We start from the raw sequence: 144,179 nt of genomic DNA, 5'->3' as shown, positions 1-144,179 counted from the left end.
CCCTCTACTTCGCTAACCCTGTGGCGGTGGCTGCATCCACATCGCTCGTGCTGCCGACATCGGGTGTCGGCATCGCCGTGCTCTGCAACATGATCGACGTCGGACCCGTGCAGCTGGTGAGGCGCTTCGCCGAACTTTTTAGCGGTTCTACATCTGCGCATCTTACCTTCCTCTCCATCACATATACAAAGGAGGCGTGACATAGAGTAAGACTGTTCTCTGTGAAAAGGAAGGTTTGTGCGAAATCCTGTGCATCAGTTCAATAGCATTGACGGTAGGTGATGAACACAGTACCCTTGCGCAAGGAATTTTCGGCACTGATCTTTAAGAAAAAAGCATCGCGAGAATGTTTCATTACGGCATCTGCTTTTTATTAATAAACTGCCAAGTCAGGGCATTCCTAGTGCCATATAGATGCCTTCACCGTCATCTCAAATGCATGCTTCATTGCTAGAGCTGCCCTGATTTGCCAAAAAATTGACAACTTGAGATTCGTAAATTTCAAGCAGAGAGGCTGGCGTAATAAGTACGATGCGACTTGAAAGTCTGACTCGTTCTCGTGAAGTGTATTAATGTCCGCAATTCATTACACCGGGTTTAATCCGGACCACTGTTTATGCAATCATAATCCTCCTCCGACCTCTCTTATCATGTCATTTTCTCTCTCCCTAACTGGTCAGAGGAACAAGTGGACCAGTACAGACGTCCATCTACCACTGGAACCGCCATTTCTGACCACCTTTTTCAGTTTGCGTTCATTTGGTCCTCGTTTACATTTTGCTGCACCCAGTGACGCAGGCTACGGGAGACGACGTCACACTGCCCGTGACAAAACTAGTTAATTTCGCTATCTGCTTGTTTAAACAGGCTCCGCGCCCATTTCGCACTAGTGGGCCGACAATGACGGATAACGAAGAAAGGTGACGCGTTTAATCCGCCTAAAGATCTTTATAGACATAAGATCGGCCTACCGCCCTATAAAGGTGGCTGACGGCGGCGCCGCGCACATAGCGGATGCGCCTGCAAATGGCAGTTTGCCTCGCCACGTGCTGTTTACTTAGTCACACTGATATTTGGCCACTTTAAACAAAATTGCTAGAAAATATTGTCCCTACTCTGCCACTCTGCTTATGCTTTGAACCTGAAACCGCCAATGTCCCTTACAGAGCTAGTAGCCTAAGATACGTGCTTCAGTGGCAGCCGAGCTCATCAAAACCGCTCTAAGCTCATCTGCATTGCAAAAAAAAAACAGCCTTCTATCAAAAAGCTCAGGTGATAGCCTATGAGAATACGTGTGCCTGCATGACACCTCCTTTGAGAAAAGCGCAACGTAAAAGTGCCTGGTAGGTGCCCAATAAAGGGATAACCTTCTGCATTTGATGCAATAGCGGTAATCCAGGTGCAGCAAAAAATAGCCTGGAGTTTTTATGGTACTATATTTACCATGCGCGACTAGAGGCGACTAGAGGGTAGTCAGTTACATGAGGTACACAATAGTGTAATGCTTAGTTTCGGCCTTCACAAAGGCTGGTTTGCAGGTGGTCTTTTATTTTTCTTTGCCCGTCTCCTCCTTGCAGCTACTCAATGGCTTCGCAGTGAAGGTCACGGCTCTAATCATGATCCTGCTGACGGTCAACCTCAGCAGCGACCTCCACCGGCTGCCGGACTGGATGTTCTCCGAGAACCAGAATTACACGGCTGCCTTTTCCTACTAGGCGCCATTGCTACAAGCGCCGCTTTCCTGTCATGCCGCAAGGCTTTGGTCATCCATGTTAATGAATAACGTGATTCGTACAGAAACACACACGATTAAATGACGCATTCGTTTTGCACTCATTCTTTTTTATTTGCAAGCCGCCGCTGTGGCCTAGCGGCTATGATGTTCGGCTGCTGAACCGAATGCTGCGAGTTCGATTCCTGCCGCGGTGGTTACATTTCAATGGAGGCGTGATGTTAGAGGCCCTTGCAGTGAGCGATGTCAGTGATGTTCAAAATTTTCCGTAGTCCTCCACTAAAGCGTCCCTCATAGTCTCAGTCGCTTTTGCACGTTAAAGCTCAAACTAAAACTAAACTTTCTTATTTGTAAATGGCACCCAGTATCCACATACCAGCACTCACGAGGCGGTAAAGTTACCTTGAATCTTCTACACGTTCTACCTCGGTGTTGGATGATTTTGGACTAAGAATCCTCAGTAACTTGCTCCGTGCTGGTGTGCTAGTGCTGTGGAGAGTAATTTGCATATAAGCCAGTAAAGTCACCACCAGTCATGTTACGTACAATGTTCCACAAAAAGCTCTCCTATTGATAGCCATTAAGTTCTTTTTTACTCCGAATGCGGCCACCGTAACCCAGAAACTTTCCTAAACTCAATCTCCACATTGGCGCCCCTTTCCTACGCCTATCTCCCCTTGGAGTCTACTTCCCTGACGTAAGCGCAAATGTATAGCTAGTCTGTCTGTAAGGCTGAAGTAAGGCATGCGTACGTAATGCAAGAGTAGACGCCAACGTAGTTCTTTACAGATTACACTCCGGCCTACTAACGGAACACGTGTGAGGGCGCAAGTTAAAGCGCGGTACTCAGGAAATATCACTGAACTGGCTATAATACATACGAACACAGGAAGGAATTATTAGGCAAAATAGTACAGAAAGACCATTACAGTAGTTGTGGGGATTGCCTAGCGCCCTCCGCACTTAGAAAAAAGGTATTAATACTAACTTTGGGGTAGTAAGCGATTGTCACATATGTTACTACCCTGTTAGTAACAAGTTACTAACAGGAAGGTTAGTAACAGCTACTAACCAATTGAGTTAGTAACAGCTGCTACCCGCAGTTACTAACGGGAAGCTAGTAGTATTTACTAGGAAAACGAATATAATCATTCTCATATGTTGCTACGTTTTTCGTACGGTGCGCTGGCGTGACTTTGTGCCTACTGGAAAATAAAAGAAGCTACATAGTCAATTTAACTTAATTCCCGAAACCAGTCAGAGATATATTATAGCGTGCTGGCCGTAAATCACACACTTAGGTTTACGCTTATCACGCATTACCTGTACAAATTTTGCGAGGTGATGGCATCAAAGAACCTTACCAGGGGGACACAAATGTTCAGAACGCCAGAAAAGCACAAGCACAGAAAAATTATTTATCAGTCTTACTCCATAAATACGGCTCTCAGATACGGGCTAGTGGCTCTGACCCATTTAGCTAAGATACCAGCGTTAATTATGAAGTTGAGATTGCAGAAACAAGTTTACGTAATCACACGCCCCTGCACAAATGTTTAATTACAAAACCACTTTATTCGCATGGAAGTCTGTGTGAGTTATGTTGTTTGATTTTATTTTAGGTATAAAGGAACGGTTACTAACTAGATATCTACTAGCGACCATAGTAAAAAGCCAACAAGGGCTAATTCTATTAACTGTAACTTGAAGAGGGTAGTAAATTGCGAAGATTAGCAAAACAAAGTCATAGAAACTGCTGCACTTACCTTTTACTACCTTTTTACTATTTTTTAAGAGTACGGTGCTCGCTGGCAACCAAGCTTTCAATCTCGCTCACCTAATGGGTCGTTATGTCAGTGGTCAAGTACTTCAGCACTTTTAGGTGACCTTACCCTGGCGTTGCAATAAAAAAAAAGCTGCAAACTCAATTACTGAGTATTTCATTCCATTATTGCGCTCCACCTCACTCCTCTAAGCTTTGTTTTACATTTCCTTTGCTCGCATTCGCTATTCAGCTTCGTTATTCAACAGACACTTGCATCATGTGCCGCTGCGTGAACTTTTTTATTCAAAAGTGACGTCGCCAGCCACGCGTCATAAATGGGCCTATCACACGTTAATACACAACCGCGGTAATTTTCAGCATATCGTTGCTGTTTGTTCCCCGCAATCTGCATTCCCAACACGCGTATGGTACCAACTCCGGGGATCTCGTTCCCCGAACATTCTGATCGGTGCCAACTGGCTTGGCTCACTGTTCTTAGAATAACCATTAAGTTCCGACTTCTGCAGTGAATACTCTATGCCCGCCCCGCAAGTATGCGCATCCACCACATCCGCCGCTTGCTGTAGAGCAGCTTCAATTTGCCCGTTCGACCATCGACTCGTCCAGATCGTGACGTCATCTGCGTACAGTATGTGTCTGACTCCCTGTATGCGGTCCAGCTTCCTAGGGAGCGTAGCCATGCATCGCGGTATTTAAAAGCAAGGGGCACAAGACCGAGCCCTGCGGCGTACCCCACTTTGACAAGTATTTGGGATATTCTTATGTGCACCGCCCGACCCCTACCTCCGATACTTCGCCGGCGAAGTAGCAAGCACACACAGCGTGAACGCCGTTGAGAGCTTGCGGTTTTGAACTCCCTGCGTACAGCGGCTTGATGCAGACTGAGTGCACAGATTGAGAGGAGAGAGCTTCAGCGCTCGTGGCTGTCACAAACTCGTCTCTCCATCGTGCGTTTTGCTCTGTTTTGCTTACAAGACCCCACGCACATTCGGCTATGCCCGCCGAGCTGCTTTGCTCGCATTGCGACGGTAAATGCCCATTGAGGCGGACAACTAGTGTTCCCACTTGAATACGTTAGTCGCCGCCGCTGCGCGAACCTTCTAGTGGTGGCGCCACGTTCACCTCGCTTTTAAGCAATTTTCTGCGTTATGAAAGCATTAGTGTCACCAAAAATGACATATTTGCTAACAGGTAAGCCTAGCCTATCAGTCTAGCCTCACTTAGAAATCTTCTTTTGTGCCCCTTCAAGGCAATACCACCTGTCGTGGTACCAGTACGTGCATAGTTCGCACCTGCACAGCCTGGAATTACGTCTCTGGCAGCTATAGCGCTACAATTGAAAATGTTCACCGCAAACTCACATTCATGGTTGGTGTTATAATGGCCGCCCTCGTTTCTATGACTGATTTTCTCTTAGCAGCAATCAGTATGGATATCCTCATTGCATGCGACTCGTGCGTGACAAGCATGTTTTCAGAAAGTTCCATGTGCGCGGGTCCGTTGACGGTGACCAGTTACTGCCGTTACTGCGATTTGCTGTGCTTCAGAGAAAATCCATCAAATTATTCGACACATTTTATCCTGACATGTTTGCTGTTTTTCCAATAACTCGTTTGCAAGCTACCTATAAATCGACGTTTGATAACACGCACACGCTACCTTGATTTGCCACTTTTAATGCTCTGTTTTTTGCTTTCTTTGGACGTTTGTTTTCTCATTTTCTTTGTGATTTTGATTTACAGTGATTTTTTTGTTATTGTATGGTGTTAGCAGTTGACCTAGTATGTGTTCTTCACGGCGAATTTGGCTGTTGAAAAACGCTCATAATAAAATGTCTGCCTGCTTCTTTGGAGAGGGGTGCCTCTGGGATTCTTGATTAAGTAGCTCTGGGCAGACCTTCACCGAGCGACTAAACAAATTACAAAAGTTAATCAGCTCCGGACCTTGATCCCAGCATACTTACTCTGTGTGAAGCGTGTAAGTTTGGTCAGGCGCCGGAGATAGTAAAAACAGAATTGAACGCTAAAGCAACGCATATGCTTGCAGGCCACGCTGGGCACGGCCAACACAGACTCATAATCGGAGCTCATGAAAACGATAACGAAGCTCGTGCATAAGAAGAAATTTGCGCCAACAAACTTCCCAAAAGGTTTCAGAACAGATTCACTAGCACGTCACCACGACTGCAGTGTGTAGACAATCTGTTCGCCAGCAGGGCTAACCCGCACCCCGACTCGGACGTCGTCAAGGCGAGGTACGAGCGGTCCTACAAAATTTGACACTGAACACAGCGCCCGCGGAAGATTCTGCATGCGCATACTCAATCTTGCTAGCTTTGCCGGAGCGCTAAAAACAACTCACTTCTACTCTTATTTTTTTGTTTTGAAACATTTGGAAAAAGTTATTTCGAGCTCGGAGAATTTTAAAAGAGTTATCAAATTAACCTACCGCTTGTATTTATGTAGTCATAGAGAATCCCACAAATTGAACCCAATGCAAATCTTTTGACGCTCGCGGTGAACAATAATAACACTGGCAGAGATAACGGGAACCCTAAGCTGGAGAGAGGAACCTCCAGGTAAATCTTTCGCTAAGTGCGAACTTTAGACAGTAGAGGAGACAATGGTCTATCCCGATTCAACTTCCCCGCATGCGTCACATAGTTGTCGTTGTTGTCCTCATACTATGGCATATGCCCGCATAGGGGGATTAGCCAAAAATTGGGGGCGCAGAGAGTTTTTGAGGTTAATAATTCCTGGACGAAATTAAAATGAATGGTGAGGACGGAAGAAATAAACAAAACGGAACAACGAAATGAACATAGGTTTGTCGGTGTCAGTGCCAGCTCTTATTTCCTCTTCTTCTTCTTTTGCTTCGCACGTGATCGTCGTGGACTGGATTTGGTATACGTTTTCGGCGCATGAACGAAATAGCTGGCTCTAAATGGAACAGCTGTTTTAAATGTAACACCATATGGTATATCCTGTTGTTAGTATTGACCCCAATACATTTGCTAATTTGTAGATAGGTATTCGTTTTCTTAATGAAGATTGCCGTATCCATATGTTTTGGACGCATAAGCAGCCGTTTACTACTCGTGTGTGGTGCCCGCACAGTAGACGAAGAATCCTGCGATGCGCTGCAGCTCGCATTTGCGCGGTCGTGGTTTTCCCAGGTCGTGGTTATGACAGACTCTTTGTCCATTTGCTCTTCCTTATCCTCACCCACTGCGTCTCGGGCATTACGCCTATTTACGTTCCTGATTCCGCTCCTTTAAATTCGGTAATGTTGCTTTGGGTACCAGGTCACATGGGTTTTCACTTAAATGAGGTGGCAGATTCCTTAGAAAGAGCCTCTCTCTGCGGCCCAATTGTTGCTGTCCTGCCATCGTGTGCATATACAGCTGCGGTGAGGTTTCGCAGCTACACAATATTTCAGGAATTTGCTGCCTCGGCTCTTACATCGTCTCCCGAATATCAGCATCTTCTGCATCCTTGGAGTAGCAAAGACTGGCGCTCACGCAGACTATATGTCTCTTTCACGCGCTTGCGTTGCCGGGTTCCCCTTCTAAATTTCTACCTTCACAGCTCTGGACTGGCAGCTTCCCCACTGTGCCCTTTTTGTGCCGAACCTGAAACAATAGATCACTTCCTGCTCTTCTGCCGCCGCTTCTCTAATTTGAGGAAGCGTCTTTTGCAAATTCCATTTCATCAACTGGGCTTGCCTGTGTCCTCCGCGGTTGCTCTTTCCATTGGCACTTATTTGCTTGGACGAAGCGACAGGAGTGTGCGCTCTGCTGCGCAAAATTTTCTTCAAGAAACGCAGCGACTCCCATTCTAATTTCTTTTTCCCGCTCTCAATCAGTACGACATTGCAACATTACAGGCATTGTGTACTATTATGCACATTAAGCCATTGTCCCGTCTTCGATCTCCAAGTTAACAGGACCCCTGTCCTTCCGTCTTCCAATCTATCAGACTACATCCTATTACCACTCTTTTTCCCTTCAAAACTTTCCTGGATCCAGCAATTAACCGCCTGTGTCTTGGCCACTGCCCCGTAGTGGGTATGTGCCAGCAACGTCTGAGGCCTTCCTTCCTTCATTTGTGCGAGCGGTGGCGAAGGGGTCGAGCATGAGCCTCACGTGCGGGAGGTGCGGGGCTCGATCCCCAGTGCCGCCGGGTACCCACCGGTGATACAATGGGTACAAGCTTTCCCCTGGCCTGGTGCTCGGTTTATTTGGGATGAAACTACTTGGATAATGGGTCTTTGACCTCATTATGGGTAGTCGAAAAATTCCTTCTCGCATTGCGCTCTTAGGCTATTGCTGTCCATGCACCATAAAAATTAACAATTATCATTGGCGTGAGCCCGTGAAGAGACAGAACTCCTGAAGTTTTGAAGATTCATACACCAATTTACCACAGAGAAAGTTTGAATTCGAAGGGGCAATTTTGTCCTGTCTTGGACCACTTCACGGGCTCGTTAAGTGCGGGGTAGCATTTCTCTACCCTCCCTTTTGCCACATTCGCGCGAGGACACAAAACAGGGACAGCTGGAGAAGCAAAAGATTTGGAACCGTCAGAGGAGATTGCGGAGCCAACCGCGTGCTCCCCAACTCCTAGCTGTGATCTCGATTCTTTACCGCCACAACCAGACACGTTGCGGAATAAGTGAAAAAATCTGGGTCCTCTGGAAGCTAGATGTCCGCAGACCTGCCGGAGCAACTGTGGCACCCGCACAGTATACGACGAAGCCTGCGGGATGCTGCAGCTTGTGTTGGCTCGAGTCCGTGACGGCAGAGAGAGAGAGAGAAAAATACATTTTTAAAGGCAGAACAATACTTATGCGCACGCTTCCGCCGAACAGACAGGTTCACGTGAGCCGCCGAAGCCCGGCACTCCTGCCATTGGCACTGTGGTGAACGGATGGCTGTTGGCCAAGCGAAAATATCTTCCACTTTGGCTTGCTCGCTGCAGACTTTTCCGTAACTATGGCTGTCGCTGACGCGTGGGACTTAATTAAAATCATGCCGGCCGCCCACTACGGCTGACTCGACACAAAATGGTCCAAGCGCTCTTATAACGTTTGTCTTTATAAAGTTAAAGGACTATAGACAGCAAATTTTATGCGTTATTTTAATTGAAGCACCCCTTGATAGTCACCCACGACTGCCAAATTAATTATAAACGAATTTCTTCTTGAATCTGTTTCGGTTCCGGTTTCATCAACTTAACAATGGCTGTGTCATTTGGTTGCTCAGGTCACGTGAGGCAGGAAATAACCGACAATATTGCTGCCTATATATCGTTCGTTCTCTTTACAGCTCCTGAAGTAGATTGGTCTAAGTGTTGTAGTGAGTTAAAACTATGTATCAGCGTTTGTATTACAGTTTTTTTTGTGCCTCACGTGACCTAAAGTCCGACTACACACCATGGTTCGGTTCGGTTGATGAAAGCGAAATTGAACCTAAAAATAAAACTGTGGCTCGGTTGATGAAATTCAATAAATTATTTAGCGGCCGGAAGCGAATACCGCACCTATGTATCCGAATGTCTAACCGTGAACTAGAAAGAAGAAAACTTCGTACTAAAATTAGGTGTCTAAAATAAAGCATCCTACTAAAATAAAGCATCTAAGATTACATTGGAGTATATCATAAAAAAATTCCGTAAATTCTGCCTTCAACATCAGCGAACCGCGCAGTCAGTCTTCTTAGGCGTGACCTTGATCGCGCACTTTCGCACCTTCGAGAAATTTCTTTATGTCCGACTGATCCGCCCAAAAACTGAGTACGCTTCCGCCATGTGGAATTCTTATCGATTATGTGTCATAAACAACATTAAGTTCCTGCAAATCAGTACTGTTCGCTTCATAGTTTTAGATTATGCATGTTTCACCAGCGTCATAGGAATAAAACAGCGTGCACAGCGGTAATGCCAGCTCGTCTACCATTATTTCATAAGCTGCGTCATCGCCCAGCACTCCACGGTTACTTTCAGCCATCCCCCGCAATCTTCCACCGCCGTCACTGTGATAACGCAGGAAAACGGATAAAAACATGCCACTACTCCGTCTATGGAAGGCCATTAATTCCTCGCGTAATAAGTCTCTAGTAGCACATTATTTTTCACAAGGTTTCTTGTGAGAAAACGGCGTCAGCTAACAGAGTTCTAATTACACATAGTTGCGTTATGTGCATTTTGTTATTTTGCGTATCAAACGTATTCTGATGTTGTGAATTCCTGCTTTCACCCCTTACACAAATTTATTTTGCGTTTTCCGTAATTTTGCGCACGTTTTGTAGTTTCTGGCTATTTATGCACACTGTGAAGCCTTTTCGGAGATAGACCATTCCTGTATTCTTAAATTTTCTTTTTGAGACCGATGCCAAAAACTCAAATCTTGATTTGAGCAGGCGAAGGTTTTCGTCAAGCATTGAACGTAGAAATTCAGCGAAATGAATAGAAATACAACTGATAATTCATCAGAAACGATAGAGATATCAAATATAACGTAAGGTATAACTCATGTTTCTGCTATATTAGCTGCAATACTACTTGTATGTTGAGTGTGTGGGATGTCGTTTCTGCTGAAGGACGAATCCCAAATTAAAACGTAACAACTGTTTACTCGATTAGCGATGGCAGCGAACGAGCATACCAACGCTTCGCTCGTCTCGTCTCGGTAGCGGAAGGAAAGAAGCCCTCTTCCTGACCGGGCAGCCTGTTTTTGTAGCCACTGTCGGTGACGCATGCCTCGGATGACGTAGCGGTGGCGCTGTGATTTATCGGTAATGCAGTCCAGCGTGTGGCAGTGTTACGCTGGGCCGGATGATAAAAAGTAGGAGGCTGCGTGTAAATGTGCGCAGTGTGTCGGTACATCACCCCCCCGCGGAGTGGATAGCCCTGAGGGCTTGTAAAGATCTGTAAAGCGTAGCCGACGTCCATAGCGTGTAGTTACAGAAGCAGGCTGCGATGTTGGGGGTCGTGGATGGACGCCTGTGGGTGCACTGGTATTTTCTGCAGGACTTGTCGGGCTAGTTGGTTGATCATAATGCAAAAAAAAAAGACGAACTGCGCAACAAGAACACGGACGAAAGGGAGGCAGACACACACTAACGCAGACTTACAACTTTACTAAAGGAAGGAATACAAGGCAAATATATATAGCGATCCCAACGCACTTCAAATCTGATCAATATGGCACGTGACAATCTGCCCAGGCGATAAACAGACCACACAAGAACCAACGCTTACAAGATAATCTTATACCGGGCCGGCCCTTTCTATGAAAACAAAAAGCAAAGGAACGCTTAGCGACAGTGCACTCTTGAGAATTACGCGTTCTCCAAAGTAAGAAAATTCAAAACAAAACCACACCACTGTAGCCATCTGATACCACTGAAGCTCGAACCGCTTGCAAGCGCAGGTGCTGACACCAAAACCAAGAGACGAAGCACACCCCCTTTTGAAAGCAAACAAAACGGGAAACAAGAACAACCACATCGGTTATCGTCAAAACCAAAAAAACCAAAAAAACAAAAAAAAAACAGTGAAAAAAGGCACCAGGTCAAAAGGGTAAAAACACCAAGAATCAGCTCAAGAAGCTACGTCACAAAAACAGTGAAAATAGGCACCAAGTCATTTAAAAAACAAAAAGATGAAAGACGGGACAACAGTTTAAGACAACAACGGTTTTAAAAAAGGGGGAGGGGTCATCCTTTGACCGACGTCTTCAAGAAAAGCTGCGAGGGATGGCTGTCACCCGCGTGTGCAGGTACGTCGATGACTACCTAATCTTCCTGACCCCACCGGGGGACGGCAATCTTCAGGATTTGGCCTCAAAGATCCTCTCGGCATTTTCATCTGAATCTTTCGGGCTCCGGTTTACCAGTGAGCTACCGCTTGACGGTCATCTTCAGTTCCTGGATTTAGATCTGCACTTTGACAAACAGCGTGTGTGCTGGTCCTTCAAACCCAGGTCAAAAAAGGCTTTGCTTCCCTACACTAGTGCCCATTCGAAGTTGGTCAAGCGAGGCATCATTTCCCTATGTGTTGAGTCGGCCCTAAAAAAGTCCTGTGACCACAAAGTCCAAGAGAGCTTCCAGTACCAGCTTCAGCGTTTGCAAGCAGCTGGATACCCTCCGCACGTCATTTCGAGTGTGTGTGAAAATGTGCTTCAAAAAATTAAGAGAGAACGCAAAGACAAAGTAGACGCCGAGCAAAAGAAGGCCCATGTCATTCCATACATCCACAAATTCTCGCACAACATCAAGAAAGTGGCGAGAAAAGGAGGCGTCAACGTTGTCTTCTCGGCTCCATGCAGACTGTCCAAGGTGTGCGTGATGATGAAGAACACTAAGAAGACCCCTTGCAAAATCAAACATCTAAGGAAGTTCAAAGATTGCGTTTCCGGCGTTGTTTACCGCATTCCCCTTAGTTGCGGAAAAGTCTACATAGGCCAAACCGGCAGATGCTTTAATGAAAGAGCAAGGGAGCACCGGTTGAGCGTGGCAAACAACGATGGAGGGTTTTTGGCTAAGCATTGTGCGGACTGCACAAAAATGAAGCAACGGGACTGTGTACCATGGTTCGAAAAGACGGAATTTCTGGCCAGATTGAATGACAAATGGGAGCGTCTCGTCGTCGAAACTTTTTACATCGGCACCACGGACAACTGTATTAGCAAGGCTTCCATTTCCTTATCATCCAAAGAATTTTCGTTTTTGCGGGGGCATGTGTAGCCTAGTGGCCTGTTTGTGCCCTGGTGATTGAGCAGTGCCTCCTGATTGCGTTTGATGCTTTCGTTGTTCATTTGATTAGTGATCTCAGTTTTGTTTCGGTTCTGTCATGGTTTGAGATGTTTTCCTACGCTTCGGATTTCATTCACCCCTCCCCCTTTTTTAAAACCGTTGTTGTCTTAAACTGTTGTCCCGTCTTTCATCTTTTTGTTTTTTAAATGACTTGGTGCCTATTTTCACTGTTTTTGTGACGTAGCTTCTTGAGCTGATTCTTGGTGTTTTTACCCTTTTGACCTGGTGCCTTTTTTCACTGGTTTTTTGTTTTTTTGTTTTTTTTTTGTTTTTTTGATTTTGACGATAACCGATGTGGTTGTTCTTGTTTCCCGTTTTGTTTGCTTTCAAAAGGGGGTGTGCTTCGTCTCTTGGTTTTGGTGTCAGCACCTGCGCTTGCAAGCGGTTCGAGCTTCAGTGGTATCAGATGGCTACAGTGGTGTGGTTTTGTTTTGAATTTTCTTACTTTGGAGAACGCGTAATTCTCAAGAGTGCACTGTCGCTAAGCGTTCCTTTGCTTTTTGTTTTCATAGAAAGGGCCGGCCCGGTATAAGATTGTCTTGTAAGCGTTGGTTCTTGTGTGGTCTGTTTATCGCCTGGGCAGATTGTCACGTGCCATATTGATCAGATTTGAAGTGCGTTGGGATCGCTATATATATTTGCCTTGTATTCCTTCCTTTAGTAAAGTTGTAAGTCTGCGTTAGTGTGTGTCTGCCTCCCTTTCGTCCGTGTTCTTGTTGCGCAGTTCGTCTTTTTTTGGTATTTCCTGGTTCGGCGGAATCTATCTAGGCTCGATTCAGCCGGTCGATAGAGACGCGGACGTCGTTCCCGTTAACACGCAGGGTGAAGGTTTTGTCGTCTCGACGGACAACTGAGTAGAGTCCGCTTTAAGGTGGCTGGAAAGGCCTGCGGACGGTGTCGTCGTCGAGAAAAGTGTGCGTGCTCAGTGCCAGATCCTTGAAGACGAAAGGGGCAGTCTTGCGGTGGTGTGATGCAGGTGGCGGGCGGAGGGCAGCGATGGAGCGTCGGAGCCGGGCAACGAAATCGGTGGGATCTGATATCTCATTGTTGGATGTCGGTGCAGCAAGAAATTCGCTTGGGAGACGGAGTGGTTCCCCGTAGACGAGCTCTGCGGATGTAGCCTGAATGTCCGGCTTGAAGGTGGCGCGAATACCTAGGGCGACGGCTGGGATGGCTTCGAGACAGGTTGAGTCCGGATGGCACATGATGGCTGCTTTGAACTGACGGTGGAAACGCTCGATCATCCCGTTGGCACACAGGTGGTAGCTGGTGGTCCTCGAGCGCTCGAACCCGATGGTCAGCCCGAGGAGCCTGAAAAGGTTCGATTCGAACTGTCGTCCCTGGTCGGTGGTGAAGCGGCGAGGGGCCCGAAACGAGCAATCCAGCCGGCAAAGAAGGCCGAGGTGACGCCGTCCGCGGTGATTCCCTCGAGGGGCCATGCCTCAGGCCATCGAGAATACCGATCGATGGTGGTGAGGCAGTAGCGATAAGGTTCAGCTGGAGGAAAGAGCCTTATGATATCAAGGTGGACGTGCTGAAACTGTCCAGAGGGCTGGGGGAATGCTCCGAGCGGTGAAGTGACATGCCTCGTGACTTCAGCGCGCTGGCATTGAATGCAGGAGCGCGCCCAGGTGCGGCAATCACGGTGCATGGAGGGCCAGACATAGCGGTCGGCCACGAGGCGTGTAGAGGCGCGTATGCCGGGATGGCTGAGATTATGCAGATGGTTGAAGAGGCGATAAGAAAGGGGCACGTAAGGCCTGCTTCATGCTGTTGACATGTCGCAGTAGATAGTCGTTGTCAATCCAGGTATGGGGACTTGTTGCAGCTGTAGTGAGGATCCGCCGTTAAGAAGTTCTTGCAGTTCGACGTCCGTAGCCTGAGCCTCGGCGTGGACGTCAGCTGTTATCTGCGAAGAGCTGACAGCTGCCACACGAGATAGCGCGTCGGCGACCACGTTGTCCTTCCCACTTACATGTTTGAAGTCGGTTGTAAACTGGGCAATAAACGAAAGCTGGTTCTGCTGGACCATCGGGAGTTTGTCGCTGCGTTGAGAGAAGGCTTGGGTCAGAGGTTTATGGTCGGTGTAGATAGTGCAGTGCTGTTCTTCAAGACTGTGGTGAAACTTGAACTACTTCGCATATCGCCAGAAGTTCTCTGTAGTAAGATGGCGAACTCGACGGGGCGGGGGTCGTGGTTTCGTTGGTGGCACTGGCCGCAGAAAGGGTCGTTTTCCGAGCTGGGAGTTTCTTGGAGAGAACGCCGAGGGATGCCAGCTGTTGTCTACGTGTTGCATAAGTGCGGCGCCGCCGGCGAAGTTAGAGGCGTCCCTGAAGAGCCTCAAAGGAGCGTCTGGCACGGGATGGGAGAGAAGTGTGGCGGTGCCGAGAGCAGCTTTGCATTCTTCGAAAAGTTGCGTTAAAGCCGGTGTTTTTTGTGACGGGTTGGTTTCCTCGTATCTAGACCAGCCAAGGCATCAACGAGGGAAGCCTGGTGCTCGGCTGTGTGTGGCAAGAAACGCCTGAAAAAGTTCAGTATGCCGAGGAAACGGCGAAGGTCTTTAGCAGTGGTCGGTTAGGGATACTTTTGCAGGTCTGAGATGCGTTGAGGCAAATGTCGAGTTCCCTCTGATGCATCTTCTTTACCGAGGAATTTTACGACTGGAGCGCCGAGGGGGCTCTTTGGGACATTGACGAATAGGCCGTGGTCATCGAGGCATTGGAAAAGTAGGCGAAGGTGCGCCTGGTGTTCGTCGGCGTTACGGGAAAAGACCAATATGTCGTCATCACGTCACCAGATACGGGAGGTCGTTTCTGCTGAAGGACGATTCCAACAAAAGAACGTAACAAATGTTTTTTTTTTGTTTCGATTAACGATGGCAGCGGACGAGCATACCAAAGCTACGCTCGACTCGGTAGCGGAAGGAAGAAAGCCGCCCTTCCCAGCCGGGCAGCCTATTTTTGTTGCCACTGTCGGTGTCGCATACCTCGGGTGACGCAGCGGTGGTGTTGTGTTTTATCGGTAACGCAGTGCAGCGTGTGGCCGTGTTACGCTGGGCCGGATGATAACAAGGAGGACACTGTTATCTCCACTGATGCCTCCGGCAGCTCTGAGAAGGCGGCGATTGGGATATGTTCGCAGGAGCTGGCTTGGAGCTATTCCGTTCGTATCCCAGATTATACTCCTATATTCCTCGCAGAGTATCTGGCCATTGGTTTGGTTCTTCTCAAACTTCCTAGGCATGTAGCACGGGTTCTTATTCTTGCAGACTGCCTTTCAGTTCTAGTTTCTCTCTAAAATTCGGGAAATTCTTTATTGAATCGTTCGATCAGGTTTTTTGTTCCGCGCAAAGTGCGTGAGATCCGCTTTGTCTGGATACCTGGGCATTCGGGCGTCTATTTTAACGAGGTGACTGGTTTATTGGCAAGGTCAGCTCTCTGCGCTCCTGTAATCAATCCCGTCCTTCACCTCGTTCTGTTAGAAACTTAACGTTTCCCGCGCTTCCAACATATTTCAGCCAACCTGAGTGATTCATTGCTCAATACCGTGGATTTTAGCCACATAAAGCTCCCATGGAATATCCGGTGGTGTAAATCCAGGCTGTGTGAGGTGTCAATGACGCTCCTGAGATGCAGAATCCCTCACTTAAATTTGTACATATGCAGATGTGGGTTCGCTGCGACAAACATTTGTGTATCATGTGGGCAAGTTGCAACAATAGACCATTTTCTCCTCTCTCGCCGGCGGTTCGCGGTTCAGAGAAAACAGTATTTGGAGGTCCCTCTTTTGAGGTTAGGACTCCCACTGTCTCTTCCAGTTATTCATTCGTTCGGTGCGAGCGCAAAGGGATTCCAGTTAAAGAGTGTCCGCGGCTACCTTCATGATTACATATGTGCCACTGATCGATTACCTTGTTAGCTGTATACAAAAGTTTGTCGCATGTCCAAAAATGCTAGATTCTATTCCTGGTAATTAATAGTTCTTTAATTTATTTGACTGTTCCAATTTTTATATTGATTTAGTCTTCTCACGCCTATTTTTCCCAGCACAAATACCTCATTGGGGTTATCCACTGAACCTTGGCCAATTCCCCTGCGTGGGTATGTGCCACGCTTAAAAGGAGAAGAAGAAGAAGAAGAGCGAAGCAGCTACGACCTTCTCCGGTAAGCAGCGTTCGCCGTTTCCTTTATTCGTTTACATTTCGAAGGCAATTGAGAGAGAGTCAAGAGCTCTCTTTTGAACACTGTGGCCATTTGGCGCGGAAGAAACCGTATTATAAATTGCACCGGCGAAAATGGTTCGACATCTAACCGGGCACACTCACTGGTCACATCGCGTGATCGCCTACAATGAACCCTAGCGAGCGTAATTTCGGGGATTCAGTTTGAAAAAAATTGGTCCTAGTTGCGCCGGCGACCAGCTTTGCGATATGTGCGGGCGCACTTGTACTATTTTTGGATGTTGGAACTACCACTGTGCGATACGCGGAGTTCAATGTCCTAAACCCGGTCACAGGTACGAGAAACACCGCAGTGGAGAGCTACGGATAAATTTCGACAACCCAAGCTTCATTATAACGCGTACTGCCATTGCCTAGCACAAGAGCTGCTTCTAAGTTCCGCTACAAACGAAATTGGCTTATTAAAGCCCAAGCTTACCTATTCTGCAGAACAGTCTTATTTGTTTTTTATAGGCCGGAGGTGTGCGTATGTTTGCAAGCATGAATGTGATTTGTTTTCACTGTTTTGGGGCTATTCATGCTGCAGTATGGCAGAAACGAAGGCCTTTCTACCTCTGACGAAAACTGTTTTTAATTCCAGGGATGGTTATTGTATTAGAAGTCTTATTATATCAGTCGGTAGTTTAAAGGGAAACATAAGGAGATATCAAAGTAGGAAAGATGGATAGAATTTTCCTCGGGAAGACAACCGACGCTTTTTTTTTTCTGCGTGGAGCATTGGCTGCATTGCTGACAAAATCGCGAATGGAAGTCCCGAGACCCTTCCACATTCAAACCACCTGCAATACATGAGCACACTTACGTTATTTCAATAGCGCGTTTGCAATAGACCTCTCCGGCTAATCAGAGGCGCCACTTGCAAGGTGGCGCCACCTCTCCTATCAAACGGTAGATACTCTTCCCTGCATCGTATGCGGCTGCGTCTGGTTGTAACGCACTTGTACGGCTGCATGCGTGCGAAAGAAACTGCACTATAAGTTATTGACGGCAGACGCAAACTGTAGAACAAACAGCTGATCGCGCACATTTATATCAGTGACGACGACGCTAGCGAAGACCTTCGGTACGTTCGTGTCCAACTATCTTGTACAAAAATTTTGAATATTGAAATATCGTAAGGTACTGCGATGGAAATATTGAAGGTAATGGTTCATTCTCTCGACGCGTAATAAAATATTCCTTTTAAATTTTTTCCATCGCTCGCATCGGGCTGTTAAGACCGTCATAGAAAACCAAAGGGAAACGTTTTTGACGGCAGCGAAAATGTAGCAAGAAAACGGTAGTTTGACGGTAGCAAGAAAATGCAAACCTGCCGGTGGGAGATATGTGTATGTATTGATTTTTATTGTGAAATCTTACAATATATAGAAAAAAACTGTGTTCATGACCTTCCTCCCTTCGAAAATTACTGTTGTCCGAAATTGTTGCGCATGTTGTACAGTAGTCTAGTGCACACGTGATAAGATTCAAAGAACCCTCAGAACCATGCGGGTGGCATCGTGCTCTAACGTACTTCATGCGAGTGAAAAAAATCCACGCGCATTGCTAATCAAACGTTGCCACGTGCAGTCGATTATGGCGTTTTTTTTTTTCAACTTACTACGCAGACGACCCTTGTGATGCGCTCTGCTGCGGTCGTTGCGATGTTTACTTTCGTGAACTGCTTCCTGTGGGTTGTAAGCGAAAAAGAGTCAGAATACTTCCCGGAATTTACGAATAATCTCTGGGAACACACATCAATTCGGTGAACGTATCTCTCATCAAGATGCATATACCCTTAGTACAAACTTGCCTTTGTATCGTGTCGGTATACAAGTTCGCCACGAGCACTCGTATGAAAGGAGATAAAATCTGGCCTTACGTGCATGCGCTTACTGTGTGCATGACGACTCGCGCTGGAAACGTTTCTTTTTACAAGCAAAATGAAGAGTGATGGCGCATGCGTATACTTCTCAGATATTTTTCAGCATATATCAATATATCAGCATTTTCACTGTGCGGAAAACATGCGCTCGCACTGCGCTTCGCACGTTGACGACGTGCATGCATGTGTGTCTGCATGAGCACGTACTAAGAAAAAAAAAGACGCTTTTCAATTTCAAAACACCCGAGGCCTGCGCAAAAAAAAACTAGGCGAGGTTTAATGCCTGTCGAATCTAGTGACACGAGTGAAAGCTCTGTTAAGTGTTACGCATTGTTTGGCACCTGACTTAGTTCTGTGGGTCTCACCCATCGCGAGAATGAGCGACCGAGCGCCAGCGAACTAGCTGCTATGCCCCCGCTAGTCACGTGGTACAGCAGCGGCGCCTTTCTACAGTGAGTCACGTGGTATGACGTCAGTTGCCACGCCTCCGCTCCGCCAGCTCAAGTTCAAACGCGCACCAAGGCTGACCGCGGGAGTTGTAGTGCAGAGTATAGCTTTCGCTCTAAAACTGCATAAAGGAATATTTCGCGCCCTCCTCGCTTGCAGTAAATGCTGGCATCTTCTTCAGACGAGTCAGGCAGCCAAGCATTTGGTTTCGGCTTCGTTCTGTGGGTGCGTATAGCATTTTGGGCTCTGTTTGTTTTGCTCCCGCTTCTTACTGAAGACGCGACCAAATTTTCTTTCTTCGGTTTCCGGCCACTCCCTTCTGGGGCTGCAATGAGTTTCGAGGCTACAAGCTAGTGATATCATTCCAGTGGGCAATATTCCACCTCTCTGATAGGTTTATCAAACTGAGAGTACCGAAACAGGACCCTCATAGGGCAGTTAGTGGCCATTAGGTTATTGCTTCCGAGACCAGAAACAGGACCCTCATAGGGCAGTTAGTGGCCATTAGGTTATTGCTTCCGAGACCAGTGGATTTCACAGTTGTGGTTGTTACAAAGACTCTTAGTGTTTTTCGAATCGAGTCAGTCTAGAGCAGCGACAACGTCCAGAGCTTTCCGTCCACCTAAAATAAATTTTGCGTCAAGAGTTGCACACATCTAGTGGTGCACCACTTGGACTTGTACACTCCACACATACGCACGACATTCTGCCTGACTACCGGTGGCGTAAATAGGAATATCAAATGGAAACATAAGGAAAAACGATAAGGGTCCCGTTAAGCAGCAACCTCGGAGTTGGCGTGTAAAAAAAAAACAGGTAGTCCACGTGGAAACTAGGTCACGAGACCTTGTGACTTCATCTCAACCTACTCATCCTACACTGAGTAAACTATCCACTGTGGCATGTGGCGGTTGAAAAATGCTACGGGGAAACTTTGTGGTCCTAAAGTGTTAATGGCGAAAGCCTTCCTGGTTTCTGTGTCACCTCGACTGCCTGCTGCTTTACTGTTGTTATACACAACTGTGCGTGCGCCGCGCACCACAGCTGCCATTGCGGCGAGCGGCGCGACTGACGTCCCTGTTGCTATGCGCACATGCGCATGCGCCGCCTACTGCGGGGGGTGCGAGGAGGGACGCGCCGGTGAGGGGGAGGGTAGCAGCTGGCACTGCGCCAAGATGAGCCGGACGAACACCGCAAGCATGAGCGCTTAAAGGCTTTCGACTTAAAAATTAGCGGTCGCGAGAATCTGATGCCCGACTGGTGGCTGTGTTTGAAACAGCCAACTGCCGAGACAGTGGCGCATCGCTGAACCGCACCAGTGCCACAGGAACATTATGGCGACACCCTACTCGCCGAGATCTATGACTCTAAAGTAGACACTGACCGTTTCTGCATACACCAGCATGTCGGCAGAACCTATAGGGGACCAAAAAATGAGTACTTGCGCGGGAGGGATTCTACGTCACGCTCGCGGTATTACAGGACGTGCTACGTCCGCCGCTATGGATGAGGGTGGCGCCGGTGAACACTCTCAAGGTTCGCGTATACCAAATAAACATAAATACCCACGAGAGCAGCAGATTGGACAGCCGTCGCCGTAGCTCAGTTGGTAAGAGCACCGGACGCGATATTCGGAGGTTGTGGGTTCGGATCCCACCGGCGGCATGGTTGTTTTTTCTGCTGCTTTATAAGTAATTTTCTTTATTCGATTTATTAATCTAAGTAATATTACCCCACTGATAAGCACAACTCATAAAAAATAACGTTCCCCTATGCACCTTGGTTTCGGTGACTGTTGGCTCCCTTCATCATATATATATATATATATATATATATATATATATATATATATATATATATATATATATATATATATATATATATATATATACATAAGAAGCAACACCGTCCGGTCTGCGACTCAATACGACTTTCACGGTCCCTGGCACACCTTTCCGACCACATTTATGCCGCTATAGAAGCCTTCCTCTAAATTAAAGCACTACATTTTAGGCTTCTTAAGTGCTCATACTAGCAAAACTACCGAAAAAAAAGAAAAAATGGCCTGGCTTAGCTAAGGTTAAGCCTAGGATGCGAAGCATAATAGATTTGTGAAAGAGATTCGGTATCGCCTGCCCGTAAGTCAGGCTAGTCTCTTCGTTGTTTAGCAATCTCCTGGAGGAGCGGGAGTTAGCCTTGGTGGTTGCGGCCGCGCGGCGACCGCGCGAGTTGAGCCCCGTTTCTCCACAGATGGCATGACGTTAGACCACGTGCTCGGCTGCAGCGCCCCTAGCGGGAAGAGCGAGAGTTAGCCTTGGTGGTCGCGGCCACGCCAGGCTGGGTATGGTTGAGCTAAGTAGTGTCCCTATTATGCTTCGCATAAAAACGAGAACCCACCAGATATATGCCGTAAAATATGAAAGCGGCAATCTTGAAACAGGTTCTTTGTTTTCATTTCTGACACCTGGCTTTAACACCGTGGCCGGCTTGGTCGATCCAGGGTCTTCATAAGTCGACTGCCATATCTGTATCCGAATAACGAGTCCAGGTTCTGATTTCTTATCTGGTATTTTGTGTCTGGTTTAATGCTAGTAGGGCTAGACGAAAGCAATTTCTTGGTTCGTTGAAAGATTGAACTGCAGGTACTAAATCATCGCCTTAGTAGTAAGAAAAGTTTCCTTTAAATAAAAATGAGGCTAAATTGTCAAAAAATGCTTCTAAATGTAATATGCTAGCTTGTGCGGTACAGTACTGCACACCTGTAAGGTAGAGAGATACCAAACAAATTGTCCCGTGTGCTGTGCGATGTCAGTGCTCGTTGAAGAACCCCCGGTGTGCGGAATTTCCGGAGCCCCTGACTACGGCGTCCCTCCGAGTCTAACTCACGTTGGGAGATTAATCACTGCCCGACTATAGCGCTCCAAAGCAGACCTTGTGGCCTGGAGTTTTCTGACCAACGCTGTCCGTGCTACATCTGCTGGAATGAATACCAGCTGACTGGCTAGCGAGATAATGAAAAAAATTTTTCTTCTCCAATCCGCATCCTGTAAGCTTCTGATAAGACTCTCTTATGATATTTTGAGACGGCCTGAGTGATCCAGTTACGCAGGTGCGTCACCGTATTGCCATTTCTCCGCCCCATCAGTGTGACCACAGCAGTTTTTTTTCAGTTACAACCTTCCATCAAACTAAAATTACGCCCACCCCTGCTAATGGGATTGTCTGCTGAATGAAAATCAGCGTGTCATCGTGTGTCCCCTTGTATCACGGGAGATCCTCCTTCTGGGCCACATTTGATCACTTCTCATCAGCACATCACTTTGTTACCTTAACGACCAGCAGTTTGGAGGTGTCACATAAAGGGTGGGTGCAGGCTTATCGAGAAGAATATTATCTGTTAAATAGGGCAGTTGAAAAGTTAGAAAATGTGGAGGGGCAGGTGGCTGCAGCACACGTCATCACATCACCACATCACATTATTACACCTTAACGACCACCAGTTTGGAGGTGTCACATAAAGGGTGGGTGCAGGCTTATCCACAAGAATATTATGTGTTAAATAAGGCAGTTAAACAGTTAGAAAATGTGGAGGGGCAGGTGGCTGCAGCAGACTTCTCCTGGAGGCCGTTCCGGTCTATGGCTGAGCAGGGTAATAATGATGCAGCAAACGTTGCAGTATGAAGACATAGACGGTCAGCTTGCAAGGGATGACCAATGCCGAGCGAAATGCGTGCCGCAGGGCTGATGTAGGGTGGAATACGAAGTGAGCAGTAAAAAAAACATGAAACATGTCCATACTGGCGATTCGAGGACGGCTAGCAAGAGTTGTCTGACCGGACTCGGCTTTCGAATAAAAAAAAAGCGATGAGAAATAAACCAAGTCCCCTTACTAAACTGCACTCTTTAGAAACTTCCCTAGTTCCATTCTAAATTTGTGGACCCCGTGAAAAATTTTTACGCGTAAAATGTATTTCTAGTTTGCACAACACTCCTTCCAGCATTTTAAGGAGGAGCACTTTAGAAACATTGAAAAGAGAGAGGACTACCCAACCATTAAAAATAATATTTAGACAGTCTCTAAAGTCTACAGACTGGCTATAGACAAATCCTCGAGAATGGTGTAAAGAGAATGCAAATATTATAGACATTCTCTAGAAAATCTATAGATTCATGACCATACACCTTTAGACTTTCGTCTACAGACAGTATACAGAGTGTGAATAGACAAAAGAAAATATCTATACGAAGGTATTAGAGTCTATACCAGGACTATAAACTTTCTATAGAACACTTTTCTAACCGAAAACTCCGTAACTGTTTGCAGTGCAATCCCACCAGCGGAGTTTCCCGTTCCAGTCTTCCCGTAGAAAAGCTCTGCGTCGCGATTCCCGAGGCATCCTATACGCCACGCGGCATGAGTGCGCAGAAGGTGCTCTGCGTGGTGTGGCGGAGCGTGTGGCTTCAGTCGCTGCGGCGTCACTACGTGGCCACGGTACTCGAGGTGGCCACCGTGGTCGGTCTCGCCTACCTCATCGTGCCGGTGGGCGCACCGGTCCGTATCCATGAGACCAGGAACGAGGAGGTGAAGGCCTTCTTTCGACCGGCGACTGTCGTCTACCCGCCGATGAACGCTATGAGGGCCCCTGACAGGAGTGCTTTTGCTAAAAGGTCTAAGGCGGGAGCCGTGTACGGGCCTAAGAACGCCGCTAGCGACGCTCTCATCCGGGCAGCCTTCCCAAACATCGCTGCCGGTGAGTTTCGTGCATCCATTTGCGTGAAAGCAGTTTGAGCCACTATGCTGCAGTTTTTCTCTTCAACAGGTTTTTTAGCGCACTCGAATTTACAGTGGCTATTCCCCACATTTAGCCGTTGTGTGTTTTGTATGTCTGTCCGAAGCCGCCGGTTTTGTGGCAGATGGATATATATATATATATATATATATATATATATATATATATATATATATATATATATATATATATATATATATATATATATATATATATATATTGTGAGAATATGGGCGAAGCGAGCTTTTATTGCCACTCGCAATTATGGTGGCCACTCCTCCGAAGACGAAGATCCGTTATGATGATTAATGTATACAGATGAAGACGAGGGTCGCACACTGTGCTCACACTTTCTCCCCCTACGGACAAAAGCGACTGGCCGGGGCGCACGTTAGAGTGAAGTAGGGCGACGGGTGAAGGGTTTTAATCGGGACACGTGAAAAATCTCTGCACTGCGACAAGGTCGGTCACTGGCAGGATCGACAAGGGCAACGCGATAATTCACGAGGGACGTTTGTTCGAGTACAGTGTACGGACCAATAAAGCGGCTGAGAAATTTTTCGCACAAGCCGGGGGTGCGCTCGGGAGTCCACAGCAACACTTCATCACCTGGGAAGAAACACACTGCACGGTGTTTGAAGTCATAGGTGCTTCTCCGGGAGGCTTGGCAGGCGTGAGTGTTCAGGCGGGCAATGGTGTGACAGGAGGAAAGACGGGAATTAAATTCGCCATAGGAGAGTTCGGAAGAGGTTTTGGGGGCAGAGAAGAAAGATGCTTCGAGAGTGAAGGTTGGGGGCCGACCATACACAAGAAAAAACGGGGAAAAGCTGGTTGTTCGTTGCACTGCAGTATTGTAGGCAAAGGTTACAAAGCGGAGCATGGCGTCCCAGTTGCGCTCCCATTTCGATGGAAGCGAAACGCTAAGGCGCCCGTGTGCGGTGCAATGTCAGTGCACGTTAGAGATCCCCAGGTGGCTCCAAATTATTCCGGAGCCCTCCACTATGACACCTCTTTCTTCCTTTCTCCTTTCACTCCCTCCTTTACCCTTCCCTTACGACGCGGTTCAGGTGTCCAACGATATATGAGACAGATACTGCGCCATTTCCTTTATATATATATATATATATATATATATATATATATATATATATATATATATATATATATATATATATATATATATATATATATATATATATATATATAATATATCGCTGTTTAGCCGTGGCTTACAACGAGCTTCTGTGAGCATAGTTCACATAATGTTGCAAAGCTTTTGGTTTCCACCTCAAGAGGACATATCCATCATAGAACCAAGGTGAGCTTTTCTTTGTGCCTCCCTTCGCTTATGGCAGGGTTCAGGTGTCTGCCGATATATGAAACAGATACTTCGCTTTTTCTTCCTCCCCCCCCCCCCCCAAAAAAAAAGAAATGGCAGTGGCTTAGCTCCGCTATGCCAGGATATACGTAGCGGGAAGTACGTTTCCCTGGTTGAGCTTGTTGTTGGCACTGTATGTTTAGCAATGATATAAATGTCCGCTTGAAATGTGCGGGTCCCAGATGCACTTTCGGAAACTCGAATGGTGTGATCAGTCACACGACGGGCCTTCACATACTCTTCGGTTGGTTGCCGTTGACTGACGCCTTCCAAAGGCGTCAGGTGGCTATGTGTATCTAGGTGGCTATGCGGAATCTATTACGCTCGGCAGTCTGGCGTCTCCGTTTGGCAAGGCGTTCCTCTCTCTGTTTGGGCGTCTCCGCTGCTCTCTTCGCCTTCTGACGCTCATTCTCTCTTTGTTGAGTAGCCAACTGCGAGGCGACAACCTCAGAATCGAAAGAGTTAATATTCTCTTGTCTATACCGCTGCTTAGCAGCGGCTGGACTCTCCTTCTGTGCATCCATTTTTAGCGTTGCGACGCAGCCGCTGATTCTATCTCTTTTTACACGCAATGCTGCGCATGCGACGACGCGTGGTTTGGGTGATGAACGCGGTGTGACGTTATAATAAATGGCGGCGGTGGCGAGCCGCGTGGTGTGACGTCATGCCAGATGGTGCCGCGAGCGCGGAAAGGACAGTAACCTTCTCCCATATCTCGGTTGACACCCGAACCGCGCCGTAAAGGAAAGGATACAGGAGGGAGGGAAACGACGAAGCGCGTGGCGCACCCAGTCCTCCTCCCCGGTTGCCATGGTAACGGCACAAGCGCACAACTTTCCTCCCGCATGAACCCTGTAGCGCATGCGCAGAACTGGCGTCTCGCCTGTAGTGGGAAATGCTCGACTGGTAGCCTAATGTATCTCCCGCTAAAAATCTAAACCAAGCCAGGATAATTTCGACCACCTGGGGATCTTTAACGAGCACTGAAATCGCACAGCGTACGGGCGCCATAGCGTTTCACCTCCATCGAAATGCAGCCGCGGCGGTCGGGTTCGAACCCGGAAACTCTGGATCAGTAGCCGAGCACCCTAACCACTGTGCGACCGCAGCGGGTAAACGTGTCTGACACATCTGAACATTGATCGCTCTCACTCAGTCGGGGGCTATTATTATTTTCATCGTAGGCAACATCACGGCCGTAGATGGGCGCGCGGACGTCCCGGAGAAGTGCCATGAGGTCTGGAGTGCATCGGATAGGCCTGCGGACGTCCTCTGCGTCCAGTTCTCTCCGCTGTTAGGTCAGGCTGACGACTCCGGTCTGGAATACAAGCTGCACCGAGTGACGCACGACCAGATGCCCGAGTTGCTCCCGCTTCCACGTCCAGACAGGTTTTACCTCCAGAGGGAGAGTGCAACAGCTCATATAATGGGTGAGTGTGGGTGTGCGATGTATGCACGCAGTTCACCTTCTGCGGCTTAGGCAATGCAACGTTTCATGGCCCTCGTCCCGACTGCCAGGTGCGAAGGCACCGTCTTTGCACAGGCCTTAAGTGAAACCCTTATGTGAAAGTATCAGCTCTTAGGTATGCATGGACGGGTCGGGACGGACGGACTGAGAGGATGGCACGGGCTGGAGGGTATAAGTATGTATGTATGTATGTACGTAGGAATGTATGCATGGATGCATCTTTGTAGGTGTGTATGGTATGGTTTATGGTGGTTTAACGTTCCACAGCGACTCAGCTTAGTATATATGTATGTATGCATGCATGTATGTATGTAGGCATGTATGCATATATACGTGCATGCATGTTTGTATGCATGTATGTGAGTGCATGTATGAATGTGTGTGCATGTATAAATGTGTATGTATGTATGTACGCATGCATGTATTCGGCGTTTTTAGCATACCGGAGACGTACTAAGCAGACGTATACCGGTTCACCGGAACCCTTCTGCGCACGCGTAGTGTCGTTGTTGGCGGCAGGCGCGGCCGCTGCGCGTGCGCTGTAGGGGTCCTGTGAACCGGTATACGTTTTAGTACGTCGCCGGTATGCTAAAAGCGTCTATTATATGCGGACGGACGGACGGACGGACGGACGGACGGATGGATGGATGGATGGATGGATGGATGGATGGATGGATGGATGGATGGATGGATGGATGGATGGATGGATGGATGGATGGATGGATGGACGGGTGGGTGGGTGGGTGGGTGGGTGGGTGGGTGGATAGGAGAGCGTCGCCGACAAAACTTAATTTATGCAGAAGGATACCACAAAGATTTTTTGTGTTGTTTCTACAATTTTTTTTAAATCTAGAAAATGTGTAACAAAATTTGCTCTTGAACTACGAGTGTTAATGCCTTTTAGTATATTGTTTTAGTCTGTTTAGAAGATGAAGCGTGAGATGACTTCAGGTGAAAGCATTTTTAAAGTTGAAAGGATGGAAACAAAAAAAATGCACTCTCGGTTTTTTACTGGTAATAATCTTTGTTGCTGCGTCAAGCACGCATAATTGTAATAAACAGAGGCCTGATGTTCGCCTAATTCTCTACGTGGTTTGAAATCGCATTCTCACTCATATGAAGGGCCACAAATTATCCAGAAAAACTGTCGGAGCTCCAAATGAGAGAATATTCTAGTGAGTGCTTCCGTATCGGTAATGAAATAAAATCAGGTTTTCTACACCGTCCATTCAACTGCAGATGACACACTGGATGCGCAGGCAAGGTTGGACTACGCATTTTTGCAAAGCAAGAAGCGGCCGACGTATCAGGTTAGTAGTGTTCATCGGAAAGCTTTTGCTTGCATGTGTAATTGCCTAATGAAACTATCAGCCTTTCTCGCAATCAGCGGAGCGAATGGCGATGTACGAGGACAATATTTTTTTAAATGAAGTTTTATGTGAAATGTGATTTTGTGTCATAGCCTTGTTGCTCTGCTATGAGCACTTCTCAAGCAGTTTGCGTACCTTTCTTTCCTTTTTACGCGTTACCTTTTTCAAGTGCACTGTACTCCAAACAGTACAAGTGAACTGAGGCCTCGTCAGGCGTCACACGCCTTTTGCTTTAGCTACCTCTTTCTTAGAAAGAAAATAGTCTTTTATTCGATTTATTACTATCTGAAATCTCAAAGGCCATCTAGTGTTATTACATAAGGAATGAGCTAGCGCACCATTGAGATAATCCTAATGTTGCTAAGGGAGCTAAGAGGCGCGGGATGACTGCATCAATGGGCAGGTTGTTCTTTCTACTAAGAGTTTGTGAATGACATGGCATGCACTGAATTGGATGCTTGAGGTGAAGACATTAAGTGCGCCCATTGAAAATTTCCATATGACAAGTTCCCTAATTCTATACTCTCCATAAGAAATTTAATGGAGTCACTATGGAACATATGTAGTCAGCATGAACTATATGGAAGCACGTGTGGAAACTTACGAACTCCATATGGCAGCATTTACGTTGAAAGGAAATCGTATAGAAGTTATATTGAATTACTATGGACTCCGCACAGACAAGATATGTATTTCTGTATATTTTGTTCATATCTTATGGACTCCATGTTCCCCTAACTCCATACGAGCGGCTCGTATTGGAGGTTTCAGTAGGCACCTGCATGGATCGAGCGCAATCTTTAGTGTTCTCCTCCTAGCGAGGCACCCAGTGTATAGCCGGTAATACTCCGCAGTAGATGTTGAAGCTGTCCTTTTGCTCTTCATATACGCAGCATAGGAAGGCTACGCACATTTTCTACGATTTTGCAAACGCGCCACCGCTGAATGAACTCCGAAGGTCATTGCAAGTGATTGCTTTCGTTGAAAAGCACCGTGCCCTTACTTCTGGTTTGGATCCGAGCTCGTCTCAAAGAGTTTTAAACTTCAATTTTTTGCCAAAATAATCTCGAAATATTTCCCAAAACGTAAGGAACCCTTCCTCATCAAGTGGGTTCATGGGTCAGGGTCTCACTTGACGACCATGGCCATAGTAAAAGCTAGCAGTAAACAGCCAAAACACACCAGCAAAGGCTATTCAGGCGGCGATTGACCAACAGAGCGGTGGTGGAAACGGGTATACAAGTAACGGGCAATAGAGCAACGCCGTGCGAGCGATCAAACACCTCAAGCGACCACGCGACAAGAGTTGAAGGAATTACGCGGTGCCCCCCCCCCCCCCACCCCGAAAAAAAAAACTAAAGCAATGTGTTATCTTCCGGTCAACCTAAAACAAGTTACAGGGTTCATCTTTCAAAAAGTTCATGCATGCGCGTTGACACAGAAAGGTTGCGGAGGCTCCCAGAACTCCACACAACGCCAACATGCTAGACAAGCAACGGAAACCAAATACTAACTCAAAGAGAACAAGGCATCGCTACTCTGATCTGAATGGCATACCATCAGTGGTTGGGTAGCGGGAATTAGGGTAATGTTTTTTTGGGGGGGAAAAGCCTCGACTTTGTGTTTACTTCCATAATCAATTTGGATTTTTTGTTTTTTTTATTTTGCTACCTTGTTCGCGTGACGCTGGTAGAACTATTACTCAGCGTATCATCCAAGTTACATTGAATGCAAAAAAATTGGAGGAGACAAACTCCGTCTTTAGGGTATGACATGATAGCGTAATGTGTTTTTTATAGCGTTCTTTTTTGCCTCTGGGCATAAGGGGAGTTGGGAAGAAAAGAAAAAAGAAAGAAAAGAAAAGAGTCAGTGGGTGGGTGTTAAATAAAGCAGGAAAGATGTGCCGATCTAATGAAGGCGAAGAGGGAGCGGTGATGTGGCCTCTGCGTCCAATCAATATATGAGGATGGGTTGTCTGGGTGGAGACCCGCTGCTGCCAAGTGGCGAATTCTAGTTGGCTCCAGTGTCGCGCTGACCCACACAAGTGATGAATGTCAGCCTCAGTGTCTTGTGAGTTGCAGACTGCACATCCTAGGCGGGGATATAAGTGGTGAAATTGAGGCCACGTCCGAGTTACGGCAGGAGTGAGGGCAACTCCGACTCGGATTCTCCGGAGCACAACCTCCTCTGTACGGGTAAGACCGCGGGGGAGGGTTATCGCACACGGAGGGACGAGAGCATGTGTGCGGCGCCGGAGGTGTCGCTTTCTTGTGAGTAGGAGGGTAGCATCATCCATACTGAGGAATTGAGGCATTGACATGGGCAGGGTTGGCAAGTGGGATGCAGAATCTGCAGTTCTTTGTGAATTGAGTAGGTCACGTGGGACCCATTCAATTCCAATGGCTTGCGGGATGCGAGCCGCCAGGCGATATTCTGGCCCATTTCTCGGCTGCGGCTGACGCGTCGGAGTAGACGAACTGCTTGAAGGGCGTCAGTATGGATTATAATGTGAGCTGTAGGGAGCAAAGTAACTGCGACTACAGAGCGAAGCGCATCTTGTATAGCAAGCAGCTCAGCACAGAAAGAAGTAGGGGTTCCTCGAACCGAAACCTGACCGTCTTGTTAAGTGCAGGCTGGCAGGGACAGTGAAGCGCAGTCATCGTTACACAGCCCTGGATACTGGCATCAACATATATAATAATTGAGCCGTGGGGTAGGTGGCTGTCTTGTTCCGCGATTCGCTCGCGAAGGGACGATGCCGCTTAAGGTGAGGTAGGTTTGTTGTCGCTCAACTGCACGAAGTCTCATGGAGGAAGAACTGACGGTGGCGGCGGCAGTATGGTGTGTGATGAAGCAAAGGTCCGGAGTGCTCGCGGTGAATGCAAAAGGGTGGCCTTAAGGCTACCGGCATCACGGCGCTGCGGCACAAGCTCGTCAAGGGTATTTAACTGAGCATTTTCTTTAAGTGCCACGATCGGCGTGACGTGTGGAAGGCAAGTGATAGCTATCATTGCCTCTCGATTGACGGCTTCCAGACGATCCCACTGAGCTCTGGTTAAGTGTTGTAACTGTGCTTGGTAAATGAGGCACGGTTGAAAAACCGCTTTCACCAAATGTCGTGCGACATGGAAGTGAGCGCCACCGGTTTTGGGAGCAATACGTCTGATTAGGCCCAAAGTCTAATCTGTTAATTCACATATATGCAGAAGGCGATTCTCTACTTTTCATTCATAGATTCCTGGAAGTCCTCATTCTTTTCCTGGTGCAGTGGTGCAGCGATTAAGCGATGCGCCACTGCCCTGCGATGGCAGGTGCTCCCAGCGGTGGGCCTTGAGCGACCAATCATTAAATTTAACTGCTACCTACCATCGTGGGCAGTTTTCTCAATGTCCGGTGGGCAAGATGCGATGACGCTGCAAGGTCACGTGACCAAGGTGGTCCACCTGCCTCCTAGATTGCTCTCTGGGCACCACCCGCCAGATTCATGCTCGTCATTTTTTTTTGCTCACAACGCCGACACCGGATTTTCTGGACAGCGCGGCCAGTAATGCTATCGCGTTAATACAGCCTCCAGGCAAATTACACGCGTCAGTTGAAGTAGACGGTTATCAGCATGTGTTCTACATGAGTAATAATACTTCTTTCTTCGTTTTTTTAGTCGTTTAATAGATTTTGAATACTTTTCATATGCACTTAATAAGGATGCTATGCAGCACCTCGAATACCTATGCACAAACGCGACGTATAAAATAGAAAACCATTTTCCATAACATTCAGGAGAATTAACTAACATGCGCCAAGCTATACTCTCATCGAACATGTCTGACTTATATGGGATTGCAAGTTCATGACTCAATCGCACATAACCCGTAAATATTTGTGCGACACTACTCGCTGAAGCGATACATTTTTTAGAGAGAGTGAATACAGATACGTGAAAATATTGGCGGTGGTTTAACTTTGGTTAAACCTGGAGTGACGTGATAGCTACAGCTGGCCAAGTGGAACTTGGTCACATGACCAGCCACGTGATAAACCCCATGATCAGCCACGCCGCTGCGCCGCCGGCAGCTGCTCCGCACACGTGACCACCCACGTGACAGCGTGGCGGCGCCGCGACGCTGAAGGCTCGAAATGCTACCGTAATGTAGCTATCGCTACAAAAAATTCGCTGTTTTCCACCCGTGTGCTGTGCGATGTGAGCACGTGAAGTAACTCTAGAGGGTATAAATTGAATCGGAACCCTCCACTGCGGTGTCGCTCTTAGCCATGTTTTTCTTCGGGATGTTAAACCCCACATTTCAACATTCCATTTGAAAATACATGCATAGGTCCAAAGAAATTTCACTCTTGGTGGCGGCCAGTAACCGGAACTTATTTGCTGTGACTTTTAAGGAACACAATCGTGTTTCAAAGTACGCATTAACGCAAGTGCAGGCACGGATGCGTGAACGTATTATGCGGTGTAATTAGAGCTTAACTAGTCAGTTATCTTTAGGCAGCTAACCGTGACGTATTTAGCGGTAGTGAAATGGCAGGCGATGCCGAGAATTAAGAGCACAGAGGGTAAGCTGGGCACTCGTGCAGATCCCGACGGTTCAACTGCGCCAGCTTCCCGAAGTGCCGCCGGCCTCAGACAGCGAGGATTTTCGCGTATCCGCCGCGATCCTCACGACGATGGTTTACTGCCTGCCCCTGCTGCGACGAATTTCCGCCATCACCAACGAGCTGTCAACGGGACTCAAGGTGGGCAGTGCTCAGCCATTTCAGTGTGTGCCTACGTTTAGGTTAGACACTGAGCACAGCTGTATACAATCCATTCCTCAGTCGAAGTCATTTATCGTGGCCCTCTGCCGCTGTGCCGGTGTTTTCACGGCGGCAAAAGACGTATTCACACCTCATAAATTTCAATTTTAGGATGGAATATCTTTTTTAGCCGCCGCTCGATTCAAAGCTTGTGACGTCAATGATGAAAATGACTCCGAGATCACCGCTTAATGAATGTTGTGTGTCTGTTAGGCAGAGATCGGCACGGTCAGAAAACAAGGCTCAGGGATCACTACAGCACCATGTGGCGTCGAGACATGCATTCCACATCTCGTTTTTCAGCTCATACAGTCTTGGTTTGTCGAAGGTGGTCGTTTTTTTTTTCAATAGAAAGAAGCAGGAAATGGATAGACAGGGTTAGATTTTGTCGTCTCTATCCCCATTACGGGAGTAAATTAGCGATACATAGGAGCTTACGTATCGCTGCCTTCCAAAGAAGACGCGTTCACTATGGTGGCGTCAACTGGCCACCTATATCTTTTATCTTTAGGAATATCACCTGGACGTCTGGAATATCACCTGGCGCTTATCTTGAATGCAGGCTCTGCATGAAGCTTTGAGCAAATATTCTTTATTCCCCAGCTCCCGATAATCGTCAGCCTTCAATACTAGTATAGATAAAGCCTTACGTTTCTACTCAGTAGAGAGTAACGAGAAACATGTCGAGCGTATGATTAGAAACCCTTTGCTGCTTCATAAACACGTGAAGGTTTGTGTTACGCGCGTATGTGTGAGCCTACGCCTTAAACGCAAGTCATTAGACTGATTCATTTAAAATAAAATCGCAGTCCATTGGCGCCCAGAAAGCTAGAGCAGGTATACATAACACCTGGAAGAACCAGTTCTAGTGTCTCTTCTAGTGTATTTATTCTAGCAATATTCGCTGAGAATTCATCTCGTTTCACCGTAAATTTTGACATCGTAATGAGGGACTTTTGTCGCATAAGCGCTTAATTTTCTTGAGGACAGCGGTGTAGTCAAGTTACTTTCGTCTTCGCTAACTGGCCATATTTTAGCGCATTTAACCCGTGTTTTAGACATTAGGGCCATTGACTTAAAACAACTAGTACTGATGGTACTTCGACGGCCACTGCCACCACCGCTACTACTATTGCTACTACTACTACAACCACTACTACTGCTACTACCACTACTACTACTACTAATACTACTACTACTCCCACTGCTATTGCGAATATATTCAGGTTTTTCTATTACTACTACTGTTGCTACCGGTACTCCTACTCTCACTACTGCTAAGAATATATTAGGCCTTTTCTATAATACTTTTCCCACTACTGTTACTCCCACTACTGTTGCGAATAAAGAAGCTTTTTCTATTACATCTACTGCTACTACTACCCCGACTAGTACTGGCACCACTGCTACTACAATTACATTTAGTACTACAACCACCCCAACCACTTATACCTCTACAACTACTACCTCCGCAACTGCCACTTCTGGTACTGTTACTACGCCGGCCAACATGGTAGTGTATAGGCCGTCTCAATCGAAGCACAAAGCGCATTCCCAAGAGATGTCACCGTAAGGCCCGCATTACCAAGACCCTGTGCGCACATACAACGCAGTGCACACTTTCCAACTAGTGCTTCCTGCTAGGCTAAGTACCATTCTCATAGGCGGAGGCGTGAAAACGAGAATTACCGGTTGCAACGCGATGGCGAGATCCACGTTGGTCGCCGTGGAGACAACCCTTGCACAGTGTCGTCGTACCCTTCAAACACGCGTTTGGCTATACGGGATTAAAAAAGTGTTTAGAAAGCACAGTTTCTTACTGTTTGAAATGCTATAAATAAAAAGAAAGCGTTAGCCACTTAGCAAAAATTGCATTCCGATCCTGCAGCATTTTACCACGAGTACCTTGCGAAAGTAGACAACACACGACACACAAATAAAGAAAAAAATACGCAAATACTACGGCACCCAGGAAATGACTTCCAGGATTACCAGCTTTTTAAATGATCACCAACCACCTGCGAACATTATTAAAGACAACATGTTATTCAAAGTTTGCAAAAAGAACATTGCTTTGTACCTGTTGTCACTCTAGGCGCAACCATTCTTTTCATTTATCTCTTTTTGTTGTGTTTTAATTATTTATTTTTATTTATTTATTTATTTATTCACTTATTTATTTATACATATTGCTGCCCCTTTGCGGGGGTATAGCAGGAGAGTGCGTTAAACAAATCTATAGCAAACTCTATACAAGGAATTAAATAATGAAGACAAAAATTGTCAAGAAGTAAGGCAGAGCACCAAAATAGTAACCAGTATAACATAATAGCAACACAATGATGCAGTACCAAAAGTAAATGCAGCAATACACTGTAACACCAACAAGCAAAACATGTTTGACACCATATAGTGGTTTAGTATGAAACAATACAATTTTAACCATTCATTTTGTGCTTCAATGAGTGTGCGTTTTTTGCACTGAATTTCTTGTGCTCTTCAATAGGAGCAATAAGGGTCAGACGTTTCGTCGGGCATTTATCTGCATTTTGTTCTGTCCCCCAGACAACTGTAACTGCGTTGTCTAACTTAAATCGGTTTGACGTTGAGTAAACTTTCTCTAGCGATACGTTTTTTAAAGACAAGATATGCTGCTCAAATTCCGCGGTATATTTTCATCAATAAATCTAAAATGCGTAATCTTGGCTACGAAGCGGGGAATGAAGGAAGGAAGGAAGGAAAATAACTTTAATGAAATAGCAGATGTCTGCCTGGTTGTCGGCCTGGCATGCTACTCCAGTTGAGGGTGAAAGAAGAGAAGGGTATAGAAGAGTATGGTGGAAAGAAATGGAAACGGGAAAAAGAAAGGGTGAATGGTGAAATCAAGCACACTTAGGCGCTCAAAAACACACATGCACATCAAAATTATCAAAGAATGTCCAACAAACCCGTGTTTCTTAAAAACACTAAACATGCTTTTGTCCCGCGCACACCCGAAGCCTCGTTCCTCCAGGGTCCAAAGACAAGCTCGATGAGCACGAGGCCATCCTGTCTGAGTCCTAAAGTACTTAAAAGTGTCTTGCGATGATTGTTGAAGGGTTTTCAGCTGGAGATCAAACGTGGCAGATCCTCGGGCACACCACATGTGGGGCACCGAGGGCTACTTATTGCTCCCATTTTATGTAAATAAAATTTAGTGAAGACAACGTCCCGGCGAATTCAGTAGAGGCAATTTTGATCACGTCTAGTTATATTGCGTGGCATGCGGAAGTCACAAGTAGGGTCCATACGAAGAAGGGGTCTGTATTGATATTCCGGATCGCACCGCAAAGAGCGTTGCGTGTGCCAGGATTTTGTAGATAGAAGGCTCGCGCCATCACTTCTATAAAACGGTATAGGTAGGAGCAATGTGGTGTCGCCATGCGCCGACCCCGCTGCACTGTCAGCGTGATCGTTGCCTGCAAGGCCACAGTGAGGGGGTAACCACTGCAGCACAACACGATGGCCAAGCTCACAGGCCTCGGAGTGTAATCTGTACAAGTCATCGATGATCAGCTCTTGAAGGCTTCCTAATGACTTTATGGATTGTAATGCAGCCCGAGAGTCACTGAAAATAACCCACGCTGTTGGGGGTTGTTGAAGAATGTAAGTGAATGCTTATCGCAGAGCAGCCAGCTCGGTAGCAGTAGTCGAGGTGCGATGACTGAATAACGTTAAAATTGTAGTGCATGTTGACGGAACCCAGACGCCAATCGCTGATGAGGCGGATGTGACAGAGCCATCAGTGCAGATGTGATGGCAAGCACTGTAGCATCCATAAATGTGTTCAAGGGCAAAACATTTAAGTGCAGGACTGGGGGTGGTTGTTTTTCTTTTGATGCCAGGAACCGTTGTCTTGATTTGCCATGCTGTGTACTTGCAACGTGGGGAGGAGGTCGTGTCAGGGCGCTGGTAGTGTTGTGGGAGAATGTCAGAAACTTCCTCTATGCAGTACGCTGCGTGTGGATGGTGAGGTACACGAGCCACGAACCGCATCTGGGCACGAAGCAACTCCTTTGTTAGCAGTACTGATGCAGATAGACGTCTGCTCTCTGCTAGAGTACCCACTGTGGAGGTGGTCTTGGGAAGACCGAGGCAGATTCTCAAGGCCTTAGCTTGCATAGCTTCAAGGAGTTTGATATTTGTTTGTGAGATACTCTGAAAAGCTGGGAGACTGTAGCGTAGGAGGCCTTCACACAGGGCACCATACAGCCGTAGTAATGAAGGTGTGAGCAGCCTTTTCTGGTGGTGGAGAGCATACGAAAGATATAGGCGTAAGAGCAACGCTTGATAATATGCTGTTGTACTTCTGGGGACCATGACAGCGAGCTGTCAAATGTCACCCCTAGGAATTTATGGCTTGTAACGTATGGTATTTGGGTAGCAGAAACTCTCAGCACGTATCGTGAAAGATCGCGCCTCCAAAATGCAATTGCTGAGCTTTTATTTGGCGACATGACGAGACCGTGCTTACTTGAAAACGATTCTATGCAACCTATTTCCCTCTGTAATCTGGCATGCACAATGCGCCTGTTGCGTCCGGAGCACCATATACAGATGTCACCAGCGTAAAGGGAGATTTCAACTGTAGGAGGCAAGCATTTTTCCAAGCCAGCAAGTTAGATATTGAAAAAGGTGGGAAGGTGGGTCTTAAAATCGCCCCTGAGGGACTCCGCGAGATATTTGATGCAGAGCTGTGTCACCTTCACTTGTTGACATGAAATTCGATCCTTCGTGCTGATAATCGCACAGCCAGTTATACTTCCGTCTACCAATGCCAATTGACTGTAAGGCTGAAATAATTGCTTCGTGCGTGACGTTTAAAATTCTGCCTTCACGTCAAGGAAGACAGCAATCATCATAGACCGCTCTGTTTTGCTGCGTTTAACAGTTTGTGAGGGCAATAACGTTGCCAATGCTTCTGCGTCCTTTTCGGAAACCGGACATGGCCGAAGGGTAAATATCTCAGTCAGGTCACAGGTAAGGTGAGAGTGTACCGTTTTCTCCATCAGATTTCCGACGCAGCTTAGAAGCGCAATGGGGCGGTAAGCTTTTAAGTCAATTTATGGTTTTCCAGACCCGAGGATAGGTATCACACGCGCACGCTTCCAACACGTTTCAAGGCGGCCGCTCTCCCAGGAGGTGTTATAAACTCCGAGCAGCTGAACCTTGGCCCTACTTCTCAGATGAGAAAGGGCAGTGCAGCTTACATCGTCCGGTACTGGGCACGACTTTTTATTTGTAGCTGCCAAAGCTGCCAGAAGTTCTTCCATGGTGAGCGGATCATCAAGGAGGGCAGTATTAGGTGAAGGGGTAAAGCTTTGGAGAGGCGATGGCACCGATATGGCCCTTAATCGAGCAGTGATCTTAGAAAAAAAGCCTCCGCTTTCGGCGGTGCACGTTAAAGATCCGTGGTGGTAGAAATTAACCCGGAGCCCTCCACTGCGGCACCTCTTTCATCTTTCACTACCTCCTTTATACCTTGCCTTAAGGCGTGGTTCAGGTGTTCACCGAGATATGCGAGGCACATACTGCGCCATTTCCTTTCCCCCAAAAACCAATTATTATTATTATTATTATTATTAATTTTGTTTTCTACGGAGGCGTGTTCCTATGACGAAGTACAGTAATTTGGTGCAGTTAGCAATGGGAGGAGGTTTGTTGTTGTTGTTGCTGTTGCTGCCGCTTGCTGCCGCTGCCGCTTCCGCTACAAAGTCGATCTTTCGCCGCTGCGTTTCGCTGGGCGTTCCTTTATCATCTTCATCCCTGGACGTGGATATACTGTCTCCCGTTCTCTCCCTCTCCACTCATCCCCCACTCGATTTCTCCGGCTCGCCGCGCCGCCAGCAGCTGCCACGGTGACCATGGCGTCGCCACGCTGAAGGCCCGAAATGCTAGCGTAATGTAGGCGCGTGGCGCGCACACCACCTGTGTGCTCAGTCGTCACTCCGCGCATGCGCATAACTGACGTGGCGGGCGGCGTCTTCTCCGCCGTCGGCGCAGCGGCGAGGTGTGCGGCGCGCACACCAGCTGCGGTCCATGACCTCACTCCGCGCATGCGCACAGCTGGCGGAGCGGTAGTGCCATGGCTCAGCGTGTAGCCACGCTGGCCTCGCGAAGTGGCTGGCGTAGTGTAGCTCTCGCTACAAAAGAGTACGTGCCTTTGATTTTAGGCGTGCAGTGCTGACCAGGTGCCAATTGCAGGACGAGCAACGAACGAACGGCCTGTCGATGCCTGCGTTCTGGCTCGGCCACTTCCTGTCAGCGCTTGTCATCCAGATGGTCGAGACCACGGCGATCATCGGAATCATGTTTTCCGTGGCGCACTACGGAGGCAGTTGCTTCTTCAATCGATCTGACATCACGCTGGTCACATTCGTCATGGTGCTCTTCAACGTTTGCCACATTTTGCAGGGAATGCTTTTCGCTGCAGTCTGCCAAAGCGGTGAGTTACAGCGCTCACCTGCCAACTGCGTATATGGATATGTCCTGCATTAGGAATTTCACGAGAATATTTCTGTTTGTCTCGGTCACTTCACTAAATTGCACGTAAGTTTACGACGCCTGGGGCTGCGTTACGACAAGTAAATGCACAGGTAATGATTGGCACCAATACAATAGACTACCGGCATGCATGCACGCCGCACACGCACGCACGCACACGAACACACGCACATTCTCTCTCCCTCTCATACACACACGCATGCACACACGCGAGGACTAAGTGACGTAATGTACGTTTCGACGGGGGACCACTCTTCATCAGAGTGCTACGTGGATGTTTTAAATCATTATTTATAAAGTCGAAAGGTGCTGCTACAATGCGCCGGAGGTAGAACCCGAAAAAATGAGCCAGAAAAGAAAGTGTTCCCCTCTTTTCTTTTCGGGCTTCCAACTCAGGCACATTGTCATCATCATCATCATCATCATCATCAACCTGACTACGCCCACTGCATGACAAAGGCCTCTCCCATGTCTCTCCAATTAACGCTGTCCTTTGCCAGCTGCGCCAACCGTGTGTCTACAACCCGTTTGTTAAAAACATAACTTCGGTTGATAATGCATGCCTTCTTGTCAAATGTTGCATTTATATATACCAGGTATTTCATGGAAGATAATCATTAATTTTTGAAAATAGGATTTTTGAGGTAAAGAGAAGCTTTTTGCGGCATAGTAACACCAGCGTTGGCGGACTTCAAAAAATAGGCGAATCATGTGAACTAGTAAAGTCATTAACTGAATTGTAATAGTTAACTTTTAAACTATTACCGATAGGCACCTAAATTTAATTGGAAATTTGTAGCTGGCCATTTGTAATAGCCACAGCTCTTTTTAGAATTTCGAAAACGTTATTACCCTCGCCGCTCTGCATCGGCAAAATTTGGCTGCATCGTGCGAAAATACATGCGCTTTCGAAAGCATGCAGGCAAAGCAAACCCTCCACTGCACGCACCTCGCCGAAATAACATTGTACGCTTAATTGCTTAACGAGGGCATCGGTTCTGGCAGCTTCGATGTCATAGGAAGCCCTAGAGTGTTCTCACATAGCTTCCGCACTCACCGTTCGACGACATTCCACGTCACAGCAGTGGTAATACATGACGTATACAATGTCCGCCGCTTATGGATGAATAGGGTGCCTCAAAACTAAATTTAAAAAAAAATGATTCGACTATTACTGCGACCGGCTACTGCTACAATACAAGTTAGTGAACTGGATTACTACTTAATATGATTCACATGTTTTCTTATGTTCACCGACACTTGTATCACAACACTACAGAAGCCATCTTGATATCTGAAAAAGCTTGTTTTTTTAAAAAAATACGGTTCGCCTTCGCTGAAAAAGTCGGTATATACTTTTCGTACTCTAAAAATACTGACGAGAATAGGTGCGATTTCTCTATAGAAGGCGTGCTATTAAATGTCTTCTGGCACAGTACCACCATAAAATCACAGCTTTAACTGAAAAAGAAACAACACAACTCTAGGCTCAGGCTGTTTTGGTAAAACTATCAAAACAGCAAAGATAAAATCCACCTCAATTTACAGATGACCTAAAAGTTGGTACAAGAAATGGTAATGACATCGTTAAGATCGCACAGCAAAAGTAGATGTCAAACTACCCGAAGCCTGCTTGTATCTTTCTATTATATTCGTGAAAGCTTCAACTCTGCGTCGTTTTTATGGGAGCAGGCAAAAGATCTAATCTTTTTACGAAATAGGAGGACCGCTTTTAATTCTGTGACTCAGCTTGCATTAGGCTTCGGCGGAAACACTTATATATGTTGCTAAGGGTCGGAGACAGACTTTTTTGTTGGTACACACGTTTGTTTTCACACCACTGGAGAAGAGTACGCATTACGCTATATTTCTTAAGAAGCAATAGTTTGCTTTCAAAATCTGCGTTAAATACTGCAAGGCGACCATTGTGTGCCTTATTGAAGGCTGTAAGCGTTAATGACTAACACATTTTCAAAATACATTGACATTAGAGCCCGAGATATCAAACGTGTAATTACGTGCCCAAAACTGGCCGAAACCGAAACCAAAGTCATGACTTGCGCTGGAAGTAGTTTTCTCTCTTTAAGCAGACGGCGTCGCGTTTAAAATCTGAAGCAACAAAGATGCCTTTCTCAGGTATCCGGATGGCTACTCGTCTGTCGGCATAGAGATATGCATCTTTCACCAATGGTGACGAATCAGATGCAGCCCTGACCTCCGAGGGCACACTTAAGGTGCTTCTTAGAGTGACTGAAAAGGACGCGTGGCACAAGGGCTCTAGTTAGAAAGGAACACGTCCTGCATTGTCTGCTTTTGAGGAAAAAAAAAAGAAACTCTTTGGCAGCCTTTCAACAAAATACAATTTTTCTCAAGGTCGGTGCTAAATTCGGCTTTTGCGTTTGTTTTTTTTTTCTACTTCAGGGAAGCGGGCGATGTCAGTGGCTGCCATGCTAGGATTCCTGGTTCCTCTCGTAAAAAGCACGGCTACCCAGACTCTAGGCCAACTCGTGTTTAGAGATCGCAACGAGAAGCTGCTGGAAGCCCTTTCTCCTCAACTCATGGGGAGCCACGTTCTCAAGACCCTTGCCTACTATGACGATAACGAGGGTAAGTGATGCCCATTTTTTTTGTACTAAATAGTGCCGCACAGCATTAAAGCGCCTCGCGCTGAATTACAGAGCAGGTTTGTATAACTTCATGATCGTCGGCACCCGACTTTCTTAATGTATTTTGCCGGCAAGGGTTCGGTTTTAATGATCATACAGGATGGAAAACTGGGCTAGTTGGCTGTTCACGAATTTACAAAAAATATTATAATACTTCATATTTCTTGGCGTTTCTTTAGTCTTGTTTCATGTTTTGTACCATAAGCTAGCCAAAGGCTGTAGGTGCAAAAAGTTTAAAATTCTCTACAAAATAACGAAAACAAATGTAGAGTTAGCAAGGACGAGTGCTAAACATAGCGGGTATAGCTTCTACAAAGACCGGAAGCTATATCCCGAAGCTGATCTGAAGCTCTTCAAAAAGGAGGAAGCAGTTTGGAGGCGGTTACAGAACGGCACATGCACGAATAAGCACATATTAAGCAACAAATGGTGCCCGGGGCAATACGATAGCAAATGAAAACTTTGCGAAGGACCGGCAGACATGATCCACATAGTATGGACATGCACACTCTTAGAAAACAATTCAGGGACCATTAGAAATGACGAAACATGGGAGGCTATGATGCTCAGCTTGGACTCAGATAAGCGAAAATAAGTCAGTTCGCAGTTCATACTTTTGAACTGTCGCGGTGGCTCAGTGGTTAGCGCGCTCGGCTACTGGGCCGGAGTTCCCGGTTTCGAACGCGACCGCGGCGGGCACGTTTCAGTGCAGCCGAAACGCAAAATGCGTCCATGTGCTGTGCGATGTCAGTGCACGTTAAAGATCCCCAAGTGGTCGAAATTATTCCGGAGCCCTCCACTACGGCAAATCAATGAAAACTCAAAATTGGTTGTTGGGGAAACGAAATGCCACAGTATCTGTCTCATATCTCGGCGGACACCTGAACCGCGCCGTAAGGGAAGGAATAAAGGAGGGACTGAGAGAAGAAAGGTAGAAACAGTTGTCGTAGCGGAGGGCTCCGGAATAATTTCGACCACCTGGGGATCTTTAACGTGCGCTGACATCGCACAGCACACGGGCATCTTTGCGTTTACTGCCATTCTCAACTATGCCAATGGCTACATATCCCGCATTGCTACTCGTTAACTACGCTTCTGGCAGCCCCGGCGCCCTATAACCCTTATCTGGACGCCAGCGCATGCCGGCCTCCCTGGTCACGAGGAGGTTCATACCTTAGCCCGAGGTCTCACATTCCGGGCGGAAGTCGAGCCCCTTGTACGGACCGAGGAGCGCCTGCTCTCCTTCCGTGATATTTTCTCGTACTACCGGGAATAACGAAGGCAGTACGCACCTCAGTCCCAATCCCTCACCGTAGCGCAGGCCGCAGACTGGCGACGACTACACACTCGGACTGCTCCGTACCACATACTACTACGTGCCCGATACCCAGACGAATTCCCCCCGTCATGCAAAATTTTTGGCAAACCAGGAGACTTTCCACACACCCTGCTCACATGCCCCACCTTCCCTCATCCCCTATAACCGACCGTGGCGGGGTCTTACTGGGATAGGCTTATGACCAAAATTTCTCCTCAAGGCCAGCGCCAGCTCATCTCCAGCGCCCTGAGAAGGATTGCTTTCCAAGGGCTATTCTTCGTTTAGTAGGGGTGCCTCCTCACAGTGCGGTAGCACCGAAGTGCCATGTAGGGGGCTTCGCCCCCACCCTTTAACATCATCGTTGGCAATAAAAGTCTCCACCACCACCTTTGCGTTTCGCCCCTTCGAAACGCGGCCGCCGCAGTCGGGTTCGAACCCGGGAAATCCGGATCAGTAGCCGAGTCTCTAACCACTGAGCCACTGCGGTGTGTCTTGCTTTCTTCTCTCACTCCCTGCTTTATCCCTTTCCTTACGGCGTGGTTCAGGTGTCCGCTGAGATATGTGACAGATACAGTGCCTTTTCCTTTCCTCAAATAAGCAATTTTGATTTGAGTCGTTTTCGTTGTTTTTTTAAATCGCGACAACTTTCACAAATAAGCTTGGCTACACACTCACGTTTGAAGCGATTGTCAATACCTTCTCTGCTGCGGCACACTCCACTGCTTCGCGCCTTGAATTCGCGCCACGCCGTGTCTTACGCAGGTGGAGCCGGGTGGGGTGTGCTCTTCAAGCGTGCTCTTGGCTTGGACAGTGTCACGTTGTTCGAGCTTCTGGCGGCCATGTGTGCCGCGGCTGCGTTCGATGTCTTCCTCCTGTTCTACGCGACCAACGTCCTTCCCTGGACCACCGAAACGCCTCAGCACCCTCTCTTCTTCCTGACGGTGCGCGAAACCATTGAGCCAAACTGGCAGCCCCGTTCCATTTGTTCTATGTGTAGGGCTGAAAACATCTAAATTTTCAACGTTATTGGCACTCTACTCCTTCTATGTTGTTTTTGTGTACATCTCTTCCGACTGTCAACGCGTTCTCGTACTTCAAACCTAAGACACTTTCAAAGCACTTTACTTGGTAGCGCAACATTTGTCTTCGCACGCACGCACACTCACGCACGCGTACTCACTGACGAACTCGCTCATTCGCGCGCACTCGCGCACTAACACTCACTCACTCACTCACTGGGGCTGTTTGAAATGCAACAGGAAACTGGAATATCACTAGACTTGAAGGAAATATATAATTTTGTAACACATAGAGGTTTAGTAAAAAACACGGAAAAAAACTCCTACCATATACAGATAAGGACCGTGTTAGATCCATTTACAAGATCTGAACAAAAGGGGCGTCTTATATGTGGGAAAAGAGGAAAAATAAAATATGAATCACACTTGCTCTTATATACTGAAATTCCTAAATATAAGAACGTTGTGTTTGTAGCTTATTATTTAATATTAGTGGTCCTTATAATCCAATAATAAGTAAGTCGTGTTAGAAAAAAAACTCTCATGTTGATAGGCGAAACGGTTGCAGTCAGAACTAGCAAAGAAACTCTTAGTTGTTTTGCGTGAGCGGATATTATGAGCAGTAAGCATGCTTGTGTGTGGTTCAAATAATGAGGGACCACTGGTAGGTGAACCAATGTCGACTCAAAATGAAAATAAGTGTCTCGTGTTTGATGAGCCTGTGAAATTTTCTTGGATAAGGTGCTCACGGCAGGTTCAAGAGTGGTTCGCATTGACATCGATTCTCAACTCCAGATCACCGCTGTCCAAATTGCGACCTGCGCGAGAAATCACCTATACAGGTCCAACATAGTAATGCTCTTTAGCTTTCCGTTCCTGGTGAGCTGTAAAACGGCATCTTTGTTCTCGACTTATCGTGATGCCACCGCACGAAAGGCAAATACCAAAAAAAAGCAAACGCCAAAAGAGTCTGCAGCGTTCCATGTGGTCTTTCCAGATTCATTTTGCCATTTCGTCAAGGAAGCAGTCGACAAGCAGGCGATGACCTGATTTGAGGGCAGACGTAGATAGTGCATAAGTAAGTGGTATTTCCAGGATTGATGTTTGTCTTGCATTCTCAATCTCTAACTCTCCCACCTATATCACTATAAATCTAGCTCTATTTAAATGGCACCTGCCAAACTTAACTGCCCACGCATAGTATGTTCCGATGCTGCCGGTCCTTCTCGAGCTCAGAGCTCGTATAATTTGCAGCTGCTGGTTGTCGGACATAGGCGAGGAATCGGTCTGTAAAGGGAGATTTTTCCGTGTTAATCAGCGCGAGCACAAAACAACTTTAGCCTACGTTCCTCGCTTTAAACAGCTGTTGACCTTACTTTGCTACTTTGCTGCAGCACGCACGGCACTCGATTATCTATTAAAAACAAGGACCGCTTGTTCCACGGAAAACTGCGCTTAATAAATGCCGATGTGGCTCGTCCCCAGCAAGAGTCGTGAAAACGCGGTTTCAGAATTCTCGGAGTCAGGCGGCGGCCTACAAAAAATGAAATGAAAATTGGTTTTCGAGGAAAGAAAATGTCAGCCTCACATATGTTTCACATAAATCGGTGGACTCCGGAACTGCGCCGCAAGGAAAGGAAGGAAGGTGGGAGTGAAAGAAAGGGCCTATAGTGCTGCAGATTTAGAATAAGCGCAGCCAGATAAAAATGAAAATTGGTTTTTGGGGAAAGGAACTGGCGCAGTATCTGTCGCACATATCGGCGGACACCTGAACCGCTCCGTAGAGAAGGGATAAAGGAGGTACTGAGAGCAGAAGGGAAGAAATAGGTGCCGTAGTGGAGGGCTCCGGAACAATTTCGACCACCTGGGGATCTTTAACGTGCACTGAGATCGCATAGCACACGGGCGCCTTTTGCGTTTCGCCTCTTTTGAAACGCGGCCGCCGCGGTCGGATTTGAACTCGGGTACTCCGGATCAGTAGTCGAACGTCCTAACCACTGAGCCACTGCGGCGGGTCGCAAGATCTTCGTTCGTCTCTCATGCCATTAATTCGTGCTCCTCTAGTCAGGTAACCGTAGGCAGCTGCCGAGAAATGTAACGTTTCAACAACCAAGCGCTTGAGAAAAGTCGAAAGTGAAAGCTGATCTAATCGGAGTAAGTCCGGTGCAAACAGGGCGACTTGAACGTTGCAGTGAATGAGTGCTGCAGACAGGGATTTGCACCATGCACAAAAGCCGGTAGCCCATGCGCATTGCCCTCAGAACATGTAGGGCTCTCTGAGGAGGCATTGCACCTTGCGAGCTTTCAGGGGAGGCACGCAGCTATCCAGTCGTCTCTATGCACAAAACGACATTTCGGCGTGGGAATGTGGTTCTCCAGTCCGATTAGCAAGAAGTAGTGGCCGCTATAATCCACTCACCTTCGGAAAAGAACAGATTGCACACCACAACCGAAGAACCGAAGCACAACATGTAACCTACGTCGTGTCGCTGACCTGGATAGGACGGCTATATTTGTTTATCTTATCCAGTGTTGCTAGACACGCAAATTCCACCGAAGTAGTGAATAGGTGTGACATTCCATTACTGAATAATATCCAGCTGACAGTCAAAAACTATAGGGACACGCTAAGCAATTCTGATGTTGTGTAAATGCCACAGCATTAATTGTCGCTTACTTCACAGCGCACATCTCCCCGTATGTACCAAAGGAGTCATCGAGCTCGACGTATCGTAGTTGAAGTCCTTATTTCGTGTATTTGGCGACGCCGGCGGCAGCGTTGTCAACGCCAGCGCCAGAAAAACTAAATGAACGCCGGCGACCTATTGCTCCAGGAAGGATGATGACGTCATTCGCGTGCTGCGTTCTGCCACGCGTGGCAGCCACGGGTTTCTAATGACGGCGATGCTTTCGCACAATCAGTCAAGTAATGCAAGCGAAGCTGTCGTATTAAAAAAGTAGTCGTATAATCCCCTATAAAATGGTCTACAGACTTATAGAGTGTACTCATTTCCTATACATATTTCTTTTAGTCTATTCATAGTCTATAGACTGTCTATAGAGAAAAGTCTACTAAAAGTGTATGACCATGAATCTGTAGACTCTCTATACACTGCCAATAGTAATTGTATTGCCTATAGACAGTTCTTTAGGGTGAGAGTCTATAGACGTTATAGACAAAAGTATATATGGACAGTCTATAGACTGTCTAAATAATTTTTTGTAAGGGATCCATGCTACGCCTAGACTACACCACTGAGGGAACGCATGCGTGCGACCCGCGCTTCCGCTTCCAAAGCTGTTCTTGCTCTCATGCCTCTTCTGTGGTCAAGGATCTCGTCTGATGTTTCCCTAGGCGAACGTGCTATCGTTCCTCCTCCGTGGTTAGGTCCTGCGTGTTGCTTCCGAAAGCGATCACGTTCCCGGATATTTGCAGCAGGTTCCATTGATGTTGACGTCATTGTGTTAGGTCATAGGAAGACATTTAGTGTGTGAAATTTTCAAAGTATCGTATAGTTTATAGGGGTATAACGTCCCAAAGCGACTCAGGCTACGAGGAACGCCGTAGTGAAGGGCTCCAGTAATTTAGACCACCTAGGGATCTTTAACGTTCACTGACATTGCACAGTACAGAGGCCTCTTTTCAGAGAGTCAAAAGGTTCGGTCCATCTCGAGCTCTAAGTGATTTTCGCCGGCACTGCACAGTCGCTGATTTGTCTTGACGCAGCAATCATGCGTCTTTCCAAACTCATCTTCCTAGCTGTTGCTCTGCCAGCTATCGTGGGGGGCCAGGGCCATGTCAAGCTGTCTTTCACAGTTTTTAGACCTGCCCCTTTCGTTTCGATGAACAGAAAAATGACTTGACTTGCGCCCACCTGGGGCGAGACGTGCATCCATATATGGCGCCGTCACGGCAATTCTTGCGTAAGGGTCGCCGATCGCGAGCTGCCTGTGCGCACGCGCTGGAAGTTCCTCCGCACTGTCGCTGTGTGACGCTACAACAATTTAGTTTGGAATGCCATGAGTGTCTGCCTTCACAACGTCATTGATGTACAAAATATTTAAAACCCTGCGTGGTTGGCCCAGACTATATCATAAACTAACTGTTACAAGAAACAAAAACTTAGGATTTTCAATCTCTTTACGCGGTACCTTACAATGTACACGCAGGTCCTATAAGTGCGGCTTTGGACTAACGGACAAAACTACTGACGAGCGGCTAATATGTGCCCGTTAAATGTTTTCCTACATTAATGGGAAACTTTAGAACTGGGTGACAATAACGCCCCTCCGGTTATTGTCCTGAGGGTACGCACTGGCGCACCGTTATTCCCCTATGCCCCTAACCGATAAGTTCACTCTGTTCAAAAAGCCTCTAATAATTAATAACAAGGCATACGGCTAAAACGCGATGCGAAGCACCGACTGTCCTGGAAAAGGGCGGGTCGTATGTAAAATATTGTTATAGGCATCATATTAGGGCATACCTAGTAAGGAGCCGAATGATACAGCCGGAAATTTATGCATCTATTAATTTCTCCAAGATATAAGAATCAACATTGGATCTCCTGATTATGGCGCCACGCCTCTGCGTAAAAAGCTTACCGCGATGACAAACCTTGAGAAATGCAAAGCTAGTTTATTCACTCAGAAGGCTTAGTAACTCCACGAAGATTCTGGTTTTGTGCAGCCGGGCTACTGGAGGCCAAGCCCTGCAATGCCTGTCGGAGAAGGGCCCGCATCCGAGGAGCCCCACCCGGACCGTTTTGAAGAGCCGCCAGCGGGAGAGCCTGCCGCAGACGTCCGTCACCTCACCGTGGTAAGGGGAATACGGTATACGTCGTGAACGATGTTTCGGCATGCTTCGTAGCATCCCCTAATTTAGTCAGAATAAAAAGTGGCAGTTAGGTCTTTAACCACCTAAGTCGCACATTTGTTTACGCTAATAGAACCAAAGCGGTCATTTAATACCCTTGCTGCCATCTATCGGCCAACCAAAAAAAATGTTTTGAACGAGGCCTACTCTCCCCAAAACTAGACGCAGAGTGCCAGAAAACTTAGGAGAAGCTGGACTCGTCAGGAGCCCGAAATGACAGTCGGCTTATTACGAACCTGACTCGTCCAAGTCCACTTGGGGGTTTAAGCTGCCAAGCTTGAGCAGTTTTGTCGGCAAGGCTGCTTTTCCATGACACTAAAGTGGCACTAAGAATCCTTCATCAAATTTTACTTCTTAGTGAACATCAACTCAAGTTAGTTTCTGTGAGCGTCGAAGATCGTTGAGCAGCAAAGGGCGAATTTATCGCTGACATAATTGATCCCAAAAATGGATTTTTTCTTCCCGCCATTGGGTTCAGACTCGTCACCTCAATACGTAAAAATAATCCGTTATGACCACTATGAATGACTCTGCAGTCCTGCCTGAATGGTCTGCGGCAAGGTCTAATGTAGAGAGGTCACCTCACTTTGCTACCGAAAACAATCTGTAGTGACAACAATGTCGTTTCCGTATTTGACCTTTCCCTTCTCCCATCCTCTCTTTTCTATAAAACCAGACGCTGAGTGACTAGAAATAAATAAAAGCACATCATTCTGCGGCAAAAAATGGCCACGTACTACTGGACTGATGATTTTCACTATAGCTCTCGTCCAGTTTTTTGTTGTACAATTCATTTATATCTACGGCTTGTTTATGTACAAACATTATGACAAGTATTGTTCTTTCGTTGCTCTGGTGATTGCTGTAAATATGACATACCCTTTATTTAAGCCAATGTAGTTTTTGTAATGCGCTTTTCTGTGTTTTTATTTCCTTTCTTTTCTACAATATACCGCCCACTCCTGCCTAGGGCCTTGCGGGAATGCTGGCATTGTTGGCGAAATAAAATAAATAAGCCAATCAGTGGCTTATGGCCATCTTGGTCACACAGCCCTGTGGCTTGCGTGATTAGTGTGCTCGAGTTGGGGTCAACAGCTTATTTTCCCACGAATTTTGCCCTACACCAGCTGTACACAAAGCCAAGAGAAAGCAGTACCCTTTGGGAAACAGGCGGGCTCCCGTAGAAAAGCTGGATCCTGAAAGTTCGATTTTGTACGCTCATGTATGTGGGGAAATGCGACCTCGTCAGGCTGTACCCCCTATTGTCACAGTTTTCTTTTTGTCTATGAAAGAAGTAAAGCTGAAACCTCAACCACTCAAAGCGACTGAAGGCAATAATGCTGCAACTGTTCGGGACCTCTACACACAAACCAATATCACTGAACTTGAAAAGGTAGAACGCATCTCGGTAAGATTTATCTGTAACGCATATAACTGGTGCACATCCCCACCCTTGCTCTTTCTTGATGCAAACTTGGAAATCCTGGCTTCAAGGCGTTACCATGAACGGAAAAAGCTTTTTCACGACTAGTTAGCAATTAATGAAACACTTTACATCGATACCGCCAACCCGCGTGCAACACGTTTCTATCACCCTAAAAAAGTAAAGAATATACCTGCAAAAGTAATATTTTCAAAGAATCATTCTTTTCAAGAACGGCTCGCCAGTGGAATGCCTTATCTGCTGATGTGCAATGTGCAAATGTATAATTATTCTCTCGCGCGCTGCCCCGAATATCGAAGTGTGTTTGCCGTATTGTTACTTCCCTTTATTTTCCTGGTTCAGACAGTGGAGTCATGTTGCATTGCCTTTATTCTAATTTATCATGTTGTTTCCTTCGCCCAGCAATATGTCCTTTGCTTTACAATTAGCTTACAGCTCGCTGGTGTCTGCTGATTTGTCTTAGGCATCTGTTGCGATCCCCTTCATGAAATGCTCTTGATGCTATGCAGGTCGTGTACGCCTACTCCTGATTACAGCCTGGCACTCAGGCTGGCAGTATTCTTCTCAATAAAATAAATAAAGAAAAACATAAAATTTCAAATAAATAAAAAATTTAGTGTCTGCCAATTTTATTCCTTAGCTTTCAGTTTGTTGCTGCCGACGCGTGGGATTGTGAGTAAAGACTAACAAACTCAAAGCACGAATAATTCTTAATGCTCTTACTGTGTTTGGAGAAGTTGCCCCTTGTATGTCTGTAACTGATAGCTTGCCCACTCTGTCGTTCAGTGTTCTTAGCCGTTGCATGGAGTCTTCTAGCACACGTAAGGTGTGCTATGTTGACGACACGAATTTTCTATAAAGTGACTCCTCATGGGAGTCGCTGTTTCGTGAAGGTGGTGCGCGTTCTTGAAATCAATGTTCGATAACGCCGCAGCATAGCCGTAGTGCGGTGACTGTTGATTTTTTGACGCTTTCGAGCCGTGCCATGTGCTTAATTAAGACAATTTTTGTTGAGCGAGTTTTTTTTCGGACTGAAGCATAGCCTTGCTTTGATTTCTCCCAGGTGTTCGGGAGCCACAGAGCTCTGGATGACGTGAACGTGAAGATCTACGCTTCCCAGGTGACAGTACTGCTCGGACACAACGGCGCCGGCAAGACGACACTCATGAGGACACTCACAGGTGGGCGCTGCTGCTGTCATCTTGGTGACGTCTCTGTTACAAACGTGGACGTTAGTCGTAACGATCAACCTTTACGACGCGACGTTAACGTTAGTCGTAGCGATCACAGCTCTTGAAAAGCTCATCGAGGACTTTTAGACATTGAACAGTTGTATTCTACTGACGCTATTTTTGACAGCAAAAACGTTTGTTCCATAATCATTAGATATGAACCAAATAAAAACTCATGGAAATATTACACGCTTTAGCATAGCTCGTACCGCTATCGCTTCCGCTTGCCGCGTACAGAGCCCCTCAACTTTGCATATAGAGATCTCCCCAGAGGGCGCCAGATGGCGCCACGTTCCTGCGAACAGCGCGCTAGCCTACCGGTTGGGACCATTCAGCGCGTGCTCAGGGCCGTGCTCAGTGGTTATTCACGTTACGTGGTAAGCAATAGCGGTAGCGATATGCACTATACTAAAGGTACTATTTCTGTGGTGTAGGCCAAAAAATACGGACAAGAATGAGCACTGAAAAGCCTAGGCGTTCGCTTCGCTGGAAAAGAATGAGTTGCCTGCGTGGAGGTGGCGATGATGCACATGCACTATTAGCTGTTGCATTGTTCCTTTCTGGTTGCTTCATTGTAGCACAGTTTACTGCGTATTTCGATACTCAGCACAAAATTCATAACGGTCTCAAATATTTCGCATGGTCTGCTCTTGTTTTATGCTCCGTACCTTCAGGTCTTCAGAAACCTACATCCGGGTTCGTCAACATTGGCGGCGACGTACATGGGATAAACACTACCGCCTTCTGCCAGCAGAGCGATGTGCATTTTCCAGACCTTACTGTCAACGAGCACATCATCTATTATGGTCACGTGGGTAGCGGAATGTGATGAACATTCCGTTTATTGTGCGATACTGTAAAAGACAAAAACATATTTCCTGAATTCGCCATGACTTGAAGAAGTGCAACTTCCTTGCATTTCATTTTCGTAGCCTTTTAATTGACGGTTTATATGCACATATAATTACACATTGTTTCTTAGCCCTGTACTCAAGAACAAAACTTATCCTAATAGTCAAGCGGATACAGATTCAACAGTGAGACACTCAAATTATCATTCTTTCTGCAGACCACCTGAGTTTTGAATTGTAGCGACGTAGCATAGTGGGGGAATTGGTATGCCATCTTGAAATAACGATCCCGCGCAACTAAACGAAGGACCAGGGTCATCTCTTATGCGCATTTTTCCTTTTCCTGGTTCTTCGTTTTCGTTGCACTGTTTGGTCTTTTCAAGGGTTTGGAGTGTGCTGGAAAACTGTGCTGTCAGCTGCACGTGTTCACTTATTTACCTTTATACATTTATCAGCACACATTTAGGTGCCTTTTGGCACAACTTTTCAGCACAGAATGGAAGTCAATGGTGTAGTTTGGAATTTTTCTTTCTCTTATTTATACTCTTTGTAATGTTTTCTAGAGGCATTCCAAAAAGCCTAGCACTGCATTTAGCTACCAAAAGATCCTCCTTTCTTTCTTTATTTAGCCTCGAGATAACAAACTGCACACTTCTCTTTTGTTCCTTTCGTGTAACAGCTTTTGGCTTGAGGCCGGAGCCATGTCTTTAGAGTAAATAAGAGACAAATTGTGAAAAAATTGGGTTGCATGCTCACAACAAAACCATAACTGAAACTGTTCAAGGCGAGTGCGCTGGATATTTGCTGTGCTGTTGAAAGAGGAGAGTTCAGCTTTTCATGAAGAGCGCTTACCGAAGGCGGGTGAATGCGTATTCATCGATAAGTTCTTCAGGTATTACTGCAGAGAAACATTTGATGGCGGACTCAAAGGAGGAGATAAATACTTCAAAACAAAGTGATACGTATATGAGAAATTAGAATGGGATAATAAGTACACAGACGATATACGCAGAGTAAATTCGATCGCCGTGAAGACCACAGTGGGTAAGTAGAAAATTTAAAGTGAAATCAGAAAACAACAGGTATTTTGTTGCTATTAAGGAGGCAGTACTCTAATGTTTATATTAAGGTGGATTTAGACGACTGACCGCGGACGTGTTCTGGCCCGCGGACTAGCCGTCAAGTGGGGCCTAGCTTCCGGATTACCAGGTCCGCGGACCGAATCGTGCGACAAATACGAGGACATTTTTTGTGGCGCCAGACCATGCACATATTAGCCTACTCGCACGCGCCAAGTCTGGCAACTATACCACACTCTTTTTCCGGCAGTCGAATCACTATTGGTATCGTTCTGCGCACCCCGGCGAAACCTAAGAGATGCGACACAGCGAAAGCAGTCTTGTGTCCACCGTCGAGATGCCACCGTGGTCGGACGACGCCACGTTTTTCTTTTTAGCTTCAGTACAGCGGTTCCCGACGTTGACGGACAGCAGCCTGCACGATCACCACCGATTCCCCGAGAAAGATTACTGTGGCAAAATATTTGCAACCAAATTTCGCAGCTTTGGCGTCAGAGTGCACTACGAGATGGCGCGAGCGTCGTCGCAGTTCGCGCTCCACTTGGCGGTCGTTTCACTCCAGCTCGTGCACTGTGAATTATGCCGTAAGGTACCCGGCCTATATCGTTAATTATGTATAACATCTTTGCACGTTGTTAAATGCGTTAACGTGCACTCTTCCTTCTGGAACGCTTTGTTTGCCTGAAGTTCGTAGCATAATTCTTCTGCTGCAAACCAAGCAGGCTGTTCAGTGTTTCAGACAAGCGGCCACTCTTTGCCGCAACTCTGCCGCAAATCAGGCCGGCTGCACTGCACGCAAGAATATGCATGACTTGCAGCGTTTAATATCAGTTGATAATCGTCTTCAACTCATTAAAGGCATATCGTGGATAAACAACACGATTAATACGTGGTAGAATAACGATAAGGGTTCATCTTAAGTTAAGGACAGCGCAGCGAGGTATGGGAAAAAAAGATAGGTGCAACGTTAAGAGATTGGAAGCGGACCGAGTGGGTGAGGGAATAAACGCAGGTTAATGACATGTCAGTCGAAATCGAGAGGAAGAAATGGACTTGGCCAGGGCATGTAATGCGAAGGCAAAATAACCGCTGGTCCTTAAGGGTTACGGAGTGGAATCCAAGAGAAAGCAGGCGTAGCAGGGGGCGGCAGGAAGTTAGGTGGGCGGATGAGGTTAAGAAGTTTGCGGAGATAGCGTAGCCGCAGTTGTGAAACGACAGGGTTGTTTGGAGAGACATGGGAGAGGCCTTTACCCCGCAGACGGCGTAGTCAAGCTAGTGACGACGATTATGAAAACGCGATACGTAATGTACAATATGAAGTCTTGTAGTTTTGCACCTTAATTGTAAAAATTCTTCGTTGGCGCGAATTTCTTGGCTGAAGTACGCGCTTTAAGTTCTCTACAAAACGCAGCTTTCTGCATAATCTACATACACGCGTCCTCCTGGCAGCTTCAAGGCCGAGGCGGCACCGAGCTGACCAGGGTCATGACCGAAACGCTCGAAGCTGTGAAGCTCACCGACAAGGCGCATTGCTTCCCCGACCAGCTGTCCGGTGGCATGAAGAGGCGCCTCAGCATGTGCATCGCGCTCGTCGCCAAGGCCAAGGTGCAGCGCAACGCGGCGGCTACCTGCACTCACAGAGCAGTCTCATTAAGATTCTCGTCCGCCCTGCACTGTTGGGAAGGAATACACATGCTGTTCCCTTTTTGCGGAGACTTTAGTGGGTTTTTTTTAACAAAGCAAGAAAATTGCACAAATGAACGACAGAACAAATTTTTCATTTTAAAGCTATGCGTAACGACCAAGAAGATTCACAATGCTTTGGGTATCTTTCTTATTTTTCTATATGAAATGTGGGAAAGCATAGAGATTCCAAAGCGGTGACATGTCACATTACCGTCTTTGCTTAATGCGGAATTCCTTATTAAGAGAACTAAAAAAATTTGCCTACAAAACTGGCTGCACGCACTCCTAGATCGAGAGCTAGGGGTCAAGTGTATAGGATTTTTGTCAATTCAAAGTGAGCAAGGGTAGGGCAAGCCTGAGGGTACTTAGCCAAGGTTTCAACAAGAGAACTTGCCTTCGTCTGGGCAATGTGTTCATAAATAGCAGGGGTTAAATAGGTCCTTCACTCGAGTGAAGGACTCATTTGAACCGCGGCAATGATTAACGCTTTGCTGAGACGAAGACAAGTCCTCTTTTTCAAGCGTTGGATAAGCACTCCGAGGCTCACAATTCCCATGTGCACTTTGTGTGATACGGATTTCTTGCAAATCTGTGTAGATTGAAGGAGCAGCCCAGACATAGCTGTAAATTTTTTTCATTGTGAGAACTATGTCCGAGCCTTATACTGTGCGCGGGTAAATGCTACATTTACTCTCTTTCTCATTTTTGTATTCCGCGGTCTTGCTATTTTTGGTATTTCGAATTTTTATGGCTGCAGAATGTTTTATGTCGCTGTGAGGCAGTCACGTCCAAATGGGCACACATAGAAACGGTGTACAAATAATCAGTCATTAAATACGAGTCCCTTTTGCGCAATGTTATTTATTTTATCCAACAGATTTTTAACTTTGGTGCTAAAATAACGTAATTTGATCATGAGTGCGAACTGGTATTTCTCTTTTATATTGCATTTAGGTGCACATATCTTCTTCGCTACGCCCTCAATTTGCGCTAGTCTCGTCTCAGTCTAAATATGGCTACGTACTTTTGCACTGCTTCTCTATTTGGTGACGAAATATCACCAATTTAAGGGAACCTAGAAGATTATCCGGTGACATCTCGAACCCTACCAGCACACCTTTCAAGGTTCGGTGTTTTATTCTGAAAGTGAATAAAAGGGAGGGCTCAGTCGCTGAATCAGATGCTCCTTTACAACCAGCGAAACAGAGCAGGCCTATCCGGATCGACCGTTAAAACACAAATTCACCTGCAGGGAGCAAGAAATCTCAGGATGGCGGAAAAAAAATAGCCATACTCTAAGAACGAACCCCAGACACACACTTATGACAAGCACAGCTATCTTGCATGATAATTAGTTTGTTTACAGGCAAATAACTGAAATCAAAGCAAAGTGTGACAAAGAGTACAAGCTTACTGCGAAGGTTAGTTGCCTTTCCCCGTCTTCAGGCACAAGCCTGAGCTATGATTTCGCTTGGGCGATACATATCCCTTAAGAAAGTGCAGTGTCATCAGTAAACTCAATCGACCTCAGGTCCCTGATATTTTATCGGCGGCGAAGTGATTATACGAACTGTATTTTAACTCTGACCCTAGTTAATTATATCAGTGTCTGCAAGCCATCAACAGATTGTGGTACTCTTGGTAGTGAACCAGTGAATATAAAGGCCTGCGGCAGCCTCTCCTCGCCTCGAATAAGGTTTACGCCACAGTCTTTCAGCCGGGGTGTTAGGAATGAGTTTTCTTTTCCTAGGGTAATGCCTGTATCAGGTTATACCACGTGAGTTTGAATGGGCGGATTTCTGTAATCAATGACTACATTGCGAGAAAAAATTTAAAAGCGCCAGAATATGCACTGAGCCTGTCTACTTCCGCTTTCCACCAAACATTCGTCCACATCTCAGCTGCAGTAAAAAGGCGGGATGTCTGTTTAATTTGTCGTATTTTACTTGCTACATTGTTTAACCATCTGTTAAAGCGAAAAGGTCTACTCTGATCCAAGCGATCATTTCATCTGCTTTCTTAAAATCCGGCTCAACGCTTGTAATGGCCACTCTGTGCACTTTTCTTAGCGTCCACTTAACTTCACAGGTTTTGATTTTCGATGAGCCGACGACCGGAATGGATCCCGAGACGCGGCGAAGTATTTGGGACCTGATCAGCAGCCTCCGCAGCAGTTCCACCATCCTGCTGTCGACGCATGACATGGAAGAAGCCGAGGTCTTGGCGGACCGTATTATCATCATGTCCACTGGCAAGGTCCTGGGTGCTGGCTCCACAGCTTTTCTGAAGAATGCCTGTGGTGCGTATTGGCGCACTTCGCTAGCACCCTCGACGAATTAGGTGAACGCGTACCGCAGTGGCTATTAAAGCGAGAACTTGACTCTTCTCTCTACAACTTACAAGGTCAAGTTTTGTGCGCGTTTGATATTGAGCCGGCGGAGCGGAGGTGTGGCAAGTGACGTCATAACACGTGACTTGCTGTACCAGGGGACTACAAGGGCGGGGGGGGTAAAACAGTCAGTCGCTCAGTCTCGCCATGGATGAGGTGCTTGCCGGGCCGACTACGGCGCCAAACGATTCGTAACCATGCTTAACAGAGTTTCCCTGGTAGCACTAGGTTTAACAAGCGCAAAAACTCTGCTAGCTAGTTTCTTCTCTAATTTCCAATTCCATGGTGCATTTTGTCAAAGTGGACTGTAAAGGCAAATCAAGTGTTGCGATTCCAGAATGATATATTGTCCTGTGTGCTCTAAATGAAGGGGAAAAATTAGTGAGCTGTGGGCATAAACACTAAAACAATGGTCACCTGAAAAGAAAACGAAAACTATGTCGTTGTCTAAGAGCTCGTGAGAGATGTTGCAGTCGCGCAGAACAGCGTAGTCTTTTGAAATGGAAAGGAAAAGTCTCTGAATGGAATTGTTCTGTCATTACTTAACATTAACCTGTAACGATGTGGTTTCCAGTCGGTGTAGTGTTGTGGACAAAAGGTTCTCATTCTAAGCACCAGGCCTCGAGGTGTTGACAGCCGTACAAACATCGCTGTTTTCTGTCTTACAGGCATCGTTACTAATGCAGGGAACAGATGCATTGGTCGTACGGGAATACTGCTCATTAGCACGCATTCAACCGCAGCCTTGCGGCTACAAACTAAAGCTTCGTAGTTGAGGAAAAAGCTTCATTTTGTAGCCGCAAGGCCGCGCATGGGTGTATGCTAATCAGTAGAGCTACGAACTCCGTTATTAAAATTTACTCCACGCTGCAGAACTCCCCAAAACATGGAACTAACCCTATTACCACTCTGAGAAGTTGGCCAGTTCATTATCGCCCTATCATATGGTAGCCGTCCTGGTTAGATTAATTAGCCGAGTGAGCAAGCGATTACGACAGAGGCGGGTCACATGTCCGGGGATGCTGCGGGTGCGATAGGGGAGGAAGAGCGAGAATACGACGCTTGCGTAGTTGGTCGTAGCTCTGGCATTGGGCGATGACGCCAAAAACGGCTGCTGGACTTCTGCGTCTGGAACGCGTCGTCATCAATGACCCTCAGAATGTGGTCGATCTTGGCTCGCTCGGCCGTCGAAGCGTCACACGCTTCCACAGTTCCCCAACATCTTCGATATAATTGGCGAAATTCTCACCAGGCAGCTGCGCCCGAGCACGCAGGCGTTGCTCAGCGCGTAGCTTGCACACCGCAGGCCAGCCGAATTCGTCGGCGAAACTCCGCTTGAAGGCGGACTACGATGTTATGTCGGCCTCGTGGTTCCGTAAGAGGTTCACAACGTCCCTAAGGTAGAAGATGGCGTTGTTTAGTTTGAGACCTTCGCGATATTTCTTGTGGGCATTAACCAGCTAGTATGAGGTCAACCAGTCCTCGACGTCATGGTCTCTGGTACAGCTGAATACAGCAGCATCGCGCTGGCGCAAAGCTCCCGCGCAGACGCCGGTCGGTGGCGGAGGGGCAGGACTGGGGCTGGAATCCTCAGGCATGGTCGCGATCGGCAGCGTAAGGATTCGAAGCTGCAGGTCGTCAGCCAATCCGCACATCATCAAGTGAAAGGGGGTTTGAGCACAAATAAAACAGCGGATGGAATTCACGGCGGACAGAACGGCGCGCAGCGCAGCAGACAGACAGTCCGACCGAAGCCATCTTCTTCTTATTCTTAAAACGTAGTACATACCCACACGGGGGACTTACCATGGTGTAGTGCATAAACAAGAAAATTCTCATAGCAGATTGCGACAAAATATTAGCGCCAAGCGAGAATTTTGAAAAATGTATTGATGAAAAACGACAGATGAATATTTAAGTTAGATAACAGACAGGATTCTGGTGAACAAAGAAGAGGTCGAAGAATTTTAAAAGGGCTAGCAAATTAACTTGCCAGTTGCAATTATGTAATCATGGAGAATCCCACAAGTTGAACCCGATGCAAATCATCTGGCGCTCGCACTGAACGGATAACAACAGTGGCAGATTTAACGGGAGCACTAACGTGGAGAGAGGGACCTCCAGGTAAATCTCTCTGAAGTGCGAACTCGTGTGCGCGGCGGTGCTTCATCTTTCTCAGTCATCTTTCTAGGCGGCATAAGGTGTGGCCTGGCATGGTTCGATACACCTATTAAGGGCTGAATTCGCACATTGCACCGACACACGAAAACTGGCTGAGTTCCTGCGCATCAAGCGATCGATCGTAGTGAAATCCACTTTCGTATGCTAATCTGCAATCGTGCACCTAGCCGTATCTATGTATCCACTTTTTTACACAATTAAAAAAGATGACTTCTGATTGTTTTTGATTGCTATCACAGCCAGGGTATATATATATATATATATATATATATATATATATATATATATATATATATATATATATATATATATATATATATATATATATATATATATATATATATATATATATATATTAAATACCTGTGTTTAATACACGAAGATCGAGGTAGAAAGGGGAGAGGATAGTAACAGTCGTTTCTATTCCTTTTATGCCTATGTCTTCGTCTATTTGGTGCACACTCATTTCGCACCAACTAGCCTTTGGAGAAGTCTTCAGCCTATGTAGCATGTGATATTTTCTCACCTTGATAACAAGCGTGTCCAATAGTCCATTCGATATTTTTGCACTTTGTATATTCGTAAGGCCAACGTTTTTTTCTGTGCAGTCGAAAAAACGCACTCGTGTCTGTCAATGGTGGACTACCGCAACAATTCGCGCACCTGTCCATTTTTCAGTTCATCCTGATCTGCGGACCACTGCTCTTTGCAAGCCTTCCACAGCGGCGCCTATTTCTCACCTCGTTCCTTAGCTCCTCTTCCACTCTTTACTTTACTGCGGATTTCAGGTATACACCGCTTCTGCGCTTCTTGCGAACTTCTGGCCTGCACGATAGGCTGTGACTTTAACGAACGCTGACTTTTCATAGCGACTCTCCTTTCTCTTTCATTTTTATCCGCTCACCCCGTTCTCCCTCCGTGTAGGGTGGCAAACCGATTATTCTTCCGGTTAACCTCCCTGCCTTTCCTCCTCCTCCTCCTCCTCCTCCTCAGGCATACACACATTGGTGCAGGTACCGCTACTTTCGTTCCCTTTTAGTTTTTAGGTAGCTGCCGCTCGTTTCATCTGTCTTGGCCTCCAATCTGTAAGACTTGCAACTTAGTGCGGAAAAAGAACTTGCCGCGCCAGCCTGCAGCGTTTTTTTTCCTTACTCTCTCCTCTGCTACTTTCATTAATGCAGGAGCTCTCCTTGCGTACATATTGATTTTACACTAATACATCTTCCCCTTCTTGTTCTTCTGAGGCCTTAGTAGAGAACCGTATCTCTATCTGCCCGTGCACTAAAACGATGGTCGTCCAGAATTAGAGTTTTTTTTTTACCTGCTGTTATCATATTCCGGAAGAAACACCCAAGAAAGTCCCGCACATATTCCATCGAAGCTGCACAACATGAACTGGAGGACACGTTGGCCAGACATGTTTTGTACAGGTAGGGCAACAGCGCAAAGCCACGAGGATAACAACACGAGACAGCGCTGTCTCGTCCCTTCTCTTCCATTGACCTCGTGCCGTTACGCTGTTGCACTGCAAAACAATCAAAGCTGTTTCAACCTCTGCCAAAAAAAAAAAGCAACGAGGAAACATGCGTTGTGCCATCCTACCTGCGTGGTCTTGTTTGCACTCGGCCCTGTGCATAATTAATCGTGCGTACAGTGCTCCCTTACAAAAAGATAGGCGGTATTTTCTAATCAAAATATCGCCTTAAGCAAGTTGGTTCATGCTTGAAACGTAAGTTCCAGGCGCAGAAAATACGAAAAAATAAACAATCAAGGCAGGACGCCTGCTGTCCCCTCCTGACGCGAAGTGTTCTATCGTCGGCGTAATTTTTAGCTCAGGTCACTTATGTTTCAGGCTATTTACTACCTGCCTTCCTGGACCTGCGATTCTTATATCCTGCACGGAAAGCGCAGGCAGCGAAAACTATGAATTTAGTCGTTTAGCGCAATCAGGTGGCATTCAATTTTGCGAATGTTAAAAAAAAATTATAGGGGTTTAACCGTTCTTACATCCAAGATTGGGCGATAACTGTATGACGATATATATCTTCGGATTCAACTCGTCGATCATATATGACTTGGCATTGTGCCATTAAGTTAAATTTTACTCACAGTTAACTGATTAACGGCAATTAAGACGTGTATTTGCTACAATGTAATTGTACTCGATATAAGCTATCAAGCGATGTATGACTCGACGTTGCAGCATAAACTTCAATTTTTAGTCACAATTAACTAATAATCGGTAATTGACCCCACCGGAACAGCGTAATCGATACCGATGCGCAATTAGTACAGCTAAACTGTACTCTGCATTAGATATCGAATGATATATCACTTCTGCGGCTATGGCTTGACTTTGAAGGTTTGACCTTGAGGATGGCTAAAGGTCAGAGTTTTGCACCGGACAAAGATGCTCGACTTTTGCGTTGAGTAGAGCTGTTGCTCTAGAAAGTATGATGGTGTGCACAAGAAGCACAGGGCGCATTGCTACTGTTGATATGCCGCTGCAGGCGTTGGCTACACAATCAACCTGAGCACGGTCCCCGAAAAATTTGTTGCGGAGCGCACGCTGGAAGTGGTGCAGAAGACAGCGCCGGAGGCCATCGTCAAAGACGTTAAACTGGGCAGCTTGACGATAGCGCTCCAGACCATCGAACACAGCGGCTTCGCCGACATGTTCCGCACATTGGAGGAGCAAGGCGAGGATCTGGGAATCGAGAGCTTCGGTGTCACCGTGGCTACGGTGGCGGACGTGTACATCAAGTAGGCTGACGTTGGTCTGTCTGAACTTTTCTGCTGCGAAGCCCATCGATAGCGTTCGGCAGTGCTTTAAGGCGAAAGCCTTTAATGGCTCATCGTTGTCCGTCCGCCCGTCCGCGAAATCTGCCACACTATGACGTCATCAGTGGCATAATTGCTATAACCTACACACTCATAGCCCTGAGTAAGTAATGGGTGATTATTAAATAGTTAACTAATCATCATTTGGTAATTAGTAAAAACAAACAACGAAATTTTAAAAAGAAATTATAATTCAAAATAAAGTAAGCACAAATAAAAATAAAAAATAAGATTTATCAAAGGTGAGAATAGAAAAATAAATGAAAACTTGCAAGAAAAATAAAAAGCACAAAAATAAAAATAAAAAACATAAAAAATTAAACGAAAATAAAAAGTAAAAACTACTATAGGCGCCGCGGACAAGCTCGGCGTTCTAAACAGTTTCATGATTTCGCATTCCAACTTAAGTGCCCTCAGAATTTATTTGTTTGCTTTGCATTTGCTGACACGTTTTGCAAGGTAAGAAATGACAGGTGCACGCCTCGCCATGTGCAAAGCAAGGTGCGGCCGGTTTTTAGTTTTACACCGCCAAATGCAAATGGAAAGAGCGCCTTTATGCGTCCGAAACTGGAAGTGGACCACATATACCGAACTCTTAAATTCATTCTCAGAATATCATTAAGTATACAGGAGATTATGACCAATGAAAGTTTACGAGCAGTCTGACAATTCGCTTCCTCTGAACAACACAATAAACGACTAGCAGTCGCAACAATGCGGTATCCTAGTGATCAGAGCATCCATTTTGCATGCGGAGGGTGCGGCGTTCGATCCCCGGCGCCGTCGGGTACCGTACACAGGTGAAACAATGGGACAGGCGTTCCTCTGGCCAGGTGCTAGGATTGTCGCGCGTGAAATGCCTGGTAAATAGGTCTCTGACCTCATTGTGCCTTGCATTGTCTATTTTAGCCACCGATTTCCCTGAACTAAAAAAAATTATTCATCCTCACCATCAAGACAACGAGATGGAGCGCATTCACAAGGCATGCGGACAGCTCTTCTCGAGAACAATTGAGGGAGAGGTCGGTGTGGCTGATGGGGGTTGCGTAGAGTTTCAATGTCATTATTGCTTGAATGAATTCGCACGCAAGCATCTTGCGATATTAATCTCAAATTCGGTATATGTCGACGAGTTGACGGTATATGTCGGCGTATTGAGTCTTGAAAGTATGCTAGCAGAAACATAATATTCAGGTTTTCTGAAAATAGGGTTAAATGCGGGTCGACTTTAATATGCCGAAAATGTCCACATAATTTGCGCAAGGGTCATATTGCTATATAGAAGTAAGATGTCACCAAGCAGAGGCGTATGAAGCATGGGAACACAATGTCTTCCTCTTATTCGCAGCATACCTCCTAGATGTATTAGCAGGATTCATTTAAGAAGTCGCATTAGGATATAAGCCACAATGTACTAACATCTTAGCTGGCGATTATAAATCCTTTGTAAATATTCCAGAGGATAAACGACTACGCATTCATGGAAACTTCGAGTAAATAGTCAAGTACACAATTGAATTCAAAGTTTTTCAAGATTACACTCAAAGGGTGAGTTCACTTTCGACGGGGGGCATAAAAGTTATTGAGAATATATGTAAAGCTAAGGCGACTAGGGAGCGCAGATCCAGATAATAAGAACGAAATTACTGCGCAAAAAAGATTGGGTAGTAGTGAATTGGAGAGGCACCATGCTGTTGTAAGTAACGACCAATAAAAGCCTGCAAGTAAATTACATCAGAATAGCAGCCTTCCTGTACTCATATATGGGGACGAAAAATGGGAGCTAACAAAGTCTTGACATTTGAAGTATAACAGCGCATCCTCTTATGTAGAAGAAAATGATGAAGGTAACACTAGAAAATCAGAGAGCAGCGTATAATTGATAACGACATCGAGTGAACATTATATAATGCAGCAAACTGCGAGCGCAAATGAATTTGGAAGGGGCACATAATGTGAAAAACTGATATACGATACGATTGTATTCTGCGGCGAAAGAATGCAAACCAAGGTAAAAAAAAACTATTCCGGGGGGGGGGGAGAATACTGTGGCTAAAGGTGCAACATAAAAACAAACAAACAACAACAAGCAAACCGCAGCTGAGAACTGGTGCAAGTAGGTGGAGGGAGATTGGTTCCTCTGAAATTAAATTTCTTGCAGCCCATTTCTCTCAAAAAAAAGGTTTGATATATGGTGTTTAACGTCCCAACGACTCAAGCTTTGAGGGGCACTGTTGTGGAGGGCTAGCTATAATTTCGACTGGCTGGGGCACTTTACTGTGCATTGACATCGTACACCACACAGGCCTCTAGCATTTCGCCCTCTTTGAAATGTGGCCGCTGCAGCCGGGATCGAGCCGGCGTGTTTCTTTCGGGTCAGCAGCCAAGCACCATAACCACTTAGTCTCCGTGGCGGCGTAACAAAACATAATGAGCCTTCTGCTGAAATTACAAGTCTCCGAAAGATGTTAATCACTCTTTCTAAATCCACGTTGTTTTTTTTTTCAGAATTAACAAACTTTGGACGGTGGTGGACAGTCAAGACACCGAGGGTAGTCCTGCTGAGAGTAAGTTTCGTTCCACCATGAAGTCCTTTTATCTGGGAGAAAATAGAGCTCCATGCCTCTATCTTATTTCTCTGCTGCGGTCATGTGAACTTCATAACAACCTTCCCAATACCGGAATGCTGTTGGCAGAAGAGAAAGTGCGCTTTTTTTCTTTTTTCAACGGCAGCTGTCCTCTTCATTTTTTGTATGTCACACAAAAAAAACGCTAAGTAAAATCTCCGTACTACAAGTACATTCAAGGTACATATGTGTTGACCTGTGTCGGTAGACGACTGCATTTTAAGGGCAAAGAGGTTACATTCGCTGGAAAGAGGCTTTATAAGGCAGAAAGAGTAAGCAAAAGTATCGCCACTCCCATCCGCCTCCGCAAACATACAGCAGTGCTTCAATGCGTCTGGTTCTTGGGGGGTCCCTCACGATGAATATCGCTGAAACTGGTCACGCGAAGTGCTCAGTGGTTGAAGCTTTCGCCTCTCACTTGCGCCATTTTTCTCAAAAGAAACCAGCCGACGCGGTTTGCTTCTGGGCAGGGCGCAGCCTTCGCTACGCCACCATGTTATGCGATGGGGACCGTCTCACGTTCAGTGACATTCAAGATGCTAAACTCAATTGCTTCATCATGTAGACAAGGAACACTGCACAAATCATGTGTGGGAATGTATGGGCACAGCGCTGCGTAACCTCATGCAGTGGCACAAGGGTGGAGGCAACTAAAACCTGGGTGGCAGGGGTTGACACACAGCCGAGTTAGTTGACAAGTTGGCTGTGTATTATCACCGAGCGCTAGTAGATGATGTGCATATCATGCAGATGATGTACATGCCATTCTGCGACCAGTGTTTCGAAGATGGTTCCTGATCACGTCCTCTGATTACTGCTCCAATAATACTTAGTGTCCCACTAGAGAGCAGTCTTGGCGCCGCTGCATGCTGCAAAAGCTAATGATGAGTCTAAGCTTAGAACAGCCTGCCATGCGACCTTGCTGAAGATCGTTTCCTTGTCCGTAATTGTGTGTCGGAAAAGAGCTTGCACTCTATACGCTTGAGGTTGATTCGCAAAGAGTGGAGCTTGCCTCGGTCATCTGTGGAAGGCGCTACATAACTATGGTGTGCTTTAATTCTGGCTGCAAGTACACAGCTGCAACAATTTTGCAAAAATAGGTCATGAGTTTGGTGTAACTGGCTCTTGATATTATCGTAAATCCATTTTCTAGACCATTAATTCCTCAAAGTGTGCAGTAGCATCGAGGTAAATGCGATAACTGCGAGAACAAATTTACTGAAAAGGTTGTCTTAATACCAAATGGACCCTTCCATTCATAAGTCTCCCATGGTGAAACAGTGGCTGAAATTTTTTTAAAGATTATATTTTCTTTACTCGACTTTCCGGTCATTTTAATCTTGGTGATATATGCAAATTGCTATATTGACATCTAGATGCCGTGAAACATTTTTTTTTTCATTTTTTTATAAGTGAAATCCTGGGTGTTCCAAAATTTCAGCAGCAATGTTTGTAAATATATTTTTGGCATTGCCGTCGATGCTTCTTTATCAGAAACAAAATCTGTTGGAAATTTCACTTAAACCGAGATACGTGCAATAATTACAAGGCAACATTTAAAAGACCAAAATTTGACATCTGTAAGCCTCAGTTTTTCCCATACCAAAGTTTGAGATCCTGTAACTTTTTAAACGCTGCGTTCCTGCAAGTCAGAGCCGCTTCGTGTCCCGATGATGCGCAGGTTCTCCGCCAGTGCAGACGACCTTGTGCTCTGGTGTCGCCACCTATCCCAGCTCAACACAGCGAGTACGTGGCCTGCTGACGAAGCGGTTCCTCTACTGGTCCCGCTCTCCTCTCTCCATCCTCATCAGCTGGCTCGGCACAGTGGCGCTTTTCGTCATCCACTGGGAGCCCATCCGAACTAGAACTTCGGAGCCGCCGCTCTCAGTGTCGAACCTGGAGCTGCAGAGCAGCGCTCACTTTCGCGGTGCCCACTGTTTCCTACAAGCTACACCAGCCACAGACTTCACGCGCCACTTCGAGGATCTCGCCAAAAGCGAGGGGCTCTCCGTCACTCCGATGACGAACGCCACGAAAGAACTGGTGGAATTCGCGCGCAGGGACTTTGCCTCGTACTACACGCACTACGCCTACGGTGTGTCCGACACCGGCACTGAGTGAGTGCTTCGCCGGTGGGATGCGAGCAGAGTGCGCAATGTTGCAACGCAAAATAGAGGACGTGAGATGAGGTGGAAGAGTATGCGAACCGACTGCTTACCCACAACCGCTTAATCACAAAAGAGAAGTGCCGCCATGTTGTCACTGCGCTGAAAAGATGTCTGAAAACAAAAGCTAGTTTCCAGTTAAACGCAAATGCGCTAAGCGAAATCCTTTTTCGCAGTATTACAAGTTAAAAAACCCTTTTCTCTTCGTGAAGGCAAAGTAGCAAAGTGATGAAATTAGAAAAGTTAATCAAACAGATAATAATTAGGAATCAATAATGGACAAAATGTTGATTGTTTTGATCATTATTGGCATCAGGATCAGTGCAATTAAAGGCGTTTGTCACAACAATTACTCTTACGTAACCTGAGCCAGGCAAACCGAATTCACTCGAAAATCACCGTCCTTCATCCTCAGTGTCTGTGGAGGTAAATTAATTATTCTAGCATATCGTGCTACGATGGCTACAATCACACCTCGAACCAATCAGCACTTTTGCACATACTAAACTCGGCTTTCGACTTCACCTTTATAACAAGACATACTATTGCACCTCATGGAAACCATACACTAAACAACCAGGTACACAAACACGCCACCAGATCAATACTGGCGCCAGACATACGGAAAGCCTTCGACAACGTCAGCCACGACCCCATCCTATCCACACTAGCAAGAAGCTGCAGCACGCATACATACAATTACGCATATGCATTTCCTTCTCAGCGCACGGCGACAATGACGTTGGAAGCGGTTACATCTCTTTATACACGTCTCCATACAAAATTACGGACCTAAGGAAAAATATCTTCCGCGCATCATAGACGCACAAATCATAGATTGGCGTATCACTTAACACATCACCGCTTCACGACAATAGAACTAACTAAAACTCAACACACTCGACCAAACGGCTGTCACGGCAGCGCTACACCTACCTCTACACGCTAACACCACCAAACTGCTACAGCGGGGGGAACACAAAAAAACGTAAAGGAAATAAGTGATGGCTATTTATCGATCAGCAACGCAGACTAAGAGAAACATCCGCTGGGCTCCACTTATTCAAAATGCTGGGTTACAAGCCACCAAATGCCTACGTGGCCCAGCTAACAACCCTCACTCCTCACCTACAATACAACCTACAAGTGAAACCACACCTTCGAAACATGAACCCAGATTACCGCAAATGTAGCAAGAAAGCGTCCATCCTACCTCGCAAAAATATACAACACAAAACATGCTATTTACGGATGCAGCACCGCATCCTGAAACAGCAACCACACACACAACCGCTTGCGTGGACGCCGGCGCTACCCCTGGAGCAGCAACCCTCAGAACCAGGAAGATCGCACAGGCAGAACTCCTGACCATATCTATGATTATGACATACATCTGCATCCTCCTGACTCCTGAACAGCATACGTGCTGCTCCATAAGGGTATCGCTCCTTCATCTTCAGCCCACATACTGTCCACTGCCAGCATCAAAGCAATTAATCACCATTATATGGGACCCTGGGCATGAAGGCATCCCTGCAAATGAGTGGTGGCATGCGTTTCCTCACTAACGTAGCATCCAGGCGCAAGTGGTAGACCTCCCCAACCCACAACCACAAGGGCACACGAAATGATCCCCTCGGCTAATGCACCGTCAAACAGTACTACAGGCAAAGCCCGTATCATATACCGTCCTCATCATTCTGCAAAACACTACTTACAAAACACACGCTGGCGACAACTTGGAACCAACTCATCCCCATCCCCTCAGTAATAAGGGAGTAATAAGGTTGTCCTTGTCGCGCTTTACGCACAGTATGTGTGAGGTTTCGCTGCTCTTCTACGGCGCAGGGTGGAAGGCTGGTACAACCAAGCGAGCCCCGTGTCACTCAATATTCTGTTGAACCACATTGACACGGCCTTGTTGCGCACTGGCTCTGACATGCCCAAGGCCCGCTTCACCACCAGCGTGTCCTTCCACAGCGGAGGGAAGATGGCACAGCACGTGAAGCTGCAGGGCGATGATGCCTCACCAGTGGAGCTCAAGAGACGGGAAGCCCTCTCCAAGATTGCTATCAACAGACAGTGGTGGCCTGGCCTGCTGCCTGGCATCTTGTGCTTGACGCTGTGCTGCATTGTCCACTACCCCGTCACGGAGTCTCTGAGCGGGATGCGCGAGCTGCAGCTCATGACAGGCGTCTCCGGCCCTCTCTACGTCGCCACTCACTTCCTATTTGATCTGCTCTTCCAATACCTGGTGCCCTTCGTCGCGTGTTTCGCCATCTATTCGTTCAGATATGCCGACCTGCAGGCCAGCACGATTGGTGAGTCATCGCTCTAAAGCATGCTCATGAACTGGTAAATGCACTGTTGTTCGAGGTGGAATAGATTTTGACTTCAGCAACATTCAGTCGGCCTCCAATGACACTATGTCGGGTGGGTCAAAGTACCTATGAGAATACTTGTGCAGCAAGCGTGCTGGTGAGTATTCGGCCTAGACTTAGAGCGACCTTTCTTTCACGATTTCGACCGTCAGCTTGGCTGACTCGCACTTTCGAATTTCGCCACTGACCAATCTGTGTGTTGTCCAAATTGACTAGGGAGCAGCGCTCACGGCAATGCAGTGTATTGCCTCATGCGCTGTAAGGCGCTGGAGCGCGTGCAGCTTAGGCAAGGTGGGTGATATATGCACGCTTTAGTGGTTAGTTTGCAAGAAACGTTAAATAAAAAAAATCGTGAAGTAAATTGCAAACCGGGGTGTTTCCCAGGCCTCAACTGTACAGTAAATGACATCCGGAAGTCTTTAATCCTAGATATATGCACTGCAATAGCGTTCCAGATCTAGTACACATGGTCTGGACCTGCCCGTCCTGCAACGACCCGATTAGAAATGTAGAATCCTGTGAGACTTTATTATTCAACCACGAAGCAAAATAGCAACGCTTAGCCATCAGTTTCGCCCTGACCGCCGCCGAGTCTCAAGAGGTTTAGGCTAAAGCCTTCTCCCTCGTCAGTTTGAACGGTGCGAATTAAGGTTATATATATATATATATATATATATATATATATATATATATATATATATATATATATATATATATATATATATATATATATATATATATATATATATATATATATATATATATATATATATATATATATATATATAGCTAGTTTGCATACCTACAGTGAAATAAATTTTGTGAAACCTGATTGTTATTAGCAGTTGTACGCAAACTTTCTTGTTGGGGGCCATACAAAAATAACTTCCGGCTCTAATAATTTTACAACAAAAAATCGCGAATATTGCTGAAATATAGAACATAGTGTTTTTAGTACAATAATGGGTCAAGAAGGAGTAAGATCTTGAGGCTGAAATTTTCTCTGAGCATTTATCTTTTTCCTGTAGCCGGAAAAAGTCGTACTTCTAGAACGCGAAAATGATTTTTAATTGGCCGATGAAAACATGTCGACAAATTCGAAGAAAGGTGAACTAAAAAAAACCCCCTCTCCGATCTTCTTTAAACTTTTCCTCGAATACCTACATAGATGACCGCCAGAGTGGTGTCCGCCTTAGGGTGCTTCGATGCGCGCGCGCGCATTGAGGCACCCTAGTCCGCCGTCGTTCATCACCACTGCATGAGCGGAGGTAGGGTGGCTAGGGAAGGGAGGTTTGTCTGCGGCAGCACGCGCAACCTAGGGAGCAGTACCGCGACCCTGAGTATTGAGGCGAAAGCCTTCAATGGCTCATTGATGTCCGTCCGTCGGTCCTCGAAATCTGTCACACTATAAGTTATGAATGGCATCATTGCTATAACCCATCTATTCTTAGCAATTACTAAGTAATGGATGATTAGTAATTAGTCATTCATTAGACAATATTTGGTGATGGGTAGAATAAAAATAAACGGAAAAAAAGATAACAAAGTTTAAATCTAGATTAAATGAAAAAACAAGAGAAAACAAAAAACCAACAAATCTCTAGGAAAAGAAACAAAAGTAGATAAAAAGTTTAAAATAAAGATAAAAAAATAAAAAACTGTAAAAATGCAGAAAAATTTAACGAAAGAAATGCTCAACTGCAGCAAAAAATGCAACGCCTACATGTGCCGTGGAAAATAACCCGCGTTCTGGAAAGTTCCATGCTTTCGCATTCCTGCACGTAAGCAGACTTAAGTGCACTCGGCATTTTTTTCTGACTCTGCAGTACCGGCGCCAGCTGCGACTGCGCGCTTCGCTTGTGAAATCCCCCCCTATCTCATGCCCCCAACCCCCACTCCAAGCAGTGCCCCACAAAAGGGTGGCAGAAGAGAAGTGTATCCCCTCCCCCTTCCCTCCGTTCTCCCAAGTAGTAGTACCAGCATATTATTATTACACCGTGAGTAGTTCTAACCGCACCCATGTGCTACCTCCTCGCCGTCCCGCCACGTTCCGCTCCATTGGCGGGCGGTGCTGTGAAATGTAACGTAGAAGGACTTGCTTGTAGGCCAGTTCCTAGGACATCGTGAGGAGCAAAACCGCAAAACAAGACGGGACTGATGCAGCCGTCAACACAGGGCGGTACTGACAACTTAACACAAGACGGGACTGAGCCTGCTGACGCTGAAAATGCTGCTGTAGGGAAGCGTCTGATGTACTGCACATCTTCTTTACGGCGCAGACCCATAAAGATGCTTCTCCATTCAGGGCGATTGTAACAAAGAGAGGAAGGTGGCACGGTCAAGGCAGGAGGTTTCTTGCAAGCCCATCTGAAAAAGCTAAAACCTGAAGACCCTTTCAAAATTGACGGATATAACCATTTACTTGAAGTACCGCCCTGTGTTGTCGCCTGCCTCAGTCCCGTCCTTTTTGCGACTTCGCTCCTCACGCTGTGAAACGTGCTAAACGCGGTAGATTGTACGCGTCGACCTTGCCAATCACAGCATGGTCTGCCTAGTATAAACCGTCTGCTATATAACACAGTACAAAATAGTCTCAGCCAGTTCTTTCTGAGGAAGAGCAATTTCACCGGTGGAAGTGCTTCTCTGCCGCTGCGGCTAAACGAGCTGCCCGACCAGAGGCTCAGCGACGGCAACGCCAGAATCTAGAGGTGCAGCGGCTAAACGCGCCGCCGCTAGTAGTAACTACCTACTTCTCGCTTACAGATCTCACCAAAGACGTCGTGCGCTACCTGCACCTCGCATTAAACGCACATCGATCCACTGGAATGTTAGTATATAGTGGAGGACTTCAACGTAGATGTAAAAACAAGCAAGAACATTGTACTAATATAAGCAAGAATCATACCCAGCAATTCTGGACAAAAGCATTTTTGAGCGGGAAAGAATTTAAGAACGCAATTTTTTTCATACATTGTAAGATTTCAATATTGTGTCACGCAAAGGTTGCTGAACCAAAAGGGCTAGGCACAGGCCGCAAGCAGTGAAGCAGTGTCCCAGCTGGAAGAGCACGCACGTCTCTCCCTTCATTGTCCTCAAGGTGCCGCACGGGGACACCTGGTGGCATTATTCCCCCTCCCCCCCCAAAAAAAGGAAGCTAAAACGTGGGCGCACTTGGAGCGAACCGAGTAAGCAAAAGAAGCGAACAAACGATCAAGGGCCGCCGAACGGCTGCAGACAAAAATAAACCAAAGAAAACGCGAAAGAGGCGCCCGTTACTGCGTAAAATAAGGCTTCATACGCAGTACATGCACGACCTTAGTCTGAGGTCTACGGCGCAGACTCGGCAGAGTGCCATCGGGGAGGACTTCATACGTCACATCCGTGACGCGGTGCAGAACTGTGTACGCTCCAAAGTAGCGGCTAAGGAGCTCCTCCGACAGGCCTAGGCGACGTACTGGTGTCCATACCCACACTTTGTCGTCGGGGTTGTACTCGGTATATCGATGTCGTTGGTTGTAGCGGTGTGCATCCGTTGCCTGCTGCCGGTGGATGTGCATACGGCCAGTTGGCGGGCTTCCTCCCCGTGCCGGGTAAATTCCTCGGCGTCTGGCGTGAGCGCCTGGTCGTCAGGGGTGCACGGAAGCATGGTGTCTAGCATAATTTGTACATCACGCCCGCATACGAGGCGAAACGGCGTAAAGCGGGTAGTTTCCTAAATCGCCGTGTTATAGGCAAGCGTCACATATGGGAGGATCTCGTCCCAAGTCTTGTGCTGTACGTCGACGTACATTGCGAGCATGTCCGCTAAGGTTTTGTTGAGGCACTCCGTGAGCCCGTTTGACTGCGGGTGGTATGCAGTAGTCTTGCGGTGGTTCGTGTCACTCAGCTGGAACACCTCGTGCATGAGCTGCGTTGTAAACGCGGTGCCCCTATCGGTGATGACGGAGAACGGGGCGCCATGTCGAAAAGCAATGTGGTGTGTGAAGAAGTGCGCGATTTCAGAGAATGTACTGCGCGGCAGCGCCTTGGTTTCCGCATCGCGTGCCAAATAATCAGTCGCAACTATAATCCGCTTATTCCCAGAAGACGACATATGGAATATGCCCTGGAGATCAATGCCGACTTGGTCAAAAGGTTGCGAAGTGGCCCAATTGGTTGGAGCAAACCTGCGGGCTTCAACGGTGGTGACTTACGACGCTGGCACTAATGGCAACTTCTTACGTAGCGATGGATGGAATTTGCAAGTTTAGGCCAATAACAGGTCTGACGCACTCGAGCGAGCGTGCGTGCAAATCCCTAGTGGCCGGAGGTAGGTTCATCATGACACGCCGATAGGATGGCGTCGCGGAGGTCTGATGGCACGACTAGGAGGGAGGTCCGGTCACCGTTGCTGGAGTTTTTCTTGTACAGTACGCTATTGCGAATGCAAAACGAGGACAAGTGGCGGGAAAAGTGTCGAGGTACGTTGGGAGCATGGCCCTTCAGGTGATCCATGACAGACCTCAGGTCAGTGTCAGCACGCTGCATTGCCACCAAGTCCGAACTGCTCATCACGCGTAGGAAACGATTGTCATCCTCTGCGCTGTCATCAGATTGCTCTACGGGTGCGCGTGAGAGCGTGTCGGCGTCTTCGTGTTTACCTCCGGACTTATATGCAGTAGTGTAATCAAATTCTTCAAGTTGAAGCTCCAGCGTGCTAAGCAGCCTGATGAGTCCCGGAGACTGGTCAGACAGCACAAGGAATGGTGGTCTGCGACCACTTTGAAATGGCGGCCATAGATATAAGGCCGAAATTTCATCATGGCCCAGACGACAGCGAGGCACTCCTTTTCTCAGGTGGAGTAGTTGATTTCGGTGCGCGAGAGTGTGCGACTCGCATACGCGAGCACACGTTGCACGCCTTCTTGATGTTGAACGAGGACGGCACGAAGCCCGATGTGGCTAGCGTCGGTGTGTATCTCGGTAGTAGCCTCCTCATCGAAGTGAGCCAGCACAGGGGTAGTGTGCAGCCGTAGGCGCAGCTCTGTGAAAACAGCCTGTTGCTCGGCAGGCCAGACGAACGATGTATCGTCACGCGTTAAACGGGTGAGGGGTTCAGCGATCTTGGAGAAGTCGGCGATAAAACCGCAGTAATACGCGCACAAACCAAAGAAGCGCCTGATTGGCATGCATGGTCGATTGGCCTGAGCACATTAGGCAGTCGGCCAGGCGTCGAGGTAGTCTCCAATAGCCCGAGCTCCTCCGGGGGCAGTCCAAGATTTCGGCTGCTGACCCGGTGAACTGGCTTGTCGAAAGGAAGAGGACTGGGGTCCTCGGTGTTGAGAGGGGTGTGCGACATATTTCAGAGTGATTTACCCCGCACTTCCACCACAAAATGTCACAAATAGGTTGCAGAACCCAAAGAGCTTTGCGCAGGCCGCAAACAGTGAAGCAGTGTCCCAGCTGCAAGAGAACACGCGTCTCTCACTTCTGTTTCTTCAAAGCGCCCCCCGGGAAAACCTGGCGGCAATACCAATCAATAAATCAATATATTCGCAGATCTCCCGTCGGCAGGATTGCATTTTCCGCTATTAACGTTTTTGCTGTCGTCCAAATCCTCCCCTATTAGTTTTATAAGGCAGCGTTAACTAGTCGATGCGATTGATGGAAACACTTTAATGAACACATTTTTCTACACATCAGAAGAGTGGACCATTACCTTGAATATTTTCTTTAAACTATCTTACAATTTTTCAATACTCAATTTTTTTGTCCGTGAATGTTGGACCATGCCGTTTCCTCCTGCTACTGTGACGACCTCGCGAAGCACATGTATCGATCCCGTCTTCGATAACCAGGCATTGGTGCAGCAGGTTGAACATATTTCTATCCACTATTTAGACCACGGAGTCACCCTCAAAGCCCTCATGACTAACAAAAGTTTGGGAGATCAGTGTTTATTGAGGAAAGATTGTATGCGGAAAATAGTGCTTTCTAACTGTAAAAGTCGAGTGATACGTGCACGTATCACTTGACTTCTTTACCTCAGTATATCGAAAAATGAAAACACCGACAGAGCTGCGCTCAAATTTCGCATGAGCTAGTGCCGGAATCTTCCTTAAAATTTCTTATTTTCAACTTTGCCGTTTGAGTGATTGGTGACGGTCTTTTGTATACAGCCTGGGTACGTAGTGCCTGTAAACGTGGTATTATTTCGCAATGAAAATCGCCCGTATTAGCGTCCTGTTATTGATAATACTGTCCATTTGGAGCCGGAGCTGTGTGCTGACTACAATATGTGCAGCTTACTTAGTAAAGATTTTGAGTGGGCACCCTTATCTAGTTGGCACAATGGCACAACATCAGTTGTTTTACTTCCCTGTTTTTGATGAGTGCGAAATGTTGGCGACTAGTATATTTTTATCAATATATTTTTATCAATGTGTTTTATAATTCTACATAAATATCAGTGTATCAATGTATATTATACGAATTTATATTGTATTACTTTTGTTCCTGTAAAGTGCTATACAATGACATGATCGTCCTCCGCTGAGAGTAAATTGTGATGAAGTTTGGAGAGGATGACTAAATTATGGTCATTATTTGCATATTTTAGAAATGTGAGTAATGTTGGCAGAAGTTTTTTTCCCCCGCAAGGTGCACTGTATTCTTCCTACGCTGAAAATAAATTGCTGACAGTGTTCCATGTAATTTGTTCCAGTGGCCCTGTACGTGTTCGTGCTCGCATTCGCTCCGATGGGAATATTAGAAGCCTACATGTTGGCGGAAGTGCTTCACTCAGAAGGTGCGGTCAACCTATGGGCCAGCGTGCTCTTTTTCATTGGAGGTAATCAAAGTTGCCGAAATTTTGGGGACAGAATACGCAGCAGTGTTATCGAATTCTCCGTTTTCTGTCATGGTAAACGTTACACAAGGCGACATCACATATTTTACTGCCATGGTAGGCTTTTTCTCGGAATGTAAATATTGGAAATGGTTGTTAAGACTAACAGGAATTACAGAGGCAACACTGCTTTATATTATAATGCATCATAGGTGTGCAAGTTACAGCGCTCCAGTCTGCATAGTTTTGAGCGGGTGGTACTGTAATTTGTGAACTGTTGATTGAGTTGGTGAAGACGTGGACATAGAGTCGAACCCGGATATATTGAAATCGAAGCGGATCTAAAAGTTCGTTATAGCTAGCACACGTTGTGCTCACGCCAGTGATGTTCCGGCCGCTGGCGTGTTGGCAACGCACTGCTCGCTAAGAGTTGCTAGGCCTAAACTGCTTCGCATAGAACCCGCAGCAAACAGGGCTTCGTAATTAGATAATGCCTATCATAAGGTGTTTAATACCTTTACTAGTACACTACAGATAAAGCAACTGCTCATTAAAACTACGGCACCGTTGGTTTTCGCGACGCCTTCGGCAGCGAAAAAAGGGATGAATGCTATGCGAATGCTAGGTTTTAGTGACATCGGGTGGCTCCAGTGCATGGCAGCGATGTGGCGTTGAAATTCCACACAAGAGGCCAAACTGCAGCCTCAAGCACATCCCATGTGCACCTTGTCACGTGGTTTAACCCACCGTGGTAGCTCAGTAGCTTTGGCGTCCGGTGCTGATTCTAAGGTCGCGGGTTCGGCTCCGGCCGCGCCACTTGTATTTCGATGGAGACGAGATACAAAAAGGAACGTGCGCTGTACGATTTCAGCGCGCGTTAAAGCACACCAGTTAGCCTAAACTGATCCAAAGACCTCTTCTACGGCGCCCCGTATAGCCTGAGGCGCTCCGAGACGTCAAAACCCCAAATGCACAATTAGCGCTGCCGGCAAGTGCTCAAGGCCGCGAAGCTGAGCATTCACTACGCGCAAAGTGATCGTAAAGCGCCATTTGCAGGGACACGGCCCGCCATTTCAAATAACGAACGACCAGCGAAATGACATACACAGCACGGCTTCCCTATAAATTTACACAGAATTTCCAAGAGGATAATTTGGGTGTTCGATATATCGGGTAGTTCGAAATATTCAGGTTGGATTTTCCAAACTATAGGCTGTATTGCGAGACGCATTACAACAAAACCGTTGCGTCCCACCCAGGCGGAAGCTCCTTTCTATCAATGAGTCCCCGGCCGTCACCTTAATTAGCGAGGACATCGTGTTCTCCTAGATGAGTTCAAACGAGACTTGTGGCAGTGCTTTTTTGAATTCACGTACTCGGGCGCCTTACGTCTCGGGCGGCTCGCCAAGCCCATGAGGCTTTTTTTTTCTCGTGCCCTCTTCACGTTTGCGATGAGTAAATCAATTGTATAAGAAAAAGCGACCATAAGATTTGCTCACATTACATTGGAATCAAACTTTTCTAATGCAGCGATGTGCAGAACGTAAAATGACAGCAGTAATGCTGAAAGAAAAGGATGAGATGTGCGTGAATTTGCAGAAAAACTTGGGTTACAGAATCCGATATAATATCAACGAGATGAAATTGATTGCGTTTAGACAAGCAGCGCGAAGAACAGGTGACGAGTTGCATGTTAAGACAGCAGTAGCTTCCAGAGACTGGGCAAAAGTGATGGCAGCCGATCGTTAATTGAACAAATAAGAATAGTTTCTGCGCTAGGGTGAGAAGGAGACCTCTTTCAGCAGTTCATGGAACCGAATGATTTTCTTGAGGGCTCGAATTTCTCTCTTTACGACTGATTAAGACAGTGAGGTAAATAAAAAGACGGAACCAAAAAGGATTTTTGTTGACTAATTCTATATCTCGAATAATTTGGCCTGTATTCGCGCTGACAGTGTATCATAACTACGAGGTACTGTATAGAATGAATTTTGATAGTAATGGCCTGCGAATCCATAGATGCAAGCGTGGTTGTCTTCGGAGGGAAGAATGAGCTCTATCCGCACTATAGGGCTGTCTGGCCGGCCGGGGTCTACAATCGGCGTTTTATGATCGGTTTCACCTCAGCCGACTGAAGCATAGCTTGCATGTCGTAGGCTCTCTAATAGACGAAAACACATGTGAGGAAACGTGGGACAACGCTGATGCTATCTACGAAGCTATATTTTCTTATCTCCCTCAACGAGGCATTGTTTCAAAGATTTTTTTATTTTCTCGGTGTTAATGGGTGCACAGGAGTCGGTCAAGAAGAAAACTTCATCGATATCGTGCATATGCATGTAAGGAAGACACAAGCAACAACTCTGATATTTTCGATTCTTCCAGTCAGCATTACCTGCATGAAAAAAAAAACGAAAGACCTCCGTACATGGTTGTCCACTTCCAACTTGACCACCACTCCATGCGGCTGAATGGGCGGACGGACGGACGGATGGATGGATGAATGGATGGATGGCGGCTGAACCCCTTAAATTGAGCAAGTGGTTCAAGCCACCTTGCCATGACTTGTGAAATTTTACTCTTGTCTTAATTTTAGCCACCATTCAGATTCTTTCGCCTGGTTACTCCTACCCGCTTAAAATATACTTTTCCTTCACTGTAATTAAACTCCAATGCTTTGAAGAAATCAACCCCGCTGCTTTCCAATGCAGGGTGAAGCCCTTTACAGAAATGTTTCAAGTGTTCAGCAATTTCTTCCTCTTCTCCGCACGGAACGCACAACGTGTCTATCTCGCGGTACCTGACTCTATATGTCTTAGTCCGCAAAACTCTCGTCCTGGCCTCAAACAGCAAAGGGCTTCCCCTACATTTATCATAGATATTTTCTTTGGCAATTTTCTGTTTAAAGACCCTTTATGTTCCCACTGCCGATTTCGTCAGCAGCCGTGTTTTTTCAGAGCTCTCTCTGTTTCTTTGACCTTTTCCTTAACCGATAATTGCAGATTAGCCCCCCTACTGCTGTCAAGATATTTGCTTGTCAATTTTCTTGTTCGCTTTCTCCATTTCGTGTCCACATTCCTTATGTACAGGTATCTGAGAACTTTCCTAGCCCACTGCTTTTCCCCCATTTTTCTCAATCGCTCCTCATATGTGGGAAACACTTCGGAGAGCGCCCTCTCTCGGGCTCCTGGACGGCTACTGCGCAGGCGCAATGAGAATCGCAGGCGGGTGTTCTGGCTCTGTCGTCTGGTGCAGCTCGTCCCTACGCTGCCCTCGGCTGCTACCAGCTGTTGCCTGCGCACAGTAGCAGACGAAAAACCTCGTATCGCCCGCCAACGGCTCTCACCGCGTCTGCCCAATATTTACTCAGGCGTCCGCGGGAGGCGCTGCGCGGAGTGCAGGCTGCACGGAGCGGTGCTCTAGGAAGTGGACGACCGTGTATACATGTGCGCATCGGTTTCTTGACAGAAGCTTGCAGCAAATCAACCTATCCATCACACGTAACTCGTTGAAATAGACAAAATTTGTTTGGTCACTGAGTCGAGGGTAACCATGGTTTAGAAATTAAAAAATGATATGAATGTCATTTACGGTGGGCTGCACTTCCATCAATAATAAAGGAGCCTAGCAGTAATTATTTAAAAGTTAACTATTCAGTATTAGGTAACCAGCCGGCCAGCTAGAACGTGTTATCTGTATTGTGATGTACTACACCGCTGACCATGCTATGCCGAAGAAAGCGCTCTTCTCACTCTTTTAAAATTGTGTAAAGTCATAGGTGAAACGCCTTCTTCATGTTCTATGAGGGCTCATTAACGATGTCAGGCTGCATTACAACAATGACATGGGCAACATGAAATGAACATATGGGAGGAGGGAAACCACAGTCCAGTAGCCTGTGTTTCTATATACTAGAATAAGTACGGTTCTTCTGCGAGGAGCGAAGTGGCAGTGTTTATACGCCCTTCACAAAGGGGAGAAGTTACCAAGGGGGATGGAAGGAGAGCTTTGCGCGTGGGGCGGAGTGGCCAGGGTGGCAAAGTGTACTTCAGCTTGAATCGCACCTGTGAAGCCGAAGACAAGTCCTCTTCTCGAAATGTCGACTAGCTGACTTAACTGTCTCTTCCGCCTCTTGTTCCGTTTCAGCGGTGAAGAATTTCGCCTATCCTGCGCTATTTGGGCTGTGGAACTTGGTTTGGGCTTATGTATTAACAATTGTGCTTTTTCCCTCCTTAATGCTCTTTCTCCAGGACCACTGGCCGATTTGCTCTACGCTATTCTCATGGCGAAGATGCCGTCGCTGTCGCATCTGCGCCTGGTGTTCATGCTTTGTCCCCCGTTCGCGCTCAAGGAGGTGGTTCTTGGTGCGGTAAACCTGGACGCGGCAGCCGCAGCATGCTCCGCTCTGCAGTCGTCCCTGAAAGCTATCGACGTGTCCAAGCTCACGGCTGATTTCTGTCAACCATGGCAAGGTGCAAGCCCTGTGCTGGAGCACTGCTGCTTGAGTAAGTGGCTGAAACAGGAGGCATGGGCTCCGAGCCTACTGCTTCGTGGTGACAGCTGCGTGAGGGATATTCTCCAGGGAACTTGTGTATATACCAGGTGTTTCGGCGAAGACTCAAGTAATTATCAAAATTACTTTTTTGAGGTAAAAAATATGGTGTTTTCTGCAGAGCACTACCAGTGTTGGTGGACACAGGAAACCGGTGAATCGTTTTAGGTAGTTTAGGTTAACTAAATTTTAATTGGCTGCTTCATAGAAGGTTAAATTTTAATATTAAAGTGAGGTGCATATTACAATTAGAGGTTTCTAGTCGGTCGTTAGTAATAGCATAGAAAGATTGATTTGCCTGCACGCTTTCGAAAGCGAATGTCTTTTCGCACGATGTAGACAGATTTTCTCTAGCCACAGTGTCGAGTACAATCGCGTTTTCGAAATTCCAAAAAGTGATACGGCTGTTCCTAATAACCAGCTACAAATCCATAATTGCAACCAGTTGCCTAACTCCAACAGTTCAAAAGTCAGTTATTAAAAATTAGTTATCCATCTTACTGTTTGAAACTATTAATCGTTTTTCTGCAGTCCGCCAACACTCGTAATGCTATGCCGAAAAAGCGATATTTTCACATAAAAACATTTATTTTTTAAAATTACTCCATCTTCTCTGAAACGCCTGGCACACACATATGCCGACTAATAGTAAACGTGTTGTCCGACGCAATACAACACTTTTCTAAGAGGCAGAGTGAAGGCGCCACCAGATGGCACGACTAGGCTAACCTATTCGTTTCAAAAATGAGAATGTTAGAAATGGCGTAACGACCGGCAAAATAGCTGCATTTATTGTACGTAGGCGTGCATACGGTTATGGTAAGTAGACAGCATCGATTAAGCGCTAACCGCATGAGGCGAGACAATTTGCATCGACACGCCGCGCGATGGCATCGCGCGATGGGCTGAGGGCCGCCGAAGCACTGTGGCTCATCGCGTCGGCCAGGTTCTAGGTTTTCAGAAAATTTCGCCCATCGCCCGGAAGTGCCGTGCGAGACTAGCCAATGACGATAGGCCTTTCGGGTGCGTAACTTCCGATCCGTTTTGCGCGCGAAAGTTGATTTTTTTTTTCCAGCGGGCTTTCAGCGCAGCAACAGCCGACGCATCCATCACCATGGCAGCTATGCAAGAATTTAATGAAAGGCTCATTAATGAAGATCCAAAGTAAAGGGTGCTGTTGGATATGTCCTACACGCACTATAAGTCACAAGAGCGCCGGAATGTCGCCTGGCGCCTCATCGCAGCGTCCCTCGGGCGCGTTTTTCTGCGTCACGTACTGTGTAGTCGGCTAAATATGAAACTATTACCTAAATAAATTTTTTCAATGTTTTCATTGTGTTTTATCTTGTATGAAGCCTTAAGAGCGTTGTTCAAAGCGTTAATTAACGCAAAATGACAATGCTGAACCTGCCGCAATCGAGCAACACTGAAAACGCGCCGCTCCGACGCCGAGTCCCGTCGCCTCGTGCGGTTTGCAACAGCGGCAGCGATGGACGACGGCGGCGTCATATCGCCTCATGCGGTTACCGATTTAACCTCTTGCCATATCTGTGTACGCCATGAGCAGATGACACACAGATGACGAGCGGCGACGCGGTGGCCGGATAAGATAACTTTATTTAGCTCTAGGTCAGGTGCTTTTATGCGGTTTAGATGAGTCCATCTTCGCACCGGTCGGTTGCCCCTATTCCAGGGCTCCGCTGGATGCTGCCGTCAGCTGAGCTCGCCGTATCAGACCGATCCGGTCATCGCGGCAGTCGCTGGAGAGCATACCCTCCCATTGCTCCGCACTTGGGTTTGGTATAAATGGAACGATGTCGACTTTTTTTTACATGCCCATATTATGTGATTTAGTGTAGGCTTTTCATGGCACCACGGCACTTGTTTTCGTTAAGTGTGGGGTGGATTTTACTTAGTGTGTTTAGGTTTGGATATGACCCCGTTTGTAGTTGTATCCATGTGACAGCCTCTTCTTTGTTTAAGGATTTGTGCGGTGGTGGGTACCGCATCCTGCTGCCTGTACAATTGCTTATTATAGCCGAGTATTCCCGGGGTGCATACGGTAAGCGTGCATACGGTTATGGTACGTAGACAGCATCGATTAACCTCTTGCCATATCGGTGTACGCCATGAGCAGACGACACACAGATGATGACCGGCGACGCGGTGGCTGGGAAGTGTGAACGAGGCAGCTTTTCGGCGGCCGCGGATTTCGCTAGCTCTCGCCGCTTAATGTACAAGTGTGAACGAGCCTTAAGAGGTTTCCCACATGTGGGGTGATAATCTTGGTTTATATAGGGTGATAAGCTCAAGAAATGTGTCTTTGACCTAAGCTTGAGTTGAAAAAAGCTGCGTGTGAAATGACGCTCATTGGACACGGTCACCCTAGAGACACAAAAATTCACAGGAGCCGCATCACACTAACTTAAAGAAGCGGCAAAAGGCGCAGACCTTGATGGTATGGGCGGATAACGGCGGCGAGCGCTGCCGTGTGTCAAGCAGAGAAAGCAGCGTGAGATGCTGCACCTGCTCCTTAGTTCCAAGGTAAGCAGCTGTTGGCGGCGGTTCCCAAAGTCGCGGAACCAGCCAGGGAGGGCAGGCACGTTACGTCGCTGGAACTAGAGAAGTTGCTGAAGTCGGAGCCACGTAACGCGAACAAATCGCTAGGACGATTACCATCGAAAGACTGCGGCTGACTCCACGTAACTATTAATGAGCCATCCGAGAATGTGCTATGTACGCACTCTCTGTAGGAACTATAACGCGTATGCCTACTTTCAACGATTGTGGAGGTGGAATTTCTCTTAATTTTCTTTCTCAGCTTCTAGTTACTCTGGGAGTACTGCGCCTATCATTTACACCTGGCTTCCCCCATTTTTTTCGGTGGGGGGGGGGGGGGGGGGGAAGGGGAGACTCCGCCTGATACTTGCTCCTAGAAAGTCAAATGCAGGGTTCTTGGACTGTTTCTTTTAAACTAGAAGGTATCATTTTCACTAGATACCACGGGGAATATTCGTTATCTCCTTCATATACGCCTATCTGTGCTCGTGCACCTTACACCTATATTCTTCCTTTCCTCAGACCGGGTTTTCGAAGCCCTTCGTGAATAATGAAGTTGTTTAGGACAACTAAATCGTGGCGGTCCTTTGTCCCAATACGACGTATTGGCGCAATATTGCCTTGGCGCTGTGGTGCTTGTGTGGTGTGGTGCTATGCAGCTCATGCAATACCAGAGAGGATGTATTTAGGAGGTTCTTCCAAAGTTTAAAAGATAGCAGATTGTTAAAATTCACGCACACAAAAAAACCAAATGAGCCAGGTTAAAAGGAAAGCCTCAGCACTCTAACCTTGGTTTCAACAAGTTCTTTTGTCAAAACGTCGCCTATAGACCTGAGGGAACTCAAACCTTGTTCATTTTGTTTTGTTATATCAAGAATCCCTCATTCCTGCCTTCTCTGGCGTGAATTTGCAAAACAGTTATCATGGTGGTATGTTCTAACGAACAAAAAAGAAAAGAAAAAGGCTGTAGAGAATGTGCTTCTGCTAAATACCTATTTAAACTTTACACACACAGCCGGAAAGAAACAATGTCTTTGAAGAAGTAAAGTTAACGCCTGAGCACTTATTTACAGTGCCCTGTTGGCAGCTTCTGGCAGGCGAAAGTAGATTTTTTTTTTCCAGTGATACGAGCCTGGAATACCGGATGCTGTGTTTACCTTAGAGAGAGGTTCCTACGCGCGCTTCTCTACGACTGGCCGCTGATTCGCCGCCCTCTGCTCTCGTTATTGTGCTTCAGGTGCCCTAAAAAACGCTGACAGGAAGGTGGATATCCCGGGACTCTTCTCGCTCTCCGAGCATGGCATACTGATGGACGTTGCGTTCATTGTGGCCGCGGGGAGCGTCCTCTTTCTGCTACTCAGCCTACTGCACTCTGGGCACGCCTTGCAGCTTCGTGCGCTGATGACAGGTTTGTACTCGTCGTTTCTACTCGCTGACACTGCAAATTACTTAGCGGGCAGAGAGTGATTACGACCAGACTAAGCGTGTCCACTTTTAATCTGGTCACCTTTATTAAAGGCATACATTTGCAATATCTTTATGCTGCCTTTTTACAGCTTATGCATAACCTTTAGATAGGGTAACCTCTGCGGTATAGTTCGCTTTCTTTTCTTTACACCCGGTCACTTCTTTAACAGAACCGCGCGAGACCCGACCATAATTCTCGTCAGCGCCTAATCACGGCGCCGAGCGGCGAAGCCAGCCAAAATAACCGCGTGCGCACAAGTTTGCTCACACAGCGTTTGCCGTGTGTGGGCAAACTTGTGCGCACGCTGTTATTCTCGCCGGCTTCGCCGCTCCGCGCCCTGATAAGAGGCTGACAAAAAGTTTGGTCGGGTCTCGCGCGGTATACTGGTAAAGAAGTGGCCGTTTGTACATCAGCGTGACGTGTACAACTTGCCATGCTCCGTGTGACCTGAGCTGGATTCGTACCCCGATTCTGCACTGCGCCCAGGGGCTCGCGGATCGTTGGACAGCGACGACTCGGCTCTGGACGAAGACGTGCGGGCCGAAAAAGAGCACGTCAGGTGGCTTGCGTCGAATGATGCGTCAGCGCAGTTGGAGAGCGAGGGCTGCGCACTCGTAGCGAGCAACCTGCACAAGAAGTTCGGCACCCTGTGGGCCGTCCGAGGAATAAACCTGGCGCTTCGCCGTGGCGAGTGCTTCGGACTGCTCGGTGTGAATGGAGCCGGAAAAAGCACCACTTTCCAGATGCTCACGGGTCTGCTGCAGCCCACAGCTGGCGACGCTTACATGGCTGACGTCGCCCTCTCAGCCTCTCCTAGGAAGGTGAACGTTTTTGAAGCGAAAGCTTCACTACGCTAGTTAGAGACGTGCTTCGCTGTGCACTGAATTTGACCTTTACCGAGTTAGAGGTCATTGATGGCTATAAGTTACACCGCAGCTAAGCCAGCACAGCTATATTTGCGAAATCGCTACGTAAATCATTACAATAAGCAAAAGCTTCGCACGCAGAGTACTAATGCGCCATCGGCCCTGGTGTCTATGATGCCTCGCATCTGCTCCTTATACACGTTTTATGATATCCCTACTCTGTCGTATCCAAACCGGCTATAGCATACTCACGCAGCATGCACCAGCGCCTCTACATGCACTTATAGAAACTCTTCCGTGGCGTTTGTTTAAAGCTATGATGTTGGTATGACGTCGCTACATGCGTGCATACTAAATAGTGCAAACAGCGTTAGCGTATGTTGTTCCTTTGCACCACAGTGTTCACAACACAGTGCGGCCGCCTTGCAAAAGCATTGCCCCTTCGCTTATTCAAACCTCGTCGTCGCCTCTTTTTTGACCTACGCTTGCTTTATCGATGCGCAAATCTTTAAACTAAGCTAAAGCTCACACATGTGTCCTTCCTCAATCTAGTGCTCACTCCATCCGTGCTTCCTTCTTGCCGATGCGAACGCCCAAAGCGCCATTCCGTGGTGCCGTCGGTAATTTATGTAGCGCGCAGCGAACCTGGCGTCGAGATTTCTAATGTTTGCGTATGCGACGCGTCTACGCGTGCTTTTTCGCGGAAAGAACCTCATTCAGAGCTTCCGCAGTTAAAAAAAGGCGGCCACCAAAAGTAAAACTGTCGACTTATTCATAATTTTTTTAATATATATGTGTTTAGGACCATACAGATAAGGTTATTTGCCCTCTATCATTCTACGTTCTTCTTATGTATAAGTTGTGAACGGCCTAGGTTCTCTATCTTCTGTTTAGTTCTACCTTTCTCTTACGCGGCGATAGTCTTCAGACGATATTCTATGCCCTCTCAAGGAATTGATCCCTCAAGGGACCCGAACAACTCAGCGATTGGCTTAACGGACGAAAGCGGAACAGTGCAGATTTTCAATGAATAGTGCAGTGATTCATTCGTGCTATCTGTGTCCGTATAATAGAAAGGCTGGTTGTCGCTGCAGACACGTAAGTCCTTTCTTTTACATAAAGTATAACACACCTAACGCCGACATATATTCACTAATGAAACCATCGTCAGTATGCTACAATATACCAGGAAAGGTAGTTTTGTCCATTAGTAAAGCGATGCAGGTTTGTGGACGCTCCTTCTGAACGCAGCTGGCAGCCAACTGCGGCGACGTCCATGTCAGAGTGACATCAAGAGTCATTCAGAACTGGCACGCCTGCTAGATCACTGATACATCTTGCTGTGTCGGAGGCATTGTAGCAAGTTGCAAAGTGGCCTAGTAAAGAGATTTTGCTTGCCCAACGAAGCTTTGCTTTGTATTCAAGCGGAACATTCACTTGAATTAGTTCAAAACATTCGTCAGCGCTCCCAGGATTCAGTCGGGAGTCATTTCATTTAGAATAGTGGTCCTGGCTGGCGCAATTTCCTCGCTTACTTCGCTACAAACCAAGCCTGCTGTTTTAAGCAAAAGCCAAGGGGAATAATTTCTTTTTGTTTTCTCTCGCTGACCAATTCGCAGTGGCAGTCGTACATCGGCTACTGCCCCCAGACCAACGAACTGCTGGGGAAGCTGACCTCATTCGAACACCTGCGGCTGTTCTCTCGGCTCCGGGGTATTCCGGAACCCAAAATCGAGGAAGCGATACAGGCCGCCATCGCTCTCGTGGACCTCGAGAAACACGCCGATAAGCCGTGCGGTGTCTGCAGGTGCGCCACCTTGTGGGCCTGGACGGGTTTCTGTAGTGACACTTTACTAAGCACTCCACGCTTGCTTTACGATGCAGCCTGTTTGCAAAGCTCGCAGGCCAGTGACTATCCAAAGCAGCCGCCTGCCCGCGTTGACATGCGCTGTGATGACTTCGGAGACATTTAGAAACCTACAATGGCCATATATCGCTCTATGGGTAGGCGAAGTAGGGCTGCAAAAACATCATACGCTACGGACACGACTGAGGTGCCGCGCAGTGTGACTTGGAATCTTTTGGTGCAGTTTGCAGTGTGGCTTGAGCGTCAATACTTCTTTCAGTTTACTTTTGACCCCCAATACTGTATGTTTGCTGAAGCGATAAAACGTGCAGCTTTTGTGCAAAGCGCACTTTTACAGTCAGTATTGTTAATGGCTCGTTCCCGGAGGTTGCGCCGTAGTGAAGGGGTCCGCTAACGAAGGTAGAGAAAGGCACAGCGCTCCAGCGGTAATCTAATTGACAAGGTGCGAGGCGACCGTGAGGTTCTGGAGGAGTGAGTCGGGAAGCCGGAGGAGAACCAACAAATCCCTCTGAACAGAGAGGGCATAGCGACGGCTGAGTCAAGCGTGATCAGATCAGCTGTATCATGCCATATGAGGCGGAAGCAGCAAGGAACTGTGACGACCACGCCGCATTTCCGTCTGATGACGAGACGAGCTAGAAAAAATTCGAGATCACTGCAGTAACGCGCATTGCAGTAATGCGAAAGCATTGACGCCTCCTCGGCCCTTGCCGCCTCTATTTCCTTTTCTTCGCCTCTATTTGCTCCTATTTGTCTCTATTGCTCTTATCTGCCCGAGAATTTGGGCAATTCGTCTAGTTCCCACTACGCTTCATTACACTTTCAAGTTAGGCGCCGCGCATTGGCTCGCTCATACTGAAATAGGAAAATACAAATCGCGCTTGTGAAAGATTGCATCAGTTGTGCTACAGGGTCCTATTCTATTTTGGGTCCTATTCTATTCCCTTTATATATCAACGACATATTGCAAATAAATAAAACTTGCAAAGTTGTTATCTACGCAGATCATCGCTCCGTGTTTTTTTGCAGGAAGAGATCTAGCGCATGTTACTATCGAAGCAGATACATTTTGCTACAGTTTAGACGAATGGTGCAAGACAAACTGTCTGATGTTGAACGTATCTAAAACAAAGCGCGTACTGTTTCGTGCTCTGGGAACATCGGCCGAAGTGCCTGGATCCATTTTGTTTATCTCGTACAATGTTTCTATTGAAAAAAGTGTGCAAACACTTGGTATGATATTTACTGAACACATTTCCTGGAACGAGCACATTCAGTTGTTACTGATTAAATTAAACAAAACAGTGGGCGTAATGAAGAGGCACCGACAAAACCTCCCGGCGACGATTAGGCGACTACTTTATGATGCCTTCTTTACTCTAATTTGTGTTATCGTATACTGGTTTGGGGTACCACTACAGCTTAAAATTTACGCACTCACTTTAGTGCAAAAAAGGCAGTCCGCTGAGTATCATATGCTTCGTATTTAGTGCGCACGACACTTCTTTTCGAAAAGCATAAAATGATTAAAGCTCAGGACTTGTACACACATACACTATTATGTTTCTATAAGAAGGCGGTTTAAGGCAGACTACATGCTTTTCTCAACATTGCACAACTTTTCACTGTATGCCACTTTGGCTTGTTCGGTTTTCGCGCACACAGTATGGTAGACAAAGAATTCAGCATACGTTTTCAATGAAGTTAAACCACTCTGACACGCAGAATATCGACATCACAACGTTAACAAAGAAATGCCTAATAAAATTGTTTACGTAATAAAATAAAAGAACACTTCTTTGTGTACAAGAGTATGGGTCAAGATTTCTATACTAGTATTCTGTGCTGTAATCTTGTCACCCTACCACCTTTTCTCTAAGCTGTTGCATTTTTTATATATGTGCTTTGCCTTCTTTTAACAGCCGCAGTGTGCTTCATTATGTGCTACGTTTTCCGTGCGAGAATGACTCTCGCCTCTCGGGACTTTCGGGAAAGAGCTGAGAGGGCACAACATATTGGATTCGAGAAACCGAAACTATGCCGCTATTTCGTTCCTTAACGTCATACTCACATAGTTATACCTCTATCCACTATATTGGACAGTGACGTCATCATTGGCACGCGGCAGATAGTTGTTTCTACAGCGCTATTGTAGATGACGCGACAAGTCACAATGCGAGATGTGCTTTTTTCTAGTTGCTGCCACAGATGGCGCCGCGATCTCAGGTTGGTAGCAGACCCCACGAAATCTCGAAACGTAATGACTAAGAGATAACGCTCTTAAAATTGCTAACTCCTGTGTGTGTCTTTCACCATCTCCAGCACTTGCGATCCAAGGCGGAGCACTGTGCTGTAGGCATAGTCTCCCACTGGAGGAGATAAAAGCTGCCAAAGGAAAACAGGCATAAAGTAAAAATTAAATTCGGCTATTTATTGCTAAGGTAGTGACGTTAGAAGCAGCCATCGTCACGTAGTAAAACAGAGGAAGGAAAAAATGCCGACATAGTGTGCGTCTCGAATCAGCTGGCAGCCATTGTGTCAAGGTGTGACGATGCGGAAAATAGGATGCGGCGTTCGACCTTCTAATATTTGGAATAGAAGATGAATCAGATTGAGACTGGGCCTTGTCCTAGGAAAAAATAGTAAAATTCTGAGCGGAAAAGTTAGAAATTACCGCTACCAGCCATCAGTTCGAGCGGGTTCACCGACTGGGGAAATATAACGCTGAGAAGCGGAGGCAAATAATCGCAAAATTGACCTTTTTCAAGGACAAATCACTTATCCTCTCATTAGGGCCTAAACTTAAGGGAACAGATTTTGCAGTCCGTGAGGATTTTTCGCTTGCAACGCGCAAGGCAAGGACAAAGCTTACCGAGTTCGCAAAGCATCATAAGTTGAAGCCTAAGTTATCAGTTGATAAACTGCGCATGGGCTCAAAATCTCGCCCATTCCAATCTCCCCGTTTACCTCTCCTATTCCCACCCCCGCTCCCAATCTTCGTATCCTTCCCCTCCCGACCAACATGTCCCCCGTCCTGCACGCCGGACGTCGTCATGCGGCCGCACAGCACCATTCCCCTCTCTTTGATACCCAGGGTGTAGCTTACACGGATGCCTCCTTCGTGGCTCCTCGAGGTTCCTGCGGCTACGCCCTGTACCATCCACACCTCCCTGCTCCTGAAACCCACACCAGAGGGCCGTATCTACACCCTCCAGACGCATTGTCCCTCGAGGTCCTCGCCTTTGCGCATGCCCTCCAGTCATTTGCCCTCCTTCCCTCTCTCCAATTGTACACAGTCTATTCAGACTCACAAGCCGCTATACACCACATACAGAAACGCACCCTGACCCCTTCTCTCCAACAGGAGGTCGAACGAGCGGTCTCCGCACTGCAGCCTTCCATCGTTTTCCTCGGCTGGGTCCCTGGGCATTCAGGGATTGACGGCAATGAGCTGGCCCATCAGCTCGCCCACGACACACTTTTCCGGGCACCGTTGATCCCCTGGCCCAAGCCCTCGGAGGACGGTGGGAGGCTCACCCTTCGCCGCACCATAAAAGAGGTCTACCTTGAGCTCCGCCTCGACAAACGCCTTTACCCTCCCCCTCATCCATCACTCACGGTGCCGGAGTCTCGCCTTCTTCGGCACATTCAGATGAATGCAGTTATCATCCCGTCCCGCCTCTTCCTCTATCGCTATCGGTCGGACCCTTCCTGTCCCAACTGACCCTGCATCTATGCGGACCTGGCCCATTGCCTCTTCTATTGCCCGGCTGCTCAGCAGTCGGGTTCCTTCCCCCCACCCTTTCTATCCATCACCACCTGGCTCGACTGGCTTGGCGCTGAAGGGGAAGAAGAACAGCGGCTTCTGGTCGCCCAGGCGGTCGACATGCTCGGCCTATAAATTATGGTCGAATAAAAGTCTTTACTACTACTACAATGTCGCTACTGATGCTGTCGTGCAGTTGGATCAGTAGCTCATACGAGGCAATAGTACGCATATCCACAAAAAAACTAAACCTGTCATATCTTCCCCTTTATCAGTATCATTTACTAATATCCGAAGTATCTTATCCAAGAGCGCTCATGCCTCATCTTTTCTCGAAGACAGTGACTCCGATATTATGGCTTTCACCGAAACATGGCTACATCCCGATATAAAAGACAGCGAAGTTCTTTCTGGGTCCAACTCTGAATATATACAGACGTGATCGCATTCATAAGCGATGCGGGGGCGTCCTCGTAGACATAAAAAAATCGCTCGCATCATTTGCTATCAATACCTATTCCGATCTTGAGATTAATTGGACAGCTTGCATTATTTCCTCCCTCAAACTTTTGGTCGGCAACTGTTACCGCACACCGAACTCCGATGACTCATTCTCAGATAAACTACGTGTAAGCCTTACGAGGGCATTTGAGCAGTTGCAGGCTGATTCAATTCAATTCAATTCAAAACTTTATTTCCAACGACTCGTTGGGGGTCATGAGGCAAAAAAGCTGCCATTGGCAGCTTGAGGGTGCCTGATGCCCGTACAAGGCAGCAGCATATAGCCAACACAAAATTCTGAACACATGTTCAGTTACACTTTCACAGAAATTGACTCATCGGAACCCATTCGAAACACATTAAAACACAGCACAAGAAAGTATACAGTACGAAAAACATAAAGGTAATGAAAATACATTGAATACAATTAGCTGCACAAAAACTGGGATGAGAAAAAAATTCCACGTGTCTGTTTTCTATTACATGCGCTTAAGTCAAAATTTGCAGACAGTAATTTGTTAAGCAAGCACGGCAACTTGTGCGTGAGCGACTGTAGCATATAATTTGTACGTCTGCGTGGTATCAGCCATGTCTCAGATCCACGGGTGCGACAATCACTTTTCTGTTTCTGCAAATGCGAAAGGAATTTTATGAGGCTCTTAAACTTTTCATCGGAAAATAAGTATGAGTACAGTAGACGGAAATCGTAAATTTTTCCGACGCTTATTATGTTATACCGTGTGAACAATAGTGCAGATGAATGTAAATAGGACACATTTGCAATGCAACGAAGTGCTTTTTTTTGAAGAAGGAGCAGTGTTTGAATATTTGTTTGTGTGGTTGTGGCCCAAACCAGTGTACAGTAATTTATGTGAGAGGAAAACAGTGCATGATAAATTTGAAGTTTTGCTCTATCTGGAAGAAAATGACGGCACCGTGCTAGTGCGCCGACTGACGTAGATAGTGTCCTTGATAATGATTGAACGTGATGATTCCACGACATGTCAGCAGCAAAGGTCACGCCAAGAATTTTATGTTTCTTAACAATTTCTATGGGTGCACCTCCAAGAACCAACCTTTCTTCTATCTGTGCTTGCTTCCCTCTGGCCATGAATAATATGGCCTTAGATTTATTGCCATTTATTTTTAAACAGTTCTTACTTGACCAATCCCAAATTATTGCAAGCTCTTTTTTGGCTTCTATTAATAGTTCGTCTACATTTTTACCGGTGAAAAAGATGCTCGTGTCATCTACGTAGAGCACGTATATTGCATTGCTTTCCTTTTGCACGATATCGTTCACATAGATGTTGAAAAGAAACGGCCCTAAAATACTTCCTTGTGGCACGCCGGAAGTTAGTAATCTGTGGGATGAGTCACTTTCAGCGATAGAGACGTGCTGCTGACGATTCAAAAGAAAAGATTTAAGTAAAGCGAAACCAACTCCTCGGACACCATAACTGAACAGTTTGTCTAGTAATATTTCATGGTTTAGGCGATCAAATGCTTTGCTGTAGTCAATGAAAATTCCGAGGGTAAGTCTGCTTTCATCAATATTAGAGATTATTAATTCCTTCTGAGTTAATAGTGCAGTTTCCGTTGACCTGCCTTTCCGAAAGCCGTGTTGAGCATCTGAAAGCATGTTATGTTTAATGAAAAAGCTGTTCATGCGCAAAAGAATAATCTTCCCTAAACCCTTAGAAAATACAGGAAGCACTGAGACGGGTCTATAGTTGTTAACATCGTTTTTATCGCCCCCCTTAAAAAGAACTGAAACTTTAGCGATTTTCATCCTATCCGGGAAACATCCAGATGTAAGAGCCAGATTGAATATGTATACTAGATGCGGCGCAATAATATCGATAACGTATTTCACCGCCTTTATTTGAAAGCCGTCAATATCGCTGGCATTGGTGTTTTTCAAATTTATAAATGTGCGATAGATTTCTGTTTCATCCGTTGGGTAAAGAAATAGCGTCTCCTTACACTGGTAGTGAAGCAAAGCGCTAGTCGAGTTAACGACTGCTGGCTCTGCCACATTGACGAAGTGTTCATTGAAATACTCGGCTAGAGGAATTCCGGATAATTTTTTACCATCTATTGTCAATTCAGAAGTGTTTTCTCGTGTTATTTTTCTATTTAGGGCTTCGTTGAATATTTTCCAAACTTTGTCCGGACGCTCTTTTCTTGCAGTACTGAAAAGGTGGTTGTAGTAGTATTTCTTTGCTCTTCGCAATTCCGCGTTTAGTTTGTTGCGATACTTCTTAAATATTTCAAGTTTAGCTAGGTCTTTTGTCCTGAGGAAGGCTTGAAAAAGAAGGTTTTTTTCAGTTATCATTTTTATGTGTTCTGGTCCTAGCCAAGGTTTCCTTATTCTTTTCTTAAGTTTAACATTCTGATATGGAAACGACAACTCATACAGCTGACGGAATATTGACAAAAAGTCAGCGTAGGCGTCACTGCTGGAGACCTTGTAAAAAATGGATGACCAGTCCGCATGGATTATTCGTCTGCGAAATGTTTCAAGGTTCTCACTTGACAAGCATCTGTACTTTAGCCTGTTTGAGCACTGTTTTTGTCGGGCTAAATTGGTAGAATAACTTATATATATAGGACAATGGTCACTGATGTCAGTACTGATTGTACCAGCCGCTAGAACAGGTGTGTCTGTATTAATAACGAAAAGGTCGAGAAGTGTCTGACTTGTCGACGTTACACGAGTTGGCGTCGTTATGACGTTGTGGAACCCAGAAGCAAGAAACTTGTTTCCTAATTCACAAGAATGTTGACTATCAGTCAGCATGTCAATATTCATGTCACCGCCAAGTAGCAACCGATAATGGTGAACCGAGGCATATTCAAGTATTTCTTCTAGAAAATTTATGAACTCGTTGCGATTGCCAGATGGAGGGCGGTAGATGACAAGAAACATTTCAAGGCCACATATCACACACAAGCTTTCGTAATCAGCTGTGGCACGTGTAAATTCCCTTAACACCTCTGTTGATATGCATCGTTTAACATATAGTGCAACACCCCCTCCACGCATGCCTGTTCTGTTGAGGTTGTAATGGGTGTAGTCATCTAAGATCAGTACAGGGCTGCTATTTTGATACCAGGTTTCCGAGAACATGATGACGTCAAATTTGAAATGGAAGTTATTTAGGAACACAGTGACCTGATCTTCTTTACAAGCCAGAGACCGTGCATTAATATGAATAGCATAGATGCTATTCTTCGTTTGACCGCAGTGAAGTGAAATGTCGCAGGGTAAGGCGTATTCTTTATACATGAACAGGTGAGTAAAGCCTTAGGGAAAAAGAAAAAAAAACGCTCAGTCAATCTTACATAGGTCCCTATTAGAAGCAATCCGTATGGCATCGCTCCCCTCTTCTTTTCGCGCATAGACCTTGCCGTTCCGCACCCACACAAAACGCCATCCGCGTTCAGTCTTTTTTGTGCTAGCTAGGTGCAACAGGCGTTTCAGTGCAGGACACAGGTGTTCATTTACGAAGATCCGCATTTCATTTTGTGTTTCACTTTGGATTCCGAGCTGGCTATCATTGATTACAGTTCGACGTGCCCTTTCAAGAAATGCATCTCTTTTTTGTTTGCCTTTGAACTGCACCAGTACATTGCTTTTGCCCTCTTCTCTAGTTGGTAAACGGTGACACACCTCGATGTCGGCAGGACTTATAGGCTCGCCTATAATTTCACCTATCGAAGTCACCATGTCAAAAACATTCTCATCCTGTTTCTCTTGGATGCCTCGGATTTCTACGTTGGTCCTACGAGAGTACTGCTCACACTGAACCATTCTGCTTTCAAGTCGTTTGAGTGCGGCGTCACTTTCCTGGCATTTAGATTGTAAACTTTCATTTTCCTTCCTTAGAGCAACCGTTTCTGTCCGCGCCTCAGCCAGTTGCTTCTTCATGCTCTCAAACTCGTCGCTCATGAATTGTACGCTGTCTCTCAGCGTTTTAATCTCTGCACGAAGCTCGCGCAGGTCGGAACGGTTGTCCCGGTCTGAGGACTGCGATGGGTTAGGCATTACCACTTGCTATGAGTTAGATGCACAAGCCGTACAAACAAAAGGCTCAATAAGCTCAATAGCACTGCAGAAGAAACACAAGGTTGGCAACAGCAACAGCAAAAACAAAAAAACAAAGCGACCAGCCACAGGATAGCTTCGCACCAACCTGCAGTGCAGAAATGCGCTCGATAAGTCGAAGTGCCGGCTAGCTGCCGCTGCTGCCAAGTGGTCCGTCCGTCACGCGCAGTCCTTTTATGAAGCTAGTCCCCGGGAAGTCGACGAAGATGCTTCCGATAGCTTCTGGTAGAGTCAGCGCCAGTGGAAAGCTGCCGCAGCCAAGTGGGTCACGTGGATGCTAGCTGGGTATGACCACTATTCGCTATCCAACCTGCAGTGCAGAAATGCGCTCGATAAGTCGAAGTGCCGGCTAGCTGCCGCTTTAAATTTAAATTGTCACATATCGACTGGGCAAAGCTCTCATCCCCTTGTACTGCTTCAACAAGCCTCATAAATGTGACTTTAGATTTCAACCTATTTCAACTAGTTACCCAATCCACCCGTGATCCCAATACATTGGACCTCATATTTACATCAGCCCCTGACACGGTGTGTGACAAATTACTTTGACGGTTTCAGCGACCACAGTTTACTTCAACTGACAATTAACATTACACTTCCATTCACTGGCAATAAGGAGGAAAAAGATTCCCGTGTATAACAAAGGAGATTACAATAGAATAAATGATGAACTTCAAAGGTTTTCTGAAAATATCCTGATGCCCTCTTTTCAAGACAGGTCAGTAGAAGATAACTGGATTCTTTTTAGAGACAAGCTCGCAGAACTTGTAGGCAAACATGTTCCACTTATCACGCTATCAAATGACAAATCTAATCTCTGGTTTATAAGAAAGCATCAACGCATGAGAAATAAGAAAAAACGATTGTACAGAAATGCAAAGGAGGAATGTACGCCATGCGCGTGGGGTAAATATAAAACCTACCTAAACCTATATTGTTCCACCCTTTGTGATGCAAAAAATAAATATTTTTCACAAGACCTTCCTGCGCTACTTAAGAATAATCCAAGCAAGTTCTGGAAAACAATACGTCAGAATAGCGTCAGTAATGATATCTCAATACATGACGTTAACAACACCCCCAAATCCGATGCTGACTGTCCTTAAGCATTTAACTCGTTTTTCGCATCTGTTTTAACCTAAGAAAATAATTCTAACATCCCGTATGTACCAGATGTTGGTTACCCTTACATGGCACCAGTTGACATTACACTCGATGGCATAGTACACCTGATAAATAACCTTAAATTATCCTCTTCCCCTGGTGCTGATGAAAAAAATTCAAAAATACTAAAAAATACCATTTCTGTCTCCAGAGTCATCTTAGTTCATATCTTTAGGAAGTCAATATCTACAGGTGAGCTCCCCTCCGATTGGAAAATAGGAAAGGTTGTACCGATTTTCAAAAGTGGCAACAAACACTCCCACGAAAACTACCGGCCCTTCTCACTTACCTCTATCTGTTGCAAGATGCTTGAACACATTTTCGGATCACGCATCTGCAATCACCTGGAATGTAATCATTTTTTTCACTAAGCAGCATGGTTTCTGAAAAGGCTCTTCCTGTGAGACGCAGTTATTTGAGTTTGCAACCGGCCTACACATCAACATGAACAGTGCCTTACAAGCTGATTGCAACTTTTTGGACCTTGCCAAAGCATTTGAACGGGTAGCACATTGCCGACTAATATCTAAACTTTCTGCGCTCAAATTCGACTTTTTAACTCTGTCATGGGTTTGTAATTTTCTTCACCATTGTTAATAACTATTCCTCTCCTCTCTCCGACGTTAAATCGGGCGTGCCGCAAGGAAGCGTCCTTGGTCCATTGCTCTTTTTAATTTACAATAATGACCTGCCGGTAAGCATCTAATCTTGGATACGCATATTTACTTATTTTTTTTTAATTACTGCAGCCCCATTCTAGGGGCTATAGCAGGAGTTGTTACATATGATATGGTACAATTCCACGCAAAAAAGGGTACATGACAAGAATTTACAGGTATAAACGCTGCACACAACACCATACAATGCTACGACTCAATTACCGACGCAAAATACGAAATTGGTAATGCACCAATGTTGCCATGCAAAGAGCTCCAACCCTCCACGGTATGCTGAAAAAAGTTGTATTTGAAATCGTTAGTACGGACAAAAAAAGGTTCGATATTAAGATCGTGATGGCTCCTGGTTGCAGATGGTTTTGAAAACGAGATATGCTTGCTCTCTGAAAAGTAAATAGCAGAATGCGCTATTGAGTGAAGAAGTTTCAAGGGCTCAGTTTCCCGGCGGGATGCGAGCGGATTTAAGTTTATGGAAGACGTCGCACATGAGGGTGAAAACTGACAGTCGTAGCGGCGGAAAATAGCGGGCACGACACCGCATTCAGAATGGTGCACTCACCTCGCCTCTTCTTCCAGGCTGGCCTTGTACTCGGAATACTTGCTGCGACGCCTGACACGGCCTCCCTGCGAGCCTGTGCCATGACTTCGACGCAATGGCCCGAGGATTGGACGCAGCAACCAGTTACGACAGATCACCAGCGGCTAATCTGGCAACAACGAGCGCATTCCACCACTATCAGCGATGACCACCGGGAATATAAGCAGCCTCCAGCAGCCGCCCCTGCGGGGCACGACACCGCATTCAGAATGGTGCACTCACCTCGCCTCTTCTTCCAGGCTGGCCTTGTACTCGGAATACTTGCTGCGACGCCTGACACGGCCTCCCTGCGAGCCTGTGCCATGACTTCGACGCAATGGCCCGAGGATTGGACGCAGCAACCAGTTACGACAGATCACCAGCGGCTAATCTGGCAACAACGAGCGCATTCCACCACTATCAGCGATGACCACCGGGAATATAAGCAGCCTCCAGCAGCCGCCCCTGCGGGGCACGACACCGCATTCAGAATGGTGCACTCACCTCGCCTCTTCTTCCAGGTCAGTTACCTAAACGCTTGCCGTTGCGTTAGATCCAGCAATCGTTGTTTCTTTGCGGTGTCGTGCCCTGAGCTGTTGTGTGATGTGTTAGGATTGCTTGACGGCAAAGCCGCTCACGGCGTTAGTAACCTGCTCTTGATGCTCTGCGGCGACGTGGAGACAAACCCTGGTCCCAACCCCGGAAACGGGGATGTACTGTCAACTGTGCTCGCTACGGTACAAAGAATAGAATTAGGTCAAAACGACATTCGGAGCGAATTGACTGCGCTTAAGCACTGGCGTGCCTGTGTTGACGTCGAGCTGAAGCAACTATCTGAAAGGATTCGCACAGTCGAAGTTGATATGGCGGAACGTAAGATTGAGCAGGTTTCGGCAGCATCCGAGTCCGGACCGAATATGTCAGGTACTATTGGCGCACAGCTTCGAAAAATCGAATCGAGATGTGAAGACGCGGAAAACAGACTTAGGCGATCCAATCTGCTGTTTTTTGGCATTCCGGACGAGATGTCTGAAACATGGTCGACAGCAGAAAATAAAGTTATAAATCTCTGTTCCGAGAAACTAGGGGTTAATCTTCAATCTACACAAATTGAAAGATCGCATCGTCTAGGGCAGTTTCAGACTGAGAAATGCAGGCCAATCATAGTAAAACTTACATATTTTAAGGATAAGCAACTTATTCTCGAAAACGGAAAGAAGTTTAAAGACACCGATTATGCAGTGCGTGAGGACTTTTCACTACAAACGCGGCTCGCCAGGAAAAAGCTCTTGGAATTTGCCAAATCTAAAAAAACGGCCTACAAGCTCAGCGTAGACAAGCTGCGCATGGGTGATTCAGTATACATGTACGACTCTGACACTAACCAAGTAATAGAAGTCTCACGATAGCTAAGATGCCGAAGCAATGCACGTGTTACCAAAAACCCGATCCAGTCGCCTATAGATAGCATTCCAAGCCCACCTCTCCATTTGACATTCACTAACATACGCAGCCTTCTTCCTAAACGCACCGAACTCTGCTCATATCTTGATAATAGCAACTGTAATATACTACTTCTAACGGAAACGTGGTTGCGTCCAGATATCGCTGACGAGGAACTTCTGCCTGATAGCAACGGATTTCAAATTTACCGAAAAGATAGAATAAGCAAAAGGGGCGGCGGAGTATTAATTGCAGTTAATAATAACATTTTGTCTTTCCTTGTGGGTATTCCATGTGAACTGGAAATCATATGGGTAGCAATAGCATCCCGCCTCGGTAACACTGTCTTAGGCATCTGCTACAGGCCCCCGGACTCCCCTGCCACGTTTGTCGCTGACCTACATGACAATATCACGGCTATTCGAACCAGATTTCCTAAATCTGACATTTTCTTGTTCGGGGATTTTAATTACCCAGACATTGATTGGCTGAATCTATGTTCACATTCATCTGCCTCTAATGAGTTCATGCAGCTAACACTCGACTTTTCTTTTGTTCAACTAGTCAATGCTCCAACACGCGATGCTAATATTTTAGACCTCTTTTTATCATCTGCTCCCGAGAGGGTTAGTGATATATCTTATAATGACGGGTTCAGTGATCATCAGCTTCTTCAGTTATCGATTAATGCCCCTTATTACTCACGCCGCACCCAACCAAAACAGATTCTAAATTACAGGAAGGCTGACTTTGACGCTATTAATCGTTGTCTCGAGCATTTCTCCGAAATTCTTGTGCGTGATTTTTCATCCCGGTCTGTTAACGAAAACTGGACTTTGTTCAAAGAAAAAATAGCGAAACTGGTGCGTAAACACATACCGAGAATAACATTACGGGTCAACATATCTAAACCTTGGTATCACAATTCCTTACGAGCATTGAAAAACAAGAAAAAACGTCTTTTCAGAGCCGCGAAACGAATGCGCACTGATTCTGCGCATGCTGAGCACAGACTGTGTGAAGCATCATACTGCCATGCCATCCGGAAGGCCAAACATAAATTTTTATCACAGGACCTTCAATCGCTCATAAAAAATAACCCCGCAAAATTTTGGAAAACAATTTCCCCGTCACGCACGTCGGACACCATTTCATTGCTTGATGAAAACAAATGTCCAATACCCCAAGAGAACTGTCCAGTCACGTTTAATGACTACTTCACATCAGTATTCACTACCGAAGACTATTCCAACCTACCTCAACCCCAAGAACTCAATTACCCATTCATGACTACAATAGATATAACAGCAGAAGGCGTAGCGTCTCTAATTAACAGTCTTAAGGTATCAACTTCCTCAGGGGTAGACGGAATAAATACAAAAATTCTCAAACACACCATACATCCCTCTAGTATCATTCTGTGTCATATTTTCAGGCAATCTTTAGCAACCGGCGAAATTCCTTATGACTGGAAGATTGGCAAAATAATCCCTGTTTACAAATCTGGCGACAAAAACACAGTTAGTAACTACCGCCCCATATCACTAACGAGTATTCCATGTAAGTTACTTGAACACATCGTTGCATCTAACGTCGCGCGCCATCTTGAGAACAATGATTTCTTTTTCCCGCGCCAGCACGGATTCAGAAAAGGGTTTTCCTGTGATACACAACTAATTGAACTTACCAGTGATTTATTCAAGAACATGGATGAAAACTACCAGACTGACTGCATATTCATTGACTTTTCCAGAGCGTTTGACCGTGTTGCCCATTGTCGCCTTATAGCTAAAATATCGTCGCTTAATTTAGACTCGCTAACTGTCTCCTGGATCCGGAACTTCATATCTTTTCGTAAGCAGTTCACGGTAACAAACAACTTTTCATCACCCCTTAGTGACGTCACTTCTGGCGTCCCTCAGGGAAGTGTTCTCGGTCCCTTATTATTTTCAATTTTCATAAATGACCTGCCATCGCATCTTACATCATCGGTCCGACTGTTCGCCGATGACTGCATAATTTATCGCCAAATCCGTTCAACCACTGACCATGCAATTCTTCAGCAGGACCTTGAATGTGTAACTAACTGGTGCACATCATGGCAAATGACACTTAATACTGACAAATGTAAAATCATGACAGTTAGCCGGAAGCATTCAAACTCGCTATTCACTTATTCCCTTAACAGTGTCACACTATCCCGCACGTCTTCCTATAAATACCTTGGCGTTTATCTGACTTCAAATCTTTCTTGGGCGGAACATATTCAATGCATAACTGCTAAAGCATCGCGCACGCTTGGCTACCTGATAAGAAATCTTCATAGCGCACCTGTTTCTACCCGCAAGCTAGCATACTTAACATTTGTCCGTCCCCAACTCGAATATGCATCAGCCATCTGGTCACCACATCAGGCTTATTTAATTCATTCACTCGAAGCAATTCAGAACCGTGCAGCGCGTTTTATTTCTCACGACTACAACCGTCATTCCAGCGTAACAAGCATCAAGTTATCTTTATCGCTAATAAGTTTACAGACACGTAGGGATATCGCACTTCTTTGCTTACTACAGAAACTAATATACAGTCGTCACGCGTCCACACTGCCCCTTACACGTCCAATGCGCACTTCACGTCGCCTACATAATAATCTTAGCTTCCAACGTCTATTCGGCCGAACACTCGCGTTTAATTCTTCTGCTTTGCCACGTGCTATCAAGTGTTGGAATGGCCTTCCGGATTGCATTGCTACCATACGTGACCCATTAATCTTCAAAAACGAATTGACCACCTTCATGCATCCATGATATTGTACATAAATTGTTTTCGTATGTGTTGTCAAATCCATGCAGTGCCACTATTTGTTTGCTGTTTTTCCTCTGTGTCAGTATATTACGGTTTTTTTTTTTCATGTACGGTGTAATCATTGTTTGCAGTCCAATGTATTTAATATTGTTTATTTTTTGTTCTTTCCACTTTGTACCATCTTTTGTCTGCTAAATATTGTAACCCCTCCCCTCACACAATGTTCCAAGTGTGGAACCTGTGAGGTATTTGTATAAATAAATAAATAAATAAATAAATAAATACAGCTTTTCATTGTACAGATTCTATTTGGCCAATTTCACACTGCTTATACGGATCCCAAACATTTGAAGCGTATTCAAGAATAGGGCGAATTAGAGTTTTCTACATGAGCAATTTGGTCTCTGTAGAAGCATCCCGTACTGTGCGCTACAAGTAACCTACCTTTTAAAGAGCTTTAGCTGTGATCTATGTGTTTTGACCATGTCAAATTGTGAGAAAAACCGACGCCAAGATATTTATATTAATGTACCCTTTCAAGGGATGAATAGTCGTAATTAGATTGGGATAGGCGTTTGGTGAAAGACACGATAACTGTTTTGATCAAATTGATTTTCATCTGCCACGTATTCCACCAGTCATACAACATACCGAAAGACTGATTCAGAAGGAAGTGATCATTGGCAGAGTTAATAGCGAGGTACAATACACAATCATCGGCTTATAGACGGATCTTTGAGGTTATACTGTCAGGCAAATCATTAATAAAGTAAAAACAACAAAGGGTCAAGGACAGAGCCCTGAGCAACACCTGAGGTTACATCAGCTAATCAAGAATCGACGCAATTGAAGCGAACAGACTGAGAGCGGTGCGAGAGGAAATCGGCAATCCAATCAACGAGTTAAGAGTTTTTGAGAATGACTTTTAGTTTGCATAAAAGTTTAGAGTGAAGGATCGTGCCAAAAGCGTTTGAGAAATTGATGAATATGGCGTCGATTTGGTTACCGGCATCTATGCTGAGAGGAATGTCATGTGCAAATTCGGTTCACTCAGTCACTGCACTAAAATCCTAGGAATCACATGTTGAGCCCTTGATAGAAGATTAGTTGCTTCAAGAAATTCCATAATTTGTTTATGAATAATGTTCTCTACAATCTCACATGAATGAGCAGTTCAAGAGATCGGCCTATAGTTAGAAATAAGGTGTTTGTTGCCGCATTTATAGAGCGGGAGTAGATCGGCAAGTTTCCATGAAGAAGGGAGAACGCCAGTAGAAAGATATTTTTGAAAAATAATTGAGAGGTAACGTCATGACAATAGAGAATAACGTGCAAGGAAGGTGTTTGGGATACTGTCCAGTACAGCGCATTTCTTTGAGTCAAGGTGCAAGATAATATTTAAAACGCCCTTAGTGCTAACCGTCATATCAGAGATGGAACGATCATGATTAGGAAGACTGAAAGATCGAATCATGTTATTATCACGTGCAAAGACAGAATTAAAGTAAGCAATAAATGCATCAGATGTTTGAGCAGGGTCAGGGACAATTTCTCTATTAATAACGAAAGAGGTGGATGAAGTGCCTTAGGGTAGAACAGAGCGCAAAAATTTACGAGGGTTATCTCTAAGTAGCCCTTGGAGCTGAAAGCGAAAATAGAAATCTTTAGCAGAGTGCATATTATTACGAAGTTCATTTTTCGCAGCTTGAAATCGAGCAACAGCATCAGGGTTATTGTTACGTTTCATGCGCCTCAGCCAAGACACACGACGTGACATCTGCAATTAATCCTAGGAAGATTAGGATTTCTTTTCCTCGTTTTGACGGGAACAAACAGTTTAATGCACAGTCTAACAATCTTTTCAAAATATTCAACAAGGTCATTAACATCGCCGTCACGGCTGAGCGCGCAGAAGGAGTCGAAGCACTCGGCCAGTTTGTCGATTACGGCGTTATCGTCAGCGTGATGAAAATCCAGAAATGACGTGAACGTACGCTGTGGGTTACTAGTGAAGCGGGACAGGGTAAGAAGAACTGCTTCATGGTCGGAAATACCATCGAAAACTGTACACTGAAAGCCGGTCTCTATTAGATTGGGGCTTAGGAAGATTAATACCCGTGCTACACGGGCGCTTCGAATGCCTTCCAACCGAATGTCATTCGGCTCGACTGCCGAACTTACACTGCTACACGAAATTTTTCAACGGCATTCGATTCAGATGCCATTCGAGTCGACGGAGCTCCGCGGAGATATTCCAGATTTTGGAATGCCTTCGAAACGCGAACACAGCCCGAACCGGCCAATAGGCGTTGCCGCCGCCATCGATTCGCTCCGCCCACAGCCAGGCGTATGCTTTCGGCTCTGCGGCTGCTCATTTTGATACCCGCTGCTCGCTTTTTCCCGCCCTTTGCTTATCAAATAGCTCGTGTTATGTCTACGTATGTGGTTGAAGGTAATAGTACGCCAATTAACATTTACCGCGTGAGCATGAAATTTCTCCAGCACTGCACTCATACTGTTGTTTACATCGCTGCCTACGAACAGCTAGCGCTCGTTTTTATGACATAAAACGCATTCTGCGCTTTATTTCTATTAAATAAGGTCATTTCTTTTGTACCGGTTTCACCCGTGCTTGTTAACGCAGTGCGACAATTTGTGGGAGGAAGCGCAGATACGATCGCTTGCCTGAGAAACACTTGACAGCCGGGCTGCTGACATCGCCTACGACCGGCGCTTATCGCTAATTGTCCCGACTTCCTCCGACACGATCAGTAGTTTATTTTAAACTGCTTTATTCATAAGTATGATTGGTGACCATTCGCGGTAATTGAAACGGCAGAACTTGTTATTTACAAAATAGCAACGACGACGACTGCTGCTGACCGTAGTGCTCGGCAGTCTAGGTCACACCGGCGCTTCCCGTTAATCGTATGCGCGCCCTCGATGTGAGCAATAGTTGATTTCCGGTCGCTGTTGTAAAAACTACACTCGTTTATCATCTCCATTCGCTAAAACTTGTGAATTCGCTCTTCACAACCGCCGAATTCACAGACGTAGCCGTGCGGACTCACTAGGACTAGTCGCCGCGGAAGGGAAGGGAGTCGCCATCGATTAAAATTAATTTGGCAAGCGCTTATAGCTGGTCAGTTTTCGAGTATGCACATGCGAAATACACCCGTTAGTTTCGCTTGTTAACAATATGTATAAGGTAGAAGGGCGAATATATTAACACCGTCTGCTCATCAGCGTGTTTTTGCTGTCTAGCAGCGAATTTAGTCTGTTAGGAAACGCAACTATTTGAGTGAGTCCAAGAGAGAGCGAGAGATCTAGAAGCTCTTTTGCTAAAGAAGCATAACGGTCAAAATAACACATCGATGGCCAGTGAATACCAGGGACGTTAAAATCACCCATGAAGATGATGTTTGGTACTGAAATACTATGTATGAACTGGCCAACAGAGTTCAAAACATCAACAGATGTTCCGGGGGGTCGGTAAAAAACGCCAATAATAACAGCCTGTTTTTCTAAATAAAGCTTGCACCAAACTTACTCAGTGTTGCAAGGAGCGCGTAGAATGGAACACCTAAGATATGAACAAAGAAGTAAAGCTACACCACCGCCTTTGCCATCATGCCTGTGGGGCAAATTCAGCGTCAGATATGTCAGGGTGTAGCCAGGTTTCAGTGATGCCAATAATGTGAGGGTCATGGGAGGACACAAGCGCGAGAAGATCGGGGAGTTTAAGATGCTTCTAGCGTTAAGATTTAAGACAACGAGATTGGTTGGAGAGCTAGGTAACTGTCAACGGGGTGGCGAATGAAGCTCAGTAGGTTCGCTTGCTTCGTGAAGGGGTTACGAAGGAGGTTCAGTAGATTCGGTAGCCACCTGACTCGATAACGAAGGAAGCTCAGAAGATTCGGACACATCGTGATGGGGGTCCCGTTTCAAGCCACTCGAGGCTTCATCGCATGTGTACCTGACACCATCAATGAAAGCATGGTCGTACCGAAGCTTCACCTTTGCAGCACCGTCACGAGGCGAGGAATATGCATTCCATATTTTCTAACGAAGGGCTCGGACATTCGCCGAGAAATTCTCAGTAATGTAAAAATTTTCCCCTTCGAGTTTTGATACGTTCTTTATGACAAGAATCTTTTCACTGAAATCAAGGATCCTTAGTATGACAGTACGTGTACGTCCATTACTGGGTCTGCCGATGCGATGACAACGCTCAATACGAGGACATTCTATGCGAAGCTTGTCAGTAAATATTTTGCAGATTTTGGACTATAAACTGTTGCCATCTTCATCAGGACTCTCTAGTAGACCGTGTAAAACAAGAATTTTCCGCCTTGACCGGTTTTCCAAGTCTACATTCTTTACAACCAGGTTGGAAATTGTTTTTTTTAAGGATGTAATGTTCGAACGGAGGTTAGCGTTCAAAGACTCAGAGGCTGAAGGAGTCGCAGATGATTCCAGTGATGAGACACGAGCTTCAAGATCATCAAGACGAGCGGAAAAAGATTTCTTAGTATCTGTAATGTCTCTGGCAATTCGTTTTTCACCAGCAAGCAGTTGCGTGAGCTGAGAAAGCACGTCTGCCTCCCCCAGAGCGCAAGGCGAGTCAGTATTGGCGCGCGTTGCCCGCTTCCCACTAAGATGTTTAGACGAGTTAGATGAGGGTATCGTTTAGTGGGGACTGGATTTCGTTCAGCCTCCCCGCTCTGTAGAAGGCGAGAGAAGCAAAATACAGCGTTTGAACAGAGGCTAACAAAACTCTGTGGGCAGGAAAACGGCAGCAAACAACGATCATCAGATCGAACGCAGTTAGTGTTCTTGAGGTAACATTCCTGCACGAAGAACATGGAACGATTAGGCATCTTGTAAAGGCTGCTGCCGTCTTGCCCACTGAAGCGTAAAGCCCTTGCAGTTTCATTTATACTCCGAGGAAAAGCTGACGTAGACCAAGAGTCGATGTGATTGGATGATGCAGACTGGCACGTGGGAACCCGTCAGGTGCCCAGGGGAGCACGCCAGGTATGTCACCAAGAAGGGTGACATGGCAGTCCATAGCCAAACTGATAGTCCCACCCACGTGCCGCAAGCTAGACGACTGCGCAGGCGCACTTGAGTCGAAGTCGCAAAAAAGCGAAGCAGCAACAGTCGCGAGAATCTGCACGAAGAACATGGAACAATTAGGCATCTTGTAAAGGCTGCTGCCGTGCTGCCTACTCATTTGCTGACAACTGCATTATTTATCGACCAATAAAAAGTACTAACGACCACCTTTAACTTCAAAGTGATCTTGATCGCATTAACGACTAGTGTAAAACGTGGCTAATGACCTTAAACATTTCTAAGTGCAAAATAAATTCTTTTAGCCGAAAATCAGTCAATTTGGATTTTCCCTACCACATAAATAACGATACATTGGCTAGGACTGCGCAGTATAAGTATCTAGGCGTCCATCTTTCACGAAACCTTTCTTGGGCTGAACACGTCAACACCATTTTCGCTAATGCTTCCCGGTCACTAGGTTTCCTTCACCGTAACCTGAAACGCACTACCCCTCACGTGCGTAAACAAGCCTACATTAGTTTTGTCAGACCGCAGCTATAGTACATTTCATACATCTGGTCACCTCATCCGAAATATCTAATAGAGAAGTAGGAAGCTGTCCAGAATAAGGCTGGTCGTTTCATTTCGCAAAATTACAATTATCATTCCAGTCTACCCCAACTAAAGATCGAAATTTCGCTCCATCCATTGCAAATTCGTCGTGATATTGCCCTTTTATCTTTCACAAATACATCCATGCCACTGATTCACCGCCAGACATCTACAACGTCCCTCCTACTTATCACATAGATTACATAATAACTACAGCTATGTCCGCATTTATGGCAACACACATGCTTTTAACTTCTCATCACTCCCGCGTGCTATCCGTCTCTCGAACGACCATCCGGGCTGCATCGCCCTGCAGGGTAGTCATTACACCATTCGCAGACATCTACTCAAGCAATTCATTGATAACGCTTTGCACGTCATTTATGTACTCACGATTCATATCGTGGTGTATATGGTTCTGACGTTTTACTGCGGGTTTCGCATTTGATGCATAATGTTGCCTTTGCTTTTTGTGCCGACTTGCGAGCGTAACCAGAAGTCTTGTTTTTTAATGCATGATTGAATTGTTTCGTACTGATGTACAGGGTTGTACATTATTTTTTTTTCTGGCTTTTGAAAACATGTATTTTTTTTATCGCAATCGTTATACGGACCCAAGTATATCTGCGAGATTTGTTCATCGATGTAACCGCATGTACAAGGGGCGAAGGCCTCGTCAGGCTTTTTTCCTTTAGCCTTGGCCTCCTCTTAGGTGCTGTCTAAGAAAAAATAAAGGAAGAAAACTTCGTCTTCAGCTGCTTGAGACTATTGCCTCTCTGGTTCTGTTGATGCGCAGCTTTTATCATGTGTGTCTGATATACTCTTTTGCTTTGTATAACTTTTTCTGCATTTCCCCTATTTTTGTTACATGACGCATAGTTGTTTTTTACTTTTATCTCTTTTTGTGAATTGCTATATCGTATCTTGACTCACCTGTTTTTTGTGTTTTGCTGTACTTTACTGTTTTTTATTTCTAACCTATTTTGCACAAACTTCTGTATTTGACCCTCCTTACACAATGCCTCTCCGGAGGCCTGTAAGGTATCTGTAAATAAATAAATAGTGTTGGGTAACTGATGACGACATTAATTATCAGGCAAGCAGCCGAGTGAATCGAGAAAGGCTTTAGCAGTTACCTGCCCAGGAATAGCTATTAATAGAGTAGCGCTTTGTCGCAGCTTGCTTATGGGAGTCACAGCGACTGTTTTTAGAAGCCGACGCAGAGATCCTTATCATTAAAGGAAAGCTAAACTGTTTTTCTGAGAATTCGAAGTTTTTCAGGAATTAGAATCTACGGAGCTTCTAGGGCTTTAAAGCATGCAAAGTATTTTTGGACTAGCATTTCAAATTGTGACGTAATTATCGATGAAATCCGCGATGATGTTCAGGCTTCTTCTCACTGCGTCGAGGAAGTGCGACGAAATTCGTAGTGACGTCATTATCGCCGAACCTTAATATGTCCGCTGCCTTCGCCTGCATGCTGCTGTGCGTCGTCCGATGCCGTCAGACAATGCTTCTTGAGCTTCACCTTCGATAGCGTTGGTTTCCTTCTATGAAACAACTGTTTCTTTGCTGGAAACGTAGCGCCGTCGTACATGACGTCATTAGCGAGGACTCTGCTCGTCAATGCGCTCTGCAGAGGAGCGTTAACGCCGGCGCCAGTTTATTCGGCGATCACGCCGCCATTTCATATGCTAGGGAAAAACGATCTCGTAGGCTTTGACTGCAGGTTTCGCACATTCGGCCCTTTTAAATTCTTCGAATTCTAAAACCACTTCAGATGCCCTTTAAGACCAAGTGCTCGACTGAGTCAGTTTGTGGGGCTGCCATGCAATGGCGAGCACCTCCACCAGGTTCTCCGTTGAAGTATCTGCAGGCTGGAATTTTCTGGTTTTGTTTTTCAAAATTTAAATCGCTTTTTCTATGTGTGTTAAGGGACGAATATTATATATTTATATCAAATACTGCAGACCATGTATGGGCCTAGCAAGAGGGACATTTTCAGTCATTTGACAAGAAATGACAAGCATATACAGTTATCATAGGTGAGAAAAACAAATAAAAACAAAAGAACCAATGACAGGCATCTTTATACAAACGTAAAACTCATAAAACAAGGAGGTGATGTTCCAATGTTGTTGCAATTTTACCTAGCTGGAAAAGGTGAGAACTTAAGGCGTACCATCTGATACAGTCCTGGGGAAGAAGACATTTTTAATTTTTGAAAAGCTTTTCTCGGCTTTTCCTGAACAGTATTATCTTGTACGGATTAATTACCGGTTTTATTGTTTGATATGAGATTTCATGTGCAGTCAAAAGGCACTTGGTGTATTTTTGTAATTTTCTCGACGCAAGGAATATATTTATCAGTAATTAAAGCACGCGTGGTCGTATGTGCAGCTGTGCTTGTCGAAGGAAATGATATCCCCATTTAAAATCAAGTGCAAGTTAAATCATGGAACCATCAGACACCAAGACTAACAAAGATTATTTTCAAAAATGCGGTCGTCATGCTAAGGCGATGTAACTGCCGCTGAACCATTGCGGTCGACCGAAAAGATCATTTTTTGTGACGCTCAGGCATACCGCTTGTATAGTCGGGGCCAAAAGTCTCTGGACCACGTCTTTCGTAAAGAAAGCCCACAACTCTCTTATTAAACCCGCAGCTGAAGACCACACTTGTGGAGCTGAAAGAACAAAATTTTTACTTTCATCTCCACAAGTGGGGTCTCCATCCACCGGCTAATATTGGAGTAATGGCTTCGTTTGCGAAACACGTGGTCGACAGACTTTTGTCCCCGACTGTACGTTCTGCGAAGAAACCGACTTAAGCAAGTAACTGCCCTTCGCGGGCGATGGATATTAAAGACTGCAGCTGGTGTTTTGCGAGGTGTAAAGCCTTCCTGTCTTCAGAACCATTTAAGGTAGCGAAGAAATGCCTGAAAACGAAAAGCTGTGCTAGTTAATGCAATCGTAATGCCATATCACCACGCCCCGTCGATTCGATACAGTTGAACAGGAGATTTTCTTTTTCTCCTCTGCTGTCCCCATTCAGGCGTGCAGCAAGAAAAATTTTCGAATGTAGAATCCGCCTTTTTCTCAACATGTGGCGCCCTCTGTGGAGTGGCGAATATTCGTCTGCTACTGGTTGAAAACAAACGCAGGTGCGAGACGCAGGCGAGATCTGGTTCCACGAGGAGCCAGCTGCGCCCGCGCAGTAGCAAGTGTGTGCGGACAGCTGCCGCCATCTGCCGCATGCGCCTGTCACTAACATGAACTGCGCATGCGCAGTAGGAGATGGCGGTTTTCAACCACGGGAGCTGGAGGAGAAGAGGTGCGCATGTGCTGAGTGGTTTTGAGAAAAAAGCAGATTCATAAGTTCAAGTCCAGTTGTGGTACAACTTCTCGGTCAGGTTGTGCACTGTCGACACGTCGTCCGTACCCATTCTCAACTGTTGTCTACTGCGTCTCCTCGAAGCCTTCTCTTCCACTCGGGGTCCCCTCCGCCCAGTGGTTCTTTCTTGGTCGCCGCTCTTCCAGACGACAAAGGGCGTTCGTCAAGTTCCGTGAAGGCCGCGGTCCTTACTTAGCTTCCCTCACTTCGCAAAGAGGCTGTCCCCGTTGGCGATAGCAGCGGGAAGATCAGGTGTCCCGTACGAGGGTGGCGTGATTGGCAGCAGCCAGCGTCTTATCATCTGCTGCTTGCAATCCGTCCAGCGCCAGCTTGTCGACCCCATCACGAGTTCGAATAGTTTTTCGGCACGTTGTGACAACAATACATGGTCCGCGCGCACGGAAAAACACGCACAACGCTCCTCGTGCCTGCTTCGGGGATGACGCTGCTCTGCGCACGACACATACTTCGTATTTTGCTCTTTTTATTCATTGTAACTAGTACTCAGTAGTCAGCTAAATGTGGTTCGCATGTGAAGAACACTGACCTTTGTAGATTAAAGAATAATTTTGAAAACTTCGCGCTTTCAAAACGTGCTTTCTTTTGAAAACGTGCTTTCTTGCAATTTTCGGTTTAAACCCGTAAGTCCAAACCTTACACATTACATCAGCCGTGATTTTGCATCATTCCCTTCAACCGATTCAAACTGACAGTATCGCTGGGAGAAAAAAGACATTTTACATTCTACGCCTCTCATTAGGCCCGAAAACACTACAACCTATCGGACATCGTTTATACACACTATGCCGAATGTGCAACAACCTGGACGGCCAAGCGCTTCCTCGCCAACAAAGGAACCAGGCTAGAGGCAGCAGCGACACTTGAGCATTTCGCCCAACATAGTGCTATGCGTTCAGCTCCAGACAAATCAGAAATCATTCGAGTCCAAGGAAGCGGTTACACGTCCCCAGGCTTGGTGGACATCAATATAGAGGGTCACAAATTCAAAGAGGTGAATACCTCCCGCATTCTGGGCTTGTACATTCAGAGCAACGGGTTGACTTCTCACACGATCAAAGCCCTCAATACGGGGAACCAAATCACCCGCATAATCAGACGCGTCACTAAGCCTCTGCGAAGGGATAAGAGAGGAGGACACACCTCTGCTATAATGAATTCCTTCATGATCAGTCGGATCAGCTACAGCATCCCCTTTCATACTCTATAGAACAGCGGAGAGAAGCAGATTGATCCAAACATTAGGACAACGTACCTGACGGCCATGGGCCTGCGCCATCAATAATTCTAACAAGATGCTCTTAGCACTCGGTTTGCTTAATATTAACGCGATATCGTTAAAGGCTTTGTTCTCCAGAAAATCTGTTGTCTGCGCTGTGGGAGTCGGCGCTGTGACCGAAAAGTCACGGGCATGAACCTCTGGCAGGTGGTCCCCAGAGGCGGCGGCTGCGTCTTTATGGAGGCAAAACGCTAAGGCGCTGTGTGCTGTGCAATTTCAGTGCGCTTTAAAGATACCCAGGTGGTCGAAATTATTCCGGAGCCCTCCACTACGGCACTTGTTTCTTCCTTCCTTCTTTCACTCCCTCTTTTATTCCTTCCCTTGCGGCGCGGTTCAGGTGTACACCGATATGTGAGACAGATACTGTGCCATTTCCTTCCCGAAAAACCATTTATTATTATGATTATTATCCCCAGAGAGCAACCTAGGAGGCACGTGGGCCATCTAAGCCACGTGACCTTGCGGCGTCATCACAACCTCCCCACTGGATAGGGATCAAACTGCCCACAGTGCAAGTGGCAGTTAGATGAATGATTGGTCGATCGGGAAGAGCAACCTGGGCCGCAAAAGGCCCACAGGTAGCAGCACCTGCCATCGCAGGGCAGTGGCGCATCGCTTAACCGCTGCACCACTGTGCCAGAAGGGGTATCAGGACTCCCAGGAATCCATGAATGTAAAGTAGACAATGACCTTGTGCATATGTGGGAATTTGCTCATTACGTTTTCGCGACATACCGCTAAGGTGAAGCTAAAGCGCCCCCTCCCATTTTTGCTTATGAATTACATGACGCAGTCCTTATATCTCAGAAGACGAGGTTCTGGACCACCGTGGAGGAAAGGAAGCCCCTGAAACAGAAAAACACTCCCGGAAGACCTGCAAGCACTGGTACCCTAACAATAATAGAATCCAACACCACATTCAGGTTTCTCGAATACCAAAGTGCATGCAGCACGAGCTGCAAGCAGGCTGCAGGCCAGGGTCGGCGCCTACTCTAAGACGTCCAAAAGGAGACACCGAAGCAGTATATGTGGACATGGCAGCTTACTCCCACGGTGACGCTTTAACGGAAACCGCCCTGGACGACAGCTTCAACACGGTTCTAAGTCCTTTATAGCAGCTGAGGGCCCTGCTACAGCAGATGCCACTGCACTTGCACTGCCTACCTAACATTTTTATAACATCGTAGCCATTTCCACTTCGTCTCCGAATCTTAGCAAGCGTGCCGAGGTTACACGACAGGCCAACCACCCACTCGGGCGGCGGTCATCTTGGGCTCCCGCCTAAGAGAACGCAATGGACCTCAGGCCAAGAGGGTCTCGAATAGCGAGAGGGGTAACGCTTTAGCTCACGGTCTTTCCAACCGAACGGAAATGCCTACCCCGACGACCTTGTTCATACCCCCTCCCCCGCTCCCGTATTCAGAATGCCTTGAGACCCGCCGGCTCGACCACTGGAATTATCCACCGCCACCCTATCGCCTCACTTCAGGTGAAGCTCACGCGTGCCGTCAGATTCAAACGAATACCTTTCCGAACCTTTTTCCATATTCTACAAAATCCACCCTACCCAATACCAAAACGTCCACCCTTGGTGAAGCACTTGTCCGACACTCTTTCATATTCCATGGGCGTGCCAGGCTAAACCGCAACATTTACAGACGTTGGATACGTCACACGAGCAGTGAGGCACAACTGACCAGCATCAGCATGGAGAGCCAACGAGCCCTCATCCAACTGGTCCATTCGTCGGCCAAGGGTTCCTGGACTGAAGACTCCAACAGCCACCTCGATCAACACCTTATATTGCTCATGAAACGTTGAACAGCGCCAGCTGTTAAGCGCCCGTTCTTCGGTTTCGTGTCGTAGTAGTACGTTGCAGTCGTCGGCGTAGTCGGTGGTTGCGTTGCAATCGGAGGTAGTTATCGTGCAAGGAGGAAGGTATGACTTGAGCGTAGAGATGAGTAAATGGTGCTTCGTCACCAAAGGAACAACCCGAAGGGTGGCTACCATGGAAGAACGAGAGTATAAGTAGAGAGTAATCCCTAACCGGACGATGGTTACTGAGGAAGGAAGGGGGTCAGGTAAGAGTGCAAGAAGGCGCAGCCGACACAGAAACCTCCCGGTGGGTAGTTTCGTCGTGCTTTTCAACTGAGCGTGGGCTATGAGGGGCGCCGAGGCGAAGGGCTTCGGAATAATTTAGGAATCTGAAGTTCTTTAACGAGCGCTGATATTGCACAGTACGCGGACCTTTTTAGAGCGAAAGCTCTACTACTCGAGGTTCAAATCAATTTCGCTTTGCGCGTTTGACCTTGAAGCCCGACCAAGGTTAAAGCAAGCACACCGCCCCCCCCCCCTCCAAGACTATCAATTTATCACTGTGTCTTGCTGTGCATAGCCATGATATGCCTGCACGGTATATCTATAGCTAGTGACCAGACAACGCGTGACCGATGACCTGTGGTCATCGGTCACACATTAGCATCGCTTTATGTGACGCCATGGAATGACGTAGGAATGATGGCGCACCAATGTTCGCTATAAATACCGCCGGCTTTGTTTTCGCTTGTCTACTAGGTTCATCCAGGTTGAACCTCAGCCATTTTTTTTCGTTTCGTCTGCATTCAAGCACTGACTCTGCTTGTGGCATTCACTCCCGCGACCTTGCGATCAGCATTCGAACTCTGTAATCACTTCACCGTGGCGGGAGCTCCGGGCACATAGAAACCAAGGAGAAAATTCTAAACAAAATGATTGCATGCTTGCTTGTCGCCAGGTTCCACCTGACCATACATGCAATTAAGCAGCGCTCTCTTTTCGACAATGGTTTTCCTCTCTCCCACAGCGGAGGCAACAAACGCAAGCTCTACATCGCGACATCCATCCTAGGGAATCCGAGGGTCGTGTTGCTGGACGAGCCTTACGCTGGCGTCGACGTCGTCGCCAGAGAGAAGATCGGCGGCAACCTGTCTGCAATGCGCAACCAAGCCAACATAGCCGTCGTGCTCACTTCTCACGGGTATACATTCTTCGCGCTTACGTAGTGCATGTGATGCTGGGCAATTTCAACGTAAAATTATTTGAAAATTGGTTTGGGGGGGAAAGGAAATGGGGCAGTAAATGTCTCATATATGCGCTTGTTTCGTCTGCCTTCCTCCTGTGTTGTCTGTTTGCGCATCACCTCTATTCATATATATCGTTGGACACCTGAACTGCGCCGTAAGGGAAGGCATCAAGGAGGGAGTAAGAGAACAAAAGAAGAAAGAGGTGCCGTAGTGAAGGCTCCTGAGTGATTTTGTCCAACTGGGGATCTTTAAAGTGCACTGACATCGCACAGCACACAGGCGCTTTAGCATTCGCCACCATCGAAACGCGGCTGCCGCAGTCGGGTTCGAACCCGGGTGTGCTTCAGCTCAGTAGAGGAGCGCCCTAACCACTGTGCCACTGCGATGAGTCAGCTACATGAGCTCATAATGGTTTGGGAAATTATAGATGTGCCGTGAGGAAGCAAGTATATTTCGTCAGCTCAACAACCTTGAGAAGAGAGATAACGCGAGAAGTGTACCACAGTTGGAGGGTACTCGCGGATTCTGGGCTGGAACACGGCCGCGGCGACCAGGTTTCGATGGAGGCGAAACGCAAAAGGCGCCCGTGTGCTGTGCGATGTCAGTGCACGTTAAAGATTACGAGGCGGTCGAAAAACGTTGCCTTCGCTTATTGTCTTCGCGGTTGCGACGTCATTCTGAGCCGTCCCCCTTATTGCTCCGGCCGAAGTTAGTGAAGCTCCGGTTCAGCTGAAAAAGGCTACACTCTAAACACGAATGCGACAATATGGGAGTTATAAGGGTGTAAGCTGTCCTCGAAATCAATCCCTTTTTTTTTTTAAATGGAGCGCGCGAGATGAAAGCTAACTCCTTTTTCACTCGTTTTTGTTTAGAATGTACTCTCACATAAAGACGAGGTCGAATGTTTAAAAGCAACGTTGAGGACAAACTGAATGTCTTTTATTGATTGATTACCACGGTCCCACGACAAGCAGGCTATATTTACTTAAAGTGGAGCATATAAAACAAAGAAAAAAGATACAAATGTGATATACTTATCGCAAACACCGTCTGTTTTCTCAAGCAAACTTCTTTCAAGTAAAGCCAACTTTTGCTCATATCTTTGAGGCTAAGCTACATACTTATTCTCTTCCGAAAGGGCATCACAAATTTTTTTTTGGTCTTCATGTCACGTGTTCGAATTGAATCGCGAAAAAATGTTCAAGGTTTAAATCCAATTTTCTACGCAGAACATTCAATTTTTTGATGCCGAAAATCATCACCATAGCCAGAAAGAGCCATTTGATCGTTTTTCACTAAGCGCGAAAAATTTGATGCGGTTACCTTCGATGTCTTTATAAATGAGCAAAGGTGGTCTTCGCTGAAGATCACCATGGATAGTTTAGGGGGCCTACCCAAGGTACAATATTACGAAGGTGATGCATATTCCATACAGAGGCTGATGTACAGGATCAGGAGCATAAAACAATAAAAGAGGAGATTGGAAGACAAAATTTTGTTAGCACAACTGTAACTCTGACAAATGCACTCAGGGTCTACCTAGCCCCTCCTCTAGCAAGGATTTTCAGTTGATAAAGTCATCGTATAGTCAGTCATGCAATGCAGCGGTTTGGGGATTCTGAAAGCTTTTTTTCAACGCAGGCTGACATTTTCCCAAGGTACCGTTTGTTACAAAGCAGGTTTAGCAGAGGAGCATAGAAAAGGTGTACAGTCGTCAGAGTCTCAGCAGTTGTAACTCCACTCACGTGCTTTCTTCTTTTTAAAGGAGCTTTATCTTCAAGATAGAAAAATGCCATTGGGCATACGCACATGCATTGCGCATACGTTTCAGTGAGTAATTTAGCCCCCAAAATTGATGATAATGAACAGTTGTACCCCCTGAAAATCTGCCTGATGCGAAAGCAAGTTTGTCTTGTGAGCATGGTGCACGTGGTGCACATTCCAGAAGTGCTGCGCGTGATTTGTTCATTTTCGCTTTTTGATGTTTTGGTGACACCAAGCGATAATAGTCAAGCAGGTGCCACACCAACAGCGGAACAGTGGTGCAACTCGTTGTTCAGTTTTCTGTCTACAAATGCTACATCATCGTGATATACTTCTATTCGGAGCCAACCAGGCTTCATCTGCTCTCCCGCAGAGCTGCCCAGTTTTACCGCGGTATTCCACTTCTCTCCAGCTGCTTGCTAAAAACATTCCGTCGCAGCTGTCCAGTTAGACTAACAAGGAAACCATGAACTCCATGACAGCAGCTGAGACGAGTCACCTGGTGGGGCTTGAATCCACTAAGACTATACACGTACTCAGGGGAGACGATTATTCCGGAAGGCTTTTGATATCTTGCGTTATGCAAAAGCGGCAATAAAGTATTTCGAGCTAGCACATGACAGGCATGAGTCCTGTAGCCATTCGTCGATCATGCACTTGTGGCCACCAAAGATTTGTAGCAGTTTTGCTCTGCATGCCAAGAAACAACTCGCCAAGGTCTATGTAAAAAAACGTAAAAAAATGTCTCCTACGCTTTCTGTTTATTCAATGACGTTGGCGAGTGCTTTAACGCGATAGCGTTAAAAGCACCGCTGTCCAGAAAATCCGGTGTCGGCGCTGTGAGCGAAAAATCACGAGCACGACTCCGGCGGGTGGTGCTCAAAGAGCAACCGAGGACGCAGGTGGGCCACCAAGGTTACGTGACCCCGCTGAGCCATGACAACCTCCCCAACGGATACAGAGCAAGCTGCCCACTGTGGCAGGTGGCACTTAAATTAATGACTGGTTGCTGAGGAAGACCAACCTGGGCCGCACAAGGACCATCGCTGAGAGCACCTGTCATCGCAGAGCAGTGGCCACCGCTTAACCGCAGCACCACTGCGCCAGGAGGGGTATGAGGACTCCCCATGGCTATATGAATGTAATGTAGAAAATGACCTTGTGCATATATGAAAATTAATTATGCTATCGCGTCATAATCTTAAGCAGGAGCTTAGAGGGGCTCTGAAACAACTTCCGAGGAAAGCAAATCAACATGCTCAGTGACTGTATTGTGTTGTCATGAAAAGCTGAGCGAAATAATGCACTTCTACACGCAGCAGAGGACCCACAATCAAGCGCGAAAGTTGGCGAGCCCTTCCCGGTGACTTTTGCAGCGATAGCTACATTTCGGTAGAATTTCGAGCCTTCAGCGCGGCGGCGGAACGTGACCGTGGCGGCGGAACGTAAACTTGGCGGCGCAGCCACAGCGTGACGGCGCCGCCATCGCCACGTGGTCACGTGGTTGGCAACGTGACCAGCCACGTGGTGCGGAGCAGCTGACCGAGCTGCAACAGCTGTGTGCATGTGCCGTGTCAAGTGGCACGAAGATAAAGAGGGAACGCCCAGCGAAACGGAGAGGCGGAAGACAGGCTTTGCAATTCAACTGAGCAAGTTCCACCCGGCCAGATGTAGCTATCGCGTCACTCCAGGTTTAACCAGAGCTAAACCACCGCTACTTTTTTTCCTGCTCGCACCTGCGTATACAAGCTGAGAGGTGGCTATTGGTTAGATTCTCTCTGACCTCAGGCAGCTATCGTGGACGCGGGCAATAATCTCGGGCGGGTCAGGAAGCTCCGCTGCCAGAAGCTGGGCCTGCGGAGGAGCGCCGACCTTCTAGCGTCCTAATTGTGACTACAGGAGAGGGAAAGGCGCGAAGTCACTGAAATTAAAATTTGGCTATAGATAACGCAGCTTCTACAAAACGCATTAAATAAATTCTTGCTGTGCAATATTCATGAAGCGGCGTGCTTTAACATATCCCATGCATACCACAACTTTATTAGAGCTCTATTCAGGGTCCTTAAGCATCGCTTAAGCATCCCATAAATTTTTTTTTCTTCACATGGAGAATGAAAATCTATCCCTAGAAGTATTTCCGTCCGAATACGAACTATAGCATTTTTGTTATCCTGCCCGATAATGACGCCCGCCTAAAAACTCACAGGGACACCTAGTTACCTTATATGTTGTTAATGGGATAGCATTAAAAGCTTTTGATGCCTTCGCAAGAAGTGACTATACTTCCCATCTGGCAACCTTACTTTTGGACTTGAAGCCTCATTTCTGGTCTCGTTTCCGCGATGAGGCATTTAATGTTATCGTAAAAAACGATTGGGGGTCGCGCTGGTGCCGATAATTCTGATAGTTTTTTTTTTTGAGAATCACTGAAGAGTCCAGCTGACGTCGTTGACGGTGCCCCTTTCTGTTATGAGGTTCTCTCTGCGATATCCCTTGCCTTGTCAATAAAAGGAAAAATGACTTTATTAGCTCTCGGAAGTTGCGCTCAACAAATATCCATTATGCCAAAGACTCATTGATCTAGTATGGTAGGGCCTGTCAGACACCGGCGAAATGGCACAAGACGTTGTAATACGGACAGTTATGGAAGAGTTAGAGAAACCATTACCGTAATTAGAAAATAGCAACTGTCTGAGAAAATAACCATAACGCAGAAAGAACAAATGAGCATAAGGTGACCACAAACCAAAGATGACACTTTTAAAAGTTATCGCAATAATTTATGCCTCTAGTATATTGAAGTTACAGTTGCGCTTGAAGAAGGCAGGGCACTGACCAAAAGAGAGGAATGTATTGACGTTTCGTCTGCACATTCCTCTATTTTTTGCCGGTGCAGCCCTTGCCAAAAGTAACCAGGCTGCATGGTCTTCTTATTCGAACAGTAGAGCCCTAACGGCTTCCCTAAAGATCAAAAAGTTCTCGTAAGGTGAGGACAACGGTTCTCCTTACCTTTCAGAGATTCAGAGCTTGAGGACTGCTATATAGCGCCGTGTAGCATTTAAAAGTCTCCTAATGCTGCTGTCATGGTAAAAGCTTTTGAATGTACCGGTATGTGAGCACTAGTGAACGCCCGGAGAAGTGCATGTACAGCCTTCGCCAAAAGTAACCAGGCTGTGTGGTTTGACTCTTATTTGAATAGTAGAGCCCTTGCGGCTTCCCTAAAGATCAAGAAGTTCTCGTAAGGTGAGGACTACGGTTTGCCTTACCGTTCAGAGCTTTAGAGCTTGAGAGCTGGCATGATAGTTTCAATATTCGACTGAGAAGCAAATCGTCCAGCCTGGTTACTTTTGGCAAAGACTGTATATCCCCGACCAGACGGGTTTCCGTCAAACCCTCGACTACAGTTGCACTGATGAACAAAAAGAACAAGAGTATTCTTGAGAATTCTTCCCGAAGATTCACTGCGCAGAAGCGCGCATAAAGTCAGAAGTCATCTTTTCATGCACTCTGTATTCGCAGCATGGAGGAATGCGAGGCAATGTGCGACCGGCTCTGCATCATGGTGGCGGGACAGATGACCTGCCTGGGAACCCTCCAGCACCTGAAGGATAAATTCGGCAGAGGCTACACCATGCAGCTCCTGCTTCCGTCCGCCAAAACTGAAGGCGGCGAGAGTGGAGGCGCCGGGGAGGCTTCCCCCGAAAACAGTGGGAGTGATCTGGACATAAAAGTAGAAGAGTTGTTCCCAGGCGTGCGTGTCCTTGGTGCCCATGGTGTAAGTTCACTCCATCACCCTTCTGCTGCAAGTTTGCTTTTTTGCGGAGTTCTGTGTTTTTACCTGCGCAATAATTCCGCCTTTCTCGCTATATGTAGAGCCTTCTAGCAACATGTCGTACATTCTCGGGCAAAAATTTTGAATATTGAAAAACTGTGCAGTACTGTTTTAGAAATATTGAAGGTAACGGTCCATTTTTTCGTTGTGTAACGAATCTTTCTTTTAACGTGTTTGCATCGATCGCATCCAACAGTTAAAACCACCGTAGCAACCCAATAGGGAACTCTTTTGATGATAGCAAAAACGTTAATAGCAAAAAAAGCTAGGCTGTAGTCGGGTGGTCTGCGGATATATTGATTGTTATTCTGAAATCTTGCATGATACTAAACAATTGCGTTCATAAAATGTTTCCCAATCAAAAATGCTTTTGTCCAAAATTGTTGGGGTAGGGTTCAAGAAAGTTCGGTGCCTACATAGAAAACGCCAGAAAACAAGATCAAGTGGCGCGTTATCCCCTTCCCCAAGGAGTCAGCGTACGAAGTGGAAGCTGTGTGCTTGGAGCTTGCGCCATCTATTAGTTCCATTGGTCGCCAGCATGAACTGCGCATGCGTTAAAAGTAGGCGGTTTTTTTAAAGCACCGCAGCGCGGCAGATTGCCCTGAAGGAGAGGCGCGAAACCGCGTAGCGGCCGTGTGAGAAAGGTGGATTGCTGTAGTGCATGGAGGCGTGGCGGCGAACAACACGCGGGAGTCCCCACAAGCGCGCCGAGGCGCGCTTGCCAGTCTTGCCTCGGTGGCGCCGTATACCTTCAGGGTCCAGCTGCTGGTGGCGATGTCCGGGACAAAATCCCAGGCAGCACGATAGAATTTGAATAGAGGACAATGTAAAAACGTGTGGTAAGCGCATTAAATTTACTTTCTTCAACTGTTGCCGGACTTACAAATGGCCGCATAAAAAACCTTCTGGATGACATTTTGGTGTCCAAATTAAAGCACCGACGAGAATTGTGTTGCCACTGTGTTCAATACTCTTCAAACCGAGATAACGATGAAGCAATCTGCTTGATTATATATGCGTGACACTGTCACCTGAGTCTTATTAAGCAGTGATGACTTTCGAATGCACTTTCTTCGCGACGGTGTGCATTACCAAAAGAGAAGTGGCTCAATAGCATGTCCCAACGACCTAACACAACACTCTTGCTACAATGTAACCGCAACTGCAATACGACATAGCCGGTCCCAAAATACAACAGAAGTTTTTGTCGTTATGTCGTTACGGCAAGTCTTTCTGTAGTAGTTGCGAAGCTGTCTGTTGCGTCAGAAATGGCTCTATCGTTACGACAGCGGACTTCTTGACACTACGGAAAATATGTTCTTACTACAAGAATTTCTGTTTTGAGGTACCAAAATACTACAGAAAAATGCGTTGGGACATTGTTGTCTTTATCGGTAGGGGGCGGAGCATATATTCTTTTATTTTGAACCTTTTACAGCGATGAAACGGTAGCACCAGAGAAGCACGTGATGGCTACATTATACGTAATAATATAATGAATGATATATAACATAATATAATATGATAGAATATAATAGAATATATAATAAATAAATATTTATTTCACTCATGAAGAGAGGGAGTGCGGAGAAAATGCTGAAAATTCAGCTTGACTACTTCCCAGCTCCCCAGAGTAGAGAAAGAAAAAATCATCATGGCAGAGTGAAATAACAAAACAAAAGCCCAAATGACAATACAGAAATACCTTGTTTACAGAGTGATATCGACTGATAAAAGCAGAACAACAAAAGAATTCTAACTGAACTACATGAGGCACCGGTGGTAAGTGAGGCACCAAAATACTACATGAAAATACACTGCAACAATATTGTCTTCTTCGGGGGGGGGGGGGGGGGGGGCAATGTATATTCTTTTATTTTGAACCTTTTTCATCGATGAAAGGGTTGCATCAAAGAAACACGTGGTGGCGACATTTTACGATATTAGATAGTAACTAATATATTATATAATATGATAATATTAAATTATTTATTTCACTCATGAATTGAGGGAGTGCAGGAAAAAGGCTGAAAATTCAGATTGAATAGTTCCTAGCTCCCCAGAATAGAGAATTCAAAAAACAGAAGAAAAAAATCATCATGGCAGAGCGAAATAACAACCACAGCACAAAAGCCCAAATGACCATACAGAAATACCTTGTTTACAAAGCGAGATCGACTGATAAAAGCAAAACAACAAAAGAATTCCAACTGAACTACATGAGAAACCGGTGATAAGTGAACGTACACATCTGAGAAAGCTTGAAAGTGAAAAAAAAATAACGTTACATAAGTAAAGGAAGTGACGATGAAAAACAAATCGAATTGTGTAGCATGGACAGAATAAGGGTTTGCAGGAAAAGTGAGTACAGCGTACTTAAGCAGATTGCCAAAACTACACCATCATATGAACGGATTTTTGCCAAAGAAAAAATTTCAATTCTTTTTTCGAAGTTACTTCTCGTTGTCATGAAAGTAGCGATACATAGCTGACCGCAATTATTTTTGTACCCTGAATTTCAGAGTGTTCACGACTACCACATCTCAGAGAAGCTTCCATGGAGCACTATTTTCGAAAAGGTTGAAGAGCTGGAAAAGTCATTCACGTTCGCCCACGTCCTGATCCAAGACACAAACCTGGAGAAAATTTTCATCTCCTTCGCTGGGAAGAGCAATGCACCGACAAGCGTTTGACGTGGCCGGCGTTGCTCGGAATTTTCGACTGAAATTATTGACCGATGCGCCATGACATGCCAGCTATATATCGGACCTTAGTGGTGCTCTTGTTAACATACGTGACAGAAATGTTATACGTTCGCTGCAAATGGTCAAAAATGAACTGTTTGAATCCAACATATTCTTATTTATCCGGAGCTGTCCACTAGAGTTTGTTTGATAGTCCCATTTGGTGCTGTTACGCCGATGTGCCACGAGATGGAAGCTACATATCGGACATTAACGGTGCTTTTGTCAACACAGTTGACCAAAATTTTCTACTTTCGCTGCGCACGACAAAATAAAATAAACTTTATGGATTAAATCCACCATCTTTTTTATTTATCCGGAGCTGTCCAGTGCGATGTGGTTCAGTTGCGCGCAGAAGGCTCTCAACCCTAAGCTAATGTTAGGCTCCACACTGTATATTCAGCAGTAAGACGGAAAGAAATATTCTTTAGAGAGAAAACAGTCGGCATTGTGTAAAGTGATCGAAGTCCTGAAGCAGCTATAGCGCTCTTACGTGAAGCACAGCGTTTTTCCACGCGAATACAATCATTGCTGTTAAAAATGTCTTTCTTCATAGACTACAAAAATAGGACTAAGTGCAAAAAAAACCTTAGCCTTCTTAACCGAATTATTAAAGCAAATACGATAGCGTATAGGTTAGACTAATGTTTTTCTTGTGTTTTTCCCGACAAAACCCCGGTTTGAATCGGTTCCATAGCCTTTACATGGTGAGCATGAGTTATCACCTAGGATTTTCTAGTCCTTCCTAAATGTTCGGGGATTTAGGAATTTTGGAGGATGGGCCAACTTGCAAATTTTGGAGTCCTCACAGTTTCAATTTTCGCGGTGTCCTATGATTCATCCATTGGAGGTCACACGCTGTTGGCTGGTACCGTGGTGGAGCGATTAAGGTTGTACTTAATTCTGAGACCCCCGTTGCTCTTTTCGAGGTCCCGTAAGGCTCACGCGCCGCTCCACGGGGGGCAGGTGACAGTTACATGGAAGGTAGTAATGGTGGGCAGTTTGCCAGCTTCCATGTTGGGCACGTGATGACACCAAAGAGGCGCGTGACCTCTCTCGACCAATCAGTTGATTGTGTAGAGAATTTCAAATTCCTCCGCGCTTCCTGATTGATTAATTGGGTGTGAACCTGTGTACATCATCAGCGAATTGACCAGTCAGGGAGTGTTTGTTATAGAGAAACAAATTTTTATCCAGACGACAGCCTGAATGATATATGAGACTAAAGAAAGCATTAGAATTTATCCCCCAAATTATCTGAGGGAACCCGCATTAGGGCTCGGAACGTATCTCGACTACCTGGAGGTGTTTAATGTTGACTAATGTCGCACAACACATGGGTGTTACTGTATTGGGTCTGAGTCGAAATCCGCCAGCCGTGACCGCGGCATTCCGTCCCGTAGCATTGGGCCCAGCACTCGAACGGCAAAGGCAATGAGCCACCGCAGCTGGTCAAGCGAAAAAAAAGGTCCTTACTGAAGAATGTTCGGGCTCGAGGCTTTTTTAGCGCGTAAGAACAATTGGCCCCCTCCACAAAAAATTCACAGTAGGCGTGAGGTATCAGAGAGACAGTCACGAAAAGAAAGGCGCAAACTGGCTCCCTGGGTCAGTGGAAACCTGATTCGCGCTTTGAGCTACGTGACACTAATGACAGACATATGTACGATGCATGCGTTCCCACTGAAATCAGCATCATCAATTATTCACATTACTGAGGAGTTTGAAGCACGCAGGCCCCCTGGCCCCCGCACGGCCCCACTGCACTCAAGCGTTTATGTTCCTGCGGTACATAACGCGGGCAGCCCGGTCGGTAGAGATGGTCTGTACGACCGGGTACTCGAAGCACAGCAGGGCCTCCCGATCCCCCCACGCCTTGAAGTGCTCTATGCTTACGGAGGACGATCCGCCGGGCAACGAGAATGGAGATGGAGAGTAGAAGCGAGAGGTTCGGGACAGAGTGTGCAGGATGAAGTGAGGAAAAGGGGTTATAGAGAGAAAGAATGAGAGGAGAGGGGAGAGTGTGTGTTTGTAATTTGATCCAAAGGATTGCCTATCGCTATCGATTGCTAAGGAATTGGTTTGAGGGGGGGGGGGGGGGGGGGACGTATAGCTGACACTAGTCCTTGGAGGCCTGCGTCCGCTTGCTGAAATTGTGCGCGCGCTCCATCGTGAATACTTGCTGGGAGGCCACCAGAGCCCGGTTTAAATAGCCATAAGAGGTTGGCGGCCTTGTATCTAGGATTCCCGTAGTGCGCGGCCACTCGAAACAGCTCCACATGAAGGAGCGGGGGTGCCACAGGCGAGTCCATTATGCAAGAAGCAGGGACATGAACTCGGCCTCATTCAAATTTCAAATTGCAGTTCTTGAGTCGGATAAAACATACCGGGGTTCTCTGTTGAAAGTGGTGAGGGCAATGGAGGTTTCCCCTGCAGCTTCGGGGGAGTTGTCTGTGTGGAGTGTATGTGTACAGATGAGGGAGAGAGTGCGATTTACCGCGGCAGAGACCACTTCATTGCCCGTGCAGGCTGCATGTTCCCATTCGGTGTCGGGTTTGGAGCCTTAATTATCGGTACAGTGCTTAAGCGCAAGCTGTATGGCGTTGATCGTGCTGTTCGGTGTGCATGTTACGGTGGAGCTGCTTAATGAGCAGTTCTAGGCACTTCTAGAAAGCAGTGGGAGTCCTTGCTGGCCAGTTCTGACCTTAACAAACAGCTTGAGCTGATGGATTGACTGAAACCCTGTATTTTAAGCAGGATTGCTCACTGGCTTAGTTATTGGGATAGGAAGTTGGGAGGGAGGTCACAATCGGCAGTCGACGAAGGTAGCGCGCACAAAGGCCCACAAAGATAGGAGGGTGTCTTTGGCGCCATCAGATTAATTCCAAGCCATAGTCCAATCCAGAAAGCAGCGTATATCCGGGGTAATGTGCTGGGAGCGGATTCATTGGCTCCGCAGCGGCTCGGTGGTTAAGCACCTCATCTACTGTGCCGGAGTACCCGGATTCGAACCTGACCGCGGCGAGCGCGTTTCGATCGAGGCGAAACCCAAAAGGCGCCCGTGTGCTGTTCGATGTCAGGGCACGTTAAAGATGTCAAGGGGGCAGAAATTATTCCGGAGACCTCTACTACCGCACCTCTTTCTTCCTTTATTCTCTCAGTCCCTCCTTTACCCCTTCTCTTACGGCGCGGCTCGGGTGTCCGCCGATATGTAAGACAGATACTGCGCCATATCCTTTGCTTAAACCCAAAGTTTCCGACACGCTCTCATAAAAGGTGATATATGGTCGGGCTCGTGCTCGTGTCACATCTAGAACAGGACACTTGTTTTAAATCCGAGGCATCATGATGCACATCAAGCAGTCGCCCTCTCTTGGCAGTGTGGTTACTCCACTCAATATTCTCTTTCAACTCTTATCCCCTATTGTTCCAAATCCAGTCCTCGGAACACCTCCTGTAAGCAGGCAGTGAATAGCATTGGCGAGATTGTGTCTGCCTGGCTGACCCCCTTCCTTATAAGAGTTTTATTGCTGACTTTATAGACGACTATGGTAGCTGTGCAGTCGGTACTCACATAGCGTGCAAAAGTCTCGAGAGGAGAGGGAAAGTTTGCCGTCCATTATTGTACAACGCAAGTCAATTTTCTCGAAAACACCGTACATTTATAAAATAGCCAGATGAAAGCCAGACTCTACAGACCGACAGCAATACTTGGATTTCACTGGCCATCATCAAATACATTGTAAGCAAGGCATATTTGTAGGACAACCAACGGGGCTGAGGAGAATATGCACTTACGACCACCACTTTAAACACCTTCCATCTCTAAAAAGCACCCTAATTGGTAGGAACCATCCTCAGAACTCTATCATTAATGCTTTCCAACGAGCGACGACTCTAAAACGAGTCGTGGTGCTTAAGAAAACGAACAAAAACTAGCACTGAGCGGCCTCCTGCACTTATAACAAAATGTTCGAAAGCCCTCCTTAACATAAACGTCATTCTGCGGAAATGCAACCCTATTATAACTGGCAACCATCGTCTCAGGAAAAATAATTCCCGACGCACCACAAGCCTGAAAGGCATAGTACAGACTGGCTTGATAAGGAACGCCCGCCGACAGTAACTGCATACTCTCGACATAGAGGCAAGTCATGCAAGCATTTACAAGTCGAAAAACCTTTAGAAGCCCGACAAGCGACTTCTGCTTCCTTATAAAGACTAGCTTTAACTACGCGTCGTCTGATATTACCTGTATCGTTCAATGACCCTACTCTCAGGAATAATATATCGGAAAAACCGGGCAATCAATGAACGCCAGACTAAATGGCCTTCGAGCTGACACAGCAGTGAACCTACCGACGGCAGTGGCGGAACATTTTAATCAACACGGTCACAACTTCGATGAATTTAAACTGTTCATTCTTCAATCAGGTTTGAAGTCTGCAAAGGACAGGAAACACAAAGAAGCATTCCTAATGAATTTAAAACCTTACAACCAGCAGGAATTAACTTATCCAGAGGAAACGGCGAATCTCTCAGATACATTCCGGCACTAGCGTAATTCTTTAATCAGGTCTTGCACATGGTCAGAGCATTCACCAGCTTCCCACACCTTCGCCTAATTTTTTCTCTTCACCCTACACTTCCGCCCGACCCATCCCTTACCCCCTGAATGAATTTTTTTCTCTCTTCTTTGTTCAATTTTAACTTTAGCTTCTGTCCTGCCTCTCTTGCCACCACTTCTCCGGAACACGTCTTCCGCATTCCTTTCCATCCCCCCCTTTCCCCCACTTCCTCTCATGCTTTCTCTGGACTCGTCCCCATGTTTTTTCGCGACAGTCTGTGTGTGTCTTCTCCTGGTCCTGCATCTTCATTCGCTGGTTTTTATTTTCTCCTGACCATGTTTTCTCTTCTTTTAGGGAAACTGTTAAGTTACGTTTTTATGATAGTTATGATAGTTTTAAGTTGCTAGTTTCGTTTGCCAGGGCTCGTCTGTCTGCGATGAACGTAAAATTGACCAAAAGAGTTATGACGTGACTACACGGCATCACATAGCAAGAGTGGGCGCGTAGAACCTGAGTTGATACCTGTACTTCATTTAGCTCTCGATCCGGATTTCTATTTGCGCAAAATTTTGGGGCCACCCGATTGATGCAGAACGTTCGAACTGGTGTAGAATGACTTGGAATGTTCATGAGGATAAAAATTACTAATTTAGATGAATACCAAAGTATGTGTGGGATTGGCACCTTCGGTTGTGGGGGTTCGTACCACTGCTGCCTAACCATTGGTCGCAGGGAGTACCGGCTACCGGATGGTTTGAAATGATTCGTCGTGCTGTGATAAGTAGTTGTTAACAAGTCATTAACTGATATAACGAGGAAATATACCGGATATAGTGAAGGTGGCTGTAAATCGCAATAGTAGATCGAAATCCATTAGGGAGATGGCGCTGCTTGTGGGCTCGGAAAGCAGTGGGCGAGGAAAGTTTTCCGATACACGTACATAAGGAATGTTAACAAGAAAGTAAGAAAGCGAACTAAAAAATTGACAAGCAGCTATCTGGGTAGCAGTAGGGGGCAAATCAGCAATTATCGGTTAAGAAAAAGGTTAAACATACAGAGAGAGCTCTGTGGAAAACAGGGATGATGACGAAATCGGCTCTGGGAACATACAGGATATGTAAGCAGGAAATTGCCCAAGAAAATGTCTATGACAATTGTAGGGGAAGCTCTTTGTTGTTTGAGGCCAGGGCGGGAGTTTCGCGGACTAAGACATATAGAGTCAGGTAGTGCGAGAAAGACACGTTGTGCGTTGCATGCGGAGAGGAGGAGGAAACGGCTGAACACTTGATACTTTTCTGTAAAGGGCTTCACCCTACAGTGGAAAGCAGCGGGGCTGATTTATCCAAAGCATTTGGGTGTAAGGACATAGAAGGAAAAGTAAATTTTAAGGGGGTACAAGTATCCAAGCGGAGGTTATCTGATTGGTGACTAAACTCAAGACAAGAGTAAAAGTTCACAAGTCATGGCTAGGTGGCTTGAACCACCGCCTGATTTAAAGGGTTCAGCCTTCTCCATCCATACATCGGTCCGTCCTTTCACCCGTCAGGGACATGTCTGTACAAGGTTGTTTAAAACAGCCTAAAACGGGTGTCAGAGTGGGCGGCGATTTCCACTGTTTTATATGCAGGGTAGCTAAGGATGGAGAACGGGAGCACAAAGGGAAATGCAGGGATAGGCTTGGGAGCATTGTATGGTTTACTCTGTTCTCAGAAGAAAAAAAACCTGAGCGCAGGGTTGAGAGCAGAATTCGTCCCTATCTTCTCTGTCCCCCAGCGCTTTCGTTAGGGGTTCCCGAATTTGGAAGAAAAGGCTGCTGCAGCTAGGGGTGCTTGCAAAGGGGCATTGTGCCCTTTCTAACAGCCGCACAGGACCACGAGATATCATAAGCTAGTGGTAGCTGATCAGTGATAGCCCCTCTTTCTTCTGCCCCTCATCCCCGTGGCACACGAAAGTAGAAGCACCTACAGGCTCCCTATGCAAAAGCAGCTCACTGCGCTATTGCACATGGGGGGGGGGGGGGGGGGGATAAATGGCGCGATTCCCACGAAAACCCCAGAAATGGCAAAACTGAAATTTAGCGGGCGTCGGAAAGGGGTACGCCAGAGGATGTCTCCATCATTAAGCAAGGCTGTACATGTAGGCTCCCTGTGGCGGACCGGAAAGCGAGAAATGTCAAGTAGGCTAGTCCCATTTTGATACAGCGGCGTCGCGCGAAGCTTGCGAGCTCGGTTTGGCAACCAGCGCACTCTTCCCAACGTTGCGGTAGGGTTGCTAGTAGATTTGCTAGAATAATTTCGGCTGGTGTATATATCTCTCTCATTGTGACCAATTTACATGACACCGCGGTTAATCCGATTAAGTCACCATTTGCTCCCCATTCTACTGCCACCCCCTGGTATTTAACACTAGCCGGACTAATGTGACCGGTCAGCAGGAAGAGGGTGAGAATGAGTCAAGGGAGAAACTCAGTGGACACCATCGGCTGGAGGGCCTCCCTACAAAGTGTATTTTCCGATTCTATGTTTGTGGCATGCGTATTCAGTTCGTTCATTCTTCGGGCCAGAACTGCCGACACACCGGGTCTGTGGGGCTTGAAGAAAAGCTCGCCTGCTTATGTTTCCTGCTTCCCAAATTTTCCAATCACTTCAAAGAAATTTAGCAATTTTCGTTCGCCCAGTGCGTCGTCTGCTTTTTTGGTCCGCCGTGTCCGCTTGCCAACATCGGACGGTAGAACAGTTTCTAGTGACGTCTGAACACGTGATGCGGGCGCTGCCGACCCACCGTCCGTCGTGAGAATGGGCTTTTATACCAGCTCACGCATTGCAACATTCTCTTCCAGACGGCCGGTCTGCTCATGCCTTCCTCTCCCCTTCAAAAAGTTTCAAAAGTACTTTCATGCCCAGTAAGAACAAGGACGAAACACACTCGACGCAAGAATGCACATTTCAAACTGTGGACGAACTTTCCCAAACTAAATTAATAATAAATAAATCTTGTCATCTCCAAACGCCGACTCTCGCCTGGAAAACGATTAACTAATATTTGTGCATGCAATTTTCAGTTGTAACTCTGCAGCAGGAAAGCGTGATTCATGGAATAGGACTCCGAATCCTCCGAGTTAGCAGGAGGAAACCTGACCTTGGCGGAGATAATACAGGCTGTTCACGGTACCAGTTCTAGCTTATCACGAACCCCATGACGTGTCAGCCTTGGCACCTGCATCGCGTTCTAGTTATGAGGTTTAACCAGTGACAGTGTCCTTGGGAAATACATGAGAACTTTCAGAAGCTGTAGCGTGTCTATATATGGCTCGATTTTTGTGAGGTCTCTGGCACCGTTTTCTTCTTTAGGGAATAGAGAAAATGAGGTGGACAGATATTATTTTTTTAATTTTCATTTTTTTACAAATCAGAGGTAAATATCCAGAAAAATTTCATTTTTAGATATGTCGGTCATTCATGTGATCTCGTGAAAAAACTAAGCCCAATATCAAAATTTTGTCCGCAACATTTCCTCCCTTTTTCTTTCTTGATTGTCGAGCCGCAATTTTCATCCATATCGAGCTTATTGCTTGCGTTTAACAGGCTTTGAAATTTGTGTATGTATTTTCTGAGGGGATTTGAATTTAGCGCCACATTTAATTAGTGTGACGTGGCTCCATCTTGCGTCAGAATATTTTGTCGCTACTACAATCTACCACCAACTTTTTGATTCTCTGTGTTCGTGCGCGCAGGTTTTTACTCAGAACTTGGACGAACTTGAGCTCTTTATTTCTTGCTTGGGCTGTGTTCCGAAAAAATTTCGGCTTTTCTTTTTTGCTCGAACCCTTCGTGCGGAAAGAAAGTGGGATGCAAGGCCACACCCAAAAGCGCCCCCCTTTCCCCTCCCGGCAGCCACACAATAAGGCATTCTTAGTGCCAGAACACAGGAAGGGGATTCCTATTCAGCACAGTGTGCGATAACAGCATTGGTCCTTGCACTGGGCAGGGGCGCAGTAACCCAGGCGTCGATACAAGTCAAGAATGCAGCTGAAAATATTCCCCATAGGAGGCCCTCATGAACCCAACACGCCTGCTGATTGAGTTATCGGGCCGAACATCAGTACTGGGTTCAAGTAAATGCGTGGCGAGTCGGGAGTCGATGGGTCGGTTCCAGTCAAGTCTGCTTCAAGGGGCAGGTGACTCAACTCGACGCTGACCCGGTGTGCTTGTAAACACTGTCGAGTCGAAAAGTAAAGTTTTGAGAGCGGAGAGGATAAACGCGAACTTGCTTTTCACGTGCGCCGTCGCTCCTCCGGTACAGCGATGTCGTGCCTCAATCTTGGAGGCTGCTACTGCTTGCTCGACGCTTGGGGTCGCTACAGTTGAATCGGTCTAGAATCTCCAAAATCGGGGTCATGTAAACAAGCACTGGTTGAATTGGATTGACCATGCTTAACGCGATGCTATCGAGCTCATGTAAGCAGGGCTAATGGTGTAGTCTCATTGTCTAGACGTAGCGATTAACCTGCTTTCACTAAAGAACTTGCCAATCACCTGCGATTTCACGCTATACTCGCGAACAACTATGTGTGGCAGTGACAGCCCGCATTAAGGGTTAGGGGAGAAAGGGCCGTCTCCTTCCTTTTCCTGCTCAGCCTCTGCTGGACTGCAACTGCGACGTCATGAAAACCGGTCGATGCCAACGTTCGCCTCTGGCTCCAAGGTAGTGAAACCAGAATGTGTCAGATCGGCATCGAAACATCGGTTCTCTAACGAATCATTGGTCGAGTGCAGCTCTTTCTCCCAATTCTCCTCCCGACCAGGCATATCTCTCTCAGAATGTTCGCGTTATCATTGCAGGTGCTGTCCACTGTACGCGAGTAAACGTGGGTGCACCTTGTATGCAGAAAGGAGTTCGCGGATTTCCGAGACCCTTACTCCAGAATAGACATCTCCGTGGTGTAAATAACGTGATGTCAAACTTTCATGACATGGGTGGTAAAATCATCCAGTTTTGCTTCTGAACCGTTCTCGCTTGTGTCAAGATTTCCCAAACCGTCTTTATTCTCTCAATAAGATACGCCTCGGTATGCGCCACACCTAGTCGTACGTCCTGCACTATGCTTCCAAAAGTCGCATATTTCAATCAGAACAACGCTCGGAAGGGGCGCTGTGTAAATACATATATAAAATATATTGTGGAGGTCGCCGATGGACGCGACCGCGGCCGCATTTATTGAGGGCTGCCGGAGATAAGCTAGCGTGGAGCGGCGGCGGTGGCGTCCGGCCAAGGTCCACAGTGTTCTTCCCAGCGCGTGCTGGGAAAACATCGGCCTCCTCGACATTTCGCTATTGCCGGCCGCATGCGTTGCTACAATATAATATATATAAATATATAAATAACATAACAAGCAGGCCGCATAACGAGACTTTCCCGGAAACTATATATAGTAGGTGTGTAATTTTCCCTTTCCAACCCGTGACGTCATGACAATTCAGGTGCGCTGCCGTTTTGTGTACACAAAGAGCACACGCGGCTGGTGTGGCTGCAGCGCCCTTCCTTTCTTCTATTAAATTGCAATTATTATTATTTTTAAAAGAAACCACTAATAGCAACATTGTCCAGAACAGTTCGTAGTTGCTTGTGCAGTGACGAAACTTGTGTTCAAAGTCACCACAAATAGCAACAGGACCATTTCAGTGCTTTTGCAAACCACACATCTCACCCTTTTACTCAAGATTTATTTGTTCCGTTGTGAAATTATAAGTAGTGAAGGAGACATGAAACAAGTATTTTAGCAGTAATTTAGTTGCTAAAGTTACTATCGCCAATAAATAATCTTGAAGATTTGGGCGACGCCGACAGCTACAAACGTGCGCGGTGGTCATCGAAGATGAACCTTCAAGATAAGGCACTAAAAACCACTACAAGAACCCAGAATAATATCGAAATAGTTGCGCCTGGCTGCAATTCTTCCTGATAACGCTGATCGCATCTCACATAACAAAGTGATATTCCCGACCACCAAAAATTTTGAACTCGAACAAACAAGTTGTACAACAGTTTCGCGGAACTCCTTTTGTCAAAGAAACATCGACCGGATGCTTAAACAAAAAGTAAGGTCAACAGCAGCAAAGAGAATGCAAAATAAATGCTGGCAGCCCAAACAATGAGAGCGCAAAAAGCTTTTCACTGAGGCCGCGTCCTCGAATCGGCGTCCACACTCGTACACGGTCGCCAGGCTTGTATTGCGTGTGGCGACGTAGGAATACGCGGAATACGGAATAGCCGGCCGAAGTGCCGAAGGGGAGGTGTTCCCAGTGTGTGCTAAAAGATGACTCACACTTGCCTGTTCTGGTTAGGCGAACCCAACACGGCTTATAACTACAGACTGTATAACCCACCCTCCCATTGTAAATGTATTTTACCATAAAGAGATGCAAGGCAGCTGAGAGGGACCCGAACAGGAAAACGTACTTTTCCTTGTGGCGGCTGAGTGGTGGGTTACTGGAAAAAGGTCAATTCTGTGACCACCACCCCTTGAGACGGGTTATTCTTTTGTGCTTTCGTCTCCCAGCTTTGGCATGATATACACAGAAAGTTCTCGGCCATACTGTTTGTCCGCGGAAGAACTAATACTGTCGTGTTGCAGTCAGGGAAGTGTCGCGGAAATATTTGCACACCTGGAGGGGAAACAGAAGTTCCCTCCTTTTGTGGTACATAAGTGCTGCCATCTATCGAAAGAAAAAGTTAAAATCTGAGTTGCCTCGTAGCTGGTGAGCACCCTGAAGGTGTGATGACATCACCCAAACCAGCTAGATTTCCAGGAAAACCCAGCAGCCTGGATGACCCGAGGCATCTAGAAAGCTTACTCCCGAAGCAAGATAAGGAAAGGGATTTCTAGGGCGCCTGCAAAAGACTACATTGTTCACAGCAAATGGAATGCCTACCCTTTACAATCCAAATTCTGCTTTGCTGAGTGCGTTGCATTGCAGATACCATTCGTAAGTTCGGAGGTTACTCTACTAGGATTTTACAGGCCTCCTTCCCAAAATGTGAAAGAATTTCTTTCTGAGCTCGATAATTTTTTGGGCTCCCTATTGCCAAATCATTCTATATGCCTCATAGGAGACTTCAATATTGACACCTTGTCACCAGCACGTTCATTTGTTTGCGAGTACCTAAATATCTTGGCAAAACATGGTATTGAACCAGCGATAAAAGACTACACAAGAGAAGAGTACCTGGGACATCATTTCGTAGCTTCTTGTATTGATCACATCAATATAAGAGCTCCGTTTGCCCAGTCTTTCTCTTCGGTAATTACATATAAACTTTCAGATCATTACTTTGTAGGTTCTCATATTCTGTTTCCTTCTTTAAATAAATCATACCCCAATAAGGAGCGAATTTTATATACAGACACTGCCACATTTGATAACCTTATCGCCAATTTTAACTGGGTCTCTTTCCTCGAGGAAGTTAATTCTTTTAACGTGTATGACAGGTTTGTGCAGGTTGTCAGTTCTATAATAGCCTCATCACAAAAGGTCAAAGTGATCAAAAAACGCAACCCAAACCTTCCTTGGTTAATAAGTGACATTCTGAAGGCCATTGCAGAAAAAGACGCCCTTTGGACACGTTGCAAGCGTAGTCCCAAAAACACACTCCTCAAAGATAATTTCAGGTTGCTTAGAAATAAAGTCACTGCCATGATTCGAGCTTCGAGACGTAACTATTTCAATTCGGCTTTTCGTAACAACCAACACTCTTCACTTAAAACTTGGTCAACTATCAATTGCCTTTTTGGATGAAACTCGAAACAATCCATTAGCGATTCATTTGCCAAATCCTTCAAAGATTTGCCCTCTGCGGCCTCTGAGTTTAATGCATTTTTCTCTCAGGTTCCCAGGAAGTTTCCTTTATCCCACTATGAGGTTCCACGGTCTTTGTATTGCACAGCTTCTTCAGCTTTTCTCCCGACTATTACACCCCAGGACCTTCATAGCATAATCTTTAGCTTCAATTCGAAGAAAGCTGCAGGTATTGACAATATAAGAATGAGTGACCTCCAACGTAATTTTACGAATTTGCAGTCGGTACTTCTTTTTATGTTGAACGGTTTCATTACTGAGTGCTTCATTCCACACATTTTAAGAGTTGCCATAGTTAAACCATTACATAAAAGTGGTTCTTTAAAAGATATTGAAAATTACAGGCCTATTTAAATTCTACCTGCGATTGCGCAGATTCTTGAAAAGCACCTATTCCAAGTTATGTACAGTTTTGTTTTCACGAATAATATCCTATCAGAGGCACAGTTTGGTTTCATTGCAGGTAAAGGAGCTGTTTTGTTATTAGAAAATTTTACTGATATTATTTACTCAAGTTTTGATAATAAACAACTCGCATGTGGTCTGTTTTTGGACGCTAGCAAAGCTTTCGATTGTGTTCGGCATGACCTACTGCTTGAGAAACTTGATGTCATGGGGTTTAGGGGTCCTTTTAATAATTTGCTGAAAGTCTATTTTTCTAATCGGGCTCAAGTTGTTGAAATCAGCGGGCATCGAAGTTCTGAATCATTTCTGTCGGCAGGTGTTCCACAGGGCTCTGTTTTATCGCCTTTGCTTTTCAATTTATTTGTAAATGATTTATCAAATGCTGTGACAGAATGTTATGTTTTTCAATACGCCGATGACACGTTATTGTTGTCAACAAATGCTTCGTTGCTTCTGGCCATGGAGGCTCTTAGAACAGATGTGGTGCATGTTATGGACTGGTTTTTAAATAATTCGATTTCAATTAATCAACAAAAAACTAAACTCATTTGTTTTCATAATCCCAATAAAAAGATTTCGTCTGTTGAACCATTGTTCTTACATTCTTCGCATTGTCTTAATTGCTGTTGCATTCCTATTAATTTTTCAAATAGTGTTAAGTACCTTGGTATACTTTTTGACAGAGATATGTCTTGGAACAGTCACCTTACTGTAGTATGTAACAAGCTTCGTGGTTTATCATATGTACTATACAATGTTCGATATTTATTACCTTTTCAGACTCGCAAGCTTGTTGCGCATGCTCTTATTTATGGTATCCTCAGATATGGAGTCACTGTATATTATCATTGCTCAAAAACTTGGCGAATGAAGTTAAATGCCATACTAAGAAACATCCTTCAATCCGTGGCATACAACACGGATGCTTCACCTGACTGCAATTTGTTTTCGCTTTTACAGCTGCCCTCTTTTGATGCCCTCTTCCATCATGTAGTTATTCGTGCTCAATTTTGGGAGAGCGAATTTTTGGTTCCTTTCATTCCTGTTCGTTCTTTTCGACATCACCCCCGTTTCACGGTACCTCGCTGCTACACTCATTATGGCCACTTTACTCGTAATTATTACATACCCAAAATTTTTAATTCTTTGCCTGATTCGATCTTTTCAGTTTCTTCGCTGTCACAATTAAGGAACTTCTTAAAAACCCATATGTCGGTTATTTAATCTGTTTTCGTTTTCTTGTTTGCTTTTCATATTAAGGTTTATCATTGCTTGCTTGCTTGTCACACCTGTTTTTCATATGTCATTCACCGACTGCCGAGTACTGCCCGACAAGCCTTTATGGCTTGGGCAGACTTGTCCTAAGAATTGTAAATGTGCTGTCTGAAAATAAAGGTGTTTATTATTATTATTATTATTATCTACAATAGGAGGGCCACGCCCGACCTAGGGGCGGCCACTGCCTGCATCTCTGTGACCAGTGGCGCCAACCAATAGCGTGCCCTCTTCTCATGCACGTGGTGCTAAGAACCTATCTTCTCAAAACCGTCGCGCACAGGTCAGGAACGGCACTGCCGAGACCAGTCGCTGGTGCTTGTGTGGTAGTGTGCATTGCAGCTGTGGAGAGTAGAGATAGCGTTTTATCTTCTTGATGATGGCTGCTGGCGGAGAGATTTTGACTAGCACTGCGGCGACAAACGACGAATATCCTGACATCGTCAACAACACGAATTCCCAAACGGAATGCAGCCGTGGCAAGTTCCTCGGCAAGGTATGTTGCCTTATGACAAAGGGCACGGTACTTTCTGTGCCGCAGAACGTGCGGTACCCTTTTACCACAGCCTTATTATAACAGCAACCCGTGAAAGAAACCAGAATATTAATTGCTGCTATCGCTTCGTACGTTGGGTAAAACGCAAATAAGGCTTGAGGGCTCATACGCTGTGCGAGTAGGTTATGTGTACAGCTTTTGCCAAATGTAACCACGCCACGGAAGTTATCAGTGCGCAGCAAGAATGGCGCCCCATAACCTCTATATACAGGGTGTTTCACCTAAGATTTCACACATTTTTTTTTAAATCGTCTTTTTCATTTAGAAGACCGCTTTTGCGGCATAGCATTGCAAGCGCCGGGGTACGCCAGAATACAGCTAAAATGTGCAAATTAGCAGGCTGGTTAACCAATACATAATAGTTTACATTTTGGCTATCACTGAGTACGGTTCTATAATTATTGAGAGACATGTAGCCCACCGTTAGCAATATCCATAGTAGTTTTTAGAATTTCGAAAACGCGGTTACCGTCTGCGCTCTGGCCGAAAACATTTTGGATACATTCCTTACGAAAATGACTCTTGAGTTTCCATTGAAATTCCATTGGGGATTTATTGACTCAATAACTTTCCAAAGGAATTTCAACAAGCATTGAATTTGCTCAATGCAAGCTCAACGATATTTTTGTTGAGCAGTGCTCAATGAATTTTTCATTGAGTACTTTTTGTTGATTTTTCGTTGGGTTTTTGTTTTGTGCACCAAATATATGCAGCTAACAGCCAGTGACAATTTTTTCACACAGGACAATAATGGTACTATATAGTTCGTTGCTTATTTTCGGTCTGGAAGCATATTAATGGAATACAATTTTCATATCCTGCTTAACGTTGCTCTAAAACAGCACTTGTACCCGTCGCAGTAGCTCTAGCATTCAGCTGTTGAACCCGAGGTCGTGGGTTCGATTCCTGACTGCATTTCTATCGAGGCAAAGTGCAATGTTTTGAGATTTCACAGCACATTAAAGCGAAGGTGTTGGAATTTATATGGAGCCCTCAATTCAGCCACAGTTCAAAACTGGAAAGTAAAAATCTGATAGACAACAGCATTTGTAATACGCATACTGGAGAGCTTGGTTTTCTAAGAAGAAAATATTACTGCAGTTGATATAGTGTACTTGATTATGGAAGTCCACATTAAAGCAGCTACAGATGCATGAGTGCTAAGGATATCCACTTTCAGGTCAACTTCACTAATAGCATATATGTGTGCAGAAAGTGACCACATGCTAGTAGGATGACAGCATAATATCACTGCTTTCAATAAAAAAGAGGTATCTATCAGTGTGGCGTAGCAGAGTGTGGCCAAAGTGACTGGCAGCCTTCAGGATGCTAACGTGAGAAACAGTTTTTGGCGACTAAAGCACTTGATCACCACTGCAAAGCAAAAAAATGACTGCAAACTTTTTATTCTTGCATATATATCAATGTTGCACAAAACTGTTACAGGATATAGAAAAAATAATGAATCACATGTACAGGTCTATTCAGACAAGTAATAAAAGCAGCATAACAATGCATCTTGAAACAAATATACATGCCTTTTTATATAATAAATAAAGCTACTGTTTCACAAACCAATAACCTCAACCAGAAAAAAAGAGCACACAGTTTACAAATTGAAACGATACACGGTGAGATGTAAATACGATCATTAACTCTTTCCCAAAGTGACGAAGTGCAGAATTAGTTGTGCAGTCAAACAAACATCTGGTTTGAATTAACTGCATATTTATGAACTTATATAAACGGGTTCCTTTGCGGTCATAATGGTATCAGTGCATTCTGAGAACCAATAGAAGGGAGACAGGGTACGCGTGCAGCAGCCAAAGACATTAAGAGCCACCCTCTTTCCAAATAGTATACAGTGCACCTTTTAAATATTGAAACCCTTTCATATTGAAACAAGGAGTGTAGCGAAAATATTCACGAGCGGAGATTTAAACTGATCCGTTATAATATTTACAGACTGCTTAAATTTTTCATACAGGTGTTCTGAGGCAGTCTTCATATCTTGAATAGCACACCACCCTCAGTCTCACTGTCAGAATATGTGGGCTTCAACTTCAGTGAAATGCACACCTTTTAAGGCACACTTTATTTAAGGAAAGGTCTCCAAGAGCTGAACACCACTTTACAGTAAAATATCAGCAGAACTCTCTGTTCCATGAAGTAACGTCTAAATTGGTTCACTAAAGCCCTTTCACTTTAGAGATGCCATGCCAGTCGAAAACTGTTGTGTCAGCAGACGTAAATCAAACATATACGGTTACAAAAGTGCAGGCTGGCAGTGGAAACTATAGGACCGTTTGGTGCTGTAATTGAAAGAGGCATCCTAAAAAAATCAGCTTCATGACTTACTTTGAACACTGTGTATATTTCAAGTCCCTGACACAATTCAAAAGCAACGCAATTCTGTGTAAGTTTGTGTAACAGCAGCTCACTATCGCTAGACTAACTTACACCGATTCAAGCACCAGTTTTTTATGTAGAGAGCACAAAAAGATGGAGTCTTCGTCACACAAACAAATGCACTTCTTCAAGCAGCTGACATCAGCAATACAGCAGTCCATTGTAGGTTCAACTTCCACAAATTGCAAAAACCGATCATGGGGCAAGTCACATAACAACTTCCTAGTGACACGTAAAATTTGCACATGGATTTTAACCTCATCATTTGCAGTGCTCGAGCATGAATTTCCCTTCAAAGAGACAATCCGTGAAAATCGTCCAAAGAAACCATTTCCCTGCACATATGAATTTTTTCTTCCAGACTTGTCCAGGCAAGAAGTACAGATCCAGAACGCACCAATTACCGTTTTTTTTAATACTCCGTATAAATTTCCCTCTGCACTCCTTTTCCCACAAGCAACACAATTCCATTCTTAGTAACATTCTTCCGCAAACCATAACCTTTGATTAGGGACTTGAATGCACTATCTATGCCATACTGTGCATTTTGCAATGAAGTTTCAGACCACAGTTTCGACAATGCCTGATGGATTGAAAACCTTTGCGCTATTTGAATGTTTGCCCACCGAGTTCCGTGAACAAATTTACCAAGAGTTCCATTCATTGATTCGAAGGGAAACAGCGAATATCCCCACAGTGGTCCCCAGTTCCTCACGCTTTCGACAAGATGGAGTAAAAGGTGGGAGTTGTATGTCATATGTTCTACACCGTACAGCTCTTCATATTCTATTAGGAATTTTATCATCTCTTTCTGAATGTTTTCGATTTGATCAATGGAAATTAATTGCCCTAGAAGATAGTGCATGATGCCTACAAATCGCATCCAGTGATTGTATTCCTTTGGAGGCATGTACTTTTTAAGCACAATCTGAGAATAAAACAGGAGCCCATTTTTCCACTCAGCTGCTTTCCAGTCTTTGATTTAGAATAGAGTTTTTGGAAGCCTTGAGATTTCCCATGTTGGGGTCATAGAAAGCAGTAACGCGTTTACTTGATCAAGTTTCCGACGAAGCTTAAAATGCTGACAACGGGGGAACTTCAGCCACATGAACATGGCTGCTCTTGCAAAACCAGAGCAAACGGCGTGCATATAATCAACCACGAATCCGGTTGAAAATGAGAAAAGGGCTAGCAGGCTGAGCACACTTGGTCCCCGTATACCATGGCTGGGGCTTTGCTGCAACTTCGCTTTCTTGGCATGGTGCTCAAAAGACTGGGAACTTCTGAGATTAGGTGCTGACTTAAGTGCTGGATAAATACGACAATGCCCCTTTCCCTTTTTTATGACTGTTCCTGCCTCCTCACACCATGCACATCCGTGCATGCCATTCAACTGGCTCATATTCATTACGCTGCACCTTGCAACACTATCGACAGTACACGGGCCCGGGTATACTTTTGTTTTTGTACAGTGCCCTCCTTGTCATGCCAAGTCAGGCCATTTGATGACAAGTCATTAATGGCCTTCACTAAGGGCAACATGAAGCAGTTCATGTTTGGTTTTTGACTGCTGACCCACAGGCCAGCCAAAAGCAAGTTCTGAACACGTTGCTTGTAGGGAAGTTCATTCACCATGACAAGCAGGGGCACATGCTAACTTTGGAGCTCTGATACAATGGCACCCCATCAGTGTTGAATGTTAATGTAATGTCGCCTTGTGCCAAGGGAAGTTTACGGTAGTGCATGCTTTGAGTAATATCAGCGACATCATAGCTCAAAGCAGTGGGATGCCTTCGGAGATCTCGTGATGTTAGCAGCTCTCGAAGCTGGGTCTTCAAGTCCAAAACCAAAAAGAAAGACGACAGTTTTTTCAGTTCCGCAGTACTGTAATCTGTCTGGCAGTTCGGACAAGACACTTGTGCTGTCTCCACAAGTTCTCCGAGATACTCCGTACATGTATTGAAGAAATAATGTTCGGAGTAAAATTTTTCTGCACTAGAAAAGTGCTGAAAGAAGGTATACTTGGAAGTTGGATACTCCGTTCCTTGAGGCAAGTGTGCAGCAATCAGCTGTAGCAAACTTTCTGTGGCCTCCTTTGAGCAGCCATGGCGCAAGGTGTGGGCCATGATCATGAGGTAGCTTTCTGCCCTAGTCACCTTCGCTCCAGGAAACAG

At 46.0% G+C, this 144,179-nt stretch overlaps 2 protein-coding genes across 2 annotated transcripts; one reads left to right on the top strand and one right to left on the bottom strand.

Moving 5' to 3' along the window:
• Positions 1 to 13,199: 13,199 nt before the first annotated feature.
• LOC144102599 (uncharacterized) lies at positions 13,200 to 13,772 on the bottom strand. Its single transcript, XM_077635827.1, has one exon. It carries the CDS (start codon positions 13,770 to 13,772, stop codon positions 13,200 to 13,202), a length of 573 nt encoding a protein of 190 aa, XP_077491953.1.
• Positions 13,773 to 30,645: 16,873 nt separating this feature from the next.
• LOC144102598 (phospholipid-transporting ATPase ABCA3-like) lies at positions 30,646 to 125,193 on the top strand. Its single transcript, XM_077635826.1, has 22 exons — positions 30,646 to 30,657; positions 32,478 to 32,636; positions 38,940 to 39,180; positions 41,661 to 41,846; positions 43,986 to 44,164; positions 48,933 to 49,061; positions 51,626 to 51,743; positions 52,469 to 52,605; positions 55,174 to 55,329; positions 57,499 to 57,709; positions 62,491 to 62,743; positions 65,330 to 65,388; positions 67,130 to 67,565; positions 69,462 to 69,934; positions 76,698 to 76,823; positions 81,071 to 81,325; positions 85,169 to 85,339; positions 85,886 to 86,220; positions 87,885 to 88,072; positions 116,380 to 116,553; positions 121,883 to 122,138; positions 124,718 to 125,193. The coding sequence occupies exons 1-22, from the start codon at positions 30,646 to 30,648 to the stop codon at positions 124,886 to 124,888; spliced, it is 4,425 nt and encodes a 1,474-aa protein (XP_077491952.1). The 3' UTR covers positions 124,889 to 125,193.
• Positions 125,194 to 144,179: the final 18,986 nt, after the last annotated feature.

The sequence above is a fragment of the Amblyomma americanum genome, chromosome 8, assembly GCF_052857255.1.
Source record: "Amblyomma americanum isolate KBUSLIRL-KWMA chromosome 8, ASM5285725v1, whole genome shotgun sequence".
NCBI classification, from domain to species: Eukaryota; Metazoa; Arthropoda; class Arachnida; order Ixodida; family Ixodidae; genus Amblyomma; species Amblyomma americanum.
Note: the sequence above shows the minus strand (reverse complement) of the source record. Positions and strands in the feature narration are given on the sequence as shown.

What these genes read in the sequence shown, in the direction of transcription:
- LOC144102599 (XM_077635827.1), bottom strand. Translation starts at nt 13,772, where the DNA reads ATGGCCCCTCGAGGGAATCACCGCGGACGGCGTCACCTCGGCCTTCTT.
- LOC144102598 (XM_077635826.1), top strand. An exon ending in GTGGCGGACGTGTACATCAA is followed by an intron (nt 62,744 to 65,329) that starts GTAGGCTGACGT and finishes TTTTTTTTTCAG; the next exon opens with AATTAACAAACTTTGGACGG. An exon ending in GTGTCCTTGGTGCCCATGGT is followed by an intron (nt 122,139 to 124,717) that starts GTAAGTTCACTC and finishes CCTGAATTTCAG; the next exon opens with AGTGTTCACGACTACCACAT.